Source organism: Rhinoraja longicauda, chromosome 4 (genome assembly GCF_053455715.1).
Source record: "Rhinoraja longicauda isolate Sanriku21f chromosome 4, sRhiLon1.1, whole genome shotgun sequence".
Lineage (NCBI taxonomy): Eukaryota > Metazoa > Chordata > Chondrichthyes > Rajiformes > Arhynchobatidae > Rhinoraja > Rhinoraja longicauda.
In genome coordinates this window covers 48,164,335-48,308,513 of record NC_135956.1, presented here as the reverse complement: position 1 = coordinate 48,308,513, position 144,179 = coordinate 48,164,335, and the positions used below count along the sequence as shown (strand labels likewise).

At 44.4% G+C, this 144,179-nt stretch overlaps 1 protein-coding gene across 2 annotated transcripts; it reads right to left on the bottom strand.

The window, feature by feature from the left end:
- Window positions 1-63,557: 63,557 nt before the first annotated feature.
- Window positions 63,558-115,650, bottom strand: galr1a (galanin receptor 1a). Of its 2 annotated transcripts, none has more exons than XM_078398629.1 (4): window positions 115,553-115,650; window positions 78,235-78,887; window positions 75,762-75,827; window positions 63,558-65,347 (listed from the first exon to the last, which is right to left on the bottom strand). In XM_078398629.1, the coding sequence occupies exons 1-4, from the start codon at window positions 115,563-115,565 to the stop codon at window positions 65,030-65,032; spliced, it is 1,050 nt and encodes a 349-aa protein (XP_078254755.1). In that variant the 5' UTR covers window positions 115,566-115,650; the 3' UTR covers window positions 63,558-65,029. The 2 variants fall into 2 exon arrangements, with proteins under 2 accessions (XP_078254755.1, XP_078254756.1); XM_078398630.1 differs by lacking the exon at window positions 115,553-115,650 and adding an exon at window positions 79,306-79,424.
- Window positions 115,651-144,179: the final 28,529 nt, after the last annotated feature.

Sequence of the window (144,179 nt, the reverse complement as noted above, 5' to 3'; positions counted from 1 at the left end):
GTTTTGTACTCAATACCCTTCCCAATGAACATAATTGCTGTTATCTTAAACAATCGTTCTGCTGTTTGAGACTTTCAATCTGCCGTTTTTGCTATTCATGATTACAAGACTTATCCTGCTAACAAATTTTCCTGTCATATTAACTATTATTATATTATGTGCAATACTATAATTTAATATGGCAGGAATTACTCATACTTTGATCAGTCTGAAGAAGGGTCTCGACCCGAAACGTCACCCATTCCTTCTCTCCTGAGATGCTGCCTGACCTGCTGAGTTACTCCAGCATTTTGTGAATAAATACCTTTGATTTGTACCAGCATCTGCAGTTATTTCCTTACACATACTTTGATCAACCTCTTGGCTTCATTCTCTCTTATACTTTTCAATTGTGACCACAGCAGTAAACGTGGTATACATCATTCCATATTTTCAGTCAGATTTCCTAAGAAATCTCTCATGAATCACCTGCATTTCCCCAAACGTCTTTAGCAACTTGACATAATATTTTATCTGTTATCATACACTATCTTGGTTGCCTCATTGTGTTCAAATTTAAAATCACTGAGATTGTCTGATGCAGTACATTTTCAAGTAATAAAAAGCGATCACTGGGATCAGAGTCAGTCCAATTTCAGGTATTGCCATCTGTTTTGGACACTTTATTTTATTAGTTGAGCCTGGGTATTTTTTTACCGTTGCAGCTTGAAGGTTTATACCTACGTTCATTCCTGTTCCCTTGTTAATATTCTCAATAATATCTTCCCTCGTTTTATTTATCGTAGCTCAGCCAAAAGGACAATTTACTATCGCTTATAAAATAGTTTGAGTTTCAGTTTGAGTTTAGTTTATTATCATGCCTTCCAAGTTACAGTGAAAAGCTTTTGTTGCGTGCTATCCATTCAATGAAAAGCTTTGTTTCGCATGCCATCCAAACAAATCAGATATACCATACAGATCAGATATACCATAAATACAATCATTTCAAACTCAAGTATCATACAGTCACACAGATGCCATTGCTTCTTTGCTCAGCTTTCCACCTGTAGGTTTCCCTGGTTCCAATGTGGGAAGTGTTATATCAATGGCATTTTGCAATCTCGGTGCTGTGCACTGATGATTAGATACTTGTTGCAAAACTCGGCATCCTGGCACTGTTTGTGATGCTTGTCTTTGGCTTCTCCTGGCCTGGCTGCCAGTGACACGGATCAATGTAGCCACAAGAGAGGACATGTCGTCACAAGGGTTAAACTACAAAGGGGTACTTGCTGGGCAGTCCAGAGAATAGACTAAAGGCTTGTTTATGTAGGACTACGATTCGATGACTCTACCTATTCACCTATTATCCTGCCCTGAAGGCAATATCTTATGGAGTTATTAAGAGCAACCACTCTGAAATAGCCTCAACTGCTTGAGAAAGCAGTGCCTGCACTCGCTGGAGTTGAGAAGAATGAGGGGGACCTCATTGAAAGATACAGAATAGTGAAAGGCTTGGATAGAGTGGATGTGGAGAGGATGTTTCCACTAGTGGGAGAGTCTAGGACTAGAGGTCATAGCCTCAGAATTAAAGGTCGTTCTTTTAGGAAGGAGATGAGGAGAAATTTATTAGTCAGGGCATGGTGAATCTGTGGAATTTGTTGCCACAGAAGGCTGTGGAGGCCAAGTCAGTGGATATTTTTAAGGTAGAGATAGATAGATTCTTGATTAGTACAGGTGTCAGAGTTTAAGGGGAGAAGGCAGGCGAATGGGGTTAGGAGGGAGAGATAGATCAGCCATGATTAAATGGCAGAGTAGCCTTTTTGGGCCGAATGGCCTAATTCTACTCCTATTCCTTATGACCATATGACCTAAAGCCATGTTCAAACTTGTAGAAGTTTGTAAAGTTTTAGAAACATTTATTCAAACAAACATTTTTTAAGCTTCTAAAAAAACTAAGTTAACAAGCCATCAGAAACATTTTATTTTATAAAATCTTCAAAGATCGGTTTAAGTTGGCAAGCTATGGGGAAGAGTATAAAAAGTAATTTTAAATTGAAAATCCCCTTGGCAGATATTTTTTTAGCATTTCAGAAACATGTTAAAATATATTTTCCCAATATCAAGCCACATGAATGTCTTTTAAAATTAACAATACATTGGAAAGGTTTTTTAAAGGAATTTTTAAATTAACAAGCTGTTTGAAATACTTTAAAATGTGTTCTTCAATCAACATGGCCATGGAAAGATTTTACGAATTTATGTTTACAAGCTAGTCAGAACCTGCTGTTTGAAAGAGTCTTGAACAAGGGGGTATAGTCACAAAATAAGAGGCTGGTTATTTAACATTTAGAGTTGAAAAAATTAAAAATGAGTAGAGAAGTTGGGTGGTGTAGGAAGGAACTATAGATGCTGGTTTAAACTGAAGATAGACACAAAAAGCGGGAGTAACTCAGCGGGACAGGCAGCATCTCTTGGAGAGAAGGAATGGGTGACGTTTCGGGTCTTGACCCTTCTTCAGACTGAGAAGTTGGGAGGACATGTTGCAGTTATATAAGAAGTTGATGAGGCTGCAGTTAAAGTACTGTGTACATTTCTGGGCACCATGTTTGTTAGGAAAGATGTTGTCAAGTTGGAAAAGGTACAGAAAAGATTGATGAGGATGTCGCCAGGACATCCTTGTGTCTGAGCTACAGGGAGAGGTTAAGCAGGCTGGGACTCTATTCCTTGGAGGATAGGTGAATGAGGGGTGATCTTATGGAGGTATATAAAATCATGAGAGGAATAGATCAAGTAGACACACAGAATCTCTTGCCCAGAGTAGGGGAATCGAGAACCAGAGGACATAGGTTTAAGGTGATGAGTAAAAGATTTAATAGGAATCTGAGGGGTAACTGTTTCACACAAAGGGTGGTGGCTGTATGGAATGAACAGCCAGAGGAGGTAGTTGAGGCAGGAACTGTTGCAACATTTAAGAAACAATTAGACAGGTACTTGGATAGGACAGGTTTAGAGGGATATGGGGCAAACGTAGACAGGTGGGACTAGTGTAGATGGAACATGTTGGATGGTGTGGGCAAGTTGGGCCGAAGGGCCTGTTTCCAATCTGTATGACTCTATGACTCTATGAGAGGAGTAGAAATTTCACCAATAGCACCCCCACAAACTTCACTTGCACAGTCTTTGGGAGAATTTGTTTTTTATGCAATAATTAATTAGTTGGGGTCCTTCCTTGATTGTAACATCGGAAACATCATTGGTGTCTGCAGAGAAATGACATCTGAACTGCAGCTATTAGTTGCACAGAGTGGCGTCAGTGGGTGTTTTTTAATTATTGCTTGCGGCAAACTCTGTGCTAACCAAACAGACAATGCAAAGGATCCCCAGACTTTGTGCTGGGGCCATGTTTATTAAAGGCTGTCTCCACATTATAAACAGGTTATGTTTAAACAGACATTCATCAATTTACTTTAGTTTAGTTAAGTTTAGTTTAGTTTAGTTAGACATGCTGCCCTTCGACCCACCAAGTCCACGCTTACCATTAATTACTTGTTCATAATAGTTTTATGTTATCCCACTTTCTCATCCACTCCCACCCACTAGGGACAATTTACAAGGGCCAATTAACCAACAAACCCGTCTTTGGGATGTGGAAGGCACCCGGAGCACCCGGAGGAAACCCACATAGTTACAGGGAGAACGAGAAGACTCCACACAGACCCCTGAGGTCAGGCTCGAACACAGGTCTGATTTTGTTCCTAAGCAGGAAAATACTCAAAAACACTTGATATGGTAACCATACATTCCTAAGTATTGTACTGAATAAAGCCAATGGTGCAGAAGACTGATAGAAATGAAGAGAAAGCGGAAACTAGTTCTGCTGTTCGTAGAAATAAACATATATATATAAAAACATAGAAACATAGAAAATAGGTGCAGGAGGAGGCCATTCGGCCCTTTGAGCCAGCACTGCCATTCATTGTGATCATGGCATATATATCGGACTTTTCAAAAGTCAAGAAAGATTAACTATCATATGCACCGACAACGGAATAGTGAAATTCTTACTTGCAGCAGTATAACATGCAGGTAACGCAATGTATATGGATCATATATAATTTACCAAAATATTCAATAAATTAATAACCCCGATATGAATGCAAAAAAAAGCCTGAAGTCCCGAGTGCAACCCAAAACTGTCCATAGTTCTGAGTTCAGGTTAATGATGTGTAGTGTTCAAGAGCATGGTGGTTGTTGGGAAGAAGCCGAAAAGGGCCGAAAAGGCCTGTTTCCGGCTGTATATATATGATATGATATGAAGCTATTCTTGAACCTGGCGGTCATGGTTTTCAGACTCTTTTCCTTCTGCCTGATGATAGAAGCCAATAACGTTTACAACATTTCATAATTCTGCAACTGACCTACGTTTCCAGCTCCAGTATGCTGAACATTTGAAAATCTCTCCGCCCCAGTCAATCATATCGGTTTTTAATGCTTTGCTTGCTTAGCTTCCTTTTTCTGATTTTAATTACTTTACTTGCCTCGCTCCCTCTCCAAGGTCCGTTGTCAACATTTATTTTCCACTCCATCTCTTCCCACGATGCTTCCCTGCACACCTGAGTCATCTCTGGCTTTATTTCTTCCCCTGCCTCCCAAAGTGTACATTGTGACTGAAAGACCATAAAGTTTGTCAGTTACTGATGATTCACCACTGTAAACCCATTGGAGTGTGCGACAAGTCAAAGTGAAACAGATGTTTGCGACGTAGATGGAAAATGAAAAACAATGGTGACTTCATGTAGCTCACTCTCAACACACATTTATATCGATTGCTTTGATTGAAATTCCTGTTGAATTCAATTTAAAATATTACCAGATAACTGTTAAACTAATCATTTCCCAATCCCTTGGAAGACCCACTGAGGTTAAATTAATTGTTAAATGAGAATAATAGATTGCTAGTAGGCCAGTGTATTCAGAGACATTGGATAAAGGTTTTCAACATGTCAAACCATTACTTTTAGGTTAAGATTAAGTTTATTATTCTCTCGTGTGCTGAGGAATAGTGAAAAGCTTTGTTTTACATGCTGTCCAAAGCAGGTCAGATAATATGATACAAAAATACAATCAAGTCAAACTCAAGTACAACAAATAGAGCAAAGGTGAAGAAGTAGAGTGCAGAGTATAGTTCTCAGCATCGTAGTGCATCAGATTATCTCCTACATTTCTCCTACAGATTATCTCCTACATCTCCTACATCGTAGTGCATCAGATTATCTCCTACATTTCCTTGACCTGAGAGGTTTCTGACCTGAAATGTTAATTCCATTTCTCCCTCTGAAGGTAGTCCCTGAACCATATAACATCTCCAACATTTGCTCTTCGGGCTCCAGGCTAGCTTGCTGTCTCTCATAATCTGTTGCTGGCTTCATGAATCACTCAGCATTGTGACCCATTGATCTCCTTCAAGAGAATCTGTACTGCGATTGAGAGTATGCTCCTTTCTTACAAAGCCAAAAATAAAATCTTACAACACATGATATATCCTTGGTAAATTGTCTGTAAGATTATAGTCTTCTTTTGAAATGGGCTATTCTAGGTACAAGCATAACATGAAAGAATATCTTCCTTGACTGGAAAAATAAGGCAACTGCCGTAGCAGATAAAATGGAATCACATCAGGTTACAGCATGGAAACTGACAGATGAGAAATTCAGTGAATTGTTACACAGCTCTGTGAAAGAGACGATTAAGGAATTGTAAAACACAAAGTGCTGGAGTAACTCAGCAGGTCAGGCAGCAATTGTGGAGGAAATGGATAGGCAACGTTTCGGGTCAGGACCCTTCTTCAGACTCAAGATTAAACGAAAAGATTGTTTTTCACACTCTGCCATCCCAGCAAAGGCTTTCACCAAACCAATTGTGTAAAACTGTATTCAATATTTGGGGTTGGGCGCTGGTGGAGATTCCTACCTGGGAACAAAGAATAAATAAATTAACAAAGAAAGGAATAAGTGGCATAAAGAAAAGAGACTGCAGATGTTGAAATCTTGATCAAATTGACAACAGGGGGCACAGTTGCTCAACCTCGCTGAGAAGGTCGTGCCCACCTGGTGTTATTCCAGCACTGGTTCAGTGTGTGGGCACTCTGCCCACACTAAACCCACTTCACCCACTACTAATTGGAAACTAAATCATTCAATGCCCATGGTCAACGAATGCCAACAGCTTGTACACCCCCTGCACTGTCCCAAATACTAGCATGCAGGACTTTGGTTTGGCCACATTTGAAGTATTGCATGCAGTTCAAGTCACCCCATTACAGGAAGGTTGTGCAGGCTCTGGAAATGATGCGGAGGAGATTTACCAGAATGATAGACACAAAATGCTAGAGTAACTCAGCGGGACAGGCAGCATCTCTGGAGAGAAGGAATGGGTGATGTTTCGGGTTGAGACCCTTCCTCAGACTGATCAGAATTTACTAGAATGATGCCTGGATTTGGGGATTTTAGCTGCAGGGAGAGGTTGGACAGACTTGGATTGTTTTCTCTGGAATGCCATTGTGGGGAGACCTGGTAAAAGTGAGGCATAGATAGGATAGGCAGTTAGAATGTTTTCCCAAGATAGGAAATTCAAATACCTTTAAGGCATAGCTTTAAGATGAAAGGGGAAAAGATTAAAAGAGATGTGTGAGCACTGGCTGTGATGGTAGTTGAGGCTGATACAATAGTAGCTTTTAAGAGACTTTTGGATAGGCATATGAATATGCAGGGGATGGAAAGATAAAGATTATGTGCAGGCGGTTAAGAGTTGATCTTGGCATCCCGTTCAGCATTGACATGTTTTTGTGCTGTGCTGTTCTATGTTCTTTGTTCATTACGCTATTGATCAAACCCCAGCAAGTCAGATGTAACATTGATTTTGTTAAAAAGAAAAAAATCTTTTAACCATGTAGATTATAGATGCTATTTAACCTGCTGAGTATTGTCAGCCTTTTCTGTTATTTCAGAAGTTCTGATGATGGGTCTTCCACCCGATGCATTAATTTTGTTTCTCTCTTCACAAATGCTGCACGCCCAGCTGAGTGTTTCCAGTATTTTAATTTTAACTTCAATCAACCATGAACTGCAAATATATTTGTTTGTCTTAGAATATCTCCAGATGATACATGAATAAGCAGAATAGAACTTTTCAGAAAAAAATTGTTAATGTTTAGCTGAGCCGGCCAAATCCCTTTCTGATCATTTTTGCTAATTCCATCTTTGTAAAGCTATAATACCCTCTGATATTTATGTTTTGCACAGAGGCATAATAAATGTAATTGTTTCATGTATGCCTTGGAATTACCATTTCACAGTAGTGTCAATCTACAAAACATATGCTGTTGACCCTAAGGAAATGAAAGCTGAATTTCATAAACAAATCCTTTAATTAGTGAATATTTGCAGAAAGTAATTAAATGGTTTATGTGACTAAAGCATGCTCAACTTTATATTGTAGTTGTAGGAAAGGTTATGGGCGCAGCTGGCAAATCAGATAAAATGTTAGGTTCATTTCTGTTCTGTTAAATGAAAAGATTAGGAGGGAATTCTGTGTTGCATTTAGGGGTTTTGGCACAGTGCCAGGTCAGTAGTGTAGCAGGTTGTATTTTATATAAATCTCCCTAACAGTTTTCTACTTAACACCAATATCAACAATCAATTTGCATTTACAGAGCACTTTCAACATGGTAAAAGTCTCCCAAGCACTTTGCAAGAGAGTTATCAAACAAAAACAAAAACAGTGAACAGTGAACAGTGGAGGGAAAGGAAACATGCCACGGTTTATTTAAGGATGAGAGAGGGAGGAAACAATGTTGCCAAGGAAATTCCAGAGTTGGGGCCCACGCAACTGGAAGCATTGCCGTCAATAGTGAAACGACGGAAACTGGAGTTGTATGGAAGGCCAGAATACAGAGATTCTGATATACTGAAGAAGGGATGAGGGAGGAAAACAAGAGCTTGGACCAGGAGGGTGGGCGTAAGAGAGACAAATAGGGCCAAAATCATCAAAATTAAAATAAATTTTAAAAAGATAATGTGACATTACGAACGTGAGCCCACACACTCAGCCTGTAATATTAAGGACATAAATGCATTCTCTTCCAAAATTTGAAAAGCTAACTTACCCTATCATGGAGGGTTATGAAAATAAGAAAGGGAAGTTTTAAACTGAGCTGTTTCTGGACTGAGAGTGTGGATAGTGTAATTGGAGTCGGTGCAGTCAATTATTTTGCACATGGTTAGATGAAGTGGAACATTCACAAAGACATGCGAATGTGTTGTTGTTCTCATAATTTGAAATTGATTGAAGAATCTGGGTCCCCCATGAAGCTGGTGAATTGCACTACTGGCAGCTTTGAGATTCTCCGCTACATCTGACCAAGGAAGGGCTCTCAGATCTTTGTGAAGAGTGAAATTGGATTGAAGAATCTCACAGCATTCATCTGTGGCATTGACCTGTGTCATTGGCAATATTTGCTCTTTAATCAATCAATTATTAGATTAAATTATGAGAACCACAACAAATTCACATGCCATAATTTATGTTCCACTTCACCTTCTTCATCAGCATAAGATGCGTCAGCATAAGATGCTTGTTGTGTGAGCAAAATTGCACGTTCCTACATAATAGCATTCAACTATATGCCATTAGTTGTGTGATATCCCAAGTCTGTGTAAATTTCTATATTCTGAGCTGCCTCTCATTAATTGTATAACAATTGAAGAATCATAATCCATAAGGCTTAGTTTAGTTTAGTTTATTACAGAGGTACAGTGAAAAGCTATTGTTTGTGTGCTATCCAGTTATGAAAAAAGACATTTAGTGCAAGATAAAGTCCGATTATAGGTAGTTCAAAGGTCTCCAATTACATAGATAAGAGATTAGGACCGCACTCTAGCTGATGAGAGGACCGTTCAATTGCCTGATAACAGCTGGGAAGAAACTATCCCTGAATCTGGTGGCATGCGTTTTCAAACCTCTGTACCTCATGCATGATGGGAGGGGGGAGACGAGGGAGAGACCAGGGGAGACTGGTCCTTAATTATGCTGGTGGCCTTGTCGAGGCTCCATGAAGTGTAGATGGAGTCAATGAAAGGGAGGTTGGTTTGTGTAATGGTCTGGCCTTAGTCCACAACTCTGCAATTTCTAGTGGTCTTGGATGGAGCTGTTCCCAAACCAGGCTGCCAAATAAATTGCTTATCTATAGACGTTGGTGATGGTGCACGTCACAATGGATAGTTAATGGTTGGTGTAGACTTGGTGGGCCGAAGGGCCAGTTTCTGTGTTATTTGACAATTACTCTGCTATCACCCTGACCTGACTGATGGCAATGTAAGTGTGTGCAATCTCTTGCAACAGTAGCTAATTCCAAATTTGTTCAGGAAGGTGATATGAATAATGTGAATAATATCACATCAATAAAGTGGCAATTCATTGAATGAGTTTGTGGTTTCTAACTAAACAAAAATGGCAATAAGGAAATGACTGTGTATGGTGGTTGAGATTAGGTCAACTCATTGCTAAACACCCTTTTTCTTTTTGTCAGCTCAAGATACCAAGTGGATGCGGAATGAATATTCTCATGAAACCTTTAAGATTAATCCTTATTCACATACCCACAAGCATTCTGCTGATCTGAAACTGATGCTGTGTTATAATTTGTCTGAATTCATTAACTGATATTTTGCTATCACGGTCTTCTTATCATTTTCACAGGTTAGCAGAAAGGATTAGACTGGACTCAGATGCTGCATGACATGGTGACTAGTATTGTGTAGAAGCATGTCCCCAGTATACTTAAGTCTGGCCTATATATGAATCCAGTACAACAAAGCCTCCTTTACATTGACAATAGCAAGCATAGACTATGCAACTGTTTTGGCGAACGTTTGTGCTCAATACATTAAGGCCTGCTGGATCTCCCTGACTTCCACTTTCCATTCCCATACCAACCTTTCTGTTTTAGTCCTCCTCCAATGCCAGAGTGAGGCCAGGAGGAACTGGAGGAACAGCACCTCATATTCTCCTTGAGTAGCTTACCACCGATTGGTATGAACATTGCATTTTCCAATTTGAGGTAACAAAATTGGAGAATTGGTAGCACAATGGCGTAGCCTTACAGCGCCAGAGATCCGAGTTCGATCCTGACTACGGGTGCTTGTCTGTATGGGGTTTGTACGTCCTCCCAGTGACCTGCGTGGGTTTTCTCCGAGATCATCGGTATCTTCCCACACTTCAAAGACTTACAGATTTGTAGGTTAATTAGTTTGTTATAAATGTAAATTGTCCCTGGTGTGTGTAGGGTAGAGTTAATGTGAGGGGAATGCTGGTCAGTGCAGACTCAGTGGGCCGAAGGGCCTGTTTCCACGCTGTATCTCTAAAGTAAACTAAACTAAAATAAACCCTCCCCATCTTCCTCCCTCCCCCCCCCCAATCTTCCTCCCCCCCCCCTTCTTTCCTGTACGCTCTCTGACCCAGTACACACTCATTTCTCAAACTATACTGCCCCATTTAAACAGCTCCCATCCCCTGTTACCTATATCCCTCCATACAGCTTTACATTTTGCTCCTTGTCTTTCATTGTCTGGCACTTTTTTTATCTCCTTTTCATCTCTAGCCTTTGTCCACTAATTTGCCATCAACCGCTGGGGTATAAGCTGCCCAAGTGATACATGTGTACATCCAAATGCCATGTGCCTTGGAGGTGATGATGCTCTCATGAAGCTACTGCCCATGTCCTTGTAGATGGTTGAGCTTTGGAGAATCAGAGGACCCAATGATCTGCTGTGGACAGAACACATTCCATATGCTCTGTGTTGGAAGCGAATGTCAAGAGCTTTACTTTGCCTTGGATTGGGTTCAGTTACTTGAGTGCAGCTACACTTTTCTAGACAAGTAGAAGGTATTTCAAACCCATTCCTCTCTGTCACCCTTCCATTCCCTCCACAGTTGCTGTCTGCCCACAGAGTCACTCCACCACTTTGTGTTTTGCTAGAGAGTATTCCATTCTGAAATTGCTGACTTTTGGCTCACAGTTGGCGGTAAGACCTTGGGAAGTCACAAAGTGAATCGTTTGATATGGGACACCCATGCTTTGGCCTGGTTTTCCAATCATAGTGCCATAAGGTTGTGCAGTACAGAAACTTGCCCTCAGCCCACCATGTCCATGCCAACCTTTTTTCCAATCCTATTTGCCTGCATTAGGAATGTATCCCCCTTCTGCCTTGTCTAGTGTCTGTGTAAATGCCTCTTAAATGTGTAATTATATCTGATTCCAACATGTCCCCAACCAGTATGTTTCGGATATCAACCACTCTCTGTATAAATACCTTATCCCTCAGACCCCCTTTAAAACTCCATCCTCTCACCTTGCTTTTGCCATCCCTACTATGAGAAAAAGATTATCTACCCCATCTATGTATCTAACATACCCCTCAGGTCACCCCATGCCTCCTTTGTTCCAGGTAACACAAGCCCAGTCTATCCAATCTCTCCCCATAAGTTGAGTCCCCTAAACCAGGCAATGGCCTCGTGAATCTGCAGTTGAGTATATAATCAATGGCATGGTTTAAATATTTTAAAACATGGCTGGTGGAGGATTTTATGATGACAACATCACAAATGTAAAAGGCAAAGGACTGACGTTTCTATTGCTGGTGATAGCTGTGGTCTGGCACTCGGATCTTACTTATTGACACTCATCAGTCGAAGCTCAATTGCTGGCTGCCTTAGATGGTGCTGAGAGAGAGCTAAACACTGGTCAGCTATCAGTGAGCACTGCTATCATCAAAAGAGTAGCTGGAGATAGAGAATCTGGCACATTGCCTGAGAATCATTTTTTGCATTACCCTGGGGCTACAATGATTGTCCCAGAAGCATTCTCACCGTGTCATTTTGTTTGTGGTAACATTGAAGCTTGTGGACATTAGGCATGGAGAGAAATTGGAAATTTTCTACATAAGGGCGGCACGGTGCTTTGCTGCTTTACAGATTTGCTGCTTTACAGCGAATGCAGCGCCGGAGACTCAGGTTCGATCCTGACTACAGGCGCCGTCTGTACGGAGTTTGGACGTTCTCCCCGTGACCTGAGTGGATTTTCTCCGAGATCTTCGGTTTCCTCCCACACTCCAAAGACGTACAGGTATGTAGGTTAATTGACTGGGTAAATGTAAAAATTGTCCCTGGTGTGTGTAGGTTAGTGTTAATGTGCGGGGATCGCTGGGCGGCACGGACTCGGTGGGCCGAAGGGCCTATTTCCGCGCTGTATCTCTAAATCTAAATCTAAAAATCATTCTTACTCAGCAAGAAATGCAGATGTCTTGGAGAAAGAAAGATTTATGGTCATGTCAAAGCCTCCACTACTTAGCATATGTTAAAACTGAACAAATCTTCAACCTGAAATATTAACTCTCTCTCTCTCTCTCTTTCTACCTTTCTCTCTTTCTCTCTCTCTCTCTTCCTCTCTCCTCAGATGCTGACGCATTTTCTGTTTTGTTTCAGATTTCCAGTACCTGCATCTTTTCTTCTTTTCAGGCAAATATGAACAACAGAAGAAAGTAACAGGTTCAACAAGTGAACGAAATAAAGACAAGCTTTTAATAATGTGTGGTATAAAGGTTCCCGCTCTTCGCACCTCTCACTATTGAGCTCAAACACCTGGAAATTAGGCAATGCATGGGAATTATGTTGAACTAGCACCAATTATCCAATTCGATTTGCACCTTGGTTTTACTGGAGATGCCACTGGAAATATAGATTTGAACCATGCTACAACTTCTGACCTTTGGTGAGGGATGCATTTGACCAATGACCCAAAAAACGTGTAATCATTGGAATGGATGATCACAAAGAATGACATTATTTAAGATTTCAAGGGCTGAGTTTTGATGAACATAAGCACATTAATTAATACAGGATTTAGGCAAATGTGCCATTGCACATGTGTTTTCTGATTAGGTCAATACGCCAATCAGCATTGGTGTACAGTTTCAACCCCATTACCTAAAGACGGATATAATCAGGATTGAGGAACTGTAGATTCTGCAATAGCTTTGATTAAGGATGATTCTCAATCTTACAGATGCAAAAAAAATGACTGGCAAATTAAATTAACAAATTACTTCATCAAATTGAAAGAGTATTGAGCCAGGACAGAGACAGGTGAGGTGATTGTGGACTATTAATTCATATTTGGTTTATGACATAATTTACTAATTCATCACCTGGAACAATACTTGCTTAGCAATTCCATCTTCAATGTGCAGAAAACAAGGAGGGATTTGACAGTATTTGCTGGAAACATCCAACAGGTCAATCAGCATTTGAGGAAAGAGAAAAAGATTCAATGTTTCAGGTCAAAGACCCAACGTCAAACCCTTTCTCCTCAAGGAGTTTGGGCTCAAATCAACAACATGAATTATAATTGTTTTATCATCTCACTAGACAAAATCTGGAGGGATATCCTGTCCAGTAGTCTGTTTACATCTTCAGGATGTCAGTGCAGATTCCACTTGTCCCATCTGAGGCATTGTACAACACCTGCTAGGAGCAATATATTATCACACAGGCCAGACCTGGTGCAGCCTGAGGCCAGAGCCAAGTTCTCCTTCTGCCTTGGTTCTGCCAGGTGGAACCTGTCTATCTCTCGGGTGGGACATTGAGCCGTGGCACCATCTGATCTGTCAGGTGGGTTTAACAGATCCCGTGGCATTCTTTCAGAAAGATGTTTTCCCTGGTGTTGCACTCCTTGCTACTGGACCTGAGTACTCAGTTTCTGTGGAAGTTTGTTGCATGCTGATTTCCCATATTACTATGATGACAACCTTTCATAGCAATGTGGGGTATCCTGTGAGGAGTGTCAAGGGTATTATGGGGATATGAGTCTTTGTTTTTCTTCTTTCTTGTTAAGGAATGACATAAAATATATGGCACGGGGCATTTTGCCCAGTGTCGTGCTATTGCTCATATCGTGACCCTTCAGATTCTCCTCTGAAAAAAGGCCACAGAATCTTTTGTACACATCTGAAAGATCAGATGGAACCACGTCTTAATGTCTCACCTGAGAGTCCTTCTCCTAATAGCTACCAGATTTCTTTCAAATGCATCTATGTTTCAACCACCCCTAAAAGAGAGACCTCTTATTCTCAAAGGGCACCACGTGCCTCGCGACCTAACAGAGAAGCCGGCGCGGAGTGAGGTTGGAGCCGCAGCAGTCGGCGTCCTAAGGGTTGGGGTCGAGGCAGGAGTCTCGAGGTCAAAGTCCCGGCGGTCGGACGAAAGTGGACTGGCCATGTCGCTGAGAATAAAGGGGGACCGAGCGTGGGGGGGTGACAAGAACTAAGGGCGATCCAAGCGGGGCAGTGGGGGGGGGGTGGGTTGTAGAGACGAAGTAAGAACCAACATTATTGAAAGAGTACTTTTTGTTACTTTGTTGGCATATTGGTGGCCACTCTTTTGTGTACTTTGTATGCGATAGCAATGAATTTCACTGCACCTAAATACATATGATAATAAAGTATCGATATCAGCATCATTATCATCATCATAGAGAGTTATAAAGTCATAGAGGATACAGCATGGAAACAAGCACTTTTGTCCCAGTGTCCGTGCCAATCATCAACCACCAATTGACACTAATCCTGCACTAATCGCACTTTTATTCTCTTCACATTGTAAAGTACAGTCCATCCCCAGGTTCCAAACCCTTGACTGATGGACATATGAACTATCATTTAGGAGACTGATGGAATACATTTGCTGGATCCTGTAGAGCTGCAGGCATCCTTTGCTGTTTAGGAACTCAGTTTGAGGTAATACCTGAATAGTCGAATTACAAACAGTTCTCAGGAAAAGAGCCCTGTCAGAACCTAGAGAGGACTTGTGCCATCTTATCTTCTCAGTGATTTTGCACTCTTAAAAATCTCAAGTCATCTTACAATCTTCCTTTCCAGAGAAATGAAACATGGAAATTCAAAGCACAAAAGGAGGTCATTCTCTCATCGATCGTGTCCACGCTGTCCAAATATAATAATAATAATAATAATAATGCATTACATTTATATAGCGCTTTTCAAACACTCAAAGACGCTTTACAGGGATTTCTAGAACATGGAGAAGTGAATAAATAGATAAATAAGTAAACGAACAGAGAAAGGAGACAGAAGGTGAGGTGACCTTCAGTGGTTGAAGGCAGTGCTGAAGAGGTGAGACTTCAGTGATGTTTTGAATGTGGTGAGTGAGGAGGAATCTCTGACGGTTTGGGATAGTGAGTTCCATAGGGTGGGAGCAGCGATGGAGAAAGCCCTGTCCCCCCAGGATCTGAGTTTGGTCCGGATGGGGGGGACAGGAGATTGGCAGCAGCAGAGCGGAGGGTGCAGGTGGGAGCGTGCCTGTGGAGGAGGTCAGTCAAGTAGGATGGGGCCAGGTTATGGAGGGCTTTGTAGGTCATGAGGAGGATTTTGTATTGGATTCTCTGGGGGATGGGGAGCCAGTGGAGTTTGTAAAGGACGGGGGTGATATGGTCACGGATCGGGGAGTGGGTGAGTAGACGGGCAGCGGAGTTTTGAATGTATTGAAGTTTACTGATGATTTTTGAGGGTGAGCCATAAAGGAGGCTGTTGCAGTAGTCCAGACGGGAGGTGATGAAGGCGTGGATGAGGGTTTCTGCAGCTGTGAAGGAGAGGGATGGACGGAGACGGGCAATGTTTTTGAGGTGGAAGAAGGCTGTCTTTGTGATATGAACCTTAGATTTCCCTGCTCTTGGTTGTTCACCCTGCAGGTTGCAATTGTTTATCCAGGCATTGTGTACAGAGGGAACAGAGCCATTTTAGGTTAGAGATGCTCTGATCTGATGAAGGGTCTCTGACCTGAAGCATTAGCTCTGTTTTAACCCGTCACAAATAATGCCTGCCCTGCTGATTGTGTGTATTTTTATTTCATGTCTCCAGCATCTGCAGTATTTTTGATTTTCACATCCCATCACACATTTCCTCCAGCGTAAACACAGGTTTGATTCCTGTAAGATGAAATTTCTTTTCATTTGAGGGATGACCTATATTCCGTCTACAATGATGTACCTCATTACAGCATCATTGCATCTGGGAAGACAGCATGCAGCAGCGTTAGAGTAAATGGGGCCTGCACTTGTTCAGAAAAGAACATCAATAATTATCTTTGAATTTTTTTTGACATTTATAAGCTTGAAAATGTGAAGAGAAATTGTCGAGAAATTGTCGACATGAAGATAATGTGACTGCTGACTGGAGTACATTTGCAATTAACAAACTGGGACACAACTGTATCATGTAACTGAGGACATTATCCTCTTTACAAAGAAGTTTAATCCACTTGAAGCTTCTTCAACACTCCCATTACAACTGTAATTGTGCCCTTAAATTGAGAAGGTTTTCTACCACTTTTTATGACCATTTGTCCACCTTTGAGAAGCTTCATCAACCTCGTCCCATCAAATAATGCCTTCTTCACTCCCTTCACTAACACATCTTAGCTCCAGCGAGTTCTGTCGTGGTGCTGCACCATGTTATCTCCTTTTAAGAATACTTCCTGGATTTTCTCTGTAAGACTGAGTATAATCACAATAGCTGGGATTGTGTTCGAAGAAAAGGGGTAATTTCTTACACGGTGAACCAGTAAAAGAATGAAACAATTTATTGCAGTTTACATTGGCAATGAGACAAAGATTCTGGGTAAGCATTTGTGCATATGAGTAACCTCCAGATGAAGGTTTGTGACAGGGTGAATGTGGAGAAGTTGTCTACCCTCGAGGGAGAATCCTGAACTAGGGGTCATTGTTGAAGACTTCGGAATCATCCATTTAATACAGAGATAAGGTTTTTTCTTTTTCTCTCTCGGAAGGTGGTGAGTTTTTCAAACTCTCTGCTTCGAGAGGCAGTGGGAGCAGAGTCTTGGAACATTTTAAAGTCAGAAGTAGACAGTTCAGTTTAGTTTAGAGATACAGTGCAGTAACAGGCCCTTCGGCCCACCTTGTCCACGCCAACCAACGATTTGGGTACACTAGCACTATCCTACACACACTAAGGACAATTTACAATCTTTACCAAAGCCAATTCACCTACAAACCAGTTTGTCTCTGAGTTTAGGAGGAAACTGGAGCACCCGGAGAAAACCCTTGCCGTCACGGGGAAAATGTCTAAACTCCATACAGACAGCACCCATAGTCAGGATCAAACCCGGGTCTCTGGCACTGTAAGGCAGCAACTCTATCGCTGTGCCACCATGATGCCGTGACGGTGGATATGGACTCCAGTGGCACTGGTATTGATCAAGCAAGCAGATGGGTGACAATAGATTTTTGCAGGGAAACTAATGATCATTCCAAGGAGATTTATACTGCAAACAATTTGGGGAACCCTGGGACCACTACCACAGATGTCTTGCTCTGTGTAGCTTTTTTATCATTCCAAGACTCATAATTTAACATTGAAAACCTTTCAGTCACCCAATATTCTTGCTCAAAAGCTTTGTATACACGGCGGTGAAAACAGTAATGCATGCGAAATTCAGCTTCTGAACTCACAAATTTAACATGCTCATCGATACCATAAAATTATAGGAGGCAGAAATTATAGGGAGGACAGAAACCTCTTCACAGGGTGGAAATGTCCAACACAAGAGGGCATATATAAGGTGAGAGTGGGAAAGTTTAATGGAGATGTGCAGGGCAGGTTATTTACACAGAGAGTGGTGGGGGCCTGGCAGGCACTGCCAGGGATGGCGGTGCAGGCAGGTATGATAGTGGCATTTAAGAGGCTTTTAGATAGGCACATGGAAATGCAGTGAAACAAGGGATATGGATTATGTATAGGCGGATGAGATCAGTTTAACTTGGCACAAACCGTGTGGGCCAAAGGGTCCATTTCTGTGCTGTTCTATGTTCTATGTTACTGTACTCAGCAAGTAAGAATTTCATTGTTCTGTCTCAGACCCATGATAATCAAACATTCTTGACTCTCTTGACTCTTCTACGATGATGCAACATGGTTCAACTACAATGTGAACATTAATTTAGTAAACTGCTCTGTCCTGGATGGTGTTGAGCTTTCAACGCATCTTTGTGACAAGCTTAACTTAATGTATCTTTCGAAACTCAATTTGAAGCCGTCATCCTGCAACAAAAATCTTTCCTCAGTCTGCTAATGTACAGATAGTTTCCACCTGCTTGTAGCAAATAATAAAAGCCTGAGATCTGTGATTACCAAGTCTCTATCATTCAGATTTCAGCTCATGTATTATATTGTACAGGAAGTCAGCAAGATAAGAGTATAATCACATCACACGTGTATCCAGATTATTGCCCAAATTAGATTTCTCTTCATCAAAGACTTTGTGTTATCAATAATGTTTAGGAAAATAATCTCCTCAATAAATAAGTTGACAGATTCTGTACAGTCAAGAGTGTCTGCTTATGGCATCCTGAAATTGTTGCCAGTCAGAAGACTGGATTGATAATTAAAGCTGATGGCTAAATCATTGCATTTTATTAGAAGCAGCAGAATAAATGTTGCAAACTTAAAACAATGAATGATGGAAATAAAGAATTCTCAGCTACAAAGGCCAGGAGTCAATTTAATATTTCAAATTGGACAGTCTGAAGAAGGGTCTTGACCCAAAACATCCCCTATTCCTTTTCCCCAGATGTACTGCCTGACCCGCTGAGTTACTCCATGCAAATGTTCGACACCATGAAGCAAAAATTTCATTTACATCATGTCTTAAAAACAGTAAAATGAGCTAGGAAGCATGACAGGAACATTGTTGAACAAAACAAATTGTCACCCAGCTGCATGAAGAAATATTAGGACAGGTGACAAAACCTTTTAAATAGGCAGATTTTGAGAGGAAGGGTGATTTAGAGAGGGGGAGAGAATTGCAGTGGAGAGCAAGTTCTAGGACTTAGACTCTCAGTAGCTGAAGCCATGGGTGCCAGAGATGAAGCAGGCCTTTGGTGAAGTCATGAGATTATGCAGCATGACAATATTCTTCCCACCACATTTATGCTAACCGATGGCTGCCCATCTTCAGCATTTGGCATTTGGTCACCTACCTTAATATCACTTTACACATTCCAGCCTCTGATTTTCTTTGAGTACCATTCCATGTGAATGCCCTGTGCCATATCACACATTGAGAGTGTTTGAGTTTGGGGTTATTACTGTTGATCTAACCGAGGATGTGGCTTGGAAGAGCCTGACTACACCTGTTCCTGAGCACCATTATCTGAAGAAATGGATCTATCAGCAGAGTTAATAGTTATCCCAAAAATTCTTCATTTATTATTTTGGTTTAAATTAGTTCGTCACACACTGTCAAGCTCGGTATGTCTGAAGATGGTTCCCTTGACACTATCAGCAATTAGGATCAGAAAAAAAGTATCCATCATACCAAATTATTTGGAGGCAAAGCAGAAAATAAAGTTAATCAGATTTTCTTTATAACTTAAATTTGTATGTATAATAAAATGATGGCTACATAAGCCCATTAAGGCCTTTACTCTTTTTTAAATTAAAGGATTCTCTGACTACTAATGGATCGAAGGGCTTCTAGCTGTAGCCAAACAAATAAGTAAGTAAGACTTGTTTTGATTTTTCCACCGATCAGCATCAGCTGTTCTTGACAAGAAAGAAATAAACTATTTGGATTTTGATACGGAAATCATTCCAAAGCCATTCACAGAGGCAACATCTGGAATCTGATTTTTTTTAAATTATTTAATTTTAAACTCACTAAACCAAGTGGACCCGTTGGGCCCGTTCCTCGTAGAGGGGGGACAGGGAAGGGGAGAGGGTGTGATTGAGTGAGCCCTGGACCCAAAGCCTCTCCTGTATTGTAGCACCCTCAACCCCCCCACTCAATCCCCTTTATCCCCCCTCCTCCCCCCACTGACCCACTCCATCCCCCCCTACCCACCCCCACGTGCCCCTCCCTTGCCCCCACCCTCACTTTCCCCTCCCCTACCCCGGCCCTGCCTCCACCCCCATTTCCCCCTCCCCACCCCTATTCCCCCTCCCCCCCACACACCCCCACCTCCCTCCCCTCCCCTCCCCTACCCCCACTCTCCCTGCCCGCACCTCACCCTCCCCACACCTCAATCTTCCCTCCCCACCCCCACTCTCCCCATCCCCACTCTTCCCTTCTCCCCACCCCCACCCTGCCCTCCTCCCCACCCCCACTCTCTTTGCCCACACAGACAGACAGACAGATAGACAGATAGACAGATAGACAGATAGATAGATAGACAGATAGATAGATAGATAGATAGATAGATAGATAGATAGATAGATAGATAGATAGATAGATAGATAGATAGATAGATAGATAGATAGATAGATAGATAGATAGATAGATAGATAGATAGATAGATAGATAGATAGATAGATAGATAGATAGATAGATAGATAGATAGATAGATAGATAGATAGATAGATAGATAGATAGATAGATAGATAGATAGATAGATAGATAGATAGATAGATAGATAGATAGATAGATAGATAGATAGATAGATAGATAGATAGATAGATAGATAGATAGATAGATAGATAGATAGATAGATAGATAGATAGATAGATAGATAGATAGATAGATAGATAGATAGATAGATAGATAGATAGATAGATAGATAGATAGATAGATAGATAGATAGATAGATAGATAGATAGATAGATAGATAGATAGATAGATAGATAGATAGATAGATAGATAGATAGATAGATAGATAGATAGATAGATAGATAGATAGATAGATAGATAGATAGATAGATAGATAGATAGATAGATAGATAGATAGATAGATAGATAGATAGATAGATAGATAGATAGATAGATAGATAGATAGATAGATAGATAGATAGATAGATAGATAGATAGATAGATAGATAGATAGATAGATAGATAGATAGATAGATAGATAGATAGATAGATAGATAGATAGATAGATAGATAGATAGATAGATAGATAGATAGATAGATAGATAGATAGATAGATAGATAGATAGATAGATAGATAGATAGATAGATAGATAGATAGATAGATAGATAGATAGATAGATAGATAGATAGATAGATAGATAGATAGATAGATAGATAGATAGATAGATAGATAGATAGATAGATAGATAGATAGATAGATAGATAGATAGATAGATAGATAGATAGATAGATAGATAGATAGATAGATAGATAGATAGATAGATAGATAGATAGATAGATAGATAGATAGATAGATAGATAGATAGATAGATAGATAGATAGATAGATAGATAGATAGATAGATAGATAGATAGAACGAACGAACGAACGAACGAACGAACGAACGAACGAACGAACGAATGAACGAACGAGTTACATCGTGTTTTTGTCATCTATTTGTTCATGGGTGCCATTCACATTGCCAGCACATACTCTCCATCCCCAATTGCCCCAGAAATACGATGATCTAAAAATTTAACCATGTTAATGCATCAAGTCAGAGACTCTTTGTTAGGGCTGCAAGCCAGAAGTTCTGATGAAGAGTCTTCAAGCTGAAATATTGTTTCCACAGATGCTGCCTGCCGTGCTGAGCATTTCCAGCATTTTCTGCTTTTATTTCAGATTTTCAGAATATGCATTTTTATTTTGATTCTTAGGTCCGGTAAGGACAGAATTGAACCACCTGGGTTCTTATGACATTTCTGAAGATTTCATAGTTACCATTATTGACACAAGCCTTTTAGTTACAGATTTATTTATTTTTTAATTTTCAATTCCTCAGCTGTCATGACGAGAATCCAACACAATAGCCCCGAACTCTGGCTACTTGTTCAGTAATTTAACCACTACACCACCAAGGCCCAAACAATGGCTGCATCCAAAAATCTATCACATGCTTTTGTGTAATCAATAATGAATTTTTAGCCCTTTACCAACTGAAGGAATGGGAATCCAACATGTAAGATGTATGGAAATTAAAACAGAAAATTATGCAAAGATTACTCACAAAACATAACTCATAGAACCATAATAGCTATCATTGAATTCTTAGATTCCAATTAGCTCCAGTCCCCTGCCTCACCCTCTACCCCTGTAAATCTACTCTCTCTGGGTGATATCTCATTCCTTTTTGAAGATTATCAAGTCTGTTACTGCTATAATTTCAAGCTGCACCAAATGATTTGAAATTAAATTCTCCTCATCATCCACAATCCTAATCACGGTCATTTTTTTTCGTTGTTGGAATATTCCGTGACGATGTTTGTTTAAACAGCAATATAACAACAACACTGGGAGCAGACAATAAAACTGAGGAGAGATAATTGGCAGTGTTTGAAGGAGAGAAAAATACAATAATAGTAACTGGTAATTTGTTTTTCATTATTTCAGTTCGGTAGTTGCACACTAAGGATGAGTCTTAACTCTAATTGATGATGAGTTAGCGGGAAGATGTGTGAAATTATTGTGGTCCATCAGTCAATGAATCCTGTCAACACATTTCCTTAAGTCTAACTTAAGAACAGCATGTTCATCTTGCTACTCTGAGAGCAGAAGATGCCATTCTGAAGGATAATGAACTTCTTTCAAAGGTTTATCATCATGTTTGTTCAAAGGTCTATCTTCTTGTCTTTGAAGATTTCATTGCTTAGCACTCACATACTTCCCCCACACCTTGGACTGAGACCCCACACTGCCTTCTTGTAGACTAAATTGTTTTCAATAGGAGAGAAGGTGGGGGAGAGATGGATAGAATAAAGGGAACATCTCTGATAAAGATGATACCAAATGGGTTAATGGTGTAGATAGACTATTGAAAGATGCCAAAGCAAAAGGGTTGTCTTAATGGGTAATTGTAACTTCCTCAATATTGACTGGGGCTTGCTCAGTGCTGGGACCTCTGTTGTTTGCAATATTTATAAATGACTTCGATGTAAACATAGATGAGTTGGTTAGGAAGTTTGCTGATGACACCAAGATTTCTGGGTCGTGGACTGTGAGATGGGCTGTCAAAATGTACAGCAGGATGTATATCAACTACAGAAATGGGCAGAGAGAAATGGAGGATAGAGATTAATCCAGGCAAGTGTGAAATGTACTTTAGGAGGTCAAATATAAGGTGAACATATATGATTAATGGCAAGACTCTTAACAGCATTAATGTACAGAGGGATCTTGGGGTCCATGTACATAACTCCTTAAAAGCGGCAACACAAGTGGATCGATTGGTAACTAAGCCAAATGTTATGATTGCATTCATTAATCGGGGCATTGAGTTTATGAGACAGGTATAATGCAGCTTAATAGGACCTTGGTTAGGCCACATTTAGAGTATTGTATGCAGTTTTGAGGTCGCCCCATTGCAGGAAGGATGTGGAGGCTTTGGAAAAGGTGCTGAAGATGCTTACCAGAATGATGCCTGGATTAGGCGGTATTAACTATAGGGAGAGGTAGGACAGACTTGGATTTTTTTCTCCGGAATGTCGGAGATTGAGGCAAGAGCTGATATAAAATGAAGAGAGGCATAGATAAGGCATACAGTCAGAACTTTTTTCCCAGCTTGAAAAAATCAAATACTGGAGGGCATAGCTTTAAGATGAGAGAGGCAAAGTTTAAGGAAATATTTGAGGGCACGTTTTTTACACAAAGGGTGGCGAGTGCCTGGAATGCACAGCTGGGGGTGGTGTTGAAGGCAGATACAATAGTGGCCTTGAAGAGACTTTTGGATAGGTACGTGAATAGGCAGGTAATGGAGGGATGTGGATTATGTGCAGGCAGATGAGAGTTGATCTTGACATAATGAGCTGAAAGGCCTGCTCCTGTGCTGTACTGTTCCATGTTCTATGTGGGACAGTTACCCACACATTAAGCTTCTTGGTTGGTGTTCTGTGCTGTAATTGTTGAGGCGGAGGGATATGCCCAGAAGGTCAGACTGTACCGAGAGAATAAAAAAGACCGAGTCCAAATGATGACTGACCAGTTCTGATACAGATAGAAAGGAAGTTGGTGAACTCAGTGTTGAGTTCGAAAGCCTGCAACATACCCAGACAGAAGATGAAGTACTTTTCCGCGAGCATATGGTGGTCTTCATTGTAACAGTGCAGGAGGCCAGGGACAGTTAGGCCAGTGTGGGCTGGAGAATAAAATGGCCGACAACTGCAAGCTCAGGGTCACTCTATTTCCCACAGGAAAATTAGCAACCTATCAAATCAATTAATTAGATAGAAGTAAGAAATACCTCTGTAGAAATAAATCAGTTAATAGTCTAATGGAATCCAGATCCAATACTGATGATTATTTTATTGTTTTTCCTCTCTCTCCACCAGTAATTTCAGATATTTATCCATCTTTTTCATATAATTTCTCCTCCAACGCCACCTGTTTATTTAGATGCCTTAACCAACCTCCTGCACCAGTGTCCATCACCACATTTGACATTTAATTTCTCTTTCATTCCATGCCATCGCAGAACATGCTCCTTGGTCTCCCTGACCCCTCTCTACATCTCTCTGATTTTTAAGCCTTGGTTTATCTCTTACTTTTCCCAGATTTGATCAAATTCCAGCCACTGTTTTTCTATCCACCTTGGACCACCTTGATGTAAGAAGACTTACATCAGGATGCTATTCATTGACTGCAGTTCAGCCTTCAACACCATAACACTAAATAAGTCCTTCTCTAAACTCCTGGACCTTGTCCTGGGGGCCTCCATCTGCAACAACAATGTGGAATTGCCCAGAGAAACTATTTTAATAACGTGGATTGTAAGATAAATCTCAGCCAGAAAGTTGCTATATTCAACTGATGGATTAGTTCCATGGCAGTGACTTAGTGGATGCATGTCCAGGTTTAATTGAAAGCTCATCTGAAAGCTAACGACACCTAGCGTGAAGTGTATAATTGTTAATGTACTGGAGCTGTGTCTGCTCAACTCAATGCAGTGAGACTTGAACCAATTCCAAAGCCCCTATTTCAGCAGCTTTTCCCAAGCTGTTCTAGCTCTCCCTATATTTATAACATGTCCTATTCGCTTGATTAAAGACTGCCAAATGCCTCATTTTGTGCTTCAGATTTGTTCTGTGAAACTATTTCCTGCATTATTATATCTAAATAATGCCTCCATTAAATTTATTAGAGCTGTGTGTTCAAATCAATTTACCTCAAAGAATCAAAGGCTTGAAGGGCATATTATTGCTTTTATGCTTTGTCAGATCTACCTGAGGTGGCTTCATTATTACATGTCACAATTATTTTTTTCCTGATGCATATGGAAGGTGAACTCATGTTTTGCCTTATTAGCATCCAAGACCACTTCTGACAGCATGCTGGATGAAAGGATCTCTACTGGAGTGGAGGGAATTAGGTAGGGTGGGAAGCGAGGATCGCAAAGTTAATTCTGCAGACCATCAGGTCTGATCATGGACTGAAAGAAAATTATGAGTATGGAAGGACCATCGGAATGAATGAATGAATGAATGAATGAATGAATGAATGAATAAGTTTATTGACCAAGTATGTACACATACAAGGAATGTGCCTTGGTGCTCCGCTCACAAGTAACAACACGAACATACAGTAAACAATTAAAAATAAAGCATAAAACATTAAAACATTAAGAATACAACATTACAGTTTAAACATGTGACTTTTGGTTATTGAGTAGAGCTACTACTCGCGGAAAAAAGTTGTTTTTATGTCTGGCTGTGGCCGCTTTGACAGTCCGGAGTCTCCTTCCAGAGCGAAGTGGTGCAAAGAGTTTGTGGCCAGGGTAAGAGGGGTCAGAGATGATCTTGCCCGCTCACTTCCTGGCCCTTGCAGTGTACAGTTCATCAATGGGGGGGAAGGTTGCAACCAACAACCTTATCAGCTGATCGAACGATTTGTTGCAGCCTCCGGATGTCGTGCTTGGTAGCTGAGCCAAACCAGACCATGATGGAGAAGGTGAGCACAGACTCTACGATGGCAGTATAGAATTTGACCATCATTGCCTGTGGCAGATTGTGTTTCCTCAGCTGCCACAGGAAGTACATCCTCTGTTGGGCCTTTTTGACTGTGGAGTCAATGGTGGCCCCCCATTTCAGGTCCTTGGAGATGATGGTTAAATGACTCCACAGATGTGACTGTGGTGTTGTTGATGGTGAGTGGGGGGAGGGGAGGAGGAGCTCTCCTAAAGTCTACAATCAGTTCCACTCCAGGTTGTTAGGAAGGCACCAGGACGCCAGCTGTGTCACTTCCTGTCTGCAGGCAGATTCCTCCCCATCCTGGATCAGTCCAATCAGGGTTGTGTCATCCGAAAACATGAGAAGCTTGACAGAGGAATCTGTGGAGGTGCAGTCGTTTGTGTAGAGAGAGTAAAGGAGAGGAGAGAGTACGCAGCCTTGCGGTGCTCCTATGTTGAGGGTCTGCAGGTCTGAGATGTGCTTTCCCAGCCTCACATGCTGCTTCCTGTCTGTCAGGAAGTTGGTGATCCTGGAAGTTGGTGGTCAGGCACAGTCAACTGGGAGAGTTTGGAGTGTAGTCGCTCTGGCACAATGGTGTTAAATGCAGAGCTAAAATCCACAAACAAAATCCTCGCATAGGTTCCCTGGTGGTCTGGGTGCTGGAGGATGAAGTGCAGGTCGAGGTTGACTGTGTATTCCACCGATCTATTGGCCCGGTATGCAAACTGCAGGGGGTCCAGCAGGGGGTTTGTGATGTTTTTCAGCTGGGTCAGCACAAGTCTTTCAAAGGTCTTCATGACTACAGAGGTAAGTGCGACAGGCCTGTAGTCATTAAGACCATTGTCTTTAATCCTTGTCTTTTTGGGTACAGGGACAATAGTGGTGACTTTGAAGCAGGCAGGGACAGTACAGGTTTGCAGGGATTGGTTGAAAATATTTGTGTAGACCGGTGCCAGTTGTTCAGCACAGAGCTTGAGGGTGGAGGGGGAAACATTGTCCTGTCCTGGAGATTTCCGGCTTTTCTGTCTCCTGAATAGCCCCTCCACCTCCTCTATTTCTATTGTTGGAGATGGAGAAGTGGCCAGACTGATGTTGGGAAGCAAGGAGGGGGTGGGTAGTGGACGAGGGGCCATTCTTGGCAGACTAGAGTCAGGCTGTAAATGGGTGTGAAGTGGTGTTGCAGAGGGGTGGGGGTGGAGTGGGTGGGGAAGGGTCCAGTATTTGCAGAACGCAGTCAGGTTGTGAGTAGGTGTGAAGTGGTGATTGGGAGGGCGGAGGGGGTCCCAGGGTTATGTTTCTGTTTCTCGAACCTGCAGTCGTACTCAATAGACAATAGACAATAGACAATAGGTGCAGGAGTAGGCCATTCAGCCCTTCGAGCCAGCACCGCCATTCAATGCGATCATGGCTGATCACTCTCAATCAGTACCCCGTTCCTGCCTTCTCCCCATACCCCCTCACTCCGCTATCCTTAAGAGCTCTATCCAGCTCTCTCTTGAAAGCATCCAACGAACTGGCCTCCACTGTCTTCTGAGGCAGAGAATTCCACACCTTCACCACTCTCTGACTGAAAAAGTTCTTCCTCATCTCCGTTCTAAATGGCCTACCCCTTATTCTTAAACTGTGGCACCTTGTTCTGGACTCCCCCAACATTGGGAACATGTTTCCTGCCTCTAATGTGTCCAATCCCCTAATTATCTTATATGTTTCAATAAGATCCCCCCTCATCCTTCTAAATTCCAGTGTATACAAGCCTAATTGCTCCAGCCTTTCAACATACGACAGTCGCGCCATTCCGGGAATTAACCTAGTGAACCTACGCTGCACGCCCTCAATAGCAAGAATATCCTTCCTCAAATTTGGAGACCAAAACTGCACACAGTACTCCAGGTGCGGTCTCACCAGGGCCCGGTACAACTGTAGAAGGACCTCTTTGCTCCTATACTCAACTCCTCTTGTTATGAAGGCCAACATTCCATTGGCTTTCTTCACTGCCTGCTGTACCTGCATGCTTCCTTTCAGTGACTGATGCACTAGGACACCCAGATCTCGTTGAACATCCCCTCTTCCTAACTTGACACCATTCAGATAATAATCTGCCTTTCTATTCTTACTTCCAAAGTGAATAACCTCACACTTATGTACATTAAACTGCATCTGCCATGTATCCGCCCATTCACACAACCTGTCCAAGTCACCCTGCAGCCTTATTGCATCTTCCTCACAATTCACACTACCCCCCAGCTTAGTATCATCTGCAAATTTGCTAATGGTACTTTTAATCCCTTCATCTAAGTCATTAATGTATATCGTAAATAGCTGGGGTCCCAGCACCGAACCTTGCGGTACCCCACTGGTCACTGCCTTCCATTCCGAAAGGGACCCATTTATCCCCACTCTTTGCTTTCTGTCTGTCAACCAATTTTCTATCCATGTCAGTACCCTACCCCCAATACCATGTGCTCTAATTTTGCCCACTAATCTCCTATGTGGGACCTTGTCGAAGGCTTTCTGAAAGTCGAGGTACACCACATCCACTGACTCTCCCCTGTCAATTTTCCTAGTTACATCCTCAAAAAATTCCAGTAGATTTGTCAAGCATGATTTCCCCTTCGTAAATCCATGCTGACTCGGAATGATCCTGTTACTGCTATCCAAATGTTCAGCAATTTCGTCTTTTATAATTGACTCCAGCATCTTCCCCACCACTGATGTCAGACTAACTGGTCTATAATTACCCGTTTTCTCTCTCCCTCCTTTCTTAAAAAGTGGGATAACATTTGCTATCCTCCAATCCACAGGAACTGATCCTGAATCTATAGAACATTGAAAAATGATCTCCAATGCTTCCACTATTTCTAGAGCCACCTCCTTAAGTACCCTGGGATGCAGACCATCAGGCCCTGGGGATTTATCAGCCTTCAGTCCCATCAGTCTACCCAAAACCATTTCCTGCCTAATGTGGATTTCCTTCAGTTCCTCCATCACCCTAGGATCTCCGGCCCCTAGAACATTTGGGAGATTGTGTGTATCTTCCTCAGTGAAGACAGATCCAAAGTAACGGTTTAACTCGTCTGCCATTTCTTTGTTCCCCATAATAAATTCCCCTGCTTCTGTCTTCAAGAGACCCACATTTGCCTTGACTATTTTTTTCCTCTTCACGTACTCGTTGAGGTTGTTGGTCTGCTGACGATTGTCCAAGGAGCAGGGGGTTTTCCTCTTGCAGCTGGTGATGTCTTGCAAGCCCTTGCAAACTGAAGAATAGTCATTAGCTGAGAACTTTCTCCTCAGCTTCTCAGAGTACCTTTCCTTGGCAGCTCTGATTCCTCTTCTCAGCTTGTACTTGACCTGCCTGTAGAGGTTTGCATCCCCGCTCCTGTAGGCCTCATCTTTTGACTGGCGGAGCTGTCTGAGTTCTGCTGTGAACCAGGCCTTGTCGTTGTTTAACCAGGGCTTGTCGTTGTGAGGGAGGTGGGACAATGTCACGATGGAATCAGTGCCCATGCTGTTTGGCCAGAAGCTTTGTGAGCAATGATCATAGCTGTAGAGTCATAGTCTCTCAGCGTGGAAATAGTTGGCCCACCACCCATCATATTAATCCCATCTCCCGGCACTTCGCCCAAAGCCTTCAATGCCGAGGCTCATCTGGACACTTATTAATTGCTGCCAGCGACTTCCCTTCCACCCCTCTCTCCAGCAGTACATTCCAGTTCTCACTACTCTCTGGATGTAAAAAATCCCCCCTGCCCAGATTCCCTCTAAATCTCTTCTATTATCTAAGTTTTTGTCCTCCAGTTTTATCTACAACCCTGCAACAAGGGACAAAGTTGACTGCAATCACAATGTCTATACCACCAGTAGTTGCACCTCAATCATGGCCTTTTTTATCCTCCTCCGCTCCTAGGAAAACAGATCTATCCTCTCCAGTCTCTCCTCATAATCGAAACATTCCAGACAACATCCGGGTGAATGTACTCTTTCCAGAGCATCTGCAAACTAAGATTTAACTGGCCTGGGCGACTTCCTTATTGTAGTAAAATTTTGGGTTGAGGGGCCAATCCCTGTTAAGTCGATAAGCATTTAGGAGAACACATGGGACAACAGACAGCTTCCAACCTAATGTGTGTAGGAATGAATTGCTGGTTTACACAGAAAATAGACACAAAATGCTGGAGTAACTCAGCCGGTCAGGCAGCATCTCTGGCGAAAAAGAATAGGTGACATTTGGGGTTAAGACCCTTCTTCAGACTGGGAATCAGGAGAGTGGGAAACTCAAGGTATAAAGAGGTACAGAACAAAGCAGAGATAGCTCTAATGGTCAACGAGCCCACAATAGTCCATTGTTGGCTGAGGAGTAGGTGAACAAGAAGGGATAAGAACAGTGAAATTAGCAAGATGATTAGGGAGGGGAAGGGACAGAGAGAGGGGGAATGCAAGGGTTACTTGAAATTAGAGAAATCAAAATTCATAGTTCTGGGATGTAAGCTGCCTAAGCGAAATATGAGATGCTGTTTCTTCCAATTTACACGTTGCCTCACTCTGACAGGAGAAGAGGCCCAGGTCAGAAAGGTCAGTATAGGAATGGGAGTCGACAGTCAGAACCTTTCTCCCAGGGTGGAAATGTCCAACACTAGAGGCCATAGCTATAGGTTGAGAGGGGTAAATTTTAACAGAGCAAGATTTTTACACAGAGATGGGTGGAGGCCTGGAAAGCATTGGCAGGGGTGGTAGTGGAGGCAGATATGATAGTGGCATTTAAGAGGCTTTTAGTTTGGTATATGGAAGTGCAATGAATCAAGGGATATGGATTACATACAGGCAAATGAGATCACTTTAACTTGGCGATATGCTCAACACAAATGTTTTGGGCTCAAGGGCGCGCTCCTGTGCTTCACTGTTCTATGTTCAATGTTCTAATAAGGTCTTGCTTTTGCATCATTTAGATTTCTTTCTTTTTACGGAAGTTATAAAATGTTACAATTAACAGCAAGGAAAAGAAATGTCAGCAGCAGAGTGTCGACAGCAGATCTGAGAGATCTTTCTGCACAATCTGAAATGGTAAGATTCATTTTTTCCCCAGACAAGAATAATTGAAGTTAATGGAAGTTGTTCATCTCTTAACCATATTAATGCTAATAATGTTTTTTTTGTCTATTTGAGACCATTCAATCAAAGAAAGTTCTCAATGTTTTCATAAATGAAGACCAGTCCAGAAAAAGTATGGAGCATTTTATCTGCAATTTAATTTAAGCTGGGCCTTTTCCCTACCAATGCTATGGTGAATATTTCTCTTCATTTTCTCTTTTCAGAAGTATGGCAGCACAGGTCATAATGAACGGCACAATCAAATCATTGTATGCCATGCTACAGAGGTGTAAATGTTTCCCTGCGGGGTTATAATTCAGCTGCGAGGTTAGAGAATATGGTGAAGATCGTATTGTCCTTCTCAGAGTAATGAAGGTTCTGAGGTGAGTTTCTATCAGAAGTGTGCAAAACAATGAATGGTTATGATGGAGTGGAGAGAAAGTAACCACGCTCATGGGTAGGTAGGTTCAGAAACCATGCGGACACAAAATTAATGTAAAGGTTTCAAAGATTTCAAAGATCTTTTATTGTCACCTGTACCAAATAAGGTACAGTGATATTCATATTACCGTACAGCCATACTAAAAAAGGCAACAAGACACACAACTACATAAAAGTCAACATAAATATCCACCACAGGGGACTCCACATTCTTCACTATGATGGAAGGCAATAAAATCTAATCTTCTTCCCTCATTTTTCTCCCGCGGTCAGGGCAGTCGAACCACTTTTGAAGCGTTTGGGGCAATTGAAGCTCTTGCAGGCGGCGATCAAAGCCCCCACATCAAGGCGATCGAAGCTCCCGCGTTGGGGCAATCAAAGGTCTGGTGTCAGGGTGGTCGTAGCTCCTGCGGCTTGGAGCTCCCAAAGTCGGTCTCTAACCCGAGACTGCGAGTTCCACGATGTTAAAGTCCGCAGGCTCCCGCGGTTGGAGCTCCCAAAGTCGGTCTCCAGCAAAGGCCTCCAGTTCCTTGATGTTTGGACGGACGGAGTGCAGACGGAGATACGATACAGAAAAAAATTGCATCTCCATCGATGTAAGAGATTTTTAAATGGTTTCCCCAACCCCCACATAAAACAAGCTACAGAACACTAAAACATACATTTATATACATACTGAAGAAACAACAAAAGAAGGAAGGGACAGTCAGACTGTTGGCGAGGCAGCCATTGCTGGTGCCACCCGGTGGCTCATTAGATACTGTAATTGGTAACAAATTGGGTATGTTCAGATATTTTTAAGGCAGAGGTAGATAGATTCTTGATTGGTACGGGTGTCAGAGGTTATGGGGAGAAAGCAGGAGAATCTGGTTAGGAGGGAGAGATAGATCAGCCATAATTGAATGGCGGAGTAGACTCAATGGGCCAAATGGCATCATTCTACTCCAATTCCTTGTGAACAATGAAAACAAAATCCAGGCTCCGGTGGCTTCATTAGCCAAAGGCAAATGCTAAAAGCTGAAGGATTTACAATTCACTATTAGTGCATCCATGAGGGGTATAGATGGTGTAAATGTGCAGAGTTTTTACCCAGGGTAGGGAAATCAAGAACCAGAGGACATAGATTTAAGTTGAGAGGGGTAATATTTCATAGGAACCTAAGGAGCAACTTTTTCACGCAGAGGGTAGTGCGTATAAGGAAGTAGCTACTTGAGGAGGTGGTTGAGGCAGGTATTATAACAGCCTTTAAAAGACACTTGGACAGAGACATAGAAAGGGTTTAGAGGGATATGGGCCAAACCTGGACAAATGGGACTAGCAGAGATAGTTTTGTCAGTACGAACAGGTTGGGCTGAAGAGCCTGTTTCATGCTGTATGACTTTATAATTATTTTAAACACAATATGCCACTATAATCAGGAAGTAAATTCAACAGCAACTTTCAATTGAAAATTGCACCTATCCTCATAAAGGTAACGTTTGCAGGGATAAAGACAAAATAGAATGGAGTAATAAGAGAACTCTGTCAGATGGCTGACATAGACACAATCAGCTGAATGGTGTACTGTTCTCTACACCATTTAGAGATACAGCGCGGAAACAGGCCCTTCGGCCCACCGAGTCTGCACCGACCAGCAATCCCTGCACATTAACACTATCCTACACACACTAAGGTCAATTTACACTTATACCAAGGCAATTTACTTACCAACCTGTACGTCTTTGGAGTGTGGGAGGAACCAGAAGATCTCGGGGAGAACATGCAAACTCTGTACAGAGAGCAGCCGTCGTCATGATCGAACACGGTCTCCAGCGCAGCAAGCGCTGTAAGACAGCAATTCTACCGTTGCGCCACCATGCCGCCCGTTTCAAATTGTAATTCGATACATCATTGTTTATGCTCTCCATAGAGAATCTTCAAAATAATGACTGTCATAATAAATAAAAGAAAACTAAATTTAAATCGCTAATCAGGTATCAATTACAACGAATTTGACATGAGGTTATGAAATCATCTGAGTTAGGATTGTCTTGCCTGTGCTGATGTTACCTCTTAATTATTGGGTGTTCCTAAATAAACAGCTGTGTCGCTTTGAATTCGCAGAATAAAAATTGCTTCCAGTTCATGTTAAAATATGGAGAAAATGAGTCACTGGAGAAGGTACAAGTGTTCAATGTGCAACTTGCCTCCATGTGCCATATTACTTCATCTATTCAAGTGGAGATACCCATCACTATTGCGCAGTTTCTAGGGCTGATAGTGGGAATTGTCACGGTCAAATCAGACACAGCAATTAACAATAACTCAATTTTTTAAATTCATTTTCAAGTTCTGGCTATCACCGCAAGACCCAATATGTATTAACCATCTCTAACTGCCTTTGAGAACTTGGTGACTCAGCCCCTACTTGAACCATTGCTGTACCTCTGGTGTAGGTATTTATACAGTACTTTTGGGGAAAGAATTCCAGGATTTAGTACCAGTGACATTGATGAAACTATGGTGTATTTCTGAGGATGGTGTGTGACTAAGAGGGGAACCTGAAGGTGGTGGTGTTCCTGTGCAATCCCCTCCTTAATGAAAGAATTCTGGGGCTTGGGAGTTGCTGTCAGAGGAGCCTGGTTAATAATTGAAATGCATCTTAGCCACTGTAGAGGGAATGAATACTGTAGGTTGTGGGTGGGGTACCAGTGTACTGAGCTGGGCTGGGAATATTCAATTGTACGAATGACATTGTAGAAATTCCTTGTCTGTTTTTTTCTTGCTGACAGAAGTTTAAAGAAAATGCACCCATGGGAATTTTAACTTGCTGATTGTGAAGAAAAAATCTGTGGATTTTTTCCTCTCTTGTCCTATGGGACCAACATGCATCTTAACCCCATCCAGTTGTTTTGCATTGGGCTATTGGGGAACAGAGGTTGGGGTCAGTACTCCTAGCTGATTCATCACCAACCCCACCCGTGTGCACACTCTGCATGCTAGACCCTCTTCACCCTCAGGAAGAAAAAGGACAGTAAGTGTCAAGAGAAGTTCCCCTCAACTCACACACCATCCTGATGTGGAAATGTATCACTGGTCCTTCTTCGTCACTGGGTCCAAATCAGAGAGTCATAGAATCATACAGTGTGGAAACAGGCCCTTCGATCCAATTTGCCCACAACGACCAACATGCCCCATCTACACTAGGCCCACCTGCCTATATCTTTCTAAATCCATCCAATCCATCTACCTGTCTAAATGTTTCTAAAACGTTGTGATAGTACCTGCCCCAGCTACCTCCTCCGGCGGCTCGTTCCATACACCCACCAACTTTGTGTGAAAAGTTACCCCCCAGGTTCCTATTAAATCTTTTCCCCCTGCACCTTAAACCTATGTCATCTGGTTTTCAATTCCCTCTGAAGAAGGGTCTCGACCCAAAACGTCAACCATTCCTTCGATCCAAAGAGGCTGCCTGCCCTGCTGAGTTACTCCAGCATTTTGTGTCGATCTTCGGTGTAAACCAGCATCTGCAGTTCCTTCCTGCACAAGAGACTTTACCCATTCTATTCCTCTCATGATTTTTGTACAGCTCTATAAGATCACCCCTCATCCTCCTGCGCTCCACTGAATAGAGTCCTAGCCTGCTCAACCTCTCCCTATAGGTCCTGGAACTCCCTCAACAATAATTCTGTGGTAACACATTCACCAGAACGACTGCAGCAAGTTAAAAAGGCAGCTCACAACTGCTTTCTCAAGGACAATTAAGAATGGCAATAAATGCTAGCGTTGTCAAGGATACCCTGATCCATATAAAAATAACAAAATGAAGACCTTATTCTGATTTTGTATCCATATTTGTGTCGTAATTTATACCACGAAAGATATATCAAGGCCAAGGCTGCTTGCTTCGTGCCTATCACACAGGCTTGATCATTCAAAACTCATAAATAATCATTAAGACAGTGTGTGCTTCTGATTATCCTCTGGCAAATTTGATGACAAAACTACTCACACAGTTCTCTTCACAGACATTCATGCGGCTTATTTTCTGAATTAAAGCAATCTGAGACCTCTGCTCTCTGGAGTGATTACAGAATGTACTTACTCACAAAATATGTTGTGAATTTTCCTTTAACATCGCCACTGGAGCCTATAGAGCTTATTGCAGGTCTGGAATTTTCTTCTTGGAGCATGAGTTGGTGGGTTGATTTGCGATTGCAATTTGTTTCGAATGTGTGAGTGAGTGAGTGGTAGAATCTGGGCAAGGTTGGTGGGAAAAACGATTTACAATCAAAGTGAATGGTGGAATGGGTTTGCTCTGTGAGCCAGCAGAGGCACGATGGGTCAAACTGACCTCTTTCTGTTTTGTAGGGAAGTATGGGGCCGTCACCAAATCACATGGACACTGGAAGTGCTGCAGCTGACACACCAAGATCTGGACAGTAGAATAAGATAGAATGGCTTTACAGGATAGCATTGATTTGAAGAGCCAAATTGCTTCTTTTATGATTGTAAAAGATTATATTTGTTTCCAGCCAGTGGAAATCTAAGACATCTTTATTTAGAGTTTAGAGATAAAGCATGGAAACGGGCCCTTCAGAAACTGACCACCAATCACCAATCACCCTTTCACACTAGTTTATGTTATCCCACTTTTTGCCACTAGTTTATGTTATCCCACTTCCTAAACTACAGAGGCCAATTAACCTACAAACTTGCATGTCTTTGGGATGTGGGATGAAACCAGAGTCACAGGGAGAACGTGCAAACTCCACATGGACAGCACCTAAGGTCAGGATCAAACCCTGGTCTCTGGCGCAGTGAGGCCGCAGCTCTTCCTCTAAAAGAGCAGCTGTTAATTGAAAATTTCAGAACCAAAAACGATTGATATTTATTAGTTTAGCTTAGCTTAGCTTAGCTTAACTTAGTTTAGTTTAGTTTAGTTAAGTTTAGTTTGATTTAGTTTAGTTTACTTTAGTTCAGAGATACAGCATGGAAACAGGCCCTACGGCCCATCGAGTCCACACCGACCATTGATCACCCGTTCACACTAGTTATCCCATTACACACCAGGGACAATTTAGGGAGACAATTAACCTACAGGCCCACATGTGTTTGGGATGTGGGGGGAAACCTGAGCACCCAGAGGACACCCATGCAGTCACAGAATGAACATGCAGACTCCACACGGACAGCACCCAGTATTGAACCTCGGTCTCTAGCGCTGTGAGACAGCAGCTCTACTGCTGCATCACAGTCCCATCCTATTAGGCCAGGTATTAAGGACCACTAAACTATTTTGGTTTGGATGCAAATCACCGATGATGTCACTGGATGCCCCAAAGGATGGAAAGTTCTTCTCCTGAATTCACGCTTTCTAAATCCTGGCATGTGTGATTGGTTTATGAGTGCACAATTTCCATGCAAATCCTGATGCCTGGTCCCAACGCAAAATGTCAGCTATCTCTTTACCTCCACAGATGCTGCCTGACCTACTGAGTACCTCCAGCAGTTTATATTCTCCTCCACTTGCCAGCATCCACAATGTAAAATACATGCCCTGTTTGATAAATAAACTATTCTATCAATCTGTCATTCACTTCAGCTTCACTTTGTTGGCACAGCATTATTGGTCGCCAGTTGGACATTTTGTACTAAATGGCATCTCATATTGTCAACATTAAAAATTGATTAGTTGCGTAGAAACAGGCAGGAAGATGTTGTACTTCGTGGTCCGGTACCTGTTGTACCTTTGGTGACTCTGGAAGGACCACAAGTACACTTGTGTAAAAAGGTTACATTGCTGGAGCTCAACTCCAGGCTGTTTATTCCATGGCCACCTGCATCCAGAGTGACCGCCTAATCACACCCATCACTTATATACACAGCCATACAAAATAGTTCTTGGATACACAAAGTAGTCCCAGCAATATCACAACATCCCCCTTGTCTTATATATTACAACATCCCCCTTGTCTTATATAAAATTGTTTTCTTTACCATTCGAGGGCTAAAATATATTTAACAAACAAAACCAAAACACCATTGCTATTTGCAAACAAAACCAATAACACAACTAAACACAATTAAACACAATTGCTTTTTTCGCCATCATGGTGGTCACTCCTCTGTGGAATTTCACTCATCGCCGGGTGGTCACTCACTCTATGTGGTCACTCACTCCGTGTGGTCACTCCACAGATATATACATTTATACAAAAGCATCAAATATAATACATTAAGCTTTCACTACACAGATCACTACACAGGTCATTAAACACAAAATATTCATTTTGTTCCATATCTTCCCCTCAAGAAGACGTGCTGTGTAGATCAAACGTAGTGTAGGCTCTAGATGCTCCACCACCATGATTTGCCTGCCATTGCTGGCCTCCCACTGCTGGGCTGGCACTGCTGGGCTCCCACTGCTGGGCTGGCACTGCTGGGCTCCCACTGCTGGGTTGGCACTGCTGGGCTCCCACTGCTGGGTTGGCACTGCTGGGCTCCCACTGCTGGGTTGGCACTGCTGGGCTCCCACTGCTGGGCTGGCACTGCTGGGCTCCCACTGCTGGGCTGGCACTGCTGGGCTCCCACTGCTGGGCTGGCACTGCTGGGCTCCCACTGCTGGGTTGGCACTGCTGGGCTCCCACTGCTGGGTTGGCATTGCTGGGCTCCCACTGCTGGGCTCCCACTGCTGGGTTGACACTGCTGGGCTCTCACTGCTGGGCTGGCATTGCTGGGCTCCCACTGCTGGGCTCCCACTGCTGGGTTGGCACTGCTGGGCTCCCACTGCTGGGTTGGCACTGCTGGGCTCCCACTGCTGGGCTGGCACTGCTGGGCTCCCACTGCTGGGCTGGCACTGCTGTAATCGCGGTGCGATCGCGCCTCCGCTGCAGTGCGCTCTGGCCCCGCCCACAGGTGCTCCCCGGCAGCTGTCGCTCAACTTTTCGAACGCGCTGCCGCTGGCCCCGCCCACAGGTGCTCCCCGGCTCCGCCCACAGGTGCTCCCGGCAGCTGCCGCGCAATTCCAACGCGCTGCCGCTGCCTCGGGCCCAGGGCTGTCCCGACTCTACGGTCGACGCGCCTGGGTGAGTATTTAGTGCCTCGGCCTTACCGACCGCCGTACCTCCGCGGGTGGTCGGTCCCTCCGGTCGCCGACCCCCTCCGGTCGCCGCACACCTCCGTGGATGTCGGTCTCCTCCGGGGCTCTCCCGGTTGCCGCACACCTCCGTGGGTGTCGGTCTCCTCCAGGGCTCTCCCGGTCGCTGCACACCTCCGTGGGTGTCAGCCTCCCCCGGTCGCCGCACACCTCCGTGGGTGTCGGTCTTACCGGTCGCCGCACACCTCCGTGAGTGTCGGTCTTCCCCGGTCACCGCACATCTCTGTGGGTGTCGGGTCTCCCGGTCGCCGCACACCTCCGTGGGTGTCGGTCTCCTCCGGGGCTCTCCCGGTCGCCGCACACCTCCATGGGTGTCGGTCTTCCCCGGTCACCGCACACCTCCGTGGGTGTCGGGTCTCCCGGTCTCCTCCGGTTGCCGCACACCTCCATGGGTGTCGGTCTTACCCGGTCACCGCACATCTCCGTGTGTGTCGGGTCTCCTGGTCTTCCCCGGTCACCGCACATCTCCATGTGTGTCGGGTCTCCCGGTCTCTCCCCCGCGAAGCAGTCGCAGGCTTCTAATCTCGGGCCTACACAAGTGCTGGGGCGCGACGTGGGCCTACATGCACCTCCCCCAGCAGCTTGCATTGTCACGTCGGCAACTTAGCGCCGACTACTGAGCAGGTAACTATACCAACTCACACTGGCCCTGTCGGGATGCACTCCAAACGTCCCGTACCGAGCTGGAAACTTTTCTTTCGTTTTGTTTCCCTTCAGGGCTCTTTTTAAAAAAAAAATTTTATTTAACCTTTTCCGCTCGGGCATGCTTCATTCCTTCCCTAGGCGAAACACCAAGCCGCTGCCACCATGTTGTACTTCGTGGTCCGGTACCTGTTGTACCTTTGGTGACTCTGGAAGGACCACAAGTACACTTGTGTAAAAAGGTTACATTGCTGGTGTAAGATTTGAGAAGTTTTCCCTCATTCGGAAAGCAACACCAAACCAAAGAGCTGCAGTTTGGACATTTTAAACGGGAGACTGGGGTCGATAGCGGAGAAAGGCTGCGGTCAGATTACCAAAGGAATTCACAATCCGTGGGTCCTAAAATGGCCGCAGGACCTCGTGACCAGCCACAAAAAGTAAAAACCTTACAACCCAGTCTCTAGGTTTCTGCAAAGCCACGGCCAGAACAATGGATGGGTATTGGCCATGCAGAAATCTGCGAAACCAGGTCGAAGTCCAGACACTGGGGCGCTGACATCAGCATACTCACAATGCCCCAAGCCAACCTAAACAGTTCATCTCGTTAAGGGGGCACAATAGCCCATAGAAAACTACCTGGTAGGTGATGGGAAACCAGTTAAAACCCATCACCTCACAACGAAATACCAATTAACACCGTCTGGCCATCCCCGGTATCCCCGGACATAAGCGCAGATCAGAAAAGAACTCATACATATCTTTTTGAACAAAGAGATTCCAAGATCTGGCGGGAGATAGGACGGGTCAGAATAGTATAACTGGCCACGACTTTTGGGTTTTAAACGCAAGCAAGGACGCAGAGAAAACCGGGTTCCAAGAAACGGACGTAAGAAGGAAGTCAAACGAATGCAGCAGGAAGAAACGACAGGCAAGAAGAACGGATGCAAGAGAGAGGAACCGGCACGCAACTCGAAGAGAAATACTGAAAAACGAACAGCCAGTAACCCCAGTAATAGCCCCATGGTGAGCATGCACCCTGATCTTGCATATCCTGGACATAGTTTAGTGTAGAGGGGAGGGTGGTTTTGAATAAAAGTTGGGTGCGTAAAGAAATATGTGTTGGTCAATGTTGCGATGTGTCGTACGTTCACCATCTTGCAGTCGTGTATATGTCTTGTAGAACTGTGTGTTTAAGAATTCAGCGAAAAAGGTATTCGTGTATATGACTTGTAGAACTGTGCGTTTTGTGATTCATAAGTCAAAGGTATTCATGTGATTCAATATGTGTATAATAGATATGTCATATAGAAGTGTATAAGTATTCATGGACAATAGTCCCAAGCGCTAAATAAAAGCCTTTTCATTTAAACCCTGGTTTTCAAATCTGGTCTGGTTGAATTTTTCTGCACTATAAAAGCTCCTGCATCTACGTCCAGTGTCTAGAACCATAAGGGGTGAGTGGGTCGAACCACTCACGGGGAACCAGTGTGCACGGCCTGGTCAAGGGATCAGAGCAAGGCACGGGGACCTTAGGTCGGGCGAAAGCTCGGCGCAGAAACCCCTTACACTGGAGCTCAACTCCAGGCTGTTTATTCCGTGGCCACCTGCATCCAGAGTGACCGCCTAATCACACCCATCACTTATATACACAGCCATACAAAGTAGTTCTTGGATACACAAAGTAGTCCCAGCAATATCACAACAGAAGAGGGGAAGTTATTGATTGTGTACTTTTGTTTGGATGTTACAATAACAGTTTAATAATTAAACTAAGGACAGGTTCCTTGGTGCAAGGTGGCTGCTGGGTTGGACAATGACCCACTATCAAGGATATGCCTAATGCACTTGGAACAGGGAAAGAAATGAGCAGTTCCTTATTCACAAATTGCACCTTTCATCTCAACCACTCGCCAAACTGTGTAAATTAAACTTCTCAGCAGAAGTTGCAGTACTTAGAACATAGAACAGTACAGCGCAGGAACAGGCTCTTCAGCCCACAATATCTGTGGGCCAAAGGGCCTGATACCAGTTTTAACTAATTCTTTCTGCCTGCACATGATCCCTCCATTTCCTGCCTGTCCACGTGCCAGTCTAAATGCCTCTCAAGTCGGGCAGCATCTGTGAGTGCACTTGGACATAAACTGGACTGGTCCAGGAAGGCTGAGGCCCTGTACAAGAAGGCACAGAGCCGCCTGTACTTTTTGTGAAGGCTCCGCCCCTTCAACGTCTGCAGTGAGATGCTGCAGATGTTTCACCAATCGGTGGTAGCCAGTGCCATCTTCTTCGCTGCCATGTACTGGGGCAGCAGGGCGAAGGCCGCAGACGCCAATAGGATCAACAAACTCATCAGGAAGGCTGGCTCTGTCCTGGGGGAGGAGTTGGATTCATGGGAGGTGGTCTTGGAAGGGAGGATGCTCCTCAAACTGGGGAGCATCTTTGAAAATACAGCTCATCCCCTCCATGACACACTGGAGGAGCACCTTCAGCAACAGCCTGGTTCTGCCAAGATGCAGTACAGAATGCCACAGGAGATCCTTCTTCCTTATGGCTATCAAACTGAACAACAACTCCCCCTCCTGTCATGGGGTCGACTGACTTTTTGAGAAGGCTCGGCCCCTTCAACGTCTGCAGTTAGATGCTGCAGATGTTTCACCAATCGGTGGTAGCCAGTGCCATCTTCATCGCTGTCGTGTACTGGGACAGCAGGGCGAAGGCCGTGGACGTCAATAGGATTAACAAACATCAGGAAGACTAGCTCTGTCCCCCCCCCAATCTTTGCACATCCCCAATCCTTTCCACTCGTCACTTTAATTTCATGTTTCATGTATTTTGTGTTTTATGACTGGGTGGCAGTTCAATTTCTCTCCTGGGATAAATAAAGTTATATCGTGGTTGGTGTTGGCAAGTTGGGCCGAAGGGCCTGTTTCCACCTCCATGACTAAATCAAGCATTATCCAGCCCTATAAGACACTTATTCCAAGCAAAAAAAAAATGCTGGAGGAACTCACTGGGTCAGGCAACATTTGAGGAGAGAAATGAACGATTGACATTTCAGGTAGGGACTCATCTTCAGACTAATGAAGGAGAGGGAATAAAGCTAGTGAAGAAAGGTAGGGGTGGGGCAAAACTGGCAAGTGATAGGTGGATGCAGGTGATGAGGGGTGGCACACCTTTAATTAAACCAAGCTGACTGATAGCTTGTAAGGAAAGGAGCGGTGTCAGAAGTTGCCGATGATCTCTGAAATTTGACAAACTGCCTGAGAGAGTAATCCTAAATATTCAAACCCTCAGAGAGTCGGGTATGAACCAGGAGCCAAACCGCCAAGTCTCCTGCTCCCTGTGTTTTGATCATCCAATTATGACATTTTTATTTGTGAAATATTAGTACAATTTCCTCTGAATTCTGCCTTTCATTTTAACATGTTACCTCCAACACAGAATCCTACCCCACAGGCATCCATTTGGCAGTTAAATACAAATAACAAAAAAAACCCTCCAGTTGCTGGAAGTCATGAGAAGGTACACATACCACTAGAAAGATTCTTTGCCAGTTTTAGCGATGCCCAGTGCTTTGAAATATTGAGCAGAGAGGAATAAATTGTTGGAGATGCTGGAATAGACAATAGACAATAGACAATAGGTGCAGGAGTAGGCTATTCGGGCCTTCGAGCCAGCACCACCATTCAATGTGATCATGGCTGATCATTCTCAATCAGAACTCCGTTCCTGCCTTCTCTCCATACCCCCTGACTCCGCTATCCTTAAGAGCTCTATCTAGCTCTCTCTTGAAAGCATTCAGAGAACTGGCCTCCACTGCCTTCTGAGGCAGAGAATTCCACAGATCTTAAATAAACCAGAAAATGCTAGAAACATTCAACAGGTCAGACAGTGTCCATGGAGGAAGAAACAGAGTTCACAAAGTTTTATTGTAATTGTCAAATTAGGCTGCAAGGATTTGATAATTTTTCTTTGTGATTCAGAGTGCATTATGCCATAAGGGTTCTGGGGAGAGGGGAAAGATAGATCAGCCATGATTGAATGGAGGAGTAGACATGATGGGCCGAATGAACTAATTCAGCTCCTATGACATGCACTTGTGATCTTATTACTTGTAAAGAAGTAATCAAGCTGTAAAGGGTACAGAGAAGATTTACAAGGATGTTGCCAGGGCCAGAGGGTCTGTGCTATAGGGAGAGGTTGAGTAGGCTGGGACTCTATTCCCTGGAGCACAGGAGGATGAAAGGTGATCTTATAGAGGTGTATAAAATCATGAGAGAAATAGATCGGGTACATGTACAGAGTTTTTTGCCCAGAATAAATGAATCGAGGACCAGAGGACATAGGTTTAAGGCGAAGGGGAAAAGATTTAATAGAAATCTGAGGGGTAACTTTTTCACACAAAGGGTGGTGGGTGTATGGAACAAGCTGCCGGAGGAGGTAGTTGAGGCAGGGACTATCCCAACATTTAATAAATAGTTAGACAGGTATGTGGATAGAACAGGTTTGGAGGGATAAGGACCAAACACTGGCAGGTGGGACTAGTGTAGCTGGGATATGTTGGCCGGTGTGGGTAAGTTGGGCCAAAGAGCCTATTTCCACACTGTGTCACTCGATGACTCGAAGGTGGAAACAATTTACAGAATCGCAGAACTCTGGTGAGCCATGTTTCTGCTGTCTAACTGCTCTTCCTGAGTGTGCCGTGGTCAGCAGCTTTAATCTTTGGAGAGTACTGGGAATGCCAAGTGCAGCAGACTCACAGTCTGCAGAAATATGTAATCCAACCAATAGGTTGCAACCCTGACAGAAAATGCTGGAAATACGCAGCAGGTCAAGTAGCACCTGTGCAAAGAGGCACAGAGATAACATTTCAGGTCAAAAACCCTTCGTGAGAAGTGAATAAATAATTCAGCTTTTCTCTCCACAGAAGCTGCCTTGACCTACTTTAATGTTTCCATCATCCCCAGTTTCTCAGTTGCAACAAAATGAATTCATGTCCCAACAAGGTTTACTGTCAAGTTACATGTACTAAATAAAAAAAGATGGATCTTTTTTCCACTTCATTTGATCACTCATTGGGCTCAGTTTCATGGAATATCCTTGCCCATGGTTGAGCGTAGGGTAACTATGGGTGAAACAGGGACCACAAGACCACCACACCCTAATCCTCTCTTTCTACTATGAGTAAATGTTAGATTACCAGGAATGTTACCTGCAGTAGTCCAGGGAAAGGTGAACACCTTCGATGCCATCTCTTTGAAGATGGAGTAAAACAGCTCTCAATCCCAGACACATCCGCCACCATTGGCTGAGTTACATAATACCACCTTTGTGCCACACTCTTAGAGATGCCTTCTTGCGTTTGAATAATGTTCACCTTATTTAGGCTTTCAAAGTCCCTTCTAATTAAATCTTCCTTTCGACTTCTTCACTCTGCAAACAATAATCCCAGTCTCTTACAAATATCTGGTCTCTTGAAATAGCAGCCGATCCTTATCCTTTATATAATTGCAATAACCCTAACAAGGATGTAATATATTTTTAATTTAAAAAAAAAAATCAAAATAGACTTTATTCGAGAAATAAATATATACAATACATGATCCCCACAAGACTCCATCCAACATTCTCGGAGGCTACACATACATTCAATACTGTTTACACAAATTCCACAAATTTACCCCCCACCCTTGCCACTCATGAGGCCCACTGGCGTGGATCCTGACAGTGGTGTCCAGAGCAAGATCAAATATCACAGTTAAGCCCGGTAAGGTTTTGGCATGACCAGTATTTGGAGTCACATATTAGGCCAGACTGAGTCAAATAAGGAAGGCAGCTTCCCTTTGTGATGAACATTAGTTAATCAGGCAGGCTTCAAGTACCATGCTGCCACCTGGACAAGTTTTAACTTCAGGTTGATTTGATTACCTGAATTTAATTCCCCAGCTACTGCGATGAAGCTTGAACTCATCTCTCTCGATCAATAGACCAGAATTGTCAGCTGCTCATTCTCTTGTTTAAACACTACACGACCATCCTCCAGCAGGTTTACTTTCTCTGTGCATTCATGGCTGCAGCATGTTTACTGAATTGTTTCCCTGTGTGTATAGAATGAATAAAGAAGTAAATTAATCTTGAATTTAACTCCCAAAAGAAGATAACATTCAAATATCTGTTTTAAGCAAACCAAAGTCTTACTTAAACTTCACAGCTTTGATTATACCTCATACAATTGCAATGAAGCATACTGATATAATAAATAATGAATATTAAATCACACTTTCAGCCTCATCTGTCAAATACTACAATTGCCAAACCACCTTAGATAAAATAAATTTAAGCCTTTCCTCAATAGGATGCAACATTTTGATTAGTTCATTACGGTAGCTTAGAGCTGAAGAGCTGAAAAAAGCGGTTTATTTAATTAACAAGATTAAGTTAAAAGGAGAACCCACTTTGTAAATATTCAACCAAATTCCATCTCGATAACTTGTCATGACGTTTCTTCTCCACTTGATCAGATTTATATTGGCCAGTCTGAAGGTGGATAAGTCACCTGGACCGGATGGACTGCACCATCGCGTTCTGAAAGAGGTGGCTTTAAAGATGAAGGCATTGGTTGTGATCTTTCAAGAATCACTAGAGTTAGGAATGGTTTCAGATGATTGGAAAATTGCGAATATTTCTCCACTGTTCAAGAAGGAAGCAAGGCAGAATAGTGGAAGCTATAGGCTGGTTAGCCTAATTTCAGTGTTTGTAAGATTTTAGAGTCCATTATAAAAGACGAGGTTTCTGGGTACTTAGAAGCACACGATAAAATAGACTGGAGTCAATGTGGTTTTGTGAAAAGGAGATCTTGCCTGATGAACTTTTAGAATTCTTTGAAGAGGTAAATAACTCGATAGAGTCAGTGAATGTGGTGTACCTGGACTTTCAGAAAGCCTTTGATAAGGTGATGCACGTGAGGATGCTAAAGAAGATGATACCCCATGGTATCAGAGGGAAGATACTAGCATGGATAGCAGGTTGGCTAGATGGCAGGGCAGAGAGTGGCAATAAAGGGGGCTTTATCGGGTTGGCTGCCAGTGATTAGTGGAGTTCCGCAGGGCTCGGTGCTCGGGCCGCTACTCTTCACAGTGTATATTAATGATTTGGATGAGGGAATTGAAGGTTTTGTGGCCAGGTTTGCACGTAAAAGGAAGCTAGGTGGAGGGGCATGTAGTGTAGAGAAAGCAGGGACTCTGCAGAAGGACGGACAGATTGGGAGAGTGGGCTGAGAAATGGCAGATGGAAGACAGCGTAGCAAATTGTGGAGTCATGTACGTTGGTAGTAGGAATAAAGGCATAGACTATTTTCTAAATGGAGAGAGAATTTAGGAATAGGAAGTGCAAAGTGACTTGGGAGTGCTGGTGCAGGATTCCCAAGAAGCTAATTTTCAAGTTGAGGCAGTAGTAAGGAAGGCAAATGTAATGCTAGCATTTATTTCAAGAGGGCTACAAAACAAAAACATGGATGTAATGCTGAGACTTTATAAGTCACTGGTCAGACCGCATATGGAGTATTATGAGCAATTTTGGGCTCCATATTTGAAGAAGGATGTACTAGTATTGGAATGGGTCCAGAGGAGGTTTACAAGATGAAGTCACAGATGATTAAGTTAACATATGATGAGTGTTTGAAGGCACTGGGCCTTTACTAGCTGGAGTTTAGGGGGAACCTCATTGAAACTTACCAAATAGTGAAAGGCCTGGATAGAGTGAATATGGAGAGAATGTTCCCACTAGTAGGACATTCTAGGATCAGAGGCCATAGCCTCAGAATATAAGGACGGACCTTCAGAAAAGAGATGAGAAGGAGCTTCTTTAGTCAGACGGTGGTGAATCTATGGAATTCATTGCCACAGACGGCTGTGGAGGTCAAGTCAATAGACATTTTTAAGGTAGATATTGACAGATTTTTGATTAGTAAGGATGTTAGGGGTTATGGGAAAAATGGGGTTGGGAGGGAAAGACAGATCAGCCATGATTGAATGATAGAGTAGACTTGATGGGCCGAATAGCCTTACTCTTCTCCTCGAACTTATGAACTTATGAACAGTCAATGACAAATATGCCTGCAGTGGCTTGGGTCCTAGGCTCTGGAATTCCATCATCTTTTTCTTGTTTGGGGACATCACCAGCATTCACTGACCATCCATCATTAACCTTGAAATAAGGAGGTAGTTAAAAGACAATCGCATTGGTCTTGTGGGAATTGTGGGAACTGAACTGTTCTTCCATCTCACCATGATCATACGGACAGCATTTCTCACTGTGGGAACTGAACCTAGCATTGCTCATCTCAGCATTGTTTCCCATTGGTGCTAAGCTAAGAATGTCTGGTCACACTGACCCACCAAGTCAACAACTTGAACACCTGCATGTTCTAGTTTTTTAGTGATAAGGCTGCCTAACCAATGGAAAGGACAGAATATAGGATCGCAATAGTTAACTATGTAAACAACTGTACGTGACCCACTCTACTAGCATGGATAGCATCAGGCACCTGAGATTCCAAACATTAACATTCTAGGCAAAGAAATGTTTTCTCAATCTGGTCCATCATGGTTAACTTCTAACCCAGGATTGTGAAAATCCCTTCCAACTTTTAATCTTGCCCCCTTACAATCTAACTATACCAATGGAGAAGATTCACAATGAGTTCAAAGCTTTCCTGAAGAAATGCAAGACCCCACTAACTCCTGAGAGTTCCTGGTCCTCGACCACTCGGGATGGTATTTACTGTAGATTCGGGTCCATGTACTGGCAACTCGCGGAAGCCTTGTGCAAGTTTTGTAAGGAGCATGAGACCACTAAACCCACCCAAACACCCGCACATCAGATAGGTCTTGGCCCTTTTACAGAAGACTGTGGATGCCATATTGGCCTCATTAATTGTAAGAAAATAACTGCAGATGCTAGTACAGGGCGGCACGGTAGCGCAGCGGTAGAGTTGCTGCTTTACAGCGAATGCAGCGCCGGAGACTCAGGTTCGATCCTGACTACGGGTGCTGTACTGTAAGGAGTTTGTACGTTTTCCCCGTGACCTGCGTGGGTTTTCTCCGAGATCTTCGGTTTCCTCCCACACTCCAAAGACGTACAGGTATGTAGGTTAATTGACTGGGTAAATGTAAAAATTGTCCCTAGTGTGTGTAGGATAGTGTTAGTGTGCGGGGATCGCTGGGCGGCGCGGACTTGGTGGGCCGAAAAAGGCCTGTTTCTGCGCTGTATCTGAAATATGAAAAAAAAAAAATATATATATATATATATAAATCGAAGGTATTTATTCACAAAATGCTGGTCAGGCAGCATCTCAGGAGAGAAGGAATGGGTGATGTTTCGGGTCGAGACCCTTCTTCAGGCCTCATTAATAATCTCAGAACTCAATGAAATGGATTGGAAGCATGCCACCCTAGACCCTGAGAGGCAATCGAAGACGACGCATGAATAATGATGCAGAACTTCCCCAACACAACTGTTTTAGTTTAGTTTATTATTGACATGTGTACCGAGGTAAGTGAAAACTTTTGTTTGTGTGCTATCCTGTCAAAGAAAAGAATATACATAAATATAATCAACCCGTCCATAATAAATAGATAAAAGATAAAGGGTACAACATTTAGTGCAAGATGTAGCATTGAAGTCTGATAAAGTTCGATTAACGATAGTTCAAAGGTCTCCAATGAGGTAAATGAGAGGTCAGGACCACACTCTAGCTGATGAGAGATCCACTCGGTTGCCTGATTACAGCTGGGAAGAAGCTGTTACTTTTTTCTTTGATGAAATTTGTTTCATTTGGTAGCACATATGAAAGCGTAAAGTTGTACTGCTACATGAAGTTGTACAAATAGAGACCATCTGTGTATGTTCTACAGTCGCTTGCTATATTAACATAGGCTCAGGCATTTCAAAGACCAGATGGTGTTTACTCGTCATCTTTCTTTATCCCAAGATGCCTTTGCCTAGCCTTTGTCAGACAACCAGGTAACAGACTGACAGTACTGCCACAAAAAGTGGATGCAAGATCACTCTTGTGATTCACTTCGCCTTACCTCAAGCATTCAGGGACTGACAGCTCAACGATTAAAAATAACATTTTAGACACACTGTATGGAACTTCTCAGTGTGTGTTGTAATGAGAAGATCAGGACCATTCCATCAAATACTGTAAATCTTACACCAAGGATCCCTCCACCTTATTGAGTTAACTGACGTCAGCTCACAGAAAGCAATGACTTCATCTCATTCTTCTCAGTAGACAACACAAAACTCCAGTGATCCTGTTAGTTGATTCAATTGACAGTTGGAGTTGTAAGAATTGAGTTGAGTTTAGTTTATTGTCACATGTACCAAGGTGCAGTGAAAAGCTTTTGTTGCGTGCTAACCACTCAGCGGAAAGACAATACATGATTACAATCGAGCCCTCGACAGTGTACAGATACATGATAAAGGGAGTAACGTGAATAATGTTTAGTGCAGGATAAAGTCCAGTAAAGTCCGATCGCCACCCAGTGATGACCCCTTCTCCCTCCTCCACCGAACCCACTCCTCTTGAACTCCCTCGGATGGCCTTCTACCTTCTTTAGACCTTTTCATTTCCAGCTCAAATTCTCCACTCCTCTTACCTACTCTAACCTCTCCCCTCCTGAACGTACAGCCCTCCACTCACTCTGCAACAACCCCGACTTGATAATCAAACCCGCTGACAAGGGAGGTGCCATGGTAGTCTGGCGCGCTGACCTTTACTGGGCTGAGGCCAGACGACAACTCTCAGACACCTACTTATCCTTGGACTATGACCCCACTGATGAGCAACCAGACCTTAATATCACACACCATTTCAGATTTTATTACTTCCGGCTCTATGCCCTCTAAAGCCTCCAACCTTATCGTTCCCCAGCTCCGAAACAGCCCAATTTTACATTCTTCCCAAAATCCACAAACAGAACTGCCTTGGCTTACCCATTGTTTCTGCTTGTTCATGTCCAACCGAATTAATTTCCACATACATCGACTCCATCCTATCCCCCCTGGTCCAATCCCTTCCCACCTATGTCCAAGACACCTCACATGCTCTTCGTCTCTTCAATGACTTCCATTTTCCAGGCCCCACTCCTTCATCTTTACTATGGATGTCCAGTCACTCTACACATCCATCCCCCACCAGGAGGGTCTTAAAGCTTTCCGTTTCTTCCTTGACCGCTGAGCCAGCCAATTTCCATCTACGAATACTCTCCTCCGCCTACCCTCAACAAATTTTCCTTCGACTCCACCCACCTATTCCTATTCCAAGTCCAAGGCGTAGCTATGGGCACTCGCATGTGCCCCAGCTACGCCTGCCTCATTGTAGGGTACGTCAAACAATCACTGTTCCAGCCATACACTGGCCCTATCCCCGAATTCTACCTCCGCTACATTGACGACTGCATCGGTGCTACCTCCTGCACCCGTGCAGAACTCACTGACGACATCAACTTCACGACTAATTTCCATCCTGCACTCAAATTCACTTGGACCATCTCCGACATTTCCCTACCATTTCTGGATCTCATCGTCTCCATCACAGGAGACAGACTATTGACCCACATCTACTACAAACCTACTGACTCCCATAGCTATCTAGACTACACTTCTTCCCACCCTACTTCCTGTAAAGACTTTATCCCCTACCCACAATTCCTCCGTCTACGCCGCATCTGCGCCCAGGATGAAGTTTTCCATACTAGATCATCAGAGATGTCCTCCTTCTTTAGGAAATGGGAGTTTCCGTCTTCCATTATAGATGAGGCTCTCACTAGGGTCTTCTCGATATCCCGCAGCTCCGCTCTTGCTTCCCCTCCCCCCATTCGCAACAAGGACAAAGTCCCTCTTGTCCTCACCTTCCACACCATCAGCCCTCGTATACAGCGTATAATCCTCCAACACTTTTGACACCTCCAAAGGGATCCCACTAGCGGCCACATCTTCCCATCTCCACCCCTTTCTGCTTCCTGCAGAGACCATTCCCTCCGCAACTCCCTGGTCAATCCGTCCCTTCCCACCCAAACCACCCCCTCTCCAGGTATTTTTCCCTGCAACCGCAGGAGATGCAACAACTGTCCCTTTACCTCCACCCTGGACTCCTTTAAAGGACCCCGAGAGTCTTTTCAGGTGAGGCAGAGGTTCACTTGCACCTCCTCCAACCTCATCTACTGTATCTGCTGTTCCAGGTGTCAATTTCTGGACATAAATAGGATGTAGATATTGTGTTGTGTTAGTGTGTCTTGTTGAGACTTGGGGCTGATTTCGAATCGTCATACACAGTTAAAATGATGATTCAATTGAGGTCGGTGGCAAAGGTTATGTCCCACTTGAGGTATCAGACTGCAGTGGCCAGCGGCCATCTCAGGCTCGGAGGTTTTATTGTGACACCTGAATTCTGAGAGCTGGAGACATGGAGTGACTTTTGTGTCCAGTTGTTCTGGTGATGGCAATGGAAAACAAGGCATTTGGCATCACAGAGTCAATGCTGTCACATCAGCCTGACCCAACCAGAGAGCATCGCATCCATGGGAAAATAGGGAATGGGCAGGAATTCAGAGGAGCTCCGACCACCCAAACCTGTTAAAACAGGGAGGTCGGTGCAGTACATTGGTAGATAAGAGATGCAACACTGCTGGTCAGTCAGTGTAGCTTGGCTGTGGGAAAGCTCAGTGAGCAAGCAGCAAACCTTCAAGAAATGGACAGCTTGCAGACTATATCGCAGCTTACCAATGGGCTCAGCATTGGTTCTGGCACCACCAGCCTTGAGCCATCTTCTCTAGCCTGGTCTCAGGTTGTCTGCTGTCATGGACTGCACCAGCTTTGCCTCACCTTCTCCTGCTTGAGCTCCGTGGCTTCTCGCTGGGATAGTGTCAGCCTTGACCTGGTCTTATCCTGGGCTCTGGGAATTCTCCACTGGAACTGCACAACCCTTGACTTGGCCTCCACAGTAGGGATGCTGAAATGAGAATCCCTTGGACCTTATTGCGGTATCACAGCTGCAGGACGCCCCACATCTGAGGTTTTTTGGGATGGACTATGGATGATACCCAGAAAAAAGTCAGATAATCCCGAGTTTCTTACCCATTCTAAACAGATAGTAACCCTGAAATTGGAAAATCAAAGCAGGCAATTTGTAGCCATGAAATCATGGAGTCATTCAGCACAGAAAAGGCACTTCATCCCACCATGTCTCACCGACCATCAAGTACCCATTTCTGCTAATCCTGTTTGCCAGCATTTCAGATTCACATCCATATTTACATTCACATTAGTTTATTGTCATATACACCAAGGTGCAAGGAAATTCCTTGCACACATGAAGTTCACAGAGTAAGCATTATCCATACAGTAATGATAGGTGCAACAAATATAATAATAAATATAACAAGGAGTTGTATATATGTGATGGACTACTTTCTTTTCTTCTTTTTTCTTTTATTCTTTTCATTGTTGTCTTCAATCTTGATCTATAAGCCATTGGGAGCAATGCCAACAGATGATCAAACTGGATAAGGGATGGAGTGGTAAGTGTAAACACCCCGGGAATGAGCCAGTGAAGTTTATGATTGCCCAGTGCAGTTAGCATGGGGTCAGGATGTTTGTGATCCATTGATTCCAAAAGACTCCCAGGAACCTTCTATGATATGATGGATGAACACCATTTAATCTCTGCTCCAGCTTCGGAGTAGATGATCAAGTTTTTGCAGAAACACCAGGGGCATAAACCTGATAGATAGGCACTTGCACCAAATCCAACAGGCATCAGATACAACCAGGCACAGAAGAGATATAAGCGCCTTTCCTTCCAAGGTGGAAGAGTAAGCATATTCAAAGTTACTCCTGATCTGTGGAGGGGAAATGGACGGACGATGTTTCAGATTGAGACCTTTCATCAGAATTCTGTCTATCTATTTCCCTGCGCTGATGATGCCTGATCTGCTGAGTTCCTCCAGTATTTTGTTTTTTGCAAAATTCCAGCATCTACAGTCTCATGTGCGACTATCACACTATTAATCCTGTTTGTTCAAATAACCAACATTTGTTAGACAAGGCTTTGATGTGTTGTGGATTGAGTGGGTTAGCGGTTGGAAAGATTAGCAGAAGGTAGTGCAGCAAAAACAGACTGAGAAGTGCTGAAGCATGAAGATGATGGAGAATAGCAGAACCGAGGGACAAATTTCCATGGTAACAGCTTACAGTGGACTGACATGCCACTGATTTTTTCATAGTTTTGTTGAATTATGTTCTTGCTGTCCTTCCACATTTTGTTGTATTGAAATGGCTTTCATTGTAATATGCAGGGCCTCTAAGAGGGGGGTGCAGGGAGTATGTCGTACCTGAGGTCCAATAGGGAGCCAAAGGAGGGGGGGGCGGGAATTTCCTGAAATCTCAAAAAAAAGTAAAAAAACCCGAAAAAATAACTATTTCATTTTTTATAAAAGCCGTTGAAAGATCCATTTGTTTCACAGAATAGACTTTTTAAAAGCCGTTAAAATAACCCGTTTGTTTAAACTTTTCTCATTCAAAAAAAAATTTGCTTGCATATTAAAAAAATACGCTCGACGCCCGATTAGTCTGGGTCCCACATGGGGGGGGGGAGGCACTGCCCCCACTCTTCCCGCCTCGCTATTCACCTCGCCGTGCGCCTCGTTGTTCGCCTCACCGTGCCGCCGATCAGCGCTGCACACACGGGGCACAGGTAAGTCGCTTTTGCCGCCAATGGGTCCACGGATCGGTAGGGTGAGGCCTGTTGATGTTGAGAGGGGATGGGGTGGGTGAATGGGGGGGGCAGAGGAGTGGGATGTGGGGGAGTGGTGGGAAATATCTCACCATGGGGTGGGGTGTTGGAGTGGAGGGCAGTGGAGGGGGAGGGGGGGAGTTGTGGGAAATATCTCACCATGTCTGAAAGTGATGTGGAGAGAAAAGCTATATCTTTATCAGAGCAATATCCTGCTGACCTAAACGGTGACGATTTTTTTGGAAAAGAAATGCAACATTTACCCTCAGTACATAAAGCAAATTTTGTAAATGCACATTTAAAGCCATTAGATCTGTTGAACTTGTTAACAGAGTACAGACTTTGTGACCTGTTTCCAAATGTTTGTGTTAGCTTAAGAATACTATTAACAATTCCAGCAGCAGTAGCTTCTGCAGAGAGGTAATTGAGCAAACTCAACCTGATTAAGAATTATTTAATCACAAAATGCTGGAGTAACTCAGCAGGTCAGGCAGCATCTCGGGAGAGAAGGAATGGGTGACGTTTCGGGTCGAGACCCTTCTTCAGAATTATTTAAGGTCTACAATGTCTCAGGAACGTCTTGTGGATTTGGCCAGGGTAAGTATTGAATCAAACATTGCCAGAACAATTAATTTTCATGCTGTGATTCGAAAATGTTCACCAAAAAAAGGCCAGGAAAGCTCTTTTTTTAAAGTAAATACTAAGCCTATCTACCCTTTTTTACTTTTTAATAATAATTATGTCTTCTGATGATCTGATCTCCATTGCATTATAAAAAGTATAAGAAAATAACTGCAGATGCTGGTACAAATCGAAGGTATTTATTCACAAAATGCTGGAGTAACTCAGCAGGTCAGGCAGCATCTCTGGAGAGAAGGAATGGGTGACGTTTCGGGTCGAGACCCTTCTTCAGACTGCATTATAAAAAGATGTTTCAATGTGAATTCTTTCTCCTTATCTGTATTGTAGAATAAACAAAGATGTTCAAAACAAATGTGCTTTCTTCTCTCTGATCCTTTTATTTTATTTATATTTATTTACACTTATCATGGAGGGAGTATAGCAGCAAAAGGAGGAGGAGGAGCCAGCGCTGCCGTCGCAGCTGCGGCTTGCCTGCAGTCCGTCTGTCTTTTGTGTTTTTTGTTGTTTTTGTATGAATTGTAGTTTTAATATGGTGTAGTGTTTGTATGTTATGTTTGGGGGAGGGGGTGGGAGGGAACGGGAACTGTAAAAAATTCTCTCTCCCGAACGGAGACACGACCTTTGTTTCTGTGTCGTGTCCCCGTTCCCGCTGCGGCCTACCACCGGCCATGCACCTGGGACCACCTGGGGCTCTGGTTCGCAGAGCCCACGGCCCGGACTCACCACCTGCGGCGCTGGCTGCCTGCGGATGCTGCGGGAGCGGCTGCGACTCGTCTCCGGAGGCTCCGGCGCGGGCCGCGTGGACGTCGGAAGCCCACAGGCCCCTGGGTGGGGGCCGACATCGGGAGCTCCGGCAGCGGCAGAGGCAGCGTGTTCGCCCGCCCCGAATCGTGGGGCTTGGGTCGGCCCGCCGCGGACCTTTCACCGTCCGGCGCGGCCTGGAATAGGCCGCGGACCTTTCACCGTCCGGCGCGGCGCTCCAATGTCGGGAGCCCCGACGTGGCAAGTTCAACAGCCTGACCTCGGGAGAAGACGGCAGGGAAGAGAAAAGACATTGTGGCCTTCCATCACAGTGAGAAGGGACTGGAGGGGACTCACTGTGATGGATGTTTCTTTTGTTTGGTGTTAGTGTATAATTGTATGTGTTATTGCACTTTTATTGATTATTCTTATTGGTCTTAATGTTTCAACTGCGGGTAATGTTTCATTTCACTACACATTTATGTGTATGTGACAAATAAACGACTATTGACTATTGATATTGAAAAGGCCTCAAATGCAGAAAATCAACAGAGTGCTCAATTCCACCCCTCTCTCATCTTCCATACCCTTTTTGGCCTTACAGGCTACAGCTCATGGCATAAAACCGTAGTGGATAAAAACAGGATGACTAATGGAGAAGGGAAGAGGGCCTGAAAGAAACTTTGTATCCACTGATAAAATTCCTCTCAGATGCCCTGATAATATGTTAATATTTTTGGCAAGTTTCAAAATACTGCATGATAGATTGTATACTGTATATGCACCAATAACCAAAGGTACAGTGCAAGGTGTCATTTATGTCCATCAGTCAGTGGTCACTTTCAAGTAGCTTTGTTTTTGAAACAATGGCCGGCTCTGCTTTGTTCTGGCCTTTTCTTACCTCCAGTTCCATCCCCTATACTTTCAGTCTGAAGAAGGGTCCCGATCAGAAATCTGCTGAGTTACTCCAGCACTTTGTGTCTATCATCAGCCAATTTCAACATCTGGGGCCATGACAAAGCATATCCTTTTCCTGAATTAATTCAAGGGAAGCATTTGCCACCGGAAGGTGAATGCTATTGCTCATCCCTGATTGTCTTTTCAAATCCAGGATGCCATCTTGGATCACTATCTCGTTTGTGAAGTGAACTTACTTTGGTAATTGAACTAAGTAACTTGTTGGACATCTATATACTAAAACTCTCATTTGTTTGTTTGTCTGTGATCGAACTACAGCCAATAAAGTACACGATAACGTGACAATTTTAGGTCCACCTTACTCACCGTCATCGCTTTAATGGTAATGCAAGTAGTTTTATTGAAATTGGCGTTATATATTTAAAATTATTCACATTTTAACGTTTAAATCTATCTCCCAGGGAGGGAGGGGGGGGGAGGATATGGGGGGGTTGAGGGAATGGAGTGGGGGGGAGGGGGAGGGGAAGGGGAAGAGGGAGGAGGACGGAGGGGGGGGGGTGGGGGGGGAGGAGGAGGGAGGGGGAGGGAAGGGGAGGAGGGAGGGGGAGGAGGGAGGGGGAGGAGCGGGAGGGGGAGGGAGTGGAAGGGGAGGGAGAGGGACGGGGAGGGGGAGGAGGAGGGAGGGAGTGGGAGGGAGGGGGGTGGAAGGGGAGGGAGGGAGGGGGAGAGGGTAGTGGGGGAGGAGAGGGTGCTGTGCCAATGCAGGAGAGGTTTGGGCCCAACGGGTCCACTTGGTCTAGTATTAACTAAAATATGTAAAGATGGGAGATATATCTTTCCCCCAAAGTACTTTAGTAAACCAGTCCGAAGAAGGATCCCAACCCAAAATGTTATCAGTCGGAGGAAACAAATTGGTAGTTTCATGGCCACCATTACTGACAGTATCTTATTGTTTAAAATTTTATTTAATTAATTTAACTTCATCAGTTGTTATGGTGGGATTTAAACTCATGTCTCTGGATCACAAGTTCAGACTTCAGACTCGATTATTTGTCCTATCCCATTTTAAAGTAGGTCGTGTTGTGACCTTTTAAACAGAGTCAGTCAGATGCTGAAAGCTGGTTGATATAAAAGTCAAGTCAAGTCAAGTCAATTTTATTTGTATAGCACATTTAAAAACAACCCACGTTGACCAAAGTGCTGTACATCTGATTAGGTTCCAATGGAAAAAAAATGAAACATACAGTAGCACGCAAACAGTTCACAGCGCCTCCTCAATGAGCCTCAAACGCTAGGTAGTAGAAATAGGTTTTGAGCCTGGACTTAAAGGAGTCGATGGAGGGGGCAGTTCTGATGGGGAGAGGGATGCTGTTCCACAGTCTAGGAGCTGCAACCGCAAAAGCGCGGTCACCCCTGAGCTTAAGCCTAGACCGCGGGATAGTGAGTAGCCCCAAGTCGGCCGACCTGAGGGACCTGGAGTTAGAGAGGGGGGTTAGAAGATTTTTGATGTGGGGAGGGAGTGTCCATTTAGGGCTTTATACGTGAATAGGAGGAGCTTGAAGTTGATTCTGTACCGTACAGGGAGCCAGTGGAGAGAGGCCAGAATCGGGGTGATGTGGTCCCTTTTACGGGTACCCATCAGGAGTCTCGCTGCGGCGTTTTGGACCAGTTGCAGGCGGGACAGGGAAGATTGGCTGATCCCAGTGTATAGGGAGTGTATAAAAGTCTTTATTCATCAGGAGGAACAGACATTCTCTTGGATACCTTCTTGGTAGAATCTCCCAAACTTAAAATACATCGAGTTTATGAACACAAAGACAACAGTGGGGTGAACAACTACAGTTTCAAATGGACACAGACAATCATAAACGATCAATGACACAGAGTGCTGGAGTAACTCATTGGGGCAGGCAGCATCTCTGGAGAACATGGATGGGTCACGTTTCGGGTTGGGAGCCTTCTGCAGACTAAAGCGTCTGAAGAGGTGTCTCAACCTGAAATGTTGCCTACCAATACTCACCAGAGATGGTGTCTGACCTGCTGAGTTACCCAGCATTTTGCATCTATTTTTTATGAAGCAGCAATAAATGATTAATTATAGTTTTAATGGCCTTAAATATCTATTAAATTTTAAGATTCTGAGTGTAGACGAGTAACTTTGCAGAATGACAAATTTGCAATAGGGACATATCGTAACTGCCAAGACACCTCTGTATATTCAAACACCTTCACTGGGACACAGTAATTCAAATGGATGGTCCAGAAGCTTTTGAGGTCAGGGAACCCAGACTCCAAAAATTACTGATGGCGGGGAGAAAGCTAAAAAGGTCCAAAAGTCCAAAGGTCAGCTTATTGTCACATGTACCAATTAAAGTCCAGTGTAACTCGAATTACCAGACAGCCATACTAAAACAAATCAACAAGACACACAACTACATAATAGTTAACATAAACATCCACTACAGCGGATTCCCCACATTCCTCACTGTGACAGAAGGCAAAAACAATGAAGTGAAGTGGGCCAGGACAAAGTTTAGCAAGTAATCAGTGGATACGGATGGCCTGGGTTTCAAAACCTGCCTCACCCGTATCCACCTATCATTTGCCAGACTTTGTCCAGGCCCCAATTCTCTTCCAGCTTTCACCCCCTACTACAATCAATCTAAAGAAGGGTCCCGACCTCAAATGTCACCTATTCATATTCTCCGATGCTGCCTGACCCACTAAGTTACTACAGCACTTTGTGTCCTTTTTGTAAACCAGCATCTGAAACTCTTCAGGTCCACACCTCAAATTACTGTTGTGACGGTTGAATCTCTTGAGTACACTAATCCTCCAATTATCAATCGACAGACAAATATGCCGACAGCTATGCTTGATGTGCCATACGACAAATAAATCTGGTCTGAAAGCTTCCTTCGTCATTATCAAAATGTGTGAAAACATTTAGGCTGAAGATTTCTGGTTTTATCTATGCCTATTATAATTGTCTTGCATACGATGATAAGCCATGGTCATTTGAGTAGATAGCCAATCTGTTTGCAAAGCTGTCCTTTTAATTTCAAAATGATCACCGTCTTCAATGCTCATTATCTAGAAAAATAAAACTTGGAAACATAGAAACAAAGGTGCCGGAGTAGGCCATTCGACCCTTCTAGACAGCACCACCATTCAATATGATCATGGCTGATCATCTAAAATCAGTACACCGTTCCTGCTTTTTCCCCATATCCCTTGATTCCTTTAGCCTCAAGAGCCAAATCTAACACTGTCTTGAAAACATCCAGTGAATTGGCCTCCACTGCCTTCTGTGGCAGAGAATTCCACAGATTCACAACTCTCTGGGTAAAGACGTTTTCCCTCATCTCAGTCCTAAATGGCCTACCCCTTATTCTTAAACTGTGACCCCTGGTTCTGGGCTCCCCCAACATCAAGAACATTTTTCCTGCATCTAGCCTGTCCAATCCTTTAAGAATTTTATATGTTTCTATAAGATCCCCTCTCATCCTTCTAAATTCCAGTGAAATTACAAAAGATATTCTGAAGACTATGTATTGTTTGGAAATCAGAACTGCTAATTCCACATCATTTATAACTCCTGAATAATCTCTAATCGGTAGAATATAATGAAACTTTGTGAGCCAAAAGGCCCATTCCTGCTGTACTGTTCTATGTTCTTTGACTAGAGCTCAGCTTTCAATACCATCACACCGAATGAGCCCATTTCTAAACTCTTGGACCTTGGCTTTGGGGCCTCCATCAGCAACTTGCTTCTAGACTTCCTGACCAGCAAGCCTCAGTCAGTTAGAATTGGTCATTGCATTTTCTCCACCTTGACTATCAACGTTGCGCATCTCTCGGTTGTACGTTAAGTTCTCCGTTTTGCTCCCTGTACACCAAACACTGTGTGGCCAAGTCCAGCACCAATTCGATCTTTAAGTTTGCTGAGGGTATCACTATCAATAACAATGATGAGCCGGAGTACAGGAAAATGATCGGGATTCATGCATCATTCTATCAAAACAAAAACCTAGCTTTGAACTTCAATAAGATGGAGGAATTGGTTGTTGATAGCTTCAAGTGTCACCAGCAATCTATTCCGGTCCCTTCATACTGAAAACGTGATCAAGGAAGTGTATCGGTGTATTTACTTACCTTGCCATCTGACAAGATTCGGCATGACCATGAAGATTCACCCAAACGTGTTCAGTTGCCCTATAGATATTATCCTAATGTAATGCATCTGGTTTGGCATTTGCTCTACTCTTGACCTACTGAAACTGCAGAGTGTGGTGAACACACCCCAGTCCATCACAGGCCTGTCACCTCCTTCCATTAAAAAAAATATTTGAATAGTTACAAACAAATATCTAAAATAATTATAACAAGCTGCTTCTGGAGAAATAGACAAAGTGCATAAAAGAATACACAACACCCTCAATTGGCATATGCATTTATTAACATATATAAAGCAATGATTCCATATCTGATCAACACAGCGTAATGCACCATCTTCTGACAAAAAGGTACATAGAAAATTTGAACAAATTGACAACAAATAATACAAAGGCCACATTACTATCGGAAACATTTAAATCACGGACACAGTCAAAAAGGCAAGTAGTGTACTCGCAATAATGCAGCGATATTAATGCCTTATAAACAGCAAGAATTATTTGAACACTATTTATTTTGCATATCCCTCAAAACAACTAATGTTTGAGTTTGTTGATGAATGCACACCACCTCTCAGGCTTTAGACACTAAACATTTACAGATTGCACGAATGCATGCAAGAAATGTAAGGGATTGTCTCGACTGGCATCTACAGGTAGCAAGGAAGAGACCTCAGCTGATTTGAGGAATAATTTTTTCCAGGAACTTGACAGTTTCAAGTGATTAGAACTAAAAGTCCGGAGAAATGAATAACACTGAACCCAACTCAAAGCCTTTTAATCACTCAAGCTCCTAAACTGAAATATTTGGAAATCATTTTGGTCACTTTATGTACACCTGTGGAAATTTCAGGCCATGTTTGTTTCAATGGGTAATTTCTTGGTTGTGTTTGGGAGCTTGGTGGTGTGAGAAGTGGAAACAATGTCCTTGGACTGCTCCAGTTTGGTCTATATGCATTGCAATGTAATTAAATTCAACTACACATTGAAATTCGCTGGTCCGGCATTCTACATTGTGGCATGTTTTGAATTGGTTGTCAAATCAATAATAATTACTTAACTCTAACTAAAATCTAATTAAGATTTAAAATTATCTAACATCCGTGCTGATCTGGAGTTAATTATCCTACCAGTGAATTTTTTTGCAATCTCAGTTGACAGCACTTCTCACTTGTGAAATCTTTGGGCTATAGACAGTGTTCAAAACCCTTACATGACCTGGGAAGTGTTTACACTTCAAAAGAACAATTCTCCTGCTCTCAGGAAGATAATCGAGAGCAATTTCTATGGACCATATTTTCTATGATCCGGCTCCTATTAAGTCCCAAGGGTACTGGATGAAAGCGCTTCAACCTGAAGAAGTGAGCAATATTTCTGAGAGCTGAAAGCATGCATTTCAAAGTCTGTCCTTGCAGCTCATTAAGTGTACAATGGCAGAACACGGAGACAGTAACAGTAATCTGGATTGTGTGGAGAATGGGCTACAGGGATAATTAATGAAGGAATGGGATTGCAGATATATATATATATATATACACACACAGCATCTTTAACATCATAAAATGTTGTTAAGCTGGTCCCCGGAGGGATATCAAATACAAATAAGGAATCTGTAGGTAAGGCCTGGTGAAGGAAGAGGTTTTTAAGGGACATTTTAAAGGTGGAATGAAAAATTTAGGGAGGGAATTTCTGAGTTTGTAGCTGAAGAATAAATATCAATCAAGGCACCCAGCTCTGCTTCAAATAAGCACCGTGGTAACAATTAAATCCCATCTGAGAGTGCAGACAGAGCTCCGGTTCTTGAGTTTGATATTAAGTTTATGCAGAGAGCTCATCGTGTCCTCTGTCCCTCCACAGTTACCATCAGCATAGATTCACTCCCGAGGAAAGCTCGAGCCACAGCCTTTTGACTTACAAGTGAACTACAGAGGGCTTAATGTGAAATCAGCCCCTCCTCTCCCCCTGAACTCGATACTGTGATCCTGCAAATGCCTTTCCCTTTCATACGTGTATCCACAATGTCACTGAATGAAATGATCCTTGTAACTATTGCCCCTGTATCCGCACTGCTGAACATATTATACAGAAATAACCAAAGTATCTTGGAGTTCAACATGTCCTGATTTTCACAATACAATACACAATACAATACAGAGCCCGTCGGAGCACTGATTAAATAAAAGTCTTATTTGTCTTCCTGGTTACTATAGAAACTAGATGGATTCCACTGAACCCCTGCATACTGTTCTATGACTGTAGACGAGAAACACAAGGTTTAAGTAGTGTTGAATGGCCAGCATTCAGGTAATGGAATAAAAAGGATTAACTTAATCAGCATCTTTTAGCTGAAGTCAACAGATAGGAGGCAAAGTTTTTAAAAAGCCTTAAATTTCTCTGAGGTTCCTGACAGTAAGCATAAGTCTTAACCTAAAACAGTTCTAGTCTCTGATAGAGAGACCCCTATTTCTCGGTGTGCCAGTGTAAGTGAGGCAGAGCGAGTGTTCTCTTCATGTTTACTTGGTGAATTACCTCAGCTCATAAAAACGTATATACATAGATAAAAGGTGCAGGGATAGGCCATTCGGCCCTTCGAGCCAGCACCGCCATTCAATATGATCATCCAAAATCAGTACCCCATTCCTGCTTTCTCCCCATATCCCTTGATTCCGTCGCATCATTGCTCCTCATTGCATTCGCTCATCATTGCAAATATTTTACTCTTTTTAGAATTTCTTATTTAATATTGGGAGAAGAAATGAGACATGGCAACGTTAGTGTTCTGATGAGGGATATGAAAGATGCTATTTCAGGGGATGTGTAGGAAAAAAAAACTGCAGATGCTGGTTTAAATCGAAGGTGGACACAAAATGCTGGAGTAACTCACGGGTCAGGCAGCATCTCGGGAGAGAAGGAATGGGTGACGTTTCGGGTTGAGACCCTTCTTCAGTCTCGACCCAAAACGTCACCCATTCCTTCTCTCCCGAGATGCTGCCTGACCCGCTGAGTTACTCCAGTATTTTGTGTCCACCTCCTATTTCAAGGGATGTTAGGTTTCTCTCAATCTGTAATTAATACCAACAGTCAAAATTGTTCAAGCTTGCTCTAACTCTATTCATTAATGGAATGTCCTTCCCTAATTTATTTTTTTAAGAGGCTATGTAACCACACAGTTGGATTGTGAAGGATAACTGGAAGACATTGGACCAGTATCACAGTGTGAATGTTTTGAAAACACTTCATCTTGATCGTTCAAGAGGAGGTGTGAAACTGCCTGTGAGATTGTGCCAATATCCACAGCAAGACTTCTTAATGTTGTACTCTAGCCCACTGATGCCAACAGTGCCATATACACAAAACAGGGTTGGCAGAAGATTATAATTTCTTAAATCTTCTATCGTTCTGATATCTATCCTTCAATTAAACTCTAGAGCCTTGAGATTGGATCTTTCAATGCCAATTTTTCAGGTGCAAATCCCTCATTAAAACAATGTTGTGAGGTTAGAAAGCACTAGCAATCATTTCTGTCTGAAATCACTGCCAATGGTCAATTGGCCATATCAGCTAGTATTTGACATTATTATCTGCCTCCACCAGCAACGCAGGCAATGCATTCCAGGTCCCCACTACTCTCTGTGCAAAAATGTTGCTCCCCACATCTCCAATAAACTTACCCCCTCTGCCGTATAACTATGAAGCTGTAATATTTTGCTCATTGTGATGGAGAGTCTGCAATTGAATTACTTGCATTTACATAGTGCTTTTCGCATTCCTCTCAGGACATCCAAGAAACTACACATTTTATGAAAGAAATCTACATTGAAATGATGCCAGTCAGCTGATTGCTTCTAGATCAACAATATAATGATGAACAGGTCTGTGTTGGCAATGTTGATTGAACAATTGATATTGTCCAGGATACCAAGGAAAACTCCCCTGCTTATTCAAAATACTCCCATTGGATCTATCATTTACATCTGAAAATGCGGAGGGGCTTCAGTTTAGCATCTAATCTTAAGGTCTAGTTGTCCAACAGTCCATTACTCCTTCAACTCTGCACTGGGAGTTGGTCTGTATTCTATGCACTGAAGTCTGGAGTGGGATGTGAATCATAAACATTTGACACCTGAGGCAAGAGTGCCAACAGCATGTTCTTCCCTTCCTGTAGTCTGGGCAGCCAAGAGTGGCTGGTTTACTGAACTGTCATTCCTTTGGGGGTTAATATTCTAATTACATGGGAATTAAATATCCCCATTAATATTTACTTCCAGTGCAATGGTGGAAATTATTAATATTCACTTATTAATAATTCTATTATTATTATTCCCATTATTACTTACTTCCTGTGCATTGGTGGAAATTCAACCAATGATTCTTGCAACCTAAAATGAACACTGACCTCCAAAGGAACAGCAATAATAGAACAATGTTTCAATAGTGTGAATAAAATGTATTGTCATTACACTCACTGACCCACCCCTCATTTTGCTCACAGCTCAGTGCAGCCATCAGACCGCACAATGTCTGTTGCAGTTCGAAATTCCTTGACTTCGTTCAGAGGAGATGTGCTCTGGATTTTGCATCTGAACACCTGATGGTAGGACTTCCTGAAATTTTCAGACAGGAAGGCATAGATGATGGGATTGATGGACGAGTTGCTGTAGGCCAGGCAGTGGGAAGCTATTCTGAAGATGAAGGAGGCATTGGTAAGCGGGAATTTACCGAACTGAATCCACAAATTGATCACGTGGTGGGGAAGCCAGGAAATGCAGAAGACCACGATCACCACGAGTACTGTCTGGGCAGTCTGGGGAGAGGGGAACAAGTGAAAAGGTACATTGATTATTGCTTGGTGCTCACTCTTACTTACACTTTCACAACCCCTGCCTCCAACAGATTGCCTCAGCGAACATCTGCATACCATTTTGTGCTGATATTTTATTTCCATTGACAGTATATGCAATACTAAAGACATCAATGCATTACTCAGTGAATCTCTTTGTACAGGCAATTCTGCTGTAAGCAAAACACAAAATGGTGGAACAACTCAGCAAACCAGGCAGCATCTGAAGAGGGAACAGACGGGTGCCATTTCAGGTCAGGACTCTTTTTCGTCTGAATTTGATGAGGAGGCTTGACCAAAAACATGGTCTGTCCACTTCCTCCCCTGATGCTCCCTGATCTACTGAGTTCCACTGGCACTTTGTGTTTTTCTCAAGATTTCAGCATCTGCAGTCTTTTAGTTCTGCTATAACACATGTTTCTATAACATTAATTGAATAGAGTGCGAGTGATGAATTGGGGAACACTATTTGATCATGCAGGCTGAATTGGTTATAACACAATTTTAATCAAGAACTAGAAAACCATTTAAAATTTACTTTGAAAATTGACAAACAGAAAAAAATCTGTCTTGGGAAAAAAACAGTCAAGGGTGTTTCTATGTAACCTCCCCGTGGAAATCAGACACCACTGTCTCTCTGAAACTAACAAGCTGTTAGGTTCACCACAGGTGGCCATAGAAGTTGACAAGCATGACAAGCAATCGCCTCTATTGATACTTGTGCCATGATATTCTATTAACATAGAGCCTTTGGTATTTTTAGCTCGCAGGAACAAAAATTAATTTATAGCTATTAAAAAGATGGGTACAGTGTGTGGTGTGGTAGCACGATTTGCAGATACTTGTAGAATTGGACAGGGACCGCGACGAGAACGCTCCTGCTATGAATATGCCTTGCGCAGTATGGGAGCGCTCAGCTCATGCAAGGAAGATTGATCCTGTGCTAAACACAAGCTGTCGCTGCATCAGTGGATGCATGAAACCTACCAAGACTGACAACATCTACCTACTCTCTGGCATTGCACCTCCTGGAATCAGGAAAGCTGTAGCCAATCAAAAAGAATGCCTCAGACAATCAGAGGATGAAAGACACCTGACCCCCCCTTTGCTACCTCAGCACTTGAAATCACGCAGACGTTTCCTCTCTTCTGTCCATCCCCTGGACTGCAGTGCATCATCCAGAAGGCTCAAGCTCTGGGAAGAAAGACTAGAGAAATCTCCGGAAGACATTCACATGGCAATCGATCCCTCTGAGAAACTCCAACCAGTTTCCGACCAACCGTGGATAACCTGGCGCTGTCTTAACCGACTGCGGACAGGCATGGGGAGGAGCAAATCGAACATTCTGAAGTGGGGATATACTGAAGATGCGGCAGACTGCGATTGTGGACGGGGCCTCCAGACTATGGAACATCTCCTGAGCTGTGACATGCTGCATGTCACATGCACTGTAAAGGATCTTGCAGAGGCCAACGACGTGGCACTAAAATTTGCTCGCTATTGTCAAACAGTTGTGTGATGACACGAATAAATAAATAAATTAAAGATATTTTTGTGTGAAAATCCTGCAGGGAAAATAACTATTATTGCACGTCTGAAATTCTCTAACCACTTTGCAATTATTTTCATAGCGTGATTTCCTATGACACAAGGTTCCTTGGAAAAACAACGATCACATTATAGCAGAATTGCCTGTTCTGGAAAGAGATCCAATGAATAACTGGCATTTGTATAGTGTCCTTCACATTAGCATCCTAACTCCTTGACAATTTGCGTTTACAGAGAATATTTCATCTCGAGATATATCCCAAAGAGTTTTCCAGGAACACAACAGAGAAAAATTGGCCCTAAATTCTGGAATTTCCTCCTCACCCACCTTCTCCTTTGAGATGCTCTAACCTCCTCCTTGCCCAAACCTTCAATAATCTCCCACAAAATTTCAGATCAGTGGCACTGCTGATAGAGTTGATGTTTTACAGTTCCTCCAACCTAAGGTCGATCCTGACCTTGACTGTTGTCTGTTCACAGAATGCTGGAGTAACTCAGCAGGTCAGTGTAAGAAAATAACTGCAGATGCTGGTACAAATCGAAGGGATTTATTCACGAAAAGAATAAATACCTTTGACTTGTACCAGCATCTGCAGTTATTTTCTTACACTACTTGATTGTTGTCTGTGTGGAGTTTGCATGTTCTCCCTGTGAACGATTGAGTTTATCTCCGGGTGCTTCAGTTTCCACCCAAATCCCAAAGGCATGTTGATTTTGGGCTAATTGACTTTCATAAATTGTCCCCAGTGAGCAGAAGGGAATTGGAGAGAATATATAAGAAAATATGAAGAGAATAAATGTTGGATTGGTGTAAATGGGTGTTTAATGATCGAGAGAGACTCAATGAGACCTAGGAATTGCTTCTTCATTATAACTCTTTGATTCCTGATTTGAGTCGGTGTCATTTTCTGTCTGACAAAACTCCTGAAGTGCCTTGGGATGTTTCACCATGCTAACAGAGTGATAAATTGTATCATTTTCTTGCCTCCTCTCTTCTGCTTGTTTAAGGAATATTCTGGAAGCTGCATTCCTCTCATCTTCATCCAAAATAATTTGCCATCTAAGGAAAAATAATGCCTCAAATTGCTGGAGTAACTCAGCATGTCAGGCAGTTTTCCTGGAAAACGTGAATAGATTACGTTTCGGGTCCTGACCCGAAACATTACCGATCCATGCTCTCCAGAGGAAGACACAAAAAGCTGGAGCAACTCAGCGGGATAGGCAGCATCTCTGGAGAGAAGGAATGAGTGACGTTTCGGGTTGAGACCCTTCTTCAGACTGAAAGTCACGGGAAAGGGAAACAAGAGATATAGAAGATGATGTAGAGAGATAAAGAATAATGAATGAAAGATATGCAAAAAAATAATGATGATAAGGGAAATAGGCCATTGTTAACTGTCTGTTGGGTGAAAACGAGAAGTTGGTGTGACTTGGGTGGGGTATGGATGGTGAGAGATGGAATGCTGGGGTTACTTGAAGTGAGAGAAATCAATATTCATACCACTGGACTGTAAGCTGCCCAAGCGAAATATGAGATGCTGTTCCTCCAATTTGCATTTAGCCTCACTCTGATAATGGAGGAGACCCAGGACAGAAAGGTCAGTGTGGGAATGGGAAAGAGAATTAAAGTGTTTAGCAACCGGGAGATCAGGTAGGTCCAGGTAGACTGAGCAAAGGTGTTCAGCGTAACGATCGCCTAGTCTACGTTTGGTCTCGCCGATGTATAAGAGTCCACATCTTGAACAACGGATGCAGTAGAGAGGTTGGAGGAGGTGCAAATGAACCTCTACCTAACCTGAAAGGACTGTCGGGCTCCCTGCACAGAGTCGAGGGAGGGGGTATAGAGATAGGTGTTGCATCTCCTGCGGTTTCAGGGGAAGGTACCCGGGAAGGGGGTGGTTTGGGTGGGAAGGGAGTTGCGGAGAGAATGGTCTCTGTGGAAGGCAGAAAGGGGTTGAGATGGGAAGATGTGACTAGTGGTGGAATCCCATTGGAGGTGTCGAAAATGTTGGAGGATTATGTGTTGTATGCGACGGCTGTTGGGCTGAAGGTTAAGACTTGGGGGACACTGTCTCTATTGCGACTAAGCAGCACATCATTCTTTGCCATTTTCATCAGGAGTAGCGAGGTTCCATCAGCAGACACATCTTCTCCCCCCCCATCACCCTTTACCATCTTCTGTAAGGAGCACTCCTTCTGTGACCCCTTTGTCCCCCTCCCGGTTCTGTCACCTACTTCACACACATTTTACCTTTAGGTCTCCCCTCATTCATCCTCCGCCCCTTCCCCCCTCCCCACTCCCTCATTCTCCCCCATCTGGTTCTGGTTCCATCTGCCATTTACCGCACCCCTAGTGGTTTTCCCATTATAATCTTCCTTACTTATCAGAATATTTTTATTTCTGCTTATCATGCTCCAGCAGCTTCATCTTCTCTCCTCTCCTCACCTGGCTTCATCTGCCTCCTTTTTTTCTTTTTCCCCCCATTTTTATTTCCTTCTATCGGCCTCCATCCATCACATCTTGCTTCTGTCTCACCCCTCCTCCTCTCCTTCTTACACAGAGTATCTCCCCTCTCCACTCTCAGCCCCAATTTAGGGTCTGGACCTGAAACATCAACTATTCCTTTACACCCACTGATGCTGCTTGACTGAGTTCCACCAGCAAATTGTTTGTAGCTCCAGACTCGGACATCTGCAGTCTCTCGTGTTCCCTGGGCTATTTGAAGACCGTTAGTGATTCAACTACATCGTAGCTGATCATCATAGCAGCCATGGGATAATATAGAACTAGTATGAACGCATGCATTGACTTGGTGGGCTGAAGGGCCTGCTTCTATGCTGTATTTCCAAACTAAACGTAACTAAATCTTTGGTTCCATAATCATTTTTACCGCTATCTAATAAGAATTTATGAATGTTAGTTTTGAAATGTTCAAGTTTGATTTTTAATTTGATTTAAATTCACCCATAAAATATTACACTGCACAAGAAAAATTTCTACCCATAGGTTCTAGAGTTCAAATTAAAATGATTATTTTGCTAAAATTGTTTATGATGTTTATCAAGAATTCTTCTGTATCCATTTTAAAATAACAAAGCCTTACATCCGACATTGCAAGGTGACCCATTAGCATCATGCCAGTGTAATAGGTAACCAAGGAAACATTATTGGTCGCAATTGCTTATTATCCACAGCAAGTCTACTGCTCTGTGTGTATCCATCCACAGCATTTCTTCAGGGAATCAAAGTTACCCAAATAACATATAAAGTCAAAATTTAAATAAGCATAAAATAAACAATAGAAAATTACCTGTAAACAGGCAACCGAGTTGATATTTTCTGATAGTTTGTCACTCCCTACCACTGAAAATCGTAGACTCCTCTTAAATGAAAATTCTGCCAAATCCAAGTTATGATTTATTACAAATGCATACTCTATGTCGGGTATCATTACAAATAAAGGAAAATTTGGTCAAAATTCAACCAATAGTTGAGAGGTACAGTGTGATTAAAAATGCTGATTTTCAAACAGGAATTAATTTAACCTTTAGAAATAAGGAACTGCAGATGTTGGTTTACACCAAAGGACACAAAGTGCTGGAGTAACTCAGCTGGTCAGGCAGCATCTTTGGAGAGCATGGATAGGTAACGTTTTGGGGGTTAGGACCCTTCTTCAGACTGATTGATTCAACCTTTGGTAAAGGTTAAAACAGGCCCCAGGGCTATTTTATGGAGACAATCCTTCATCAACCAATATCATCGCTTTATATCTTTGTGGACTGCTTTCATTTTTATTGGCCCTCATGTTAAATCATCATAACAATTGCCCACATAATTGTAACTCAGCAGGACTGGCAGCATCATTGGAGAGAAAGAATGGGTGACGTTTCGGGTCGATACTCCCATTTCTTCAGACTCCCACCATCCACCTGCACGAAGGACAACCTACAGTGGCCAATTCACCCATCTTTATTGTCAGCTCATCCTTGGCATTTATCTCCTGAAGGCGCAGTAGTCAGTATGGAAAGCGAGTGTCAGCATGACTTTTTTCAGCTGAAGTCTCTGAATTAGGTCTCCAAATCCCCAGTCACCTTAATTTGGAGAAAGACTGAATTTCAAACCACATCTTCCATTGCAGGGGAGAAATCAATCTCATTCATTATCCATAAGAACAGAGCAGAACACACTTGGGGCTGGAAGAAATTTCAGAATCAACAAATAATGGGCAAATGTTAGTTCATTGTTCTTTGTTGATGAGAATGCAGCTGGAGATTTGTGTGCAGTTCTGGTTGCCATATTATAGGAAGGATGTGATTAACCTAGAAATGCTTTACAAGAATGTTGTTAGGGCTGGGGGAATTGAATTAAAAGGAGAGGCTGTATAGGCTGGGATTGTTCCCTGGAGTCAAGGAGAAGGATGAGGACCATACAGGTTTATAAAATGATGAGCAGGCAGATAGCCATTGTCTCCTTCCCAGGGTAGTATGAAATTAGATTGCATAGGGTTAAGGTGAGAAGACACAGTGGCACAATGGGACACTTGAAGCCTTACAGTGTCAGAGACCCGGGTATAATCCTGACTATAGGTGCTGTCTGTACGGAGTTTGTACATTCTTCCTATGATCATGTGGGTTTTCTCCGGGTGCTCTGGTTTCCTCCCACATTCTAAAGACGTGCAGGTTTATAGGTTAATTGGCTTCCGTAAATTGTCCCTAGTGTGCAGGATTGAATTAGTGTCTGCGTGACAACCCGGTCGGCGTGGATTCAGTGGACCGTAGGGCATGTTTCCATGCTGCATCTCTAAAAACTAACGACAAAGATTTAAAGGGAACCTGAGGGGTGAGTTTTTCCACATTAGCAATGGTGGGTATATGGAACAACCTGCCAGAGGGTGTGGTAGGGAGGCAGGTACATTTACAATGCTTAAAACATTTGGACAGGTGCGTGTTATCAGCCAAACACCTGCAAATGGAACTGATGCAGGTTGGCACATTGGTTGGCATGGGCGAATTGAGTCGAGGGGCCTGTTTCCATGCTGTGTAATTCAATGTCTTTAAACTCTAAATTCTTCCCACATATATCTAAATCTCTCAGCTGTTCAAACTGCTGGAAACATTTTGCAACTTAGAGTAAACTTCCTTTCCAACTCTTAAAATATTTGTATCATCTTTAGCCATTAGTGAGATACCAGAAGACCTGCGAGTTGTTGGTGTTGTGCCTTTATTGAAGAATGGCTGCAAAGACAAGCCTTGGAACTACGGGCCAGTGAGCCAATCATCAGTGGTGGAAAAGCTACAGGAGAGGATTCTGAGGAACAAGATCTACCAACATTTGGAAGGGCAAGGATCGTTTAGAGATAGTAGGCACGATGTTATTGTGGAAAATCAAGTCTCACATATTTGATTGTCTTTTGAAGAGCTAGAGGTTTGATGAGAGCAGGGTGTTAGACTGTCTACATGGACTTTAGCAAGGCCTTTGACACAGACCCACATGCTAAACTAGGCTGCAAAGGTAGATCACTTTCAGTGGATTTCAGTGTGAGTTAGGCAATTGGATACAAAATTGTCTGAGTGGTAATGAGTCAGAGAGTGATAGTGGAGAGTCGTTATTTAGATTGGAGGTCTGTGACCAGTGGAGTGTCGTAGGGATTGGTGCTGGGACCACTGTTGTCTGCCATCTAAATTTACAATGTTGTACACATGGTTAGTAAGTTTGTGGATGACTCAGAAATTGGGGGTGTTGCAGACCGTGAAGAAGTCATCAAACATTACAACTGGATCCAGATGAACTGGGGAAGCGAGTCAAGGAATGGCAGATGGAATTTAACTCGGACAACCGTGAGGCATTGGAAAGTTAATCCAGGGCTTGATTTACACATTAAGTAGTAGGGCCCTAGAGAGTGTGGTAGAATAGATAAACCTCGGGACACAGGATGGTTCCCTGAAAGTGATGAAACAGGTAGACAAGATGGCGAAGATTATGTTTGTTATGCTTGCCTTCATGAGTCAGAACACAGAGTACAGGGGTTAGGACATCATGTTACGACTGTCCTAGTGTTTGATGAAACCATACTTGGAATATTGTGTGCGGTTCTGGTTGCCAAACTATTGGAGGAGTGTCATTAAGCTGGAATGGGTGCAGAAAAGTTTCAGGAGGATGTTACTGGAGCTGGAGGGCTTGAGTTATAAGGAAAGGCTTGACAGGCTGGAACATTTTTCACTGGACCACTGGAGGCTGAAGAGTGAGGTATATCAAATCATGAGGTGGGGGGGGGGGGGTCGACAAGATGCATGGTCACAGTCTTTTCCCCAGGGGAGTCTAAAACTAGAGGGAATAGGTTTAAGGTGAGAAGGGAAAGAATTAAAACCTGAGGAGCAACTTTTCTCACAGAGGCTGGTGGGTGTATGAAACAAGACGAGATGCTAGAGGAGGCTGTAGGGTCAGCTACAATAACAAGGTTTAAATGCTATTTAGACAGGTCCATGGATAGGAAAGGTTTATGGGGATATGCCAAATGTAGGCAAATGGAATTAGGTCAGAGATATCTTAGTCAGCATGAATGAGTTAGACCTAAGGGCTTGTTTCCATGCTGTATAACTTTGATGCAAGAATGCACAACTTCAGATCAATTTACACTGAAATGCTTTTAGCCCACATCTGGATGATTGGTCTCTCACTCTTGTAACCCTGTGGATGTTTGATCTTAGATTGTATTAGTTATTAGCTAACCTTGATATATCTTGCACCATGCCCCTGAACCAGAAGAGTTTAATATGTAGCAGCTGCAAGGGTCCAACATAGTATCACAGGGCACATCACAAGGGACATCCTGCCAACGTGAGAGACATGCTATGCTTTGCTTCCAGACATTAAGTTGGCCCCTTATTCAAGCTGCCTCGTCAGCTTCAAGAATTTGGTATTAACCTTGTCAACAGTTCTCTGGTGAAAGTGTGTAGGTACATTAGACCTGCTCAGGCTGAACATGAATGTTCCTTGAATGCCCTGGATCAAAGCAGTGAAGCCAAGTCCTGTCTCCTTTAAATTCTTGGTGATTCAGCTTGTACTTAATGAGTATAAAGGATTAAGATCTAACTAAATGCTTAAGACTAAGAAAGTGTGTTTGGTTTCTCTCCATCTGCATTAATTCCTCTGGGCTTCAAGGTATGGCGGGTGAAGTGGAAGTGAGACTGCAGTAGTGGGAAGTTGGGAAAGTTTGGAGGAAGGGGACGTAATCTTAAAATATAAGCCAGAACATTCAGGAAATGTTCCTGAAGGGGGGAGGAGGGAGGGAAGGGGAGGAGGGAGGGAGAGGGGGAGGAAGGGAAGAGGGGAGGGCGAGGGGGGAGAGGGGAGGGGGAGTTGGGGAGGAGAGGGTGCTGCACCAATGCAGGAGAGGTTTGGGCCCAACGGGTCCACTTGGTCTAGTTTGAAATAATTCTTACTCGCAAGAAAGTTCTGGAATAATTCCACAATTACTTTGGCATCATAATTCCCCGGGTTTCAAATTCTACTTATCTTAATATGTATTCTCAGAATTAGTAGAATTACAATCCTGCCTCATCCTCTTTCTTGTGTAAATTAAAAAAATATAACCAAAACTGTAACTGCAGATGCTGTTTCTCCATTGCTAAGATGTTTTTTTTTGTTTTTTTTAAGTTTATTTATATAGCACATTTCAGCAACAAGGCAATTCAAAGTGCTTTGCATAAAACATTTAAGAGCAGTTAAAAGTAATTTAAAAAACAGTCATTAAAGAGAATAGAAAATAAAAGCAAGCTAAAATAAAATAAGACAGGTATAAAATACAAGAATAAAAGTTACAGTGCAGTGTAACAAATTAATAATTATTTGATTCAATAAAAAGCAGCGTCAAACAGAAAAGTCTTCAGTTTCGATTTAAAAGAACTGGGAGTTGCAGCAGACCTGCAGTTTTCTGGGAGTTTGTTCCATATATGTGGTGCATAAAAACTAAACGCTGCTTCTCCATGTTTAGTTCTGACTCAGTGGACAGAAAGCAGACCTGTCCCAGACGACCTGAGAGGTCTGAAGAAGGGTCTCGACCCGAAACGTCGCCCATTCCTTCTCTCCTGAGATGCTGCCTGACCTGCTGAGTTACTCCAACATTTTGTGAATAAATACCTTTGAGAGGTCTTGATGGTTTATAATGTAGCACAAGATCAGAAATGTATTTGGCCCTCCTAAACCATTCAGTGCTTTATAAACCAACAGTAGAATTCTGAAATCAATTCCATAAACCACAAACAACCGTTGCTCCTGGAATTTTCGCCTACATCACAAATTAATGTACATCGATAAAATAGATTGAAATTCAATAAATTTGCATTCTTTAGTCAGAGGGTGGTGAATCTGTGGAATTCTTTGCCACGGAAGGCTGTGGAGGCCAAGTCAGTGGATATTTTTAAGGCAGAGATAGATCGATTCTTGATTAATACAGGTGCCAGAGGTTAAGGGGAGAAGGCAGGAGAATGGGGTTAGGAGGGAGAGATAGATCAGCCATGATTGAATGGCGGAGTAGACTTGATGGGCCGAATGGCTTAATTATACTCATATCACTTATGACCATATTACCTTATGACCTAATATAGCACAACAAATGTAAAACACCCCAAGGAAGAGAGTTGATTAAACAAAATCTGAAATTGAACTATTTAAGGAAAGATGAAAAAGATCTTGGTAGATTTCAAATGCTTTAAAAAGAATTATGTTAGAGATGGAATTCCAGAGACTATGCTTCAAAAAGCTTAAGATTCAGGCCAGAACTGGAAGAGTCCCAAGGTCTAGGGGAGATGTTTTCAAGACAATGCTTACCTTCCTTTTAGATAATTCGGACTTCTTTGAAATATTGTGTAGTTTTTTGCGCAAGTGATCCAGGACCTGAAATCAATACAAGTATCATCGTAAACCAACAAAGACATCTGCAAATGTCACCAGGATCACTCAAAACAAAATAAAATGAATTTGTAATAATAATGTTTGGAATATTCAGGTCAGACAACATTTGTAGAGAGGGGTGCGGAGCAAAAAATGACCTTTCATCAAACCTAAAGGGTGATACGAGATGACAAGGCAGCACAAAAATCACAGAAAATAATGAACGCCTTTCCCCTCCTTTTATTTCTCGGCAGCTTTAGCCTTTTCTTCAATCACACCAATCTTACCCCTTTGTGCTTACCTCCTCTTTCCCCTTAGCAATATATTGCTAGCTTAGAACAAACATTTAGCATTTCCAGCATCTGTGGCACTTTGCTTTAGTTCAGTTACATTTGCACCAAAACTATCAATGTTCAAATTCTAAGGTACGTGGAACAAAAATTAGGATAAGATGACGATAAATAGAATATACAAGATATAGAGCAGGCCATTCAGCCCAACCGGTCCATTTTGGCACTCATACTTGAGCTTCTGTCACTAAATCTATCAGTGTAACCTTTCCCTCCCTCAAATGATTTTCCTTTGAGTGTAACATAAGAACAGAAAATACTGGGCACACTCAGCAAGTCAGACAGCATCCGTGCAAAGAGAAACCAAGTTTCAGGTCAAAAACTCAGAGGTTTCCATCATTTTGTTTTGATTTCATTTTTCCAGCATCTACAGTTTTTTGGGTTTTCATATCCTTAAATAATATTTACCTCAACCACACTCCGAACAAGCACGTTTCAAATGAGCAGTTGCCCATTTGCTCATTCCGCAAATTTACTGCATTTATCGCAAGATGTAACAAACATAATTAGCAATGATGCATACGGAGAGACAAGCACAGCACTGACCTGCCACTAACTTCTCAGATTGCTGACCTGAAACTATAAATAAAGAGCAAATAATTTACAGTATTTGCAAGCAAGGGTTCTTGGAGGTGGAGCGCCCACCCAAGTCCTTTAAATACTTAAGGTTTCAAATAGGAAGGTTTCTGCTCCACTACAAGTTCTGGACTACCTCCTCCCTTCTCCTCATTTTCTCTCCAGTCCTTTAGATCCATATTTCCTGGTTTTCAAAGCTATTACCAAGGCAAAGAGTGATTTCTACCCCCAACACCTCCTTGTGGAACAATGGCAACATCAGCCCAAAACCCTCAATGGTTGCTTGTCTGAGTGGTGTTGCTTCACAGTTAATCCAGATAGTGCAATTCAGCACAACTACATAACAATGGGGAAAGTGGATCAAGGGAGTAACATGGTCATTTCTGATGGGTTTAACACAGGCAGTCCCTGACAGGATTTAAAAACAGTGACAATCAGCATTCTCAACAAATGATCATGCTCTCCCTATCCCAGGGTGGATTTACAGTGCATTCCCACTTTGGTATTGAGGAGACAGCAAGGTTCACTTCACTCCTCTTTATTACTTCTTGAAGATGCCCTTTATTTACCTCTCAACTCAACCATCCCAACGCTCAAAAATAGACACAAAAAGCTGCAGTAACTCAGTGGGTCAGACAGCATCTCTGGAGAAAGGAATAGGTGACTTTTCAGGTCGAGACCCTTTTTCAGACCTCTCCTGGCCACCATTCGCCAGTCTATGCTTTGTAAACCTGAAATTTGCTGAAACATTGCTAACAATATCCATGCTCACCAACAAAGAATAGGTCCTTCTTAAGCAACTCCTCAAATTTTCAAACCTATACGTGACTTCAATCCCCAGCGCTTCCCTATCGCTACTGCCTTATGGCCCTCAACGATATCGGCCCTCCTACAATTCTGCCCTCTTGGTCATTGTAGAAGGTAATCACTTCATCACAGTCAACCATGCCGAGCTCTGGTCTTTGCAGTGTCTCTTTCATACGTCCTTGCTTTCATTCCAGCAAAATAATCCACATGGTCATGAAACCTCCAAAACCTTTTGCTGTATTAGTGGAGACTCAAGGGCCCGGAGATGCTGGAAACTTGAGCAAAACACAAAGAGCTGAAGGAACTCAGTGAGTCGGGCAGCTTCTGTGGTGGGAAATGGACAGGCGACGTTTTTGGACGGGGAACCCTCGTGAGTCTGAAGAATCGTTCCAACTCGAAACATCATCTGTCCATTTCCCTCCACAGATGCTGCCCAACTGACTGTGTTCCCCGGGCACTTTGTGTTTTGCCAGATTGGTGGGGTAGCTTGCTCATAGAATATGCAACGGAGAAAAGGGCCATTCAATTTCTTGCATCTTCGGCTGCTCCAAATCCAAAGCCCAGTAAGTCACAACTCTTCAAGCACCCGCCCATGTACCATCTCTGGTAGCAAATTCCCGACGCCAGCTGGAAGGAGATGAGAGTTGCAAGCGACTGGCACCAGCCACATGGCTTACCTTGGCGTAGCAGTAGCAGATGAGAAGCAGAGGCAGTATGTAGCCAACCACGAAGGTGGCCACTTTGTAGACTTTCTTGTGCAGGAGGACGGTCCACACCTCCCAGCAGAAGGGACCGAAGCCACTCTTGTACATCAGCATGTAATTGTACCCTTCGGGCGATGCAGCGGCTAACGACAGCAACCAGATGAGCAACACGCCGATCAATGTGCGCCTGGCCACCCGGATATACGGGGACTTCCTGGAGTGGACGATGGCAATGTAGCGATCCACAGCCATGGCCGAGAGGGTGAAAAAGCTGACCAGTACCGACACCGTGAAGAAGTAGTGGACAAACTTGCAGAGAAAGCTCCCAAAGACCCAATGGGGCGTGATGTAGTAAGTGGCCTGGAAGGGGATGCAGAGGAGAAGGTAGGACAGGTCGGCGATGCTGAGGTTGAGGATTAAGATATTGGAGGTACTTCGTGGTTTGTGCGGGGAACTGCGGGCCAACACCGTGATGACCAGGGAGTTGCCCACGACTCCGACGCAAAAGATGAGGCTGAAGATTAAACTGACGATGAAACCGTCCGTGCCGGTCTCGTAGCTCTCTCCTGTCACCTCGCCACTCTGGTTCAACCCCGCACTGCTCTGGTTCAGCTCCATCCCTGCACCTGTAGAAGGAAACAAAAACATCACCAGCACCGTTAACTCTTCCAATATTTGCAACGTTTACAGCGCCTTTCCCGAGACTATCAGTACATTTGCATCATTAAGGGGTTTGCAAAGTTGTTCTAAGTTGGCGCGGTCGAATGCAAGTTTAATTATCTTCCAATCCCTTTTCATTTTTTCTTCAGGTTCAATTCACAGGCAATCCCCCCCGATCTCCTGTATTTGCTATTTTCCTTTAAGACTCTCTCTCTCTCTCTCTCTCTCTCCCTCTCTCTCTCTCTTTCTCTCTTCCCCCCCCCCCCCCCCCCCCCTCTGTCTTTCTTGTCTCCTTGTGGCTTCAGCCTCGACGTCCCTCCTCCTCTTATTCCAGGGAGTTTTCTGCGTTGCCCAACTCATTCCCGAAGATTTTACTTTGCCTACCTCGACGTTTCTGTATTTGAGTTGCAGTCAAGGGAGCGATGCGATTTTCAGTTGCACAGTCCCTTATAAAGGCGGTGTCGGCGCTGCAAACCGAGCGCAGGTCTCCTCGCGTACATCCCTCCCCACGCCCTTCAGTGCCCCTGACACTTTCATCCAACCTCACGCTCCTCGCCATTCAAACTCTCTTCGCTGCCACTGACTATCTCGGGCTTTAAAGTGGAATTATAAGAGGAAGAGAGCTAATTGCCTCAACTGGAACAACATTTAAAATTGGAAACCCCTTAAGTGTTGTCTAATATTTTTCAATATCACATCTAATTCATTGAATGATTCAATGCAATGATTTATTGATACCTTATTGTCACATATCCCTCGGTACCGTGAAATGCTTTGCAGTGCATACTATCCGGTAAAATTGTACAGCAGACCAGTTATAAAAATTCATTGAACTTTCCTATCTTCTGCCTGCAGCCGCATGTGGCAACATGTTACATGTTACTATAAGGATGTTACTTTGGCGGAAGGAATGTAGTTGATATGTGTATAGGACAATTAACACACTATCAGGGACAAAAAAAAATCTATATATTCTTTACCGCTGCAGATTCATATTTATACCACACATTTCCTGATCCCTGCTGTTACAACTAAATAAGTTCTTGGAATCATAGGGTCATACAGCATAGGAACATGCCCTTTAGGTCAACTCTTCTCTGCCCCATATAAGCTAATACCTTTTTGCCGGTGTTTGGCCCATATCCCTCTAAACCATTCCTGTCCATGTCCCTGTCCAAATGTCTTTTAAATATTGTTATTGTACTTTGTCAACTTCTTCTAGCAGCTCGTTCTATATAGACACAAGATCTAAAAGTTGGCCCTCATATTCCTATTAAATCTTACCCATTCTCACCTTAAACCTATGGCGTCTGTTCTTGATTCCCCGTACCTGAGAAAAAGGCTCTGCACATGCACTCCATCTATTCCCCCTTGGATTTTATACATCTCTATAAGATCACTCTTCAATCTTTTTGCACAGAGGAAAAAATCACTGTTTGCCCAACTTTTCCTAATAGGTTAGGCCCCCATCCCTATAAATCTTCTCTTCGCTCCTTTCAGGTTAATGGCATCTTTCCAAGAGCAGGATAACTAAATGTGAACACAATACCATCAATGCTCCCTCACAAAAGTCTTGTCTAACTGCAGCAAAATGTCCCAGCTTCAATACTCTTTTTTTTTATTGATAAAGGCCAGCATGCCAGAAGTCTTCTTCCCCACCCATTGCCAGCAAATCAAATGCTACAAGGAGGAGGAAGCTCCTGCCTCATCGCTGGCAGGGCAGAGCATATGAGTGTTGAAGACGAGGCAGTAGAGCACATTATTTTCAGCCAGAATGCCAAGTGAATGATCCTTCTTCCAAGATCTCCACCATAACCAGGATCTCGATACTATGGTTGCGTGGTCACAACAATGGGGGATGCAGTTCAATCCTTCCAAATGTGAAACCATGCGTGCCAACAGGAGGAGGAAACCAGGCGAAACATATAATATCCTGGGTGCCACCCTTGAAGAATCCAAACAGACCAAGTATCTTGGCATCAAATTACAGAACGATCTACGTTGGAAGGGTCAGATTCATCATGCAACAGTGAAAGCAACAGGTGTCTTAAATTTTCTGAGATGCAACTTTTATCATTGTTCAACTTCAATCAAGGAGGTTATACTTCACCCTTGATAGACCTCATTTGGACTACGCAGTTGCAGCATGGGACTCATACACAAATAGAAACATTTCTTCCATCGAACGTGCCCAAAGACAGGCAGCTCCATTTGTTACAAATACCTATGAGAGAGAAGCGAGTGTTACCAAACTTCTAAATTCATTGGGGTGGAACCTGCTCCAAGACAGACGTAAAGCCCACCGCTTGACCTGTTTTTACAAAATATTAAATGGTCAGCTCGACATAGATTACCACATCTACACCAAACCCAAACCTATCTGGAGCAGACGAGGGCATTCGATTTAATTCGAGATACCAGCTACCAAGACAGATGTGTATGGCAATCCATTCTTCCCTCGCACAATTAAAGCATGGAATAGTCTTCACCCTACTCTAGTTACTCAACCAAACTCAACTAAATTTAAGGTAGCTCTTCTTCTCCAAGAAGCCCTTCTTGCTTAAGTCCACACTCCACCACCTCCAGTTTAAATTCCATTTGGAATATTTTGGAGGACCAAGAACCAAGAACCAAGAATAACAGATCCCAGTCTTCAACCAAAATACTTGATAATGGTTTAGACTTTAGACTCTAGAGATTCAGCATGGAAACCAGTCCATCGGCCTACTGAGTCTGTCCCTTCCAGCAATCACCCCGTGCTCTAGCACTATCCTACACACTAGGGACAATTTACAGAAACTAATTAACCTACAGATCTGTATATCTGAAACGTGGGAGGAAATTGGAGCTCCTGGAGAAAACCCACGTGATCACAGGGAGAACATAAAACACATTACAGACAGTACCATTAGTCAAGATTGAACACAGGTTTCTGGTGCTTTAAGCAGCAACTCTACCTCTGTGCTACCCATTGGTATTGGATTATTATTGTTACTGTGAAAAACCTTGTTTTGCAAATTATTCACGCAAATCATATTATACAAGGGTACATCTAATGTGTTCAAAAAGAGAAAATAAGCAGTTCAGAATATAGACACAAAATTGTGGAGTAACTCCACGGGTCAGGCAGCATCTTTGGAGAAAAGGAACAGGTGACGTTTCAGTTCGGGGCCCTTCGTCAGACTGAAGAAGGATCTCAACCGAAATGCCACCTATTCCTTTTCTCCAGAGATGCTGCCTGACACACTGATTACACCATCATTTTATGTCTATCAGCACCTGCAGTTCCTTCCTACACAGTTCAGAATATAATGTTACAGTTACAGAAGCAGCTCTGATAACAAAAGTTCAACGTCTGGAATGAGGTAGATTGGGATTACATCCTTAGCGGAAGAGAGGTCTGTTCTAGAGTCTCAAAACAACAGGGGAAAAGCTGTCCTGGAATCTGATGGTCAGTGCCCAATAATATCAGAAATTACTCATGTGCAAAATTGTCCACAATGGAGTTCTTGAGAATTGTTAACACTTACTCATCCGGATAAGTGGAAAGTATTCCATTACAGTCCTGACTATCATCAGCAAAATGATTTTAAAAAAAGGTGTCATCAACAGTGCTGCCAAGCAGCACTTACTTCACTTTTTTTTGACAACATGGAAGGAGACCATTTAGGCCCATGAATCCATGCTAGTTCCGAGAGCGATCTCATCAGTCACGATCTCCATTCCCAGCCACCAACCCACATCAGGAGCAATTTACAATGGTTAATAAATGTATTATTTAGCATATTTTGGGGATGTAGGAGTAAATGGATGCATGTCATAGAGTCATAGAGTGATACAATGTGGAAAAAGGCCCTTCGGCCCAACTTGCCCACACCTGCCAGCATGTCCCAGCTACAGTAGTCCCATCTGCCCCGCGCTTGGTTCATATTCCTCCAAACCTGTCCTGTCCATGTAAACCTGTCCTATCCATGTAGATATGTAGACCACAGGGTAACCTGTGAGGGAAACCCATCTGGTCAAAGGAGAAAGTGGAAGCACCACACCGACTGCACCTTGTGTTAGGATCAGACTCAGGTTGCTGGAAGTGTGTGGCGGCAGCATTAATCTCTGCACCACTCTGCCTCCTGAACTCATGGTTAACCTGCCCACAGTGTTATGCTAGACCACACATCTCCAGATCTCAGCACTGCCTCAGACCAAACATGGATCAAAGAGCTAAATTCCAGGGATGAGGAGGGAGTGATTGCCCTTCATGTCAAGGCAACCTTTTATTGAGTGTGGCCAACGGGAGCCCTGGTAAAAATGAAATTAATGGAAATTGAGGGGAACACTCCAATGGCTGGGATCACACGTTGCACGAAGAAAACTTGCATAGTTGTTGGAGATCAATCATCCCAAGTCCCAAGACATCACTGTAGGAGCTCCTCCGACCCAATCAACCTCAGCTGCTTCTTCAATAGTCAAGGTGACGTTTCAGGTCAGAAGCCTTCTTCAAACTGACAGCAGTAAGATGGAGAATACTGGAAGAATGGTGGGGGCAGGGCAAAGCCAGGTGAGGGTTTTTTTATTGGCAGATGAATGGACAAAACCAGAGATGAAAAATTAAAAAGTGATAACGAGATAAGGATAGTAGGGGCATGAAATGCGAAGCCAGAGGAAGCAATATAGGTGGAAGGGGGAAGGGGAAAGGAAGAAATAGATATGTATCCAGATATGGCACAAACAAGAGAGGAGACCGAGAGTGGGTGTATTGAGGTTGGTTACCCAAAATGTTAGATTTCAATGTTTTTTTTTAGAGATATAGTGTGGAACGAGGCCCCTCATCCCACTGAATCCACGCTGACCATTGATCATCCATACACAAAGTCTATGTTATCCCACTTTTGCATCCTACACACTAGGGGAACTTTACGGAAGCCAATCAACCTACCAACCTACAGGTCTTTGAAATGTAAGGGGAAACCAGAGCACCCGTAGAAAACCCATACGATCACAGGGAGAACATACAAACTTTGCACAGACGGCACCTTTAGCCAGAATGTAACCTGCATCTCCGGCACTGAGAGGCAGCTGTTCAACTGCTGCGCAATGTTCTCTGATCATTCGTCACACTCAGGACTTTGGTGGAGCTGGACTAACAGGTTTTCCAGATTATTGGATGTTATTCATATAATTCCCCGACATATTTTTAAATAGGTTTTATTTTCAATGATGTCTCATATACTGTGATCCATGTATAATAAGTTCTCCACTGAACTTGGTATTTTTTAGGAGAGTAGAAGAACATTAGGCCAGTACATGATGGAATAATGTTGGAACCAGTGAATCCTGGGGACACTGGGACCAGTAAGTAATTGTAGGCTAGTGAGTTTCACTGGAGCCTACAAAACATTACCTGATGAGCCTGACGCTGAATCATCAGGAGTGGGAGAGTCTAGGACCAGAGGTCTTAGCCTCAGAATAAAAGGACGATCCTTTCCCACATAGGAGATTAGTGCGCAAGATTAGAGCACATGGTATTGGGGGTTGGGTACTGACATGGATAGAAAATTGGTTGGCAGACAGGAAACAACGAGTAGGGATAAATGGGTCCCTTTCAGAATGGCAGGCAGTGACTAGTGGGGTACCGCAAGGCTCAGTGCTGGGCCCGCATCTAATAACAATATACATGAATGACTTAGATGAAGGGATTAAAAGTAACATTAGCAAAGTTGCAGATGACACAAAGCTGGGTGGCAGTGTGAACTGTGAGGAGGATGCTATGAGGATGCAGGGTGACTTGGACAGGTTGTGTGAGTGGGCATATGCATGCCAGATGCAGTTTAATGTGGATAAATGTGAGGTTATCCACTTTGGTGGTAAGAACAGGAAGGCAGATTATTATCTGAATGGTGTCAAGTTAGGAAAAGCGGAAGTACAAAGAGATCTGGGTGTCCGTGTTCATCAGTCGCTGAAAGTAAGCATGCAGGTACAGCAGGCAGTGAAGAACGTTAATGACATGTTGGCCTTTATAACAAGAGGAGTTGAGTATTGGAGCAAAGAGGTCCTTCTGCAGTTGTACAGGGCCCTAGTGAGACCACACCTGGAGTATTGTGTGCAGTTTTGGTCTCAAAATTTGAGGAAGGACATTCTTGCTATTGAGGGAGTGCAGTGTAGGTTCACTAGGTTAATTCCCGGAATGGCAGGACTGTCGTATGTTGAAAGACTGGAGTGACTGGGCTTGTATACACTGGAATTTAGAAGGATGAGAGGGGATCTTATTGAAAAAAACATGATTATTAAGGGATTAGACACACTAGATGCAGGAAACATGTTCCCAATGTTGGGGAAGTCCAGAACCAGGGGCCACAGTTTAAGAATAAGGAGATGAGGAAAAACCTTTTCACTCAGAGAATTATAAATCTGTGGAATTCTCTGCCTCAGAAGGCAGTGGAGGCCGATTCTCTGGATGCTTTCAAGAGAGAGCATAGAGCTCTTGATGATAGCGGAGTCAGGGGGTATGGGGAGAGGGCAGGAACGGGGTACTGATTGTGAATGATCAGCCATGATCACATTGAATAGCGGTGCTAGCTCGAAGGGTCGAATCTCCTCCACCTATTGTCTATTGTCTACAGAGATGAGGAGGAATTTCTTTCATCAGAGGGTGGTGAATCTGTGGAATTCATTACCACAGAAGGCTGTGAAGGTCATGTCAATGGATATATTTAAGGCGGAGATAGGTAGATTCTTGTAGAGGATAGGTGTCAGGGGTTATGGGGACGAGGCAGGAGAATGGGTTGAGATGGAGTGATAGATCAGCCATGATTGAATGGCGGAGTAGACTTGATGGGCTGAATGGTCTAATCACTTATGAACTTATGATGTCGGATGGCAGATTATCAGAGCTTAACTGTCCATCACCTTGTAGGTTAATTGGCCTCTGTAAATTGCCCTTAATGTATAGGGAGTGGATGAGAAAGTAGAATAAAATAGATCTAGGGTAAGCGGGTGATTGATGGTCTGCCCCGTGAACCGAAGGGCCTGTTTCCTTGCTGTATCTCCAAAATTAAAATTAAAACTAAACCTGTTTAGCTCAAGCAAACTACAACAATTGTATATCCTCTTTCACCGCACCGCTCGTTAATCAAAGGCTTTTTGTATTTTTCTGTGGAAAATCATGGTATTAGAAAACGTACTAATGATTGCTCTGAGTACTATGCCTTTCATTAATTCAATTGTTGACCCTTGATTGTAGTTTGCAGACCTCAGCCTGCTGAAAGTACAAGCACGGTTGCAGTGTGCCTTGTATGGAGATCACACACTCTTGCTGTGAAGCTGCTAGAAATTCTCAGCACAGGATGACAAAAGCTGAAGTGAATTGACTCCTGACATGATACCTTTTGAATTTTATTTACCAAAACAGAACATGTATCAACTCTCCAAACTCTCTTTCCAAGAGAGCGCTTCAAGACACACTTCAATGGTGCTTGTGCACATTGCAGTCTCTTGAGGTCTATAAGTTATGATCAAGTGCCAAGGTCCAAAATAACAGTCCAAATCATGATGTTTTTACTGATGTATAACCAAGTACCGCTGTTTTAATTGAAGTACAATAAGATTTGTTGCAAATCTGAAATTTTAAAAAAAAGATGGAAATACTTAGCAGGTCAGGCAGCGTCTGTGGAGAGAGAGAAAAAATAATATTTCAAATTACTTATCCTTCATCTGAACTCGAAAAGTGAGAATACAAGCATATTTTAAAGTAAGAGAATGGGAGGGATGGAGAGAACTAACAGAAAAACTGACATAGAGTGAGAGCTAGGTTGTCCAGGTGATGTTATTGATTTTGGTGCCATCTTGCTGGTTTATCCAAGTTAATCTGTTTGAAGTTCAAATAGAGGGAGATAAATATGAGTAAAGGAAAATTTCTCTTTAAAAATGAATTTAAATCATTCAACATAATACAGATTATATTACCGTGTTAGATTAAAATACACTGATTCTTCATACATTTCCAATGAAAGATAATCGACCTGAAACATTAACTCTGTATCCTTCATCACAAATGTTATATGAGCTACTAAATACTAAATTTCAGATTTCCTGCGTCTGCCGTGTTTTGTTTTGCTGTATTAATGGCAGAAAAATAGGCTGTTCATTCCAAGGATCACCGGCCATTTATTTTTCTCTTGCCTGTCCATAATGATCTGAGAAATGGTGGCAACAGCTTTTTCAGAGGCTATTTCAGAGCAAAGCTGAGAATAAACCATGTTGCTGCGATTCTGGATCACAGACACCCAGACATCCCTCCCCAAGGAGAATCAGTGAGTCAGATTTGCTTTTACAGCAAGCTGTTGGCTGCATAACTGCCATTAATGATACATTCAAACCTTCGCAGATCAAATCACTAAATAGGATTTATTTCAAGATCAAGATCAAGATAGCTTTATTTGTCATCCAATATTGGACGAAATTCGGTCACCCACAGTCCAACAATAAAAGCATTAAATAGGCATTCAAATTACACAACCCCAAAACCCCCAAAACACAGTCCAACAATAAAAGCATTAAATAGGCATTAAAATTACCCAACCCCAAAAACACACAAAAAAAGAAACATCCATCACAGTGAGTCTCCTCCAGTCCTCTCCTCACTGTGATGGAAGGCCACAATGTCTTTCCCTTCTCCTGCTGTCCTCGCCCGCAGTCAGGCTGTTGTGGTTGCAGGCCGCACCGGACGGTCCACAGCGGGCCAAATTTCCTGGATCATTAGTCCAAAATCATAACCAGAATGCTATTAAAGTTTATGTGGTTGTAATATGTTTGAATAAATAATGCCTTAAAAGGGAAATTACCAGGTTGCTAACCATTCCAAGAATGAGATTTTGTTATGATTTTCATTACTGTGCCTGTGAGGTGAAAATATTCTTCAATATCTGAAAAATACAGCTTTGTATCCATGTGTTAAGCTGCCCTGGGAGTGGTTTTTGTTTACGGCTTGGATTTTGTGGGTCCACGCAAATAATACTTAATTCTCCAATTTCAAGTAATACCTCACTTTCTCTTCTACTCCACCCTCCTCATTCCTTGCAGGGACAATTTACAGAGGCCAACAAGGCGACCAGTTCTTGATTTCCCTGATCCGGGTAAAAACTGTCCTTTCACCCTATCTATCCCCCTTATGATCCTATACAATATCAAGATCACCCATCAGCTTCCGGCACTCCAAGAAATAAAGTCGTAGCTTGCCCAACCTCTTTGCACTGCTCAGGCCTTCAAGACCTGGCAGCATCCTCGTAAATCTTTTCTGCACTCCTCCCAGCTTAGCAACATCCTTCCTATCACTGGTTGACCAAATATTAACACAATCGTCTATGTGCAGCTTTCTCGACTTCTCGACTTCATGTTGAATTTAACAATTTCATGTAATCACTTTCTTTTTTACTTTCTGTCCTCAAAGTGACTGCTTATTACTGTCTCATTTTTATTTCTCTCTTCTATCCAAACTGTCAGTTTTTAAAAGTAATTGTTTCCTTTACAACTTTTGTCTGTATCCAGTTGCTGATATTCCTTCTCTACACTTCCCACTCAGGCTTGTTTTCTCACATTGCTAGTTCTGATGAAGGGTCATGGAACATCGACTGCTCCTCGCCCCACCAATGCTGTTGATCTGTCGAGTGCTTCCAGCATTTACTGTTCTTGTTTTGAATTTCTAGCATCTGTGACTTTTTTTGTTCTAATGTCAAAATGAACTTGAAAGTGTACTTGAAAAACCAGAACCTGTAGAACTAAATTCAGATAATTGCAAGTTTATGGATGCATTTTGGTCATTCAAACCAGGTCAGGACTTTTAAAATAAATGGCAGGGCACAGGAGAGTGTTTTAGAACAGAGAAACCTAGAAATACAGGTAAGTAGATCCCTGGAAGTGGTGACCCAGATCAACAGGGTGGCAAGGGAGGCATTTGGTGTCTTGCCTTCATCGGTCAGGACATCGAGTTTAGGAGTTGGGATGTCTTGTTATAACTTACAGGTCATTGATGAGACCACACATGGAGTATTGTGCGCAGTTCTGATCGCACTGCTATAGGAAGGATGTTCATTAACTGAAATGGGTGTGGAAAAGATTCACAAGGATGTTACCAGGACTGACGTCTTAAGTTATAAGGGGAAACTAGGGAGAGTTATTTTTCACTGGAAAATGAAGAGTGACCTTATAGATACATAGAAAATCATAAGAGGAATAGATAAGATGGGCAGTCTGTTTCCCAGAATCGGTAACGTTTTAAGATGAGAGGGAAAAGAGTCAAAAGGGACATGAAAGGTATCTTTGCCACACAGAGGTTGGTGGGTATATTGGAAAGAGCTGCCAGAAGAGGGTGCAGAGGCAGATATAATGACAATGTTTAAAAAGACATTTGGACAGGTATATGGATGGAACAGGTTTTGAGGGGTATGGGCCAAATGCAAGTAAACGGGTCAAACTTGGATAGACTACTTGGACAAGTTGGAATAAGTGAACCTGTTTCTGTAATGTATAATTTTATGACACTCTGACTTTAGTGCTGGCAGACAGTATTATCTTGGAAAGCTCTTTTACGGTCAGTGCAGATACAATGGGCTGAAAGGTTGCCCTTTGTATTGTAAATCTTTGTATTGCAATTCTATTAATGATGCTTTTAAAGTGCATGTGGCCTCATATTTCAACTGCTCATCGCTCCCCCCCCCACCCGCCCACCTTCATACTCATCTACTAACTGTCAACGTTGTGTCCCTCCAATTTGGACATCCAAATTCCCTCTCCATAATTAACAGTTGTGCCTACCTCTCGCAAGACTCTCCGCTCTGGATGTCCCTCCATAAAGCTCCTCCATCTTCCTTAATATCTACACACTTGCCTAAGCTTTTAGTTATCTCTTTATGTTGCTACATTGAGGTGCTTTTCATTGAACTAGAAGTGCAATTAAACGTGCTCTTTCACCATTTCCCCAACAGATGTGAAATCCATCTGTAATATGAACCAAATGTAATCTTCCGCACTGAGACCATTACAGTTTAATCCATCCTTAGGGCAGCAAGGTAGTGAAAACAGATGTTGTAATATATAAGACAAGGGGGATGTTGTGATATTGCTGGGACTACTTTGTGTATCCAAGGACTACTTTGTATGGCTGTGTATATAAGTGATGGGTGTGATTAGGCGGTCACTCTGGATCCAGGCGGCCTTGGAATAAACAGCCTGGAGTACAAGCTGCACCATGATAACATCTTAAACATGTGCACTCATGGTCCGTCCAGAGTCACAACAAAGGTACAACAGGTACCGGACCACGAAGAACAACATGGTGGCAGCGGTTTGGTGTTTCGCCTAGGGAGGGAATGAAGCATGCCCGAGCAGAAAAGGTTAAAAAGAAGAAAAAAAAGCCCTGAAGGGAAACAAAACAAAAGAAAAGTTTCCAGCTCGGTACGGGACGTTTGGAGTGCATCCCGACAGGGCCAGTGTGAGTTGGTATAGGTACCTGCTCAGTAGTCGGCGCCGAGTTGCCGACGTGACGCTGCAAGCTGCTGGGGGCGGTGCGTGTAGGCCCACGTCGCGCCCCAGCACCTGTGTAGGCCCGAGATTAGAAGCCTGCGACTGCTTCGCGGGGGAGAGACCGGGAGACCGACACACACGGAGATGTGCGGTGACCGGGGAAGACCGGGAGACCCGACACACATGGAGATGTGCGGTGACCGGGGAAGACCGGGAGACCCGACACACACGGAGATGTGCGGTGACCGGGGAAGACCGATACCCATGGAGGTGTGCGGTGACCGGAAGAGCCCCGGAGGAGACCGACACCCACGGAGGTGTGCGGCGACCGGGAGAGCCCCGGGGGAGGCTGACACCCTCGAAGGTGTGCGGCGACCGGGAGACCCGACACCCACGGAGGTGTGCGGTGACCGGAAAGACCGGGAGACCCGACACCCACGGAGGTGTGCGGTGACCGGGGAAGACCGACACCCACGGAGGTGTGCGGCGACCGGTAAGACCGACACCCACGGAACTGTGCGGCGACCGGGGGAGGCTGACACCCACGGAGGTGTGCGGCGACCGGGGGAGGCTGACACCCACGGAGGTGTGCGGCGACCGGGAGAGCCCTGGAGGAGACCGACACCCACGGAGGTGTGCGGCAACCGGGAGAGCCCCGGAGGAGACCGACACCTACGGAGGTGTGCGGCGACCGGAGGGACCGACCACCCGCGGAGGTGCAGCGGCCGGTAAGGCCGAGGCACTAAATACTTACCCAGGCGCGTCGACCGTAGAGTCGGGACGGCCCTGGGCCCGAGGCAGCGGCAGCGCGTTCGAATTTGAGCGGCAGCTGCCGGGAGCACCTGTGGGCGGGGCCGGGAGCACCTGTGGGCGGGGCCGGGAGCACCTGTGGGCGGGGCCAGCGGCAGCGCGTTCGAAAAGTTGAACGGCAGCTGCCAAAAAGCACTTGTGGGCAGGGCCAGCGCACCGCGATTTACAGCAGTGCCAGCCCAGCAGTGGGAGCCCAGCAGTGCCAGCCCAGCAGTGGGAGCCCAGCAGTGCCAGCCCAGCAGTGGGAGCCCAGCAGTGCCAGCCCAGCAGTGGGAGCCCAGCAGTGGGAGCCCAGCAGTGCCAGCCCAGCAGTGCCAGCCCAGCAGTGCCAGCCCAGCAGTGGGAGCCCAGCAGTGGGAGCCCAGCAGTGGGAGCCCAGCAGTGGCAACCCAGCAGTGGGAGCCCAGCAGTGCCAACCCAGCGTGGGAGCCCAGCAGTGCCAACCCAGCAGTGGGAGCCCAGCAGTGCCAGCCCAGCAGTGGGAGGCCATCAGTGGCAGGCAAATCATGGTGGTGGAGCATCTAGAGCCTACACTACGTTTCATCTACACAGCACGTCTTCTTGAGGGGAAGATATGGAACAAAATGAATATTTTGTGTTTAATGACCTGTGTAGTGATCTGTGTAATGAAAGCTTAATGTATTATATTTGATGCTTTTGTATAAATGTATATATCTGTGGAGTGACCACACGGAGTGAGTGACCACCCGGAGTGAGTGACCACACGGAGATGAGTGACCACCCGGAGATGAGTGACCACACGGAGATGAGTGACCACCCGGCGATGAGTGAAATTCCGCAGAGGAGTGACCACCATGATGGCGAAAAAAGCAATTGTGTTTAATTGTGTTTAGTTGTGTTATTGGTTTTGTTTGCGAAAAGCAATGGTGTTTTGGTTTTGTTTGTTAAATATATTTTAGCCCTCGAATGGTAAAGAAACCAATTTTATATAAGACAAGGGGGATGTTGTAATATATAAGACAGGGGGGATGTTGTGATATTGCTGGGACTACTTTGTGTATCCAAGGACTACTTTGTATGGCTGTGTATATAAGTGATGGGTGTGATTAGGCGGTCACTCTGGATCCAGGCGGCCTTGGAATAAACAGCCTGGAGTTAAGCTCCACCATGATAACATCTTAAACATGTGTACTCGTGGTCCTTCCAGAGTCACAACAAAGGTACAACAAGTACCGGACCACGAAGTACAACAACAGAGACATAAGAAACTTGAGATGCTGGAATCTTGAGCAAAACACAAAGTGCTAGAGGAACTCCGCTGGTCAGGTAGGATCTGGTGTGGGAATGGGCAGGTGACGTTTCGGGTAAGGACCCTTCTTCAGACTCAAGATAGAGAAAACAGTTTGATCATAAATGTAAACCCAAACATTGATGCCTATTTTCATAATTCTCCCTGTTCACACCACCTCCACCTCTGCTTTCCTGCTTGCAAATAGTCGACTGGAGATGTTACAGTTCGGTCCTTATTTGAGTCATTGATATTGTGAATAGCTGGGGCCCAAGTACCTCACTTGCAGCACCTCACTTGCCATTGCCTGCCATCTGAAAAAAGTTATGTTAATTCCTTCTGCCTTCCAACCAGTTCTCAATCCATGCCAGTAACTTATCCCCAGCCTCTTGTGCAATAGTTTTACACAGCAACATCTTATAAAAATGCCTACTGAAAGTTCAAATGCAACACATCCACTGGTTCCCCGCTCTCTACCCATCCTCAGAAAGACTCTGGTAGTTTTGGTAAGTACAATTTCTCCTGTAAACCAACGCTGATTTTATCCAATTCCACCAATGCTTTCGTCAGTCTGAAGAAGGGTCCCGACCCAAATTCTTGCCTAGCCATTCCCTCCAAGATGTTGCCTGACTCATTGAGTTACTCCAGCACTTCGTGTTTCCCTTTCTTGTGTTTCTTGTATTAGTCTTACTGCTCCTCAATTCCCTGCTTTTCTCCTCCTTTTTCTAATTTGTGGAGTCACATTCCCATCATAAAATCTGCAGAAATGTCTCCACCGCAGAAATGATTTTTGAAGATAACCGCCAATGCACTATTATTTTCAGGGTCACTTCCTTCAGCACTCTGGGGTAAAATTACCCTGGGTAATGGTTAGAATTCAGCTTCTTTTATTTTCACAGTAGAAGAAATGGTATTGGTATTAATAATGTATCTTTATATACGTTATTAATACCGATACCATCTCTTCTACTTCTTTGAACTTTTGGTTCCCTAACATATCCAGAGGGTTACATTTGCCTCCTTTGTGAATACAGGATCAATGTGTGTGTTCTGCCATTTCTTTGTACCCAAATATAATCCCTTGTTTCTGACTGTCGGGGACCTACATTTGTTTTCACTAAATATTTCTCCTCAAATATTTATAGGCAATTCTTACCAATATTTTTTTTACATTCCCTGCAAGCCTCCTCTCATAATCCATTTTCTACCTCTAATTCAAACTTTTAGTCCCTTTTTTGCTAAATTCTAAACTACTTCCAATCCACAGGGCTGCTACTTCTGGCAATTTTATTTGCATCCTCGTTTAGTCTAATTCCGTCACTAATTTATTTCCTTAGCCCTGATTGACCACCTCTTGCCTAACTTACTTTGTGCCAGACAGTAAAGAATAATTTAGATGTGTGATCTCCAACAGCCATTTCCATTGTCAGTCTTAGCCAGAGGAGAATTTTCATAAAACAGAAAATGCTGTAGATACTCAGCAGGTCGGGCAGCATCTACAAAGGGAGGAACAGTATTTATGTTCAGACCTATTACTTGAAACATCAACCTCAAATCTTTCTCCACAGGTGCTGCCCAGCCTGCTGAGCCTGTCCACTGTTTTCCCTATTTTTATTTTAGGAAAGAGAAGATAAGGATGATAAGTACTTTCAGAAGTGTCATATTTTGGATTCAACATTAAATGTCTGCCCCCAAAGAGGGAAGTAAAAATTCCATAGCACCATCTGGAAGAAAAGGAGGAAGATTGTCACCTGCCTCTTGGGAATCACCCACCAATAATATCACCAGTTGCTGCCTGCCATGTCAGCCCCATTACAATAATGACAAATATATTTGTTATCTCAAAATGCATTATAATGACTTTGAATCAAAGAGAAATGCAAATCTTTCTCATGTAGTATGGAAGTAGGCCCCCAGCCCATCAAATCCAGGCATCCATTTATGCCTGTCCCAGTCATCGCCCATTTTATTTCCCACATCGTATTAACTCCCCCTAGATTCTTTTTTTGTTCTTTCAATTATTTGCTGGTGGCAAGAGGAGTATCAATTTAAAACAGGTATTAAAAGAGTGAGGAGAGAGAATAGGATTCTAAATGTAACATCTCCAAGTTTGCGGATGACACAAAGCCGGGGGGGGGGGGGGGGGGGGGGCAGGCAGCATGAGCAGCAAGGAGGATGCTATGAGGCTGCAGGGTGACCTGGATAGGTTGGGTGAGTGGGCAGATGCATGGAGGATGCAGTATAATGTGGATAAATGTGGTGGCAAGAACAAGAAGGCAGATTATTATCTGAATGGTGCCAGATTAGGAAAAGGGAAGATGTAACGAGACCTGGGTGTCCTTGCACATCGTCACTGAAAGTAAGCATGCAGGTTCGGCAGGCAGTGAAGAAAGCAAATGGCATGTTGGCCTTCATAGCAAGATAATTCGTGTATAGGAGCAAGGCAGTCCTACTGCATTTGTACAGGGCCCTGGTGAGACCACACCTGGAGTATTGTGTGCAGTTTTGGTCCCCTAATTTGAGGAAGGACATTCTTGCTATTGAGGGAGTGCTGCATTGGTTCACCAGATTAATTCCAGGATGGCAGCATTCCATGAGAGGAATAGATTGGGTAGATGCACAGAATCTTTTTCCCAGAGTAGGGGAATCGAGGACCAGAGGACATGGGATCAAGGTGAAGGGGAAAAGATTTAATAGGAATCTGAGGGGTAACCTTTTTACACAAAGGGTGGTGGGTGTGTGGAACAAGCTGCCAGAGGAGGTAGTTGAGGCTGGCACTATCCCAACATTTAAGAAACAGTTAGATAAGTACATGGATATGGTAGGTTTGGAGGGATATGGACCAAGCACAGGCAGGTGGGACTAGTGTAGCTGGGACATGTTGGCCGGTGTGGGCAAGTTGGGCCGAGTGGTGGGTGTGTGGTGAGACCACACCTGGAGTATGGGCAAGTTGTCCCTATTTCCACACTATGTCACTGTGAATCTATGACCAACATATGATGAAAGAATGGATCGACTGGGCTTATATTCACTGGAATTTAGAAGGATGAGAGGGAATCTTAAAGAAACATATATAAAATGCTTAAGGAATTGGATAGGCTAGACACAGGAAAAATGTTCCCAATGTTGGAGGAGTCCAGAACCAGGGGTCATAGTTTAATAAGGGGTAGGCCATTTTGGACTGTGATAAGGAAAAACATTTTTCACCCAGAGAGTTATGAGTCTGTGGAATTCCCTGCCACAGAAGGGAGTGGAGGCCAATTCACTGGATGTATCCAAGATATGTACCTCAGGGCTAAAGGAATCAAGGGATATGGGGAGAAAGCAGGAACGGACTACTGATTTTGGATGATCAGCCATGATTACATTGAATGGCGGTGCTGGCTCGAAGGACCACATGGCCTACTCCTGCATCTATTTTCTATGTTTCTAGGATTCTCTAAACACAGTTTGTCGATAAAATGCTTTACCAAAGGGTCTTTCTGGAGCAGAGTCCATTGCAATGCAAATAGAAGTTTTTGTTCTTAAAGCAAAGAAAGTTTCAAGGGTATTAGGAGAAATCAGGGCATTGGATGTTATTGGGCTTGACTTAATAAGGACACTGTGAGCTCCATGGCCTTCTTTCACTCTCTTAGTTACCATAGAGCTCTGCCTAATGAGTCACGTCATAAGGAACAATGTGCTATGATTAAAAGGTTATATGGTGACACATTTTACTCACGACACAATTCTTTTCACCCACCTTTCCAGAAAAAATCATGTCCAGTCTAATAAACGTCATTCATCTATGAGTGGGCATATTACAGTGGGAAACAACCAATTCACAAAAACAACGGGAGCCATCAACCATCACACAAAGCTGCTCATTCTACGGAAATGAATCCCTAAGTGCAGGGGTTTCAACCACTTTCTGTGTAATCCAGACTAAACACTACATTCATAGAGTCATAGTGCTATACAGTACGAAAACAGGGCCTTCCGCCCACCTTATCCCTGCTGACCAAGAGGGCTAGTGGCATTTGCCTGCATTTGGCCGATATCCCTCTAAATCCTATAAATAAATACAAGTGAATGAGAAAATTTCCATGCAGCTGACTACAACCAAGTTTCACGATGCTGATCGTGATCATGATCGATGCTGCAAGATGACACAGAGCAGGGAACAGCACAGCAAGCATCTCTGTACGTGGCTGGATGCATATGAAAGATCAACTACACTTCACAGGCCCCTATTCTCCTGGACCCAAATCTACCAAGGACCTGGCTCATCCTCTTGCTGCTGTTATAGGTTGTCCTCAGTCATCCTGGAGCTAGACGTACAGTTATCAGATGAAAAGAATTAGGGTATTGTTGTATTCCAAAATATAAATACCTGCCTCCAAAGCAAAATAATTTTCTTCGCTGAAACCTTAATTGGTAGTTTTACAGGTAGTTTCTGCTATCATGCAAATTGGATATAACGTGACTGATGAATTATGGAACTCTATATGAATTATGCGGGCCAAATTGGTAATAGCAAAATTTTGCTGAGAACTGCACTCTGAATCTTTCCCTTCACTCTACCTATCGTAATTGAGTTTGACTTGATTACATTTATGTATAATATATGGTATGATTAGATAGCATGCAAAACAAAGTTTGTCACTGTACCTTGATACATGTGGCAATAATAAACTTAAATTTTAACTTAAATTTTGGTCAGGATATGGAGGACATTAAGTTCATCTGAAAAGTGACAAGCAGTAGATAAAGCTATCTAGGGAAAATAAAAATATAGGGCATTTCCACATAACCTCCCCAGTGATCATACATCATTATCTCTTAAAGGGGGAAAGGTGGGTAGGGGGTGTGGGATAACCATTGCAAATGACATACGATCGCTTCTATTGACCCTTGTGCAATGATATATTAAATAAAGTACCATATGGTCTTCAGTATTTTAATTTGCAGAAACAAAAAATAAGCTTCTAGCTAATAAAAACTATTGATTTTGACATTCCTGTAGGAGAACTAAGTTTGGTATTGCGTATCTGAAGCTCTCTAGCCATCTTTTTCCCATTGACGCAATTGTTTTATAACATGATTTTTCCATAATGTGAGGTTTCTTAAGAATACAGCTATTGTGTTAGAGTAGAAAATGTCTTGTATCTACACAGATGCAGTGGCAAGGTGCATGAAAGACTTGTTCTATCAGAATGATTTGTGCAGCATGGATAAAGTGGAACATGTTAAACCGCAGCAGAGTAGGTAACCCACCAATCCAATTCTGCCATTCAATAAAGTCATACACTGTCGTAACTCCATGTACCTTGATTTCCTCGTGTTCAACAACCTCAGCCATGAATATATTCACCACAGCCAATTGGGGTAGAGATTTGCAAAGTTTACGCTGGTTTACAACCTTGGTAAAAATAAATTTCTCCTCATTTTAATCCTAAATGACTGGCCCTTTATCCTGCAAGTGCCCCCTCACTCTAGGCTTCTCAGCCTGAAGAAACAACTTCTCAGCAGCTTCTCTCTTGGGATCTCATGTGGGAAATTCCTCATGGAATCTTGTCTCAGTACAATCAGCTCTTGTTGTTCTGAGCTCCAGAGAATATGTAACATTATTCCTCAATCTCTACTCACAGGACAACCCCCTCAATGCATGGAATCTCATCTGCAGACTGCCATGCGAGGAGGCAATAAGTTATAAGGGAAATGCTCTTAACAATTCATTGTACACTTGCAAACTTGTTCGAAATGACAAACCTTAGTGCCCTTCTTGTTATAGCAAGGCAAATATTCATATTTTCTGAGAACTGACTATGAGGCAAGGGTATCCTTCCTCAGGTATAGAGACTGAGACCGCACAGGGTATGGAAGCCCTGTTGTAGCACTGTAAAACTCCTTGTTGCAATAAAGACAATAATATTTCTGTTTTCCTAATCACTTACTGTAGTTAAACACAAAATGCTGGAATACCTCAGCATGTCAGGCAGCACCTGCAGAAGGAATAGATCGGTGATATTTTGGGATGGAACCGTTCTTCAAACCAAAGAGTCAGCATCTGGAAATTGTAGATTGTGCATGTTAGTTCACCTTCACTATATATATATAGCATCACATTCACTATGCATGCTGCACATTCCACACACGATCCAGTCCGGATCTTCACTCCCACCTTGACTATGTACGCTGCCGGTCGCTGCCTTCCAGGCAGACCGCGACCAGACTGTGAAGGCGATAGCACTTATTGTTACCTCCGCTTAAGTACAAATAAAACTATGAGTTGCAACTCTTGTGTATTGGCATGAATACACAACATGGCGTCAGAAGTTTCTCGACCCACTACTTCAGTTTTGTTTTTTTTGCTTAGTTTGTTTTGATTTACTGTCTCACTATGGCTGGAGCGTTTCGCAAGCCTGACCCACTCGTATTCGATGGCGACCTCGCTGAACGCTGGTGCATCTTCGAGGAGGATTTCAGGATCTATATTCAGGCAGCACATCATGCTGCACCTCCAGCTACTCGTGCTGCTATTCTCCTCAACCTGGCGGGCAGTGAGGCCATTCGCCGTGCTCACCGGTTCCACTACGCGCCGGCCCGGATAACTCCCGCGGGCGTTCAGGTCCCGGCGGAATCTATGGAGGACCCAGACTGCCTCCTGACAAAGTTCCGACAGCTTTGCGAGCTACGCTCGAATCTCGTTATGGAGCGTCACAGATTTTTTTACTCGCAACCAGAAGCAAGGTGAGCCTGTTGAAGCTTACATTAGCTCCCTGAGATATATTGCCAGCCGGTGCGCGTTCGACAATTTGTGTGACAGTCTCGTTCGGGACAGACTGGTCTGTGGCATCCTTGATGACAAGGTGCGTGATGAACTACTACGTGATGCTGACCTCACCCTAGAGGTGGCTGAGTATCGTTGTCGAGTTGCTGAGCTAACTGCCTCACACACTAAATCCTTGGGGCCGGGACCCCACTCTGCGTTTGATGTGAATGTTGCTGGCACATCTTACCGTGCTCAACGCCCACTTTCTGAAGTGCCCGGCAGATCCTGTGCCGGTCACATCAACAACTGTAGTAACTGTGGGGGCTCACACGCTGGGATTCGGGAGCAGTGCCCTGCATTTGGGAAAGTCTGTAATTACTGCAAACGCAGAAACCATTTTATCCGCTGCTGTCGTTCGCGTGGGAACAGAGTCGGGACAAAACAGTCGGTTCATCTGCTACAGCCAGAGCCGTCCCACGCAGCACCTGCATCACTCCCTGTGTTTAATGAGCATGACCTAGCTGCTATCGACGGACTGAATATCAATATACATTCCTTATCAGACCCATCTGCAAATCATCTCGATCCCATGGTCACCCTCCTCATTAACGGAGTGCCTGTTACTGCAAAGCTCGACACAGGGGCTCGCTGCAACGTTATCACCTTATCAGAGCTCCACAGGATTCGCAATGCCGAGGACATCAAGCCAACCATGGCCTCACTGCTTCTCTTTGGAGGGGGCTCAATCAAGCCCATCGGAACTGTTGAGCTGCAGTGCCAGCTAGCGTCCCGGGTTCACAAACTGTCTTTCTTGGTTGTCCGGGAAAACACTCCTTCCCTGCTAGGCATTGCTGCCTGCATCGACTTAGGCTTGGTTGCCTTCGACTCGGTGGTCCATCAACTGGCTTCCGCACATGCCCCCGCCCAGCGATTCCTCTCGCAGTACGGTGAGCTCTTTAACGGCAAGCTTCCGGTCACGTACAAGATCACGATCAACCCAGAGGTCTTACCGGTCGTCCGTCCCGCCCACCGGATTCCCGATGCTATGCGGGACCGCGTGCTGAGTGAACTCAACAGGATGGTGGATCTGGGAGTGATTGCCCCTGTCACGGACCCGTCAGACTGGGTCTCTACCATGGTGGTTGCCTCTAAAAAAAACACGGAGGAGATACAGATTTGCATTAATCCCAGGGATTTAAACACCGCCATTAAACGGCCACACTATCCCATGCGCACGGTGGAAGATGTCGCAGCGCAACTGGGCAAGGCGACAGTTTTCTCCGTCCTCGACGCAAAAAGCTCCTTCTGGCAGATTCCGCTAGATGACAACTCCTCCAACCTGACCACTTTTTGTACACCGTTTGGACGTTTCAAATTTTTACGTATGCCCTTCGGCATAAACTCAGTCAGCGAGGTGTTTCAACGCACCGTGGAACAGCTATTTGCCGGATACCCCTGCTCGATTGTGGATGACGACATCCTCGTCGCCGGTCAGAATGTCGAGGACCACGATGCGAATCTGAAGAAAGTCCTCGACCGCGCCAAAGAGATCAATCTCAAGCTCAACCCGCTTAAGTGTAAATTCCGGGTGAGCGAAGTCAACTACGTGGGCCACATATTCACGAGCGCCGGTCTCAAACCCGATCCATCTAATACAATCGCGATCAACGAACTGCCAGCGCCCTCCGATGTGACCGGTCTGCAGCGCTTTCTCGGGATGGTCAACTACCTGGGAAAATACATCCCGAAGTTTAGTGAAATATCTGCCCCTTTACGCCTACTAACTCACAAAGACACTGTTTGGGGCTGGCATGAACAGCAACAGAGAGCGTTCGACACTCTGAAACAACAGATGTCTTGTGCCCCCACTCTCGCGTACTACGATGTCAAGCTGCCTGTCACGCTGTCCTGCGATGACTCGCAGTATGGACCGGGTGCCGTCTGCCTTCAAAACAGCGGTGACGGCCACAGACCTGTTGCCTACGCCTCTCGTACTATGACGGACACCGAACAACGATATGCGCAAATCGAAAAAGAGCTGCTAGCGGTCGTCTTCGCTTGCAGAAAATTCAATGATTTTATCTTCGGCAAGAAGGTCACGATCGAAACAGACCACCAGCCACTCATTAGCATTGTAAGCAAGCCAATACACGCCGCCCCTGCGCGGCACCAGCGGATGATGCTGCAGCTTCAGAGGTACGACATCTCTCTAGTCTACAAGCGGGGCAAGGACATGCACCTGGCGGACACCCTTTCTCGAGCTTCGCGGGCAACCTGCGGCTCTCCTTCGTCAGGAGACGAGTTTGCCGTCATGATGGTCTCCTACGTCCCCTCGTCCTGCCTGGAGGACCTGGCAGCCCAGACTGCCGCCGACGACACCCTCCTAGCACTATCCTCTGTCATAAGACATGGGTGGCCGGTCAAGCAGAACAGACTGCCGGATGCCTTACAGCCCTTCTTCTCCGTCCGCGACGAGCTCGTCCTGCAGGGTGGTATTGTCGTAAACGGCCACAAACCTGTGATTCCTGCCTCCTTACATGGCAAGTACTTCGACAGCATCCATGGGGGACACCCAGGCACAGAAGCAACGATCTCGAGAGCTAAGAGCATGTTCTTCTGGCCTGGAATGTCTGACTATATTCGTCAAAGAGTAGAGTCCTGTGCGGTGTGCAACAGCCTGGCGCCGCACCAGCAGAAACAGCCGCTCCTTCCACACCCGGTTCCTGACCTCCCGTGGTCCATCGTGGCAACTGACATTTTTGAGTGGAACGGGAAGCGGTACTTAGTCATAGTCGACTCGTACTCCGGGTGGTTCGAGATCGATCTGCTCCCGAGCCTCACCTCCGCGGCAGTGATCCAGAAGCTTGCACGCCATTTCTCCGTCCACGGGGCTCCTCATCGCCTACTCTCCGACAACGGCAGCCAATTCTCCAGCCTCCAATTCAAAGAATTTGCTGCACGCTGGGACTTTAGCCACATCACTAGTAGCCCCGAGTACCCTCAGTCTAATGGGCTAGTGGAGCGTGCCGTCCGGAGTGCCAAGCAGGTAATGGAACGTTCCCGCAGAGCGGGATCAGACGTTTTCCTCGACTTACTAAACCTGCGGAACATCTCCCGCGATCCGATCCTTGGTTCACCCGCGCAACGCCTAATGTCCAGGCAGACAAGAACCACTTACCCATTGCTAAACATACCCTGGAGCCACAAGTTCGCTTTGCATCTGATGTTCAGTCCCAGCTGCAACGGAAATGTGACATCAAAAAACGCTGGTACGACAAGATGAGCAGGCCTCAGCCACCACTGGCTAACGGTCAGGTGGTCCGCCTACGAACCGAAAAGGGTCACGACCGCCTGGGGGTGATATCTCGGCCAGCGCCCGAGCCTCGTTCGTATTTAGTCGAAGCCGATGGCGGAATTTACAGACGCAACCGACAGCACATCCTGCCAGTGTGCGAACCGGCACCACATCTGTTCCTCCCCGACCACTCAAGTTTAACCCACCCGCACCCCTCTGGGGACACCGGCCTGTCTATGCCTCCGCTGCCCGGTCTGTCAGCCCTTCCGGCCTCGTCTGTGGCCTCGCCACCTCACCGCCCGCCATTGTCTCCCGTCCCATCGCCAGCAATGTCACCGCACTCTCTGGGGCCGGTTCCATCGGTCTCGTCTCCAGCGGGACTGTACCGTACACGTGCAGGTCGTGCCTGCTGGCCCACCGTGAAGTACCAGGCCTAACACTTGAACTTTGAGTGACATTCAACGGGCTACGTTTGGACTGCCTTTGTCAATATCAGTTTACCTGTACTTATGTTAGTCGCACATGAGCGGTGATATATATTATAAGATCCACGGCGACTACCGTATCTTTATTTTATTATGTATTCTTTCCTTGAGAGGAAGGATGTAGATTGTGCATGCTAGTTCACCTTCACTATATATATATAGCATCACATTCACTATGCATGCTGCACATTCCACACACGATCCAGTCCGGATCTTCACTCCCACCTTGACTATGTACGCTGTCGGTCGCTGCCTTCCAGGCAGACCGCGACCAGACTGTGAAGACGATAGCACTTATTGTTACCTCCGCTTAAGTACAAATAAAACTATGAGTTGCAACTCTTGTGTATTGGCATGAATACACAACAGAAATGTTATCCATTCCCTCTACAGATGTGCCTTACCCATTGAGTTGCTTCAGGACTTTGTGTTTTGCACAAGATTCCAACATCTGCAGTTCCATATATCTCCACTTACTGTTGTTATAGATTTACTTGTTGCATCTCATGAACTAGCTTATCTTATTTGGGTCCTTCTGTACATCAATACTTGCTAATATGTCATCCTTGAAAATGTATTCCATTTTGTGACTCTTGTCACCGAAGTGCATAATGTCGCATTTTCCCATGTTAAAAGTTGGCTTCCATTTTCTCTCATTAACATGTTCTATCTGTCTGTGTCCTCCTTACATTCCTACAAAGCTTTGCATAACCAACAAATAAGCATTCTATCATATCATATCATATATATACAGCCGTAAACAGGCCTTTTCGGCCCTCCAAGTCCGTGCCGCCCAGCGATCCCCGTACATTAACACTATCCTACACCCACTAGGGACAATTTTTACATTTACCCAGCCAATTAACCTACAAACTTGCACGTCTTTGGAGTGTGGGAGGAAACCGAAGATCTCGGAGAAAACCCACGCAGGTCACGGGGAGAACGTACAAACTCCTTACAGTGCAGCACCCGTAGTCAGGATCGAACCTGAGTCTCCGGCGCTGCATTCGCTGTAAAGCAGCAACTCTACCGCTGCGCTACCGTGCCGTCCTCTTATTTACACTGCTGATATATATTGAGAATATCCATGTGTTCTATGCTGATCCTTGTGACATCCCATGACTGCAGAACATATGAGATCCATTTAATTGCAGTGAAACACATGGTTGCATTATCTAAATGTTATTTTATCAGGAAAACAAAGCCTCTGGGCTTTTCACTAATTGTTGAAAAGGAGAGCAAGCAGAATTATTTTTCTCTCTACATCATCATCTATCTATCTCATTTCCCTTTTCCCTAACCAGTCTGAAGAAGAGTTTTGATCTGAAACATCACCCATTCCATCTCTCCAGAGATGATGCCTGTCCCACTGAGTTAGTCCAGCTTTTTGTGTCTATCTTCAGTTTAAATCAGCATCTGCAGTTCCTTCCTACACAAGCAGAATTTTATTTTATATAATAAAAATAACAAAGCTGCTTTGCACCGAGTTATAAGGAATGGGCTGTGTACAGTGCTGCTGCATTGTTTTTAAGGAAAGGGCTCTTAATCCAAGGTAGAGATGCAAAAGTGTTGGTCATTGTAAACTTTAATGTCCTTCGTGTTGTTGCAAGGCAACCATTCATTTTTCCTGAGAAGGATGTGAATCAGTTTGCAATCCCACCTGGGCCCATGTCTGCACTAACCATCTGAGGCCGTGCATCACCAAATAACCCTTAGGCCTCATCATTGTGAGCCACCCTCCAGCACTGCCAAATGCCTTGCCACTGCTTCCAAATATCTTTAATGTCTTGATAGATATCCCTGATAAACATTCAAAAATTTAAAATATTACATAAAAAATTTAAATAAATCTAGATGAATAAATTTACGATTTACGAGGATGTTATCAGGACTAGAGGGTCTGAGCTATCGGCAGAGGTTGAGTAGGCTGGGACATGTTGGCCGGTGTGGGCATGCTGGGCTGAAGTGCCTGTTTCCACACTGTATCACTCTATGACTCTATGAAGGCACACTGAACTGTGAATATATTAAATATATAAATATAATGAACTAAAGAAAAATATGCAATATATTTTGCTGAACATACCTTTTTGAGGTAGGTAGGCATCTCCTCCCCTCACCCCATTGAAATGAAACGCTAGGTGAGCCAGCAGTGGTTGGTGTAAAAATGGGGAGCCAGGTATAAAGTGCACCTCACCCTTCTGCTCAGCTGGTTGAAGAATGTCTCTGACCTCAATAATGAGTCTCGGGATGAGTGAAATGTCAGAAGCCCTGCAACTGAGAATCTGCCCATCGTGTACTTCCATTCTGGAGGGTCCAGGCATAGAAACCCAGAGCATTGCACCTTGGTGGTTCCTGCAGAACAGCCAACAAGTCATCAGGACAATTGATTCTGTACCCTTTCCACTTCCATGGAGGTTTAGTTGTTAGATTCATCCCCAAAAACCTGAACTAAAAATCTGGGAAACAAGACTTTGAATCTTATAACATCTTTTGGAAAGAGAATAACAAGCATCTGCATTGTTGACTATTTAGTCATCTGGTTCATGATGCCCTTCAGAGATGGAACTTTCTCATTCTGTACCCAACTGTGTTGTTGAGTCTTAGCTACCCTCTAAATTAATCCAATAAACTATTGTTATATTGGTCAATTGAGAATCATTATAGGGTTTTCCAGTAATCTCCACACCAAATTGATTACATGGACAAAATGTGACTTAATCTAAATGTTTAGCTATTATATTCAATTACTCTGTAATAGTGACACACTATTGCATTTACTGCCATATATCATGTTAAAAATAAGATCACCTATTACCATTAATGCATGATATATGGATACTTCAAAACATGAATGCAATTATCTTTCTCTGCTGCTGAAGCATAGATTTTGCCAACCCACGAACTGAAGAGAAGAAAAAGCGTAACAAACAACCTATTGTACAGCAAACAAAGTCAATTTACTCACTACATAATCTACTTAAAGAGCAGTCAAAACCAACAAAGGCGATTTCTAATGTAACAGTAGGGTAGTTTTCCTGAGAAATACATCGAATAGAGGATAGAGCGTAGATACACATATGTGTGCTAAGTTTAGGTTTAGGTTTATTATTATTGTCACGTATACTGAGGTACAGTGAAAAGCTTTATATTGCGTGCTATCCAATCGAATTAAACAACACCTGTTGTCTCACCTGTTCAGTACTGCCTTCAACCACTGAAGGTCACCTCACCTTCTGTCTCCTTTCTCTGTTCGTTTACTTATTTATCTATTTATTCACTTCCCTATGTTCTTTAAATCCCTGTAAAGCGTCTTTGAGTGTATGAAAAGCGCTATATAAATGTAATGCATTATTATTATTATTATTAACACTGTACTTAAATACAATCAAACCAAACCCAAGTACAATAAGCAGAGCAAAGATACAGAGTGCAGAATTAAGTTCTCAGCATTATAGCGCAACAATTCCATAGGTGAGGAAGGGCACTGGAGAATGCAGAGAGACCTGAAAGATGTAAAATTATGAGAGGCATACGTGGGGTAGACAGTCAATGGAAAAATTATTACTAGAGGGTATAGCTTCAAGGTGAGTGAGTCAAGGTTTAAAGGAGATGTGTGGGGCAAGGTTTTGTACACAGGTGATGAGTGCCTGGAATGCACTGCCAAGGGTGGTGGTCAAAGCAGATACATCAGTGGCATTTAAAAGACTTTTGGATAAGCAGAGAATGGCGGGAAATGGGTTTTTGCAGGTAGATATGTGATGAACTTGGCTTCATGATTGGCACAGACATTTTGGGTCGAAGGGATTTTTCTTGTGCTGTACTGTTCGATGTTCTACAGCCCCTGCCCATGAGTTTTTTTTAACAATTAGCTTGTATATTAGCTTGTATCCTTGCCCCCTCCCCCCCCCCCCCCCCCCACCCCGAGTCACTGACCATCCGAGACAATGGGTGGAGAAGTGAACCTTTGTTGGATTTACAATGTCTACAACAATTGTTTTTGGTTAATTCTGTTGTCTTCATCCATTTCTGCTAGGACGTACATATGTTTGAAGCTTAAAGTAGTTTGTGAACAACAGGAACTTGCAAACCAGAGCAAATGACTGATGTTAAATGTAATTTCACAGAGGTTCCAGGGGTTCTTTAATGCCAGGGATTTAGTGATTTGTGACCACAATCACTAAATTTGTGACCACATTTAACCTAAACCAAAACAAATCAAAATTAAGAATTTGGAATCCTTCCTTTGTTTTGGCAAAGCTTCTTAAGGCCTCATTAAATATTTTTGAGGTTATTTTCGCTCTTGTCTTTCTAATTGGTAGCGCAGCGGTAGAGTTGCTGCTTTACAGCGAATGCAGCGCCGGAGACACAGGTTCGATCCTGACTACGGGTGCTGCACTGTAAGGAGTTTGTACGTTCTCCCCGTGACCTGCGTGGGTTTTCTCCGAGATCTTCGGTTTCCTCCCACACTCCAAAGACGTACAGGTATGTAGGTTAATTGGCTGGGTAAATGTAAAAATTGTCCCTAGTGGGTGTAGGATAGTGTTAATGTGCGGGGATCACTGGGCGGCACGGACTTGGTGGGCCGAAAAGGCCTGTTTCCGGCTGTAGATATATGATATGATATGATATGATAATTTTCATTGCTGAGTAACTCTGCAGGAAATGCACAATGGGAAGAGTACAGTTTTTAATCAACACCCTGCTGGATATGTGACTGATACTAACATCCACGAGCCAAAGTTCATTGATGAGGATTAACAGCAGAATGACTCTAAGCACAGTTTCACTTCCACAATCTTATAATTTTGTGGGACAAAAATTGAAGAAAAACATCTGAAATGGAAACCCTTGTGCAACATACAAGCTTCTTCTTGATCTTCGCTTCGCTCGTGTGTCAGATGACGATCTGCCACACTTTGCCACAGCCAGTGCCACATCTGTGCCTCTGCAGAGATTGTCCGCAATGCATGCCTCTCCGCCACAAGTCAGTAGGTGGACCATTGTCTGTACCGCTCCACAGTTGCATTTGTCAGTGTCCGAGAAGCCCCACTTCTTCAGGTTGAGTCCGCAACGTCCCACTCCAGTGCGGAGGCGGTTTAGTGCTTTCCAGGTAGTATAAGGCAGGTGATGTCCTGGTGCCATCTGTTGTTTGGTTTTGGTACCTGGCGCGGATAGCTCTAGTTCCATGAAGCTGTTCCGACTCTTCAAGTGTTTCTTGGCATGTTGATGATTGTGCAAGGGGTGACGGGGGTCTGTGTCCGCATTGAAGCCTTCTATTGCAGCTGCCCAATCATGTCTTTGAGATGGTTCGTCGATGCCAGCCAGCTCGTACAGATGTTCAACCTTTGTCGGCTTCAGGCATCCTGTGATTTTCCTGCAGGTAGTGTTCAATGCAGAGTCCACCTTGCGTGCATGTTTAGAGCGGCACCAGACGGGGCTTGCATATTCTGCCACTGAGAAACAGAGAGCCAGGGCTGCAGTGCGGATTGTTGTTGGGTCACTTCCAAATGAGCTGTTTGCCAGTTTTTCAGCATGACATTGTTCTGGGTGTTTACCTTTTCCTTGGTTTTCTCAACATATGATGTCACCTTTCTGAAGGTGCTCCAATGATGCAATTAGAAAGGGAAAATGCGGATTTAAATTCATTAATGATGAAGAAACAACAAAATATCTTGAAAATCAACAAAAACTGCAGATGCTGGAAATCTGAAATAAAAATAGAAAATGCAAGAAATACACAAGTCATGTCACGTACAAATAAATTATCTGAGTAAATTATTGGAGGGGAGACTTTGGATTATCATAAGGAAAGAGCTGGAGAGTGAAAAGAGCTGGCTGACTAATCAAAGAGCCAGCATATGCTTGATAGGCCAATTGGCATTGTACTGAAGATAGACACAGAATGCTGGAGTAACTCAGCAGAACAGGCAGCATCTCTGGAGCGAACATAGAAAATAGGTACAGGAGTAGGCCATTCAGCCCTTCGAGCCTGCACTGCCATTCAATATGATCATGGCTGATCATCCAACTCAGTAACCTGTACCTGCCTTCTCTCCATACCCCCTGATCCCTTTACCCACAAGGGCCACATCTAACTCCCTCTTAAATATAGCCAATGAACTGGCCTCAACTACCTTCTGTGGCAGAGAATTCCACAGACTCACAACTCTCTGTGTGAAGAAATGTTTTCTCATCTCGGTCCTAAAAGACTTCCCCCTTATCCTTAAGCTGTGACCCCTGGTTCTGGACTTCCCCAACATCGGGAACAATCTTCCCTCATCTAGCCTCTCCAACCCCTTAAAATTTTTATATGTTTCAATAAGATCCCCCCTCAGTCTTCTAAATTCCAGCGAGTATAAGCCTAGTCTATCCAGTCTTTCTTCATATGAAAGTCCTGCCATTCCAAGGATCAATCTTGTGAACCTTCTCTGTACTCCCTCTAAGGCTAGAATGTCTTTCCTCAGATTAGGAGACCAAAAATGTACACAATACTCCAGGTGCGGTCTCACCAAGGCCCTGTACAACTGCAGCAGAACCTCCCTGCTCCTATACTCAAATCCTCTTGCTAAGAATGCCAACATACCATTCGCTTTCTTCACTGCCTGCAGCACCTGCACGCTTGCTTTCAATGACTGGTGCACCATGACACCCAGGTCACGTTGCATCTCCCCTTTTCCTAATTGGCCACCATTCAGGTAATACTCTGCTTTCCTGTTCTTGCCGCCAAAGTGGATAACCTCACATTTATCCACATTATATTGCATCTGTCATGCATTTGCCCACTCTCCTAATCTATCCAAGTCACTCTGCAGCCTCTTAGCATCCTCCTCGCAGCTAACACTGCCACCCAGCGTCGTGTCATCCGCAAACTTAGAGATATTGCATTCAATTCCCTCGTCCAAATCATTAATATATATTGTAAATAACTGGGGTCCCAGCACTGAGCCTTGCGGTACCCCACTAGTCACTGCCTGCCATTCCGAAACGGACCCGTTTATTCCTACTCTTTGCTTCCTGTCCGCCAACCAATTCTCTATCCACCTCAACACTGAACCCCCAATACCATGTGCTTTAAGTTTGTACCCCAATCTCCTATGTGGGACCTTGTCGAAGGCCTTCTGAAAGTCCAGATATAACACATCTGTTGAGTGACGCTGTTGACCAAGCCCACCAAACTGAAGTTAAGGTTGTTGAATTTTACCAGTGTACCTTCCTGGATGAGTCACGTAGACATGAAGAAAATAGGTGCAGGAGTAGGCTATTCGGCCCTTCGAGACAGCACCAAGCTACACGATGTCTTGAACCACCCTGCATCTTTACCATTGATCCAATCTTCTGCTTTTCTGCAGCAGTTGGAATAGGTTTGCTCTCAACTGGTTATCAGTTGCATTAAATGACACCAGTTTTTGTTCACCCATTAACGCTGACTTACAAACCCCATGTTGTTATTCAATCGAGGGCCACCTCCATGTTAAAATTATCATCCTTGTTTTCAAACAACACCATGGTCTCTCGTCACAAAATCTCCTTCAGCTCCATAACCCTCCAAAGCTCTTGTGCTTTGCCAGTTTTAGCCTCCTTTACAACCCTGATTTTGATCTCTCCACCCAAGGGCATGGCGAGGAATTTAAATACTATCATGTTGTAGAATCGACACATGCCATATACATGCCATAACGTATTCATGTCCCTCCACCCTGCATCCACCCCCCCCCCCCCCCCCCCCCCCACTACCTGCCCATCTTTAACATTCTAGTTGTGCACACACCTGGTCCATCAGTTCCAAATATGTTTTCCAATGCCACGATCCTTAGTTCTGGAATTCTCTCCTTTAACACCAATCTTTCTCTACTTCCTTCCCCACCTGCCCCCCCCCCCCCCCCCCCATCCCTTTATAAAAGTGGCCATTAAAACTCACCCCGCTGACCAAATTCAGGGATCTATAATCTCCTCGTGACCCAGTGCCAAATTTCATTTGAAAGTGTTACTGGGATGTGCCTTAAGACATCTTATGGAGTTAATGATGTTATATAAATGCAAGTCGGCATTATAAATAACTAAATATGAAGGCTGCACCTATAAATCTCTGTTGTAATACTGACAAGCTTTGCTTTACTGCCTGCATCTATTTGAGTGTGGCTTTTATTTCAAAGGCCGATAAATACCTAAGGCACAATGCATTATTGGGAATCTATCAGTCTTTGCACAACAATGACATTTAGTACACTTAAGCAAACCTTTCAGATTCAGAGTGTACATAAAATATATTTATGTTTGATTAATGTTGTTCCCTGTGTTCAAAAGTGCTTACAGAAGTGATTGTTGTTATTAATTTCATAACCCATAATGTAGAGATGGATGAGGAACATGTGGGGAAGGGGTGAGCAACAGTGCAGATGTGTTTGCTGAGTTGGTACAAGCTCAATGGCTCCAATGGCCTCCTGTGCTGTTTTCATGTCATAGGAGCGGAAATAGGCCATTTGGCCCATCAAGTTTACTCCGCCATTCAATCATGGATCTTTCCCTCTCAACCCCATTCTCCTGCCCTCTTCCCATTACCCTTAACATCCATACTAATCAAGAATCTGTCAATCTCCATCTTAAAAATACCCAATGGCTTGACCTCCACAGCAATGAATTCCACAGATTCACCATCATCTAACTAAAGAAATTCCTCCTCATCTCCTAAAAGTAACGTGATTTTTCTAAAAGTACGTTATTTTATTCTGAGGCTTTGCGCACCAGTCCTATACTCTCCCATTAGTGGAAATATCCTCTCCGCATCTATTCTATCCAGGCCTTTCACTATTCGTTAAGTTTCAATGAGGTCCCCCTCATCTTCTATTGAGGGAGTGCAGCATGGGTTCACCAGGTTAATTCCTGGGATGGCGGGACTGACATATGATGAAAGAATAGGCCGACTGGGCTTATATTCACTGGAATTTAGAAGGATGAGAGGGGATCTTATAGAAACTTATAAAATTCCTAAGGGATTGGACCGGCTAGATGCAGAAAAAATGTTCCTGATGTTGGGGGAGTCCAGAACCAGAGTTTTACAGTTTAAGAATAAGGCGTAGGCCATTTAGGACTGAGATGAGGAAAAACTTTTTCACCCAGAGAGTTGTGAATCTGTGGAATTCTCTGCCACAGAAGGCAGTGGAGGCCAATTCATTGGATGTTTTCAAGAGAGAGTTAGATATGGCTCTTAGGACTAACGGAATCAAGGAATATGGGGAGAAAGCAGGAACGCGGTACTGATTTTGGGTGATCAGCCATGATCATAATGAAATGGCGGTGCTGGTTCGAAGGGCAGAATGGCCTACTCCTGCACCTATATTTTATGTTTCTATCCTTTTAAACTTCAGTGAGTATGGGTCCAGCACCATCAAATGCTCATCATACAAGCTCATCAAGAGTCAAGAGTGTTTTATTGTCATGTGTCGCAGATAGAACAATGACATTTTTACTTGCTGCAGCACAACAGAATATATAAACATAGTATGCTGTAAACGATAAGATAAACGAGAGAGAAAAAAAAGTCTAGTGTGTATATATGCACATACCCACAAGTGCACACTTACAGTTATATACTGTATATACATATCCATATACATATACACACATACTCAAAAAACAAACAATAGTAGTGTAATAATAATAATAATAATAATAATAATAATAATAATAATAATAATAATAATAATAATAATAATAATAATAATAATAATAATAATAATAATAATAATAATAATAATAATAGTCTATTGTAGTTCAGAGTTTATTTGAGGTTGTAGTGTTTAATAGCCTGATGGCTGTAGGGAAGAAGCTGTTCCTGAACTTGGACGTTACAGTTTTCAGGCTCCTGTACCTTCTTCCTCAATGGCAGGGGTGAAATGAGTGTGTGGCCAGGATGGTGTGGGTCTTTGATGATGCTGGCTGCCTTTTTGAGGCAGCGACTCTGATAAATCCCTTCGATGGTGGGGAGGTCAGAGCCGATCATGCTCGTATAGGCCAAGTGCTCATCAAATGCAAATCCCAATCATTCCTGTGATCATTTTCGTAAACCTCCTCTGCACCCTCTCCAATGTCAGCACATCCTTCCTCATGAGTGGGGACCAAAACAGCACACAACACTCCGGATGTGGCCTGACCTGTGCCTTATAAAGCCACACCAATACATCCCTGTTTATATAATCTAGTCCTCTCGAAATAAATGCTAACATTGTATTTACCTTCCTCAATCCATGATTTTGTACCATTGATGAGATGTTACATTAGAGGAGCAACATGTGTTCATAAAATGAGTCAATGTACGCTCAGGGGTGATTCTGAGTTACCACTTTGCTGTCATTTTAATCCTCCATTTTAATACTCTTACTCTCGCCTCTCCATCTTTGACCTTCAACACCATGCTAGTGAATCACAATGCAATCTCAAGGAGTAGCACCCCATTGTCCTAGTAGTCTCATAGCAGTTGCTATGACTCAACACAAATCAAGAATTTCAGATACCGAGACACAGGAGATTGAACATGCCATAAACTGGAGCAAATAACAAGTTGCTGGAGGAGCTCCCATCATGATGCAGGGTCTTGACCTGAAACGTCAACTATCCCTTTGCCTTCACTGATGCTGTTTGACCTGCTGAGTTCCTCCAGCAGCTTGTTTTTTGCTTCTTTTTTAATTTCAGATACCAGCTTTTCCTTTATGAGTCAGTTTGATGGATGGTCAACCATGTGCAACATTGACACAGTTTGTTTCTCCCACCGTAGATCTGTTGAACATTTCCAACATTCTCTGCTTATTCAAATTTCCTGCAATGCTATGTTCGGCATTGTCAGTTCCAATATGGTGTCTTTTTGTCTCGAATTGCCCTCATTCATCTCACACTATTCACATTCCTCCAAAAGGATCAACTATGATTAACTAGATGACACTAAAAACAATTGTATCATCTGGCCAGATATTCCCTTCATTACCTCCACCCCTTTGAAATGACTTAAAGTAGAGGCTAGATAGAGCTCTAGGGGCTAGCAGATTCAAGGGATATGGGGAGAAGGCAGGCACAGGTTATTGATTGTGGATGATCAGCCATGATCACAGTGAATGGCGGTTCTGGCTCGAAGGGCCAAATGGCCTCCTCCTGCACCTATTTTCTATGTTTCTATGTACTTTTCCAGTTCCAATGAAGAGTCATTAAAGTGAAACATTCCCCAGTTCTCTATCTCCGAGGATGCTGCTGGAGTTGTTGAGTATCTTCTGTTTTTATTTCAGCTTTTCAGCATCTGCAGATTTTTCCTGTTTCATTCATTGCCATGGACAATGAACTAGTCATGAATATTTAGGAGCACCTCAAGCCCACCCCTCCAGAATTCGTGAATGTACAATGTTGAGTGAGTGGGATTTGGTGCAGGCTTAGATATAAAGTGCAGAGTTTTATAAAGGTTTAAATAACAGAAGGATTAATTGTTGTGTATAAATTAGCTGCCAAATTTCCAGCACTATAAAAGAGATGAACTTGGATGCCAAGTGTTTTGCGGCAATTGTTAAAGGTGCGATAAAATATTTATGTTTTTCTTCATGGAATTGCTTGTAAAAACATTAATGTGTTTTTTCCATCGTAAATTTAATTCAGCCTATTTATGCCTACTCACACAAGGATGTGATGATAAAATATTTCATCTGGAGGGTGTAATCCAATCATGGAAACCTGATCATATAGACTGAATGTCAAAGTTAATGTGTGGCTTTAAGAGGACGGCCGTAATTCTGATGCCCAAGCAGAGCAAGGTGACATGCCTCAGTGACTACTGACTGGTACACTCACATCCATTGTGATGGGTGTTTCAATAGGTTGGTTCTGATGCAAATCCTTCCCTTCCTCTGTCATGGTCTGGACTCACTTCAATTCCCCTACCACAATTACACTGCAGATTGACAGCAGATGTGATGTCGCTGACTCTCCACTCTGCACTGGACCACTTGCACAACAAATAAGGCTGTTGTTCATCGGTCAGAGCTTGCCATTCAATACCATCATCCCTTCTAAACTTATCATTGACCTCAGCGAACTGGATCTCTGCTCCTCTCTATTAAACTGGCTCATTGACTTCCTCGTCAGCAGATCTCAAACTGGCAACACCACCTCTTCCTCACTAACCATTAGAACAGGGGCCCCTCAAGTTTGCATGCTCATGTCCCTTGGTTTATTCTCCACACTCATGACTGTGTAGCCAGGACTGCTTTGAAGTGTCAGCTTTGAATTTTGCACTTAAATATCTAGATTAGAGCTCACACCCACAACTTTATGTTTCAAAGTCAAGAGGCCCAACAAATGAAGCATAGTCATCCCTTCAAATGATTTGAAATAAGGCTACAAACAGCATGATGTCAACATTTGACTGATAACACAAATGCCTTATCTCCACTTCATATACACTTATATCACTTAAATACAAATAAAGGCTGGAAATGCTCAGCAGTCAGGAAATTTGTATGTTGGACCGAGTATTCAACACTAACCTCTTTTTTTCATTTTCCAAGTTCGGATGAAGGCTTCTCCACCTGAAACATTAACTCTGCCTTTCACTTTCCACAGGTGTTGCCTGACCTGCAGAGCACCTTCAGGAACAACGTTTTAATCTCAGATTTCCGACATCTTCAGTGTTTGCATTTAGGTTACTGGAATGCCACTTGCAGCTGAACATAACTGCAATTTATTTACCAGGTTTTCTACAAGTGTTAGTTCCTGCAGGTGCAGCCAGGTGGCAGTCAAACTGCAGAAACTGTGAATCCACATTAATAACGATGAGTCAGGGTAGAGATGGGAGATCGATAATCTGGTTGAGTGGTACCAGAACACCAATCTTGCTTTCAATGTTAGCAAGGCCAAGGAGCTGATTGTTGGCTTCAGGAAGGGAAAGCCAAGTGCCAATGCACCTGTCTTCATTGACAGGATGGTAGTGGAGAGAGTCAACAGCTTTAGCTTTCAAGACGTACACATCTCTGATGATCTGAGTACAGTCTGTCCAGTACATTGAAGCAATTCCAAAGAAAGCTCATCAACACCCCTACTTCCTTAGAGCTTGGAAGCGATTTGGCATGTCATCAAATACTCCATCAAACTTGTGCAGACGTAAGGTGGAGACCATGCTGACTGGTTGCATGATTCAATAACACAAATGTCCACGAACAGTGGAGTCTCCACAGCAGAAAGGCGTGGACAATGCCCGGTCCATCATGGGTATTGACCTTCGTAGGGAGCAGCAGAAAGTACTGTTTCAAAAAGAGAGTTAACATCATCGTAGATCAACACCAAAATTAAAGGACGTTCTTCAGAATGAAAGGACGTTCTTTTAGGAAGGCGACGAGGAGGAATTTCTTTAGTCAGAGGGTGGTGAGTCTGTGGAATTCTTTGCCACAGAAGGCTTAGGCGGCCGTCAGTGGATAAATGTAAGGCAGGGATAGATTGATTCTTGAATAGTACAGGTGACAGAGGTGATGGGGAGAAGGCAGGAGAATGGGGTTAGGAGGGAGAGATAGATCAGCCATGATTGAATGGCAGAGTAGACTTGATGGGCCGAATGGCCTAATCCTATCACTTATGATCTCATGACCACTCTGGCCATGCTTTCCTCTCGCTGCAGTGTGTAAGAATTTAATTGTTACTTTCCAGTACAAATGACAATTAAACATTGATATTGAATGAACAGTTTCTGTGGTTCTTGTGTTACCTGGCTGCACATAAAATGCTACAAAACATTCAGCAGGTTAGGCAGCATCTGAGAAGGAAGAAATAGAGTTAATGTTTCTCTGCTGCCTGGCCTGCTGAATGTTTCCAGTATTACAGCTTTTATTGTATGTTTCCAGCATCTGTTTTGTTTACAAAAGTGAGTATGAGTATTGGCATAGTCAGCTCCACAGCTAAACATGCGTAGAGGATAAATTATCTTTTACAAACAAATTGATAAGTACTTATACTATTGACCCTCTGGGGACCAATTACAGAAATATTCCCATTTATAATTTCTGGGAAACAAATGAAACTGGAGTTTCTTAAATCCAAAACATAAACTGAAATGCTGGAAGAAATCAGCCAGTGGCGTCACAGTTAGGGTGGTCAAGAAGGCTTTCGGCACATTGACCTTCATTAGTCAGAGTATTGAGCACAGAAGTTGGGAGGTCATGTTACTGTTAAGTGGTGAGGCCATATTTATTATTGAATTGTGTTCAGTTTTGGTCACCATGTTATAGGAGAGATCTTGTCAAGTTGAAAGGGTTCAGATAAGATTTGCCAGGATGGTGCCAGGACTTGAGCAACTAAACTACAGGGAGAGGTTATGCAAGCTAGGGCTTTATTCCTGGCAGTGCAGGGAGGATTGGTGATCTTATAGAGGTGCAAGGAGGATTGGTCATCATGAGAGGAATAGATCAGGTAAATGCACAGTCTTCTGTCCAAGGTAGGGGAATTGAGAACCAGAGGACATCGGTTTAATGTGAGGGGTGAAAGATTTAATTGGAACCTGAGGGATAATTATGTTACGCAAAGGGTGGTGGGTGTATGGAACAAGCTGCCAGAGGAGGTAGTTGAGGCAGCTACTAACGTAACATTTAATAAACATTTAGACAGGTACATGGATTGGAAAGGTTTAGAGAGATATGGGCCAAAGGCAAGCAGGTGGGATTAGTGTAGATGAAGCATGTTGGTTGGCTTGGGCAAGTTGGGCCTGTTTCCATGCTGTATAGTATAACTCGATGACAGTCAAGCAGCATCTCTGGAAAGATAAAGCTGTTAGCTTTTCAGTACTGATGGTCTTCGCCTAAAATGTTAACAGGTTTTTCTTTCCAGCAGTGTAGACTTTTCAGCAGAGCAGTGAACAAAGGGCGATCCGGCGTTGGGGGGAAGGGGGGGGGTCACCGAAAACAAGAGGGACTGGGGGTGGGGGGAATGAAGAAGGGACCAACACAAAAGTTAAGGGTAACTTTGTGAGTGCCATGTGGCGACACTTGTGTGTGCTGTGCATTCAATAAATAAAGAATTTCACTGTTCCTTCGGGGTACATCTGACAATAAAGTATCTACCTAAAGTATCTATCTATCTATCTATCTGTGGCTGAATTCTTCCAGTTTTCCTATTTTGTTTAAATTTCTGATGATATTTTTGACTTACTTAAAATCCCACTTCTTGTCCGCGTTGTGTATAGAATCTGCCCTTCCACTATTCCACCCCTCCACTGTGTCAACTTGCCATGAAACAATACGACCTTTGAGCAATGGCATGACAGAAGCATTATTCCATCATTGATAATTTTGGGATTTGCCAGGCTGACTTTGTCCCAGAAATAATGACGTTTTCCCAAATAATATCCAGGATTGCATAAAATGCTGTGTGATTTTACTTTTGATAAAAACAATCTTTTCGGAAACTCTCCTACCACAAGAGGACACAAACTTATCATAAATATCCATTTAGATGTTGGAGGGTGCCACGGTCTCCATGGTGACCATTACAGATAGCAAAGATCCCTCTGGCTGATATTCCAATATATCATTCATTGAATATCATATTTTTCTTCGGGTTATTACATATCTACATCTATATTTTACTGTCAATTTATATTTTACAATGATGGTATTTTATAATAATTCTATTTTATAACCATATATTTAATTTTGAATTGAAAATCACATCTTCTTACCACCTGAACAAAAAATACTTCTGAGCAAAAAACATTTGATCCACTGTTCGACATTTGCTTGACATTTGAAAGATGAGACAAATTCAAGGATACGTGTCCAATTAGATCTTAGATAACAGTGGAAACGACTTGTAATTAATTATGTGCAAGTGGTTCAGGAAAATAATGGACAACCAAACATTCTCTGCGGAAAAATCTTGAATTTAAACATCATATCACATCCTACGGTGCTGTCCAAAGTGTTGTTCAAAGTATGTGTAGGGAGGACCTGCAGATACTGGTTTCTATCAAAGATAGACACAAAATGTTGGAGTAACTCAACGGGTCAGGCAGCATCTCTGGAGAAAAAGAATAGTTGACGTTTCGGTTCTGACCTGAAATGTCACCTATTCTTTTTCTCCAGAGATGCTGCCTGATTCACTGAGTTACTCCAGCATTTTGTGTATATCAAAGCATGTGTTCTCCATTGTAATGTCAGAAATTCAACAGATGGTTAACACATAGCATGATCCTACAAGCAGCAACGTGATTGCTCGATATTCGATGTTAATGATATGTAGGGATAAATATTGGTTATTGGTTTCTGGGGAGAAGCCTCTTGATATCCTTCAACATAGTACCGTGGGTCTTTTATGTCAGCTTGGTTTGAAAACTCATTTGAAAGAGAGTCCTACTGCCTTAGGACTGCTTTGAAGTGTCAGCTTTGAATTTTGCACTTAAATATCTAGATTAGAGCTCACACCCACAACTTCATTTTTTAAAGTCAAGAGGCCCAACAAATGAAGCATAATGATTGGAAATAAGGCTACAAACAGCATGATGTCAAAATTTGACTGATAACACAAATGCCTTATCTCCACTTCATATACACTTAAAATACAAATAAAGGCTGGAAATGCTCAGCAGTCAGGAAGTTTGAATGTGGGACAGAGTATTCAACACTAACCTCTTTTTTTCATTTTCCAAGTTCGGATGAAGGCTTCTCCACCTGAAACATTAACTCTGCCTTTCACTTTCCACAGGTGTTGCCTGACCTGCGGAGCACCTCCAGCATTCAACGTTTTAATTTCAGATTTCCGACATCTTCAGTGTTTGCATTTAGGCTACTGGAATGCCACTTGCAGCTGAACATGACTGCAATTTATTTACCAGGTTTTCTACAAGTGTTAGTTCCTGCAGGTGCAGCCAGGTGGCAGTCAAACTGCAGAAACTGTGAACCACATTAATTCTGACATGTAGTTCACAGTTAAACATGATCAAGTTTCTATGACTGGACACTAGACTACGTTCTTTAGTCAAACTATTTTAGCATCAGAACGTTGCGAGAGCAAGCATAAATACGCTAAATTAAATGTAAGTGAAAAAATCAGTCTAATGCTTTTACAGGCAATTGCATTGAAGAGGAAGATATATTTCTGTAGCACCGTTTACAACATCTGCAAAACACTTGACAGCCTATTAAGTGCTTTTGTAGTGTTGTCTCTTTCATGGTAGGAAATTCAGCAGCCAACCTATGCATAGAAAGACTCCACAAATGGTAATAACCATCAAATAGGCTGTTTTAAAGATGTTTATTCAGGAATAAAGGAGGGACAACATCGGAACTGCAAAATTATGTCATGTACTTTTTGTTTCAGAATATGGGAGGGGAGGTGAGGCTTTGACTTAGGGTTTTCTGGAAACGGTCCAATGATGGGATTTTTTATCCCCCAGGGTCACATAATTGAAAATCAACTTTGTTTGGAATGAAACATGGCAATGACCATTTTACTTGGAAAAAAAATGCACCCGGCACCTCTTGCATAATTGTCCCACTCCCTTCAACAATGTATCAGCCTCTGATTTTACCCTCAACTCCAGCCCTACCTTTCCCACCCCACCCTACCCCACCATGATCAAGCCCATAGTCAGCTATGTCCTGCGCCCAGCCTTGGAAAAGGAATATCAAGTGACTCATTTCCACCACTCTGCAGTGTCCTTTTGACTCACAATTGAGTTTGATACCCAGTAAGCCAGGGTCGATACACGTAATGTGTGGATAAATGCTGCAAACAGCAACCAAATGATTCAAAATAAACTCTCTAGGGGTGGTACTGGAAACAATGAGTAACTGTGATGTTCAGGCACAGCCCCACTCAGGTCAATGGATTCATCTGTTCCCCACCGAAGAAGCTTTAATCACCTGACCCTAAATTCCCCTTTCCCCACATCTTTGCAATTGATCAATCGGCAAGATGTGTCACCTTCCCACACTAAATGCACAGTGAAAAGACTTCAAGGTTTCAAGGCCATTTTATTGTCACATGTACCAATTAAGGTACAGTGAAATTCAGTTTGCCATACCGCCATACCAATAAAGAGCAACAAGACACTCAAATTATTTTTTAACATGAACATCCATTATAGTGACTCCCCCACATTCCTCACTGTGATGGAAGGCAAAAAAAGTTCAAATTTCTTCCTTTCTTTGTTCACCTGCGGTCGGGGCACTCAAACCTTCCGTCGTCGGGGCGATCAAGCTCCCGAATAGGAGGATCTCAGTTCCCCATGCTGGGCAATTGGATTCCCGAGTCAGGACTGGTCGAATCTCCTGCGGCTTGGAGCTTCCCGATATCAGTCTCTACCTGAGACTGCGAGCTCCTCGATGTTGAAATTCGCAGGCCGCGGTTGGAGTGTCGATCCCAGGCAAGGGATCGCAGGGTCCGATGGTAAGTCCACGGCCCTGCGGTGGGGCTCAATGTTAGTCCCGAGTAAGGTCGCCAGCTCCATGATGTTAGGCCGCAGAGCGGCCTGTGATACGATCCAGAAAAAAAATCGCATCTCCGGCAAGATGAGAGATTGAAAAAAAAGTTTCCCCTGACCCACTCCCCCACATAAAACAAACCAGAGAACATTAACACATACTTTTTAAAACACAAAATGAACAAAAAAGATGAAAAGACAGACAGACTGTAGGCGAGGCAGCCATCGCTGACGGCACCACCCAATTGGATAATTCTAAGTTGTCACATAGATTATTTTCTTTTGCATCTCTTTTTTTCATGACATAGGTGGCAGTGGGAAATGAAGCAACTTTTTGGAGAGCTTTTTTCGCAAGAACCACTTTTTAGATTGTTCTTCAAACCTTGAAGAGGCTGGAAGATGTAAAACCAACTAGCTAATCTGTATGAAGATCATCTACAATAATGGCCCATCCTGGCAGAATGTAATTGGCCAAGCCAATCACCAGAAGAACTTCACCAGAAGTTTGGACAATGAGGGTTGTTCATTGAGATATAGAATCTTAGGCGTGACATGGTAGATGCTCTGTTTTTGCATGGTGCAGAGTCTATAACTATTAAGCATGGTCTCAGAACAAGGGATTTAGGATTGAGACAAGGAGAATTTTTTTCAAGATGAGGGTTGTAAATCTTTGCAGTCCTCTATCCCAGGTGACAGTGGGGACTCAGTCACTGAGTATATTTTGGAGTAACATTGACAGATTGAGACTGAGATCAATTAATTTTTAGATATTATGAGATGTTGGTTTAGGACTGGAAACTCCTGCTCAGGTAAAGTATTAAATATGATCTATTTCAGGGTTTCAAGGTCAGTTTATTGTCACATGTACCAATTAAGGTACAGTGAAATTTGAGTTCCCATACAGCCATACTAAGTGAAAAGAGCAACAAGACACACAACCACATAAATGTCAACATGAACATCCACCACAGTGGATTCCACATTCCTCACTGTGAAGGAAGGCTATAAAGTTCACTCTGCTTCCTCTTTGTTCTCCAGTGCTCTGAGCAGTCAAACCATCCGCAGTCGGTGATCGAAGCCTCCATCGGGGTGATCGAAACTCCCACGTCGGGGCGGTTGAAACTCTTTCCGCGGCATAGAGCTCCTGAGTCGGCCTCTTCTTACCAGACACCGCGGGCTGCACGATGTCAAAGTCCACAGGCCCTGCGGGCTTCAATCCCTGATCACAAGCTCTGCGATGCTAAAGTCCTGCTGACTCCCACGGCTTGGAGCGCTGGGTCGGTCTCCAGGAAAGGCAGCCAACTCCACGATGTTCGGCCACAGATGGAGCAGGAAGAAAAGGCCAAACAGCTTCCTCCCGCTTCTAATTTTTTGTCTTCTGATCTCTTATGACTGGATCTGTTCTTTACTCACAACACCCAGAAATCTATCCTGCAATCTCAAAATTAAGAATCCAACCTTTCAATGGTACAGCATATTTGCTCAAGCATTTTGCCACTATTTCATTGATCCCTGGTGTCAAGCCAGTAACTCCCTAGTTTTATTTTAACTACTCCTCCAATTTGTTCATTGTTCCAGTGAATGGTACATTTTCAGCTTTCTCTGAGGCTACCAGGTTAATGAGTCTGTTAAGTCAATTTCCATTAATAGAGTAAACACTTTTGGCTGATCAGTTAAAATTGGGAGGTGTAGATATTTGTTCTCTCAGAGGCAAATTAATCTTTGGAATTCTCTGCAACTGAGGGTGATGAAGGCTAGATCACTAGATACATTTCAGATGGAGATTGATAAATATTTGCAAGATCGAGGAAGGGGGATTATAGTGAACAGGCACAGACAAGGAGTTGATGCTAGCATTGATCAGCCATGTTCATACTGAATTGCAGGGCAGGTTTGAAGTGCCTGGTGACCTACCCCTGCTCTGATATTGTGTGTGTTCCTTTATTCTTGTGATCTGTATAGAGGTTTTCTCAGGGATAAATTTAAAACCTGATCCAAGCGAAGATTATATAAATCTCAACCACCTTCAATTCAAATTCCACACAATTCAATCATGGCAGATAGAAATCAGACCCAAGCATGGCCAACCTTAGCCTGACCCAACCCAACCACAGCCAATCTGAACCCAGCATGAACTTGACTCATTTAAATCTGGCCTAATTGCAGCTAAATCCATCGCAACCAATCCAAACTGAACCAAACACAAACACAGATGATACCAACTCAAACGCAACCTCAGCTCATCCAAACCCAATCTGCAGGTAATCATGCTGAGCTGGATAAAGCACTGAGCTGGGCTGGCACTGCTCAGCCCGACCAGACCTACACTGAATGTGCTATCAGGACATACACCTGACGTAAAATGACCCAAAGCTACCAGTTGAGTCCCATCGGGCTCAAATTGGACACCAGAAAAAGAACTTTGACAGATTGTCAACTGCCTACATGATGGATTATGGTCTCCAAAATGAGCTTTGGGGAGGAAATCCACCAACATTAGCAATACAGTCCGAATTAACCAGTGGGAGATTAAAAACTTCCCAATCAGATCTGTTGTCAGGGACTGCTTTCTCTCCTCTGTCATGTTTGTATCTCGCAGTGAGACCTTTGCTGAATCTACCAGGAAGAAGTGTTTAGCGTATGAGAGTCAGGAAGTCATGCAGCTTTATGACTAGAATAGGCCGCATTTGGAGTAATGTGTGCAGTTCTAATCATCCCATTACAGGAACAATGTGGAGGCTTTGGAAAAGATGCAGAGGGAGTTTAACAGAATGTTGCCTGAATTTGCATACAACCTCACTCTGTACATCAGCAAGACCAAGCGTAGACTCGATGACAGTTTCGCTGAACACTTGCGCTTGGTCTGCCAAGGCCTACAGGATCTCCAATTTACTAACCGCTTTAACTTGCCTTCCCATTCCCAAACTGACCTTTCTGTCCTGGGCCTCCTCCATTGCCAGAGTGAGGCCGCACACCAATTGGAGGAACAGTACCTCATGTTTTGCTTGGGTAGCTTACAATCCAGTGGTATGAATGTTGAATTCTCTAATGTTAGGTAACTTCTACAAACACCCCCCTCCCTCCCCCCACACACACACTTCCTCCACTAAAAGTCAGTTAACTAGTTCTACACTTCACAACTATGTATCCCTCTCGGGCTCACACCTGTCTTTAACCAACACACAGTCTTTCAGGGAACCTCTTTGCCTGAGATCATCTGTTGCCGTACCGGATTTGTCCTGTATTTTTCTTTGTTTCCATTTCCAAACCCCCCCCCACCCCCCTCCCTCCTACAATTAATATGAAGGGTACCGACCCGAAATGTCACCTATCCATTTTCTCCAGAGATGTTGCCTGACCCACTGAGTTACTCCAGCATTTTGTGTCTATCTTAAATAGCGAGTGATGCTGGAAGATCATGAACGTGATGAAAATGCACATTGGTCTGCATGAACCCTCCTGGTCTTCCAATGTAGGGAGATGCCCATAAGCGAATGTTGTCGACTGACACATAGTGAGGTGTAGGAGTACGTACCAAGAGATGCGCTGAAACATGGTAGGGCAATGGAAAGGACTGTGAGGAAGAATTACAGTCAAGAATCCTGCCACCTCGTGACATTGATTTGATGCAACGTGTAAGAATAAAACTGCAGTGACTTTGAGAATTGGTAAGGCAATGCATTTATCTTCTCCAGCTGTAGCATTTCCCGTTTATTGGTTTAAGGGGAGAAGCAAGGATCTAAGAGATAAGTTATTTACACATTGTGTGGTTGATATCTGGAACACGCTGCTAGAGAAGGTGTGAAATCAGATACAATTGCTATAGTTAAGAGGCGTTTAGACAGACACTTAAAAAGGCAGGACATGGCTAGGCAGTCCTAATACAGACAAATGAGATTAGTGTACACAGGCAAAGAGTCGGCATGGTTGTGTGGATCAAGGGCCTGTTTCTATGCTGTTTGACTCTATGATCCTAATTCTTACACACAGTGTAACTGAACAGACCTGAGGTCTGCGCAGTTTTGTTTTCAACTAATTCCGTTATTTCTCTAAACCAAACGTGCTTTTTTTTCCCTCCTGGTCTACGATTGTTGCCAGTTCTGAGGCATCTAGAGGAGGTCCTTGTCCCATTATTGAACAGCTCGTGAGCTTTGCTTCAAATAAACTCTATGAGCTGCAGGACATGTGCTAACTCCTTCAATAACATTCAACAACAACCAACACATGCTTACACCACGCATAATTTTGTCATTAAAACATATATATGAGCCCGATCTTCTCAAGTATGTCTCCTTTTGAAAGTTCCACTACCCTTTCTAGGTATGTGTTGCGAGTCCAAACAACACAGTGGGAGGGAATTTCTCCTCATTTTACAAGATTTCCTTAACTAAATTCTTTAGAGCTGTGCCCTTTGGTTACAGCTCACTTCTCAGCAGAAGCAGGTTCAGGCTTGTTGCTTATTCTAAATTTTGCATGCATTTGGTCTTCTCTGTAATGAGAATGAACAAAACCTCTCTGATCCTTCCACAGTCCTTCACCATAATGGTAATCACATCTGAACTTCCCGCAGGCCTTAAAATCCGACCTAGGGGTACAGTTCCCAGAACTCCATGCTGTGCTCCAGCTGAGGTTCACCCAGGAGATTTACTGGAATATAGCTTCACCTCCTTGTTTTGGCAATCAGTGCCCGTGTTTACTAAGCCAAGCATCCCGAGGGCTTTGTTAATCTTCCCTTCTGAGCTTCTGTTTACCTCCACTTCAGCTCTGGGAGAGAAGTCAAGGGAATGCTTGCAGAAAATCGAGGTTCTTCCCTGTAAGCTCACACCCCGGAGCTTTGTGTATCTCACACACACACACACACCCACACACCCACCCACACACCCACACACACACACACACACAGACACACACACACACACACACACACACACACACACACACACACACACACACACACACACACACACACACACACACACACACACACACACACACACACAATAGACAATAGACAATAGACAATAGACAATAGACAATAGGTGCAGGAGTAGGCCATTCAGCCCTTCGAGCCAGCACCGCCATTCAATGCGATCATGGCTGATCACTATCAATCAGTACCCCGTTCCTGCCTTCTCCCCATACCCCCTCACTCCGCTATCCTTAAGAGCTCTATCCAGCTCTCTCTTGAAAGCATCCAACGAACTGGCCTCCACTGCCTTCTGAGGCAGAGAATTCCACACCTTCACCACCCTCTGACTGAAAAAGTTCTTCCTCATCTCCGTTCTAAATGGCCTACCCCTTATTCTCAAACTGTGGCCCCTTGTTCTGGACTCCCCCAACATTGGGAACATGTTATCTGCCTCTAATGTGTCCAATCCCCTAATTATCTTATATGTTTCAATAAGATCCCCCCTCATCCTTCTAAATTCCAGTGTATACAAGCCCAATCGCTCCAGCCTTTCAACATACGACAGTCCCGCCATTCCGGGAATTAATCTAGTGAACCTACGCTGCACGCCCTCCATAGCAAGAATATCCTTCCTCAAATTTGGAGACCAAAACTGCACACAGTACTCCAGGTGCGGTCTCACCAGGGCCCGGTACAACTGTAGAAGGACCTCTTTGCTCCTATACTCAACTCCTCTTGTTACGAAGGCCAACATTCCATTGGCTTTCTTCACTGCCTGCTGAACCTGCATGCTTCCTTTCATTGACTGATGCACTAGGACACCCAGATCTCGTTGAACTCCCCCTCCTCCTAACTTGACACCATTCAGATAATAATCTGCCTTTCTATTCTTACTTCCAAAGTGAATAACCTCACACTTATCTACATTAAACTGCATCTGCCATGTATCCGCCCACTCACACAACCTGTCCAGGTCACCCTGCAGCCTTATTGCATCTTCCTCACAATTCACACTACCCCCCAACTTAGTATCATCTGCAAATTTGCTAATGGTACTTTTAATCCCTTCGTCTAAGTCATTAATGTATATCGTAAATAGCTGGGGTCCCAGCACCGAACCTTGCGGTACCCCACTGGTCACTGCCTGCCATTCCGAAAGGGACCCATTTATCCCCACTCTTTGCTTTCTGTCTGTTAACCAATTTTCTATCCATGTCAGTACCCTACCCCCAATACCATGTGCCCTAATTTTGCCCACTAATCTCCTATGTGGGACCTTGTCGAAGGCTTTCTGAAAGTCGAGGTACACCACATCCACTGACTCTCCCTTGTCAATTTTCCTAGTTACATCCTCAAAAAATTCCAGTAGATTTGTCAAGCATGATTTCCCCTTCGTAAATCCATGCTGACTCGGAACGATCCCGTTACTGCTATCCAAATGCTCAGCAATTTCGTCTTTTATAATTGACTCCAGCATTTTCCCCACCACTGATGTCAGACTAACTGGTCTATAATTACCCGTTTTCTCTCTCCCTCCTTTCTTAAAAAGTGGGATAACATTTGCTATTCTCCAATCCACAGGAACTGATCCTGAATCTATAGAACATTGAAAAATGATCTCCAATGCTTCCACTATTTCTAGAGCCACCTCCTTAAGTACTCTGGGATGCAGACCATCAGGCCCTGGGGATTTATCAGCCTTCAGTCCCATCAGTCTACCCAAAACCATTTCCTGCCTAATGTGGATTTCCTTCAGTTCCTCCATCACCCTAGGTTCTCCAGCCCCTAGAACATTTGGGAGATTGTGTGTATCTTCCTCAGTGAAGACAGATCCAAAGTAACGGTTTAACTCGTCTGCCATTTCTTTGTTCCCCATAATAAATTCCCCTGCTTCTGTCTTCAAGGGACCCACATTTGCCTTGACTATTTTTTTCCTCTTCACGTACCTAAAAAAACTTTTGCTATCCTCCTTTATATTATTGGCTAGTTTACCCTCGTACCTCATCTTTTCTCCTCGTATTGCCTTTTTAGTTAACTTTTGTTGCTCTTTAAAAGAGTCCCAATCCTCTGTCTTCCCACTCTTCTTTGCTATGTTATACTTCCTCTCCTTAATTTTTATGCTGTCCCTGACTTCCCTTGTCAGCCACAGGTGTCTCTTACTCCCCTTAGAGTCTTTCCACCTCTTTGGAATAAATTGATCCTGCAACCTCTGCATTATTCCCAGGAATACCTGCCATTGCTGTTCTACCGTCTTCCCTGCTAGGGCCTCCTTCCAATCAATTTTGGCCAGCTCCCGCCTCATGCCTCTGTAATCCCCTTTGCTATACTGCAATACCGACACTTCCGATTTTCCCTTCTGCCTTTCCATTTGCAGAGTAAAACTTATCATGTTGTGATCACTGCCTCCTAATGGCTCTTTTACCTCTAGTCCCCTTACCAGATCAGGATCATTACACAACACTAAATCCAGAATTGCCTTCTCCCTGGTAGGCTCCAGTACAAGCTGTTCTAAGAATCCATCTCGAAGGCACTCTACAAACTCTCTTTCCTGGGGTCCATTTCCAACCTGATTTTCCCAGTCTACCTGCATGTTGAAATCTCCCATAACCACCGTAGCATTACATTTTTGACACGCCAATTTTATCTCCTGATTTAACTTGCACCCTAAGTCGAGGCTACTGTTTGGGGGCCTATAGATAACTCCCATTAGGGTCTTTTTACCCTTACAATTTCTCATTTCTATCCATACTGATTCAACATCTCCTGATTCTATGTCACCCCTTGCAAGGGAATGAATATCATTCCTTACCATCAGAGCAACCCCACCCCCTCTGCCCACCTGTCTGTCTTTTCTATACGTTGTGTACCCCTGAATATTCAGTTCCCAGCCCTGGTCCTCTTGTAGCCATGTCTCAGTGATCCCTACAACATCATACTTGCCCATGACTAACTGAGCCTCAAGCTCATCCACTTTATTTTTTATACTACGCGCATTTAAGTACAACACTTTAACTTCTGTATTTACCTCCCCTCTCACATCGTTCACAATTGGCCCTGCCCTTAATTTCTTTTCCGCTCTGGAACTTCTGTTCCCATTCTTCCTAGAGTCTTTTGCAATATCTCCTGTATTCCCTTTTACCTCATCTTCATATTCACAATTTGTTAACCCCTCCCCCCCACTACTTAGTTTAAAGCCACAGGTGTCACACTAGCAAACCTGCCTGCCAGAATGTTTGTCCCCCTGCTGTTAAGATGCAACCCGTCCCTTTTGTACAAGTCACCCCTAGCCCAGAAGAGATCCCAGTGGTCCAGAAATCTAAATCCCTGCTCTCTGCACCAGTCCCTCAGCCATAAATTCATACCCTCTATCTCTCTGTTCCTGGCCTCACCAGCACGAGGTACCGGTAGCAGTCCAGAGATAACCACCTTCGACGTCCTACTTCTCAGCGTTTTTCCCAACTCTCTACACACACACAATGCTTTGAATCCTGGGCAGGGCAGGCAGAACTGAGAAGAGGAAATCTGAGTTGACATTTCAGGTTAAAACTAAGAGAAAGAGAATACTATTTATTTTAATTTGCAGATAACATTTGGGCGGGATGGATTGGAGAAAGGGAATATTGATGAGGGGTGAGGCCAAGGTTGGAATCAGGATATCTCCAAAGGCGAGTAATTGACTGAAAAGCCTTTGGAGCTTCAACGTCAAATTGTGTTTAATAAAGAGCACGGCATGTTTCAGTGTGTTGCATAGCATTAAAGATGCTACATACAGGCAAGTTTTGTTGCATGTTTTCCCTCGCGAGGAATGCAGGCAGATTCTGTTAGCTAACTCCTGAGTATAATACTCTGAAGCTCTCTCAGGTTACAGGGAAAGACCAGGGCAATGGGGATTGCACAGCTAGCGGCCATTTTAGACTCAATGAACAGAATGGCCTCCTTCTGTACCGCATTAATTGTATGAATCGAAGACATAGCAGAGAAAAAACACACAAAGACCCAGTGGGCCAGATTTTGGAAAAGAAACTTGGAGACCTTTAATTAGATTTGTCGATCACATTTAGGTTTTGGAATCCTTTTCCCAAGTAGCTGGAAGAAAAAGCCAACAATAGCAAGATGGTATCTTGTTCCTGAGCAGCTAATAATTTCAACAACTGTTTTCTTAAGCAGTGGGAGTAAACAATTGAGAAATAAACAAGAACACGAGTATTAAATCAATAAAATAAATCTGGTACAGAAAGAAAAATAAAGGGAAGGAAAGAAAAATGTGGACTGTCAGAAGAAACAGGTGGGAGACAAATGGAAAAAGATGGAAAGTATTAAAAAATGTTCAAATTTTCAAAATCTCTAACAACAATTCACCTCTGTTGGAATGTGACTCCATTTGTGTATTTATTTATATCCCTTGGTTCAGAGGTTTTAATTAAACCACTAACAACATTAATGTTGTCAAGAGGTAACACAAGGAACAGCGAGCGGATGCTGGAATCTTGAGCAAAACACAAAGTGCTGGAGTAACACAATGGGCAAGGTAGCATATGTGGAGTGAATGGATAGGTGATGTTTTGGGTCAGGATCTTTCTTCACACAACGTTAATGTCAAATTTTCTCCAGTTCCGTTTTGAGCCATTAATATCTAAATGGGCTCAAATTGAGAATGATCAGCCATGATCACATTGAATGGCAGTGCTGGCTCGAAGGGCCGAATGGCCTCCTCCTGCACCTATTGTCTACTGTCTAAATACAATTTAACTTCATGGAAATTGAGGACTTGTAAGTTCTGGTCCATTTGCAAAGCTGAAAGTGAACTAAAGCAAATAGTCCTGTAACTCAAGTTAATGTGAACACACAGAGAATCCCTTTCTCATCATATATTAGCAATGGCTTACATTGTTCACAGGATGATGTATTTTCAGAGGCCTCTGGGTTATAATCTGTAATTACAAAGTTACATTATAAATGAGAAATATCATGCAAAGATAGAAATTACAACCAATTCACCCAGTCAATCAATATATTTTTGGTTGCACAAAGTACAAAAAATACAAAGCTATGGGCTTGACCTTGCAATGTAGGTGGTGAGACAAGATTCTAGTTCAGAAAACATAAGCATCAAGTGGTATTCTCTTCATGATACTTGGATATTGAGGGGTCCCAAAAGGTTTGAAGACAGTTTTACGAGTAACCACTAAGACAACAATTGATGTCCAAGGAAGGCCCACATCTTCAAGCAACCATGTCTCATTTAAAAGATAATTTCATTGTGGGAAAGCAACTAAACCTTATGGGAAATTGGTTCTCTCTAGTTGGAAGCCAAGCACAATAAAACTGTGCTTTTTAAAACAATACTGCACGGACAAATTTAACTTTAAAATGACAAACCCAGGATGAACTTAATCCAGGTCTAAGTCCTAATGCATAATTTCTAAAACTGGTAATTAAATCTCCTTTGTCAGTCTCAAAGAGAATGCTTTACATGCTTGTCATACTGGAAATCTGCCGAATCGCATTAATGATGATGAAGCAACAATTAAATACTACTGTCACTATGCAAGGATATGCTTCACTGACGCCAGTGAAATAGTGAATTTCAAACACTCTATGGTGCGTTGTTCTAATCTATTGCACCATAAATCATTGGCACTAGATTTGTGACTCTCGACTCGTTGAGCCACTGAAGAGGGGATAATGTTATGTTCCAGGGATGTATTTAAGGGAGAGCCAAATATATGAGGGGAAATTGAATAGAAAAGTATGTTGACTGGGTGAGAAGTAGTAGAAAAGAGAAACAGGAAACCAAGGCAGAGAATTGCCTTCCACTTAAGTGGGAAAATTCTGTGCATCTCTGGACAATACACAAGCGACTTCAAGTTAGCTGGTGTACAATTTAAACTGGTACCTTTTTTAAATATCTATTTTTTTGACAAATTAAGCTACTTCAGTTTTGGATACACAAACATAATTGCTACTTCAACCATACCAACAACTTCCCTTTGTAGAGTAGCATTAATGTAGCAAAAATATTCATAAGGTCATAAGTGATAGGAGTAGAATTAGGTCATTTGGCCGATCAAGTACTCCGCCATTCAATCATGGCTGATCTATCTTTCCCTCCTAACCCCATTCTCCTGCCATCTCCCCATACCTCTGACACCTGTACTAATCAAAAAATCTATCTATCTCTGCCTTAAAAATATCCATTGACTCTACAGCCTTCTCTGGCAAAGAATTCCACAAATTCATCACCCTCTGACTAAAGAAATTTCTCCTCATCTCCTTCCTAAAAGAACGTCCTTTAATTCTAAGGCGATGACCTCTAGTCCTGGACTCTCCCACTAGTGGAAACATCCTCGCCACATCCACTCTATCCAAGCCTTTCACTATTCTGCATGTTTCAATGAGGTCCCCCCTCATTCTTCTGAACTCCAGCGAGTACAGGCCCAGTGCCGACAAACACTCATCGTAGCTTAACCTACAGCCTTCTCTCCTGGGAACATTCTTGTAAACCTCCTCTGGACCCTCTCCAGAGCCAGCACATCCTTCCTCAGATATGGTGCCCAAAATTTCTCACAACATTCTAAATGCGGCCTTACCAGCGCCTTATAGATCCTCAGCATTACATCCCTGTTTTTGTATACAAGCCCTCTTGAAATAAATTCTAGCATTGAGTTTGCTTTCAAACAAAAAATAACATTAATGCACAAGAGGAGACATTACCACATGTGACCAAAAGCACAGTCAAGGAGTTAACATAGAACATAGCACAGGAACTGACCCTTCTGCCCACAACGTCTGTCCTAAATACAATGTCAAGGTAAACTAATCTCATTTGCCTGCACGTGATTCATATCCCTAGGTTTCATGCATATGCATGTGTCTATCTAAAAGCCTCTTAAACATAAACCCACTATCATATCTGCCTTCACCACAGCCCACTTAAATCTATGTCCTCTGGTCCTTGATTCACCTACTCTGGGCAAGAGACTCTGTGTATCTACCCAATCTATTCCTCTCATGATTTTATACACCTCTGTAAGATCAAAATATGATGAAATGGAAATGCAACCAGAAACCTGCCTCAGAGTCATATGTGGCACCAAAGTTGTGAATGGTCCAGGTCAGTTTTAGACAGTTATCAGGATAAATCACAGAATGATTACTGCACAGAAGGCTATGCACCCCATCAGTTCTGTACGGGCTCTATGTAGGTTCCATGAACCTAGTCCTACTCTCCCACAACTGCGTAAATTATTTCTCTTTCAGATACTTAACCAGCCCCTTTTGAACACCACAACTGAATCTGTCCCCAGCAGTGCATTCCAGATCCCAACCACACAACCCTCAAAATACTTCCTTTCAATCAGACTAATTCTCTGTCTCCTGGTACTTGACCTCACTGCAATTGGAGGAGTTGGTGAAGCATGGTGTTTGCAGCTTGGAAATGGAGTTTGTGATGGGAAGTGAAGACAGTCACTGTGGTTTTCCCCATTCGCTGTTTGAAAAACATATTTGTTTTCTCTAGCAATGATGTCGGACAAGCTGACTTCCAGTTGAGTAAAAGTTGAGGAGTGGGGAGGTGATAATAAGGTAAAATGTGGAGGATAAACCGGATAATGCCTTCAGCGCTAACATGGTCAGTGGCAGGAGACGCCTCCAGGACGCAAAGATGGAGAGACGAGGAGAGGTGAGGTACCTCAGTTTGCAGGAACTGCTCCAGTACATCAAGTGTGTGGACCGACTAGATTTGTGTAATACATGCAAAGGAATTTCAGAGTGCAGTTGCATCTGTGTCAAATAAAACACCATCAAATCAGTGATTGAACCAATGACTTAACATTTCTGATAAAATGTCTTCAACCCAAAGCATTAACTCTGTTTTGTTCTCTACCAATGCTACCCGAACTGCTGCATGTTCCCAGCATTTTCAGTTTTTATTTCAGATTTTGGGCAACTTTTCAGAAAAATTTCGCTGAGGTTGTTCAATATTCTGTTCACATACTGTTTGGAGTTCTTTGTCTAATTCTGCATTCTGCACCTTGCGAAGTGTACTCTACAAATTGAGAGGGAGAAGGGAAAATCGGAAGTGTCACTATTACAGTATAGCAAAGGGGATTACAGAGGCATGAGGCAGGAGCTGGCCAGATTTGACTGGAAGGAGTCCCTAGCAGGGAAGACAGTGGAACAGCAATGGCAGGTATTCCTGGGAATAATGCAGAAGTTGCAGGATCAATTTATCCCAAAGAGGAGGAAAGATTCTAAGGGGAGTAAGAGGTACCTGTGGCTGACAAGGGAAGTCAAGGACAACATAAAAATAAAAGAGAAGACATATAACATAGCAAAGAAGAGTGGGAAGCCAGAGGATTGGGACTCTTTTAAAGAGCAACAGAAGATAACTAAAAAGGCAATAAGGGGAGAAAAGATGAGGTACGAGGGTAAGCTAGCCAATAATATAAAGGAGGATAGTAAAAGCTTTTTTAGATAAGTGAAGAGGAAAAAAATAGTCAAGGCAAATGTGGGTCCCTTGAAGACAGAAGCAGGGGAATTTATTATGGGGAACAAGGAAATGGCAGATGAGTTGAACTGGTACTTTGAATCTGTCTTCACTAAGGAAGATACAAACAATCTCCCAGATGTTCTAGTGGCCAGAGATCCTAGGGTGACAGAGGAACTGAAGGAAATTCACATTAGGCAGGAAATGGTGTTGGGTTGACTGATGGGACTGAAGGCTGATAAATCCTCAGGGCCTGATGGTCTGCATCCCAGGGTGCTTAAGGAGGTGGCTCTAGAAATTGTGGACGCATTGGTGATCATTTTCTAATGTTCTATAGATTCAGGATCAGTTCCTGTGGATTGGAGGGTAGCTAATGTTATCCCACTTTTTAAGAAAGGAGGGAGAGAGAAAACGGGAAATTATAGACCAGTTAGTCTGACATCAGTGGTGGGAAAGATGCTGGAGTCAATTATAAAAGACGAAAATTGCGGAGCATTTGGATAGCAGTAACAGGATCATTCTGAGTCAGCATGGATTTACAAAGGGGAAATCATGATTGACTAATCTTCTGGAATTTTTTGAGGATGTAACTAGGAAAATTGACAGGGGAGAGCCGGTGGATGTGGTGTACCTCGACTTTCAGAAAGCCTTCGACAAGGTCCCACATAGGAGATTAGTGGGCAAAATGAGAGCACATGGTATTGGGGGTAGGGTACTGACATGGATAGAAAATTGGTTGGCAGACAGAAAGCAAAGAGTGGGGATAAATGGGTCCCTTTCAGAATGGCAGGCAGTAACTAGTGGGGTACCGCAAGGCTCGGTGCTGGGACCGCAGCTATTTACAATACACATTAATGACTTGGATGAAGGGATTAAAAGTACCATTAGCAAATTTGCAGATGACACAAAGCTGGGTGGCAGTGTGAACAGTGAGGAAGATGCTATGAGGTTGCAGGGTGACTTGGACAGGTTGTGTGAGTGGGCGGATGCATTGCAGATGCAATTTAATGTGGATAAGTGTGAGGTTATCCACTTTGGTGGTAAGAATAGGAAGGCAGATTATTATCTGAATGGTGTCAAGTTAGGAAAAGGGGATGTACAACGAGATCTGTGTGTCCTAGTGCATCAGTCACTGAAAGGAAGCATGCAGGTACAGCAGGCAGTGAAGAAAGCCAATGAAATGTTGGCCTTCATTACAAGAGGAGTTGAGTATAGGAGCAAAGAGGTCCTTCTGCAGTTGTACAGGGCCCTAGTGAGACCGCACCTGGAGTACTGTGTGCAGTTTTGGTCTCCAAATTTGAGGAAGGATATTCTTGCTATTGAGGGCGTGCAGCGTAGGTTTACTAGGTTAATTCCCGGAATGGCGGGACTGCAATATGTTGAAAGACCGGAGCGACTAGGCTTGTATACCCTGGAATTTAGAAGAATGAGGGGATCTTATCGAAACATATAAGATTATTAAGGGGTTGGATGTTAGAGGCAGGAAACATGTTCCCAATGTTGGGGAGGTCCGGAACCAGGGGCCACAGTTTAAGAATAAGGGGTAGGCCATTTAGAACGGAGATGAGGAAAAAAATTTCAGTCAGAGTTGTAACTCTGTGGAATTCTCTGCCTCAGAAGGCATTGGAGGCTAATTCTCTGAATGCATTCAAGAGAGAGCTAGATAGAGCTCATAAGGATAGCGGAGTCAGGGGGTATGGGGAGAAGGCAGGAACGGGGTACTGATTGAGAATGATCAGCCATGATCACATTGAATGGTAGTGCTGGCTCGAAGGGCCGAATGGCCTACTCCTGCACCTATTGTCTATTGTAGGAGTAGTGCAAACTTAGCACAAGGATATCAGGAATGAAAGGGTTAAATTATGAAGGCCGGATGCACAGACTCAGCTTTTGTCATCCCAGTTGAACATGGATAAGGGGAATTTTAATTGTGGTGAAAATGCACGATTTGACATGGCAAAATTATTTCCGTGGGCGGGGAGCAGAGATGAAAGTGGAATAGAATGAACATCTCTGAGAATCATCATACACGAGATGGGCCAAATGGCCTTCTTTTTTTCTATGAAACATAGAACATGGAATAGTACAGCACAGGAATAGGCTTTTCAGTACACAATATTTGTGCTGAAAAGGATGCCAAGACCATCGGTGGTGCAGTGGTAGAATTGCTCTTAGCGGTCTTAACGACTACCGTCCGGTAGCACTCACACCGGTCATCACAAAGTGCTTCGAGAGACTGGTCCTGCAGCACATCAAAGCCAGCCTCCCACCCACCTTCGACCCACACCAGTTTGCCTACAGAGCAAATAGGTCTACAGGGGATGCCATCGACACTGCTCTTCACACTGCACTGACCCACCTTGAACACCAGGGGAGCTATGTGAGGATGCTCTTCCTCGACTTCAGCTCTGCCTTTAACACGGTCATCCCGAGCAGACTGGTCACCAAACTTTCCGACCTTGGATTTTCCCAAACCATCTGCCAATGGATCAAGGACTTCCTGACCAACCGCCCCCAGACCGTCAAAATAGGCCCTCACCTCTCCTCCACCATTACACTGAACACCGGCTCACCACAGGGCTGTGTGTTGAGCCCCATCCTTTACTCCCTCTACACTCACGACTGCGCCCCCACCCATCCCACCAACACCATCATCAAGTTCGCGGATGACACGACTGTGGTTGGACTCATCTCAGAAGGAGATGAGACAGCCTATAGGGATGAAATCCAAAGGCTGGCAGCATGGTGTTCAGTGAACAATCTGGTCCTGAACTCCTCCAAAACAAAGGAACTTATAATTGACTTTAGAAAAACCAGTGGAGATTACGACCCACTCTACATCAATGGGGTCTGTGTGGAAAGGGTACCAGCTTTCAGGTTCCTGGGTACGCACATCGCAGAGGATCTTACCTGGTCTACCAACACCATCACCACAGTAAAGAAGGCACAGCAGAGACTCCACTTCCTGAGGATCCTCAGGAAAACCAACCTGCAGGAGAAGCTCATGTTGTCCTTCTATCGCTGCTCCATCGAGAGTGTGCTGGCATACTGTATAACCACATGGTATGCCAGCTGCTCAGAAAAGGACAGGAAGGCCCTTCAGAGGGTCATCACGACGGCCCAGAAGATCATCGGCTGCTCACTGCCCTCCCTGGAGCACCTGTTCAGCCTACGCTGCCTCAGTAGAGCAGGCAAAATAATAAAAGATCCATCCCACCCCGGCCACCGTCTGTTTGTTCATCTGCCCTCTGGTCGACGTTTCAGGTCGATCAAATCCCGAACAAACAGACTTAAGAACAGTTTTTACCCCAGGGCCATACGAGAACTGAACACTACCTTTGCACTAGGCAACACCGTTAAAAAATCTTGTACTTAATATAATTGTATTTAATTGTATTTATGTATTTATTTGTTTTTGCATTTATTGCATATATGTTTGTACGCACCGTCAGGATTGGCCATTTTTTTAATTTCGTTGTACTCGTTGCAATGACAATAAATGAATATTATTATTATTATTATTATTTACAGCGCTTACAGCGCTGTCGATCCGGGTTCAATCCCGCCTACAGGGTGCTGTTTGTACATAGTTTGTTCGTTCTCCCTGTGACCTGCATGTGTTTTCTCCGAGATCTTCAGATTCCTCCCACATTGCAAAGACGTAGAGGTTTGTAGGATAATTTTCTTGGTTTAAAAATGTAAATTGCCTCTATTGTGTGTAGGGCAGTGTTAATGTGCAGGGATCGCTGGTCGGCACGGACACACTCGGCCCCGCTCCCCGAACACACTCGGCCCCCCTCCCCGAACACACTCGGCCCCAAACACACTCGGCCCCGCTCCCCAAACACACTCGGCCCAGCTCCCCGAACACACTCGGCCCCGCTCCCCAAACACACTCGGCCCCAAACACACTCGGCCCCACTCCCTGAACACACTCGGCCCCAAACACACTCGGCCCCACTCCCTGAACACACTCGGCCCCAAACACACTCGGCCCCAAACACACTCGGCCCCGCTCCCCGAACACACACGACCCCCCTCCCCGAACACACTCGGCCCCGCTCCCCGAACACACTCGGCCCCAAACACACTCGGCCCCAAACACACTCGGCCCCGCTCCCCGAACACACTCGGCCCCACTCCCTGAACACACTCGGCCCCGCTCCCCAAACACACTCGGCCCCGCTCCCCAAACACACTCGGCCCCGCTCCCCGAACACACTCGGCCCCAAACACACTCGGCCCCGCTCCCCAAACACTCTCGGCCCCGCTCCCCAAACACACTCGGCCCCGCTCCCCAAACACACTCGGCCCCGCTCCCCGAACACACTCGGCCCCACTCCCCGAACACACTCGGCCCCAAACACACTCGGCCCCGCTCCCCGAACACACTCGGCCCCAAACACACTCGGCCCCACTCCCTGAACACACTCGGCCCCACTCCCCAAACACACTCGGCCCCAAACACACTCGGCCCCAAACACACTCGGCCCCAAACACACTCGGCCCCAAACACACTCGGCCCCGTTCCCCAAACACACTCGGCCCCGCTCCCCGAACACACTCGACCCCCCTCCCCGAACACACTTGGCCCCGCTCCCCGAACACACTTGGCCCCAAACACACTCGGCCCCAAACACACTCGGCCCCGCTCCCCAAACACACTCGGCCCCGCTCCCCGAACACACTCGGCCCCACTCCCTGAACACACTCGGTCCCACTTCCCGAACACACTCGGCCCCACTCCCCGAACACACTCGGCCCCAAACCCACTCGGCCCCAAACACACTCGGCCCCGCTCCCCAAACACACTCGGCCCCACTCCCTGAACACACTCGGTCCCACTCCCCGAACACACTCGGCCCCACTCCCCGAACACACTCGGCCCCAAACCCACTCGGCCCCAAACACACTCGGCCCCGCTCCCCAAACACACTCGGCCCCACTCCCTGAGCACACTCGGCCCCACTCCCCACACACACTCGGCCCCGATCCCCTTACACACTCGGCCCCACTCCCCGAACACACTCGGCCCCAAACCCACTCGGCCCCAAACACACTCGGCCCCGCTCCCCAAACACACTCGGCCCCACTCCCTGAACACACTCGGCCCCACTCCCCACACACACTCGGCCCCGATCCCCTTACACACTCGGCCCCACTCCCCGAACACACTCGGCCCCAAACACACTCGGCCCCGCTCCCCGAACACACTCGGCCCCGCTCCCCAAACACACTCGGCCCCAAACACACTCGGCCCCGTTCCCCAAACACACTCGGCCCCGCTCCCCGAACACACTCGACCCCCCTCCCCGAACACACTTGGCCCCGCTCCCCGAACACACTTGGCCCCAAACACACTCGGCCCCAAACACACTCGGCCCCGCTCCCCAAACACACTCGGCCCCGCTCCCCGAACACACTCGGCCCCACTCCCTGAACACACTCGGTCCCACTTCCCGAACACACTCGGCCCCACTCCCCGAACACACTCGGCCCCAAACCCACTCGGCCCCAAACACACTCGGCCCCGCTCCCCAAACACACTCGGCCCCACTCCCTGAACACACTCGGTCCCACTCCCCGAACACACTCGGCCCCACTCCCCGAACACACTCGGCCCCAAACCCACTCGGCCCCAAACACACTCGGCCCCGCTCCCCAAACACACTCGGCCCCACTCCCTGAGCACACTCGGCCCCACTCCCCACACACACTCGGCCCCGATCCCCATACACACTCGGCCCCACTCCCCAAACACACTCGGCCCCACTCCCTGAACACACTCGGCCCCACTCCCCACACACACTCGGCCCCGATCCCCTTACACACTCGGCCCCACTCCCCGAACACACTCGGCCCCAAACACACTCGGCCCCGCTCCCCGAACACACTCGGCCCCGCTCCCCGAACACACTCGGCCCCACTCCCCGAACACACTCGGCCCCAAACACACTCGGCCCCAAACACACTCGGACCCAAACACACTTGGCCCCGCTCCCCAAACACACTCGGCCCCACTCCCCGAACACACTCGGCCCCAAACACACTCGGCCCCAAACACACTCGGCCCCAAACACACTCGGCCCCGCTCCCCGAACACACACGACCCCCCTCCCCGAACACACTCGGCCCCGCTCCCCGAACACACTCGGCCCCAAACACACTCGGCCCCAAACACACTCGGCCCCGCTCCCCGAACACACTCGGCCCCACTCCCTGAACACACTCGGCCCCGCTCCCCAAACACACTCGGCCCCGCTCCCCAAACACACTCGGCCCCGCTCCCCGAACACACTCGGCCCCAAACACACTCGGCCCCGCTCCCCAAACACTCTCGGCCCCGCTCCCCAAACACACTCGGCCCCGCTCCCCGAACACACTCCCCGAACACACTCGGCCCCAAACACACTCGGCCCCGCTCCCCGAACACACTCGGCCCCAAACACACTCGGCCCCACTCCCTGAACACACTCGGCCCCACTCCCCAAACACACTCGGCCCCAAACACACTCGGCCCCAAACACACTCGGCCCCAAACACACTCGGCCCCAAACACACTCGGCCCCGTTCCCCAAACACACTCGGCCCCGCTCCCCGAACACACTCGACCCCCCTCCCCGAACACACTTGGCCCCGCTCCCCGAACACACTTGGCCCCAAACACACTCGGCCCCAAACACACTCGGCCCCGCTCCCCAAACACACTCGGCCCCGCTCCCCAAACACACTCGGCCCCACTCCCTGAACACACTCGGTCCCACTCCCCGAACACACTCGGCCCCACTCCCCGAACACACTCGGCCCCAAACCCACTCGGCCCCAAACACACTCGGCCCCGCTCCCCAAACACACTCGGCCCCACTCCCTGAGCACACTCGGCCCCACTCCCCACACACACTCGGCCCCGATCCCCTTACACACTCGGCCCCACTCCCCGAACACACTCGGCCCCAAACCCACTCGGCCCCAAACACACTCGGCCCCGCTCCCCAAACACACTCGGCCCCACTCCCTGAACACACTCGGCCCCACTCCCCACACACACTCGGCCCCGATCCCCTTACACACTCGGCCCCACTCCCCGAACACACTCGGCCCCAAACACACTCGGCCCCGCTCCCCGAACACACTCGGCCCCGCTCCCCGAACACACTCGGCCCCACTCCCCGAACACACTCGGCCCCAAACACACTCGGCCCCAAACACACTTGGCCCCGCTCCCCAAACACACTCGGCCCCACTCCCCGAACACACTCGGCCCCAAACACACTCGGCCCCAAACACACTCGGCCCCAAACACACTCGGCCCCGCTCCCCGAACACACACGACCCCCCTCCCCGAACACACTCGGCCCCGCTCCCCGAACACACTCGGCCCCAAACACACTCGGCCCCAAACACACTCGGCCCCGCTCCCCGAACACACTCGGCCCCACTCCCTGAACACACTCGGCCCCGCTCCCCAAACACACTCGGCCCCGCTCCCCAAACACACTCGGCCCCGCTCCCCGAACACACTCGGCCCCAAACACACTCGGCCCCGCTCCCCAAACACTCTCGGCCCCGCTCCCCAAACACACTCGGCCCCGCTCCCCGAACACACTCGGCCCCACTCCCCGAACACACTCGGCCCCAAACACACTCGGCCCCGCTCCCCGAACACACTCGGCCCCAAACACACTCGGCCCCACTCCCTGAACACACTCGGCCCCACTCCCCAAACACACTCGGCCCCAAACACACTCGGCCCCAAACACACTCGGCCCCAAACACACTCGGCCCCAAACACACTCGGCCCCGTTCCCCAAACACACTCGGCCCCGCTCCCCGAACACACTCGACCCCCCTCCCCGAACACACTTGGCCCCGCTCCCCGAACACACTTGGCCCCAAACACACTCGGCCCCAAACACACTCGGCCCCGCTCCCCAAACACACTCGGCCCCACTCCCCAAACACACTCGGCCCCAAACACACTCGGCCCCAAACACACTCGGCCCCAAACACACTCGGCCCCGTTCCCCAAACACACTCGGCCCCGCTCCCCGAACACATTCGACCCCCCTCCCCGAACACACTTGGCCCCGCTCCCCGAACACACTTGGCCCCAAACACACTCGGCCCCAAACACACTCGGCCCCGCTCCCCAAACACACTCGGCCCCGCTCCCCGAACACACTCGACCCCCCTCCCCGAACACACTTGGCCCCGCTCCCCGAACACACTTGGCCCCAAACACACTCGGCCCCAAACACACTCGGCCCCGCTCCCCAAACACACTCGGCCCCACTCCCCAAACACACTCGGCCCCAAACACACTCGGCCCCAAACACACTCGGCCCCAAACACACTCGGCCCCGTTCCCCAAACACACTCGGCCCCGCTCCCCGAACACACTCGACCCCCCTCCCCGAACACACTTGGCCCCGCTCCCCGAACACACTTGGCCCCAAACACACTCGGCCCCAAACACACTCGGCCCCGCTCCCCAAACACACTCGGCCCCGCTCCCCAAACACACTCGGCCCCACTCCCTGAACACACTCGGTCCCACTCCCCGAACACACTCGGCCCCACTCCCCGAACACACTCGGCCCCAAACCCACTCGGCCCCAAACACACTCGGCCCCGCTCCCCAAACACACTCGGCCCCACTCCCTGAGCACACTCGGCCCCACTCCCCACACACACTCGGCCCCGATCCCCTTACACACTCGGCCCCACTCCCCGAACACACTCGGCCCCAAACCCACTCGGCCCCAAACACACTCGGCCCCGCTCCCCAAACACACTCGGCCCCACTCCCTGAACACACTCGGCCCCACTCCCCACACACACTCGGCCCCGATCCCCTTACACACTCGGCCCCACTCCCCGAACACACTCAGCCCCAAACACACTCGGCCCCGCTCCCCGAACACACTCGGCCCCGCTCCCCGAACACACTCGGCCCCACTCCCCGAACACACTCGGCCCCAAACACACTCGGCCCCAAACACACTTGGCCCCGCTCCCCAAACACACTCGGCCCCACTCCCCGAACACACTCGGCCCCAAACACACTCGGCCCCACTCCCCAAACACCCTCGGCCCCGATCCCCTAACACACTCGGCCCCACTCCCCGAACACACTCGGCCCCAAACACACTCGGCCCCGCTCCCCGAACACACTCGGCCCCGCTCCCCGAACACACTCGGCCCCACTCCCCGAACACACTCGGCCCCAAACACACTCGGCCCCAAACACACTCGGCCCCGCTCCCCAAACACACTCGGCCCCACTCCCCGAACACACTCGGCCCCACTCCC

Coding starts and splice junctions, on each gene's coding strand:
- galr1a (XM_078398629.1), bottom strand. Junction 75,828..78,234: donor TCTGCTACTGCTACGCCAAG/GTAAGCCATGTG, acceptor TATTGATTTCAG/GTCCTGGATCACTTGCGCAA. Junction 65,348..75,761: donor CCGAATTATCTAAAAGGAAG/GTAAGCATTGTC, acceptor CCCTCTCCCCAG/ACTGCCCAGACAGTACTCGT.